General features: G+C 38.2%; 3 protein-coding genes across 6 annotated transcripts; all 3 read left to right on the forward strand.

The window, feature by feature from the left end:
- The first annotated feature begins 5,680 nt into the window (after nt 1-5,680).
- Nucleotides 5,681-89,948, forward strand: SPINK5 (serine peptidase inhibitor Kazal type 5). Of its 4 annotated transcripts, none has more exons than XM_043913196.1 (36): nt 5,682-5,856; nt 7,154-7,179; nt 10,938-11,065; nt 13,382-13,454; nt 23,002-23,129; nt 25,227-25,290; nt 26,394-26,521; nt 28,319-28,385; nt 35,260-35,387; nt 37,042-37,123; nt 38,463-38,590; nt 39,780-39,861; nt 40,962-41,089; nt 41,528-41,609; nt 41,949-42,076; nt 44,622-44,670; nt 48,422-48,549; nt 50,130-50,211; nt 55,584-55,711; nt 57,384-57,468; nt 58,334-58,461; nt 59,055-59,118; nt 61,557-61,684; nt 63,194-63,290; nt 64,765-64,892; nt 66,556-66,628; nt 67,603-67,730; nt 67,881-67,959; nt 70,514-70,641; nt 71,443-71,515; nt 72,218-72,307; nt 72,417-72,544; nt 73,455-73,554; nt 81,431-81,561; nt 83,665-83,743; nt 89,648-89,948. In XM_043913196.1, the coding sequence occupies exons 1-36, from the start codon at nt 5,802-5,804 to the stop codon at nt 89,654-89,656; spliced, it is 3,462 nt and encodes a 1,153-aa protein (XP_043769131.1). In that variant the 5' UTR covers nt 5,682-5,801; the 3' UTR covers nt 89,657-89,948. The 4 variants fall into 4 exon arrangements, with proteins under 4 accessions (XP_043769134.1, XP_043769131.1, XP_043769132.1 ...); XM_043913197.1 differs by having other exon boundaries at nt 57,387-57,468; XM_043913198.1 differs by lacking the exon at nt 72,218-72,307 and having other exon boundaries at nt 5,683-5,856.
- A 14,263-nt stretch (nt 89,949-104,211) lies between these two features.
- Nucleotides 104,212-109,852, forward strand: LOC122701001 (double-headed protease inhibitor, submandibular gland-like). The gene is made up of 6 exons (XM_043914023.1): nt 104,212-104,346; nt 105,064-105,095; nt 106,197-106,318; nt 107,822-107,864; nt 109,128-109,240; nt 109,686-109,852. Exons 1-6 carry the CDS (start codon nt 104,280-104,282, stop codon nt 109,741-109,743), a joined length of 435 nt encoding a protein of 144 aa, XP_043769958.1. The 5' UTR covers nt 104,212-104,279; the 3' UTR covers nt 109,744-109,852.
- Nucleotides 109,853-129,848: 19,996 nt separating this feature from the next.
- LOC122700806 (serine protease inhibitor Kazal-type 14-like) lies at nt 129,849-133,140 on the forward strand. Its single transcript, XM_043913847.1, has 3 exons — nt 129,849-129,896; nt 132,000-132,136; nt 133,095-133,140. The coding sequence occupies exons 1-3, from the start codon at nt 129,849-129,851 to the stop codon at nt 133,138-133,140; spliced, it is 231 nt and encodes a 76-aa protein (XP_043769782.1).
- Nucleotides 133,141-144,179: the final 11,039 nt, after the last annotated feature.

The raw sequence follows: 144,179 nt of genomic DNA on the forward strand, positions 1-144,179 counted from the left end.
GAAGACTCTTGAGAGTCCTTTGGACTGCAAGGACATCCAACCAGTCCATCCTAAAAAAAATCAGTCCTGAATATTCATTGGAGGGACTGATGATAAAGCTGAAACTCCAATACTTTGGCCACCTGATGGGAAGAGCTGACTCATTTGAAAAGATTCTGATGCTGGGAAAGATTGAGGGCAGGGGACGACAGAGGATGAGATGGTTGGTTGGCATCACTGACTCAATGGACATGGGTTTGGCTGGACTCCGGGAGTTGGTGATGGACAGGGAGGCCTGGCATGCTGCAGTTCATGGGGTTGCAAAGAGTTGGACAAGACTGAGTGACTGAACTGAACTGAAACCTCTATTTTTTAACCTGTAAAAACAGAACAAAATGATACTTACTCTTTATTGTTGTCCCTGTCACTTAGTAAGTACACCATAATGAAGTACTTTATGTATGTACTTTATGTAATGATGTACATTATGGTACACATCATGATGTACCATAAATGATAGCAAATTTTGTTTCTTTCTAAACAATTAAATAAAGATATTTTCCTAATTTTACTTACAAATCTGACAATTTTCTTATTGTAAATATGCACATAAAATATTTCAGTATAAAATGTGCATTACTCTTTTACCAAAATTCAGTATACTAGCTACTTCATAATTAAGTCATTGTAATTTTCCCCCAAGGGACTATAGTTCCAGAAACCTGCTTTCTACAGTCAGAATAAATCCTAGGAGACTTCAGAACATACAGAACACCCAGGTAATGGATAGTACAGTGTCATGGAACAGGGGTTTCAGTAGTATCAACTGTAGGAGAGGCTGGATATTGTATTTAAGAACCAAATATTACCCCAATACATGAGATTTAATATGGTCAAACATTAGGTATTGAATCATTCTGTTTTCTTAATCCTAATCTAACAAAAACAACAATTATATCTATAAATAGTAAGGTCTGTATGCTTAGTGATCAAACAGTGCCCATCTCATCTTGTTCTTAGAAAAAATGATATGCTTATCTCTATAGTCTTTTAGCCTTCTAGACAAACAGAAAGAAATTCTCATAGAGGGAGTGAAGGTACAAACAGGTGATTAAATAGATAATCCCACTAAGGGATTGTAGGCTTCCTTAGTGGCTCAGATAGTAAAGCATCTGCCTGCAATGTGGGAGACCCAGGTTCATTCCCTGGGTTAGTAAGATCCCCTGGAGAAGGAAATGGCAACCCACTCTAGTACCCTTGCCTGGAAAATCCCATGGACAAAGGAGCCTGGTAGAATCCAGTCCATGGGGTCTCAAAGAGTCAGACATGACTGGGTGACTTCATTATTCATTATAAGGGATTGTAAGTAGAAAAAAATATGGGAGACCCCTATAAGTTAATGGATTACTCAAGAAAGCAGGTTTACTTAGCAATAAAACCATGCAAGAAGCACGAGACAGACCACAAAACAACAAAACAGTGGTGACATCAGATCCCCATCGTGCCCAGGTGAGCTCAGTAAGTTAATGATCTCTAGGACATTGCTCTCTGCACACATAAAAAGCAATAATTTGTGGACCTAGCTTGACCATGTAGGGACAAGAAAACTCCTGTGCTCAACTGGGAGGAGGAGCTGATGATGGAAGCGTGACATCTATTTAAGAAAGACAAAGAAGGTCTTCTCCCTCTCCCCACTTTTCCTTTGATTATAAAACTGTAGCTGCATAAGTTCTCAGAGCATGGCATTTCTCACTTGCCCACTTGTAAACTTCACAAGAGTCCTATTCTTTAAAAAATCACTTCTTATCTATCACTTTGCTCACACTGAATTCTTCTTTGCACTGAAACATAAAGGACTGTGGTGACAGAGCTCTTCAGAGCCCCAGGGAGAAAAAAACACAATTGGTTTCAATACCTATTAATAGGACTTTGAAAAAAAGAAGGGGGGGGGTGGTAAAGGCTGTTTTCCAGTTAGTGTCTTCAGAAAAGGAGAACACAGACTTGTTAGTCAGGAAAAACATGAGAATCTTAGGAAAGGAAACAAAATTTAAGAAAATAAAAAATTAATTCATTTTCTAAGAAGTATTAGGTTATATACTTTGTCAATCATGGTCACAGCATGCTTCTTTTTTTCATTATGGGTTTACGGTTGTGTGTATGTATGAATATGTGAGAGCAGGCAATAAATAGAAAGGACTACATTAGCAATAGAACGTTGTACCTAGTTTAAAGCACTATAACATCCAGATTCTCTTGAACTGTCTGAAAGTCTATGCGCTGGCAACATAGGGTGTAAAAAATAAGAAAGTGGCAAGGCTGGGACTACCACTGAGGCGAGCTCCTACTCTGAGGTTTATGAAGGGCACCATTTTCGGCAGGTAAGGAAAGGACTATGACACCTGCTCTGCTGCCTCACAGCATTGAATGAACAAATCAAGAGAGCTTATGGAAAACAGACTGTTTGGGAAGATGTAGAAGGTGGTTAACTTTAAGGGACTATAGTTATTTATTAAACTGTTATGATCATCAAGGAAATCTCAGCATATAGAAAGAGAACATTTGAAGAGTGATCTGCTAACTTTGGATTTCAGAAGTAACCTTTGTCTTTAGTAACACTGCTGATCTACAAAGTCTTGTTCCCTTCACAGTTTTCTCATCTCTTCCCTCTGTGTCAATATCCTTGATGAGAATTCAGATTCTGGGTCACTTGATACCTGTGTTGAATTGTGAAGTCTATACTTTTTGCAAACTAACTCCATTCCTTTTTAATGAGAAGGAAAAGGGTTGTGCATATTTGATGAAAAGCTTAAAGAGCTGGGAAAAAAATTTAGAATTTAAGGAAAGTATTCTGACAACCTAATACAAAAGTACTCTATTAACCCAGCTCTCTAAAACCTCAGTTCCTTTCATTTGAATTTCAAGTCTATGGTTTTTGAAGTAAGAAGTGATTAACAGAGTGTGTGATCAATCACCTCTGGATTTACATTTCTAAAATGAAATGGAGAAGTAGCTCTGATGACAAGAGCCAGTTGACATGTGCTTTTGGTATTGCAGTGTTCACTGAATCTTCTCTTGGCTATTTTATCCTCCTGGAAGAGGTTATCAGTTTCAATCCTCTTATGCATCATTTCATTAGGTTCTGGGTGTCAGTGAGGAACTCTTTTCCAGTAAGAAGGAAACGAACTCCTTCAATCCTTCCTCATAGCTGGGATACTTCAGAGACATAATCATCTTTTGGTTCTTTTGTTACACCCTCTCACCACTTCCACTCCTGAGAAGACTGTCCATTTGGGCTAGATTTGATTTTCATCATTGCATATTACACAGTCACCAATTCAATTGTAAGGCATTAAACTTTCCTACCATCAATAATGGGCTTCCCTGGTGGCTCAGTGGTAAAGAATCTGCCTGCTAGTGTAGTAGACATGGGTTCAATCCCTGGGTCAGGAAGATGCTGTGGAGAAAGAAATGGCAACCCACTCCAGTATTCTGGAAATCCCATGGACAGAGGAGCCTGAAAGGCTACAGCGCAAGGGGTTGCAAAGAGTTGGACATGACTGACCACACACCCACGCACACACCATCAGTAAGAGTATATGGTTAGGACACATTTCATATGTTCTACCAGAGCAAATGGAAGATTAAAAAATTAGTATTGGCATGTCATGGAAGATTTTACAGGAATCAATGATGACCAAAATCTAGCAACAGCTTCAGCAAATTTAAATGGCTAATACTTTGATTTGTTTTAGGTATCATGGTTTAGAACACAATGATAGGATGAAAAAGAGAGCTTGTATCTTGACTTTTTGGTTTTACTTCAGAATGTTTTGGGATTGTTATTTCTATGCTGAGCAAACTTAAATCTGTCATTGTGGACCACGTCTAAGAGATGTTGACTTTTCTTGGAGTCTTAGAAATTACCTAGGAAGCCACATCATTATAATGGGATGAAAATGCAAGACCAGCTATCAAGTATAAAGCTTATCACATGTATTTGGAATTTTCCTGAACATTATACACACATACACGCACACACAATTTACCTCTCTTAAAACAATTGTACAATATAGTTTTACTATCCCTGCTTTACATATTAGGAAACAGGCTGAAAGAAAATAAGTGATTTGCCCAAGACAACATGGCTGGTAACTATGATCAAGATTTGAACCCAGGTTTACTATGAGCCAAAGCCATGTTCATTTCCATTACAATGTATAGTTGCAAAGACAGAAATAGAAAAATTTTCTGATTCCCTGTCCCATCTCTTTCCATTAAGCTATGACAGATGTCATAACCTGTAATAGTAATGCAATCTGAACTTGCTTCCTATGGTCACTAATTTTACTAAACTTTTGGAAAGAAATACAGAAATACAGCACAGACTTTGAGACCAATGATTATATTTTATAGGAAAGAAATTATTTCATGAAAGAAAGAAAAGGAAATAGTCTGGATTTGATGGTATATTCAGAATATTGACACGACCTCAGCATTGACTAGCCTTAGATCAGTTTTCTGGAACAGTCTTTAAAAGGGCTTTCATCCCATTGAATCCAAAATTTCCTTTCTATAGATTTGGAAATGTATAGAATACCAGAATCCAACCATTTGGCTTTGATTTCAGTCACCTTTGCATAATTCTCCAGGTGCTTTATTGAATGGAATAAAATAAACCAGTAGACAAAAGGCATTACTTATAGAATGGAAGAAGGAACTAAAGAGAAGATACTTTCTCTGGAAAAGTTATCTATACTTTTAAATATTTTGTTTCTTCTTTACTTCTTGGGAAACTAAATAATGAAGTATTACAGCAGTAAACTTAATCTAAAACTGATTTAAGTGAAAATTTCCTAACAGTAATTTGGAAAGTGAAAGACTGTGGAAAGTTAAACCCTGCATCTCTAATGTTTATGATTATGATGTTTGGCTAGACTACAGATAAGGCTTGCAAATTTAAAATGTCTTTCAGATTGAAAAACTTAAAAGCAGCTGTGTGCAAGCTTTTTTTTTTTTTTTTGGTGGAGAATGTGAGTAGCTATGCACAAGCTTCGATTTCACATCTTTCTGCCTTTACTAATGTATAGTGGTGAAGCAGCAGATGGAGTTGAAAAAATGTTGAAATTGTGGTCTTCTCTTCCATCTCAGTGGTGTGCTTTTGGGAAACTTATAGCTTCTTCTGTTTCTGTTTCCCCATGTCTTCAGTGTTTGAATTTTGATAGTTATCCCTTAGGGTCATTTTATAACTTATATGTGAGTCTGTGACACTGAATTGAAACACTCTAGGACAGATGCAGATGGAAGCAAAAGGAACCCTAGGTGCTCTTGCTCTGAGCAGCTTTCTCCAGATGTCTTTAAATCTTTACCTGACTTGTAGGACAACTCATCTGCCTTATTTTCCCCTCCCTTCTCACTTACGAAGGGAGCTGAATTAGAAACATGTTTGTGTATGAGGAAATGTGTCTAGTGTTGGTGAGAAATTCAGTTCTCATATTGGACTCTGGAGCGTTAAACTTTGAGTTTTGGACATAATCTCTTGCCTTCTAGGGCAGGTATCTTGAAAACACATTAGAACTACTTTAGAAATAGCTTCTGTGCAAATCTGCCACCTTGACAGGATCCTAAAAGATGGAAACTAAATTGATGTGGTATATTAAGTTTAGCATGACCTTGAACAACTGGTTTTGCAGTGTTGGCTGTTGTGGGTGTCACCCACAGTGATATTATAAAAGTGAGCTGCATCTCCACGGCTTCAGTCTTAGAGCACCAGCTGGTGAGCAATGCAAGGAGCAGACTGGTAACCAACTTACATCATCATCAACATGAAGATAACCGCAGTGCCAATGCTTCTGACCCTGGCTGTTTGTCTCATACAAGGTGAGCAATTTGCCTGTAATCCAAGCCCCTTGCCACATATTCCAAAGCTCTAGGCAGGGACTTCTCTCCCTCCCTCCCTCCTCAGTGTGTGTGTGTGTGTGTGTGTGTGTGTGTACATGCATGTGTATACAAAGCCCTGAACTATCTTGCCAGACTTAGAGTTTTGAAGAATTACATATGCAACTTTATAACTAGGGTATCTTTAAAAAGGACATGTAGTTTGAGATCATCTGAATTTTTATTCATCAGAAATTCTTCCATTAATTCAACATTAATTCTGAAAAGCTAATAGAGTCTTCTCCATATTCCCCTCACCAAACATATAAGTTCATAGTGATATGAATTATATATATATTATACATATTTAGAATATTAAATGTATGTAACAAAATTATATGAATTATGTATACAACAGATATTTAAAACTTAGATGTACTTAATATGTATACTTTATTACTCTACTTATAAATAAAGCATTAAAAAATAAAATTCAACCATCTGGTTTTAAACCAGTATGCTTTCTAGCAAATTTTATTTTTGTGTTTTCAAATCCTAAATGAATTGAAAATATTTCTTCTACATGGTAAGGGACTTCTATGGGTGGCGGGAGATAGGTTTTTGCTTTTGCTATCTGGATTTGAAGGGAACACAGATTACCTAGACTTAACTTGCTATGAAGTGTTTACATATTTTAAAAGGAAACTTCAGAGATGGAGAGTGAGGAGACTGTTACACACAAACGATACCCACTTTCCTAAAATGAGTGTCTTGGTACCAAAAAAAAGTCTGTCAATGAGAGAGCGTATTAGTCTGTGATTTTAATTAATCATAATATTCACCAGATCTCTAAATTTTGTGGCTGTGGAGACAGTATTATCAGAATCCAGAAAATTTACTTTTATGTATATAGGATATAAACTTTATGCTACATTATTCCTTAAAACTGTGATTGCTATATTGGATATGTGTGTTATAATTTTAAAAGAAGCCTACAATACTTTGTTCTGAAAGGATTTTTTAAGAAGTTAAATATTTTGAGGGGGTCAGAAAGTATATGAATATTATTTTTTGAAGAAATTGGCACTTTGTGAGTGAGAGATCTTTGTTATTGTATATACTGCTGGTGCAATGCCCTCACTTTATTTGCCACGGTGCATTTTAATGTGTTCAAATCAATTTGTGGTTTTAAAATATATTGTTGTTAAAATAAGCAAGATACTACACTCAGTGGATTGTTCGTTTTACTTATCAAATGTTGTACATTCCCTTAACTTTGGTTTCTGTATTTTTGTCCCAGATGCTGCCAGTGAAGACGTAAATCAGGTTAGTCCTGCTTTTTCTGTTCATTGAATTCATTCCAAGATCCCTGAAGAAAAATGTTCTGTGACCAACACCTTCATATTAATAATACAGACATATTATACTAATGGGCACTAATAGCTTTGTTAAAAACACAGAAACAGGTCTTTATGAATCAAGGCATAAATCACACACACACACACGTTGATGCATTAATGATAACAGAGGTTGGCAAGAGGTGGTCTATCACACTAAAGGAATGCTTTACAATTCCACAAACACACATTAGTGAATTACTCTTGTTCAGCTTAACAGCTGAAAAAGTCAAGACACACACAGAAAGCTGAAATAGGTTTTCTTGTGATCACTATGCAAAAAGGAGTTGTCTATATCTTGTATATATTCAGTGTATATAGTTCATTCAGTACACATATACTGAGCATCTTTTGTATGTCAGATCCTGTTTGAGGTGCCAGGAATATAAAAACAAGGAAGAATCCTCCCATCATGGAGCTTACATTGTAAGGGAAGAAAAAGACAAGTTAATAAGTAACTTAGCAAAATATACAGTACATTAAGTAATGATTAGAGCTAGAAGGATAGAAGATAGGAATTTCTCTGGATGGAAATGGTATCAGTTCTTCTCAATAGAGATAGTCAGTCAGGTAAGTTTCCTCTGAGAAGATAGCCTTAGAACAAGGATAGCATAAGATGCAGAAGAAGTGAATAATGAAGATACTTGCAACTCACGGCAGACTGAGCAGAAGCACCTGTGTTTAATTTCTATAGAAATTAAGTGTTTTTTTAAATATATTTGAAAGCCATATTGAGAGAGCCAATTATACACACACATACACACTCAAGTGCACAACTGTGCCATTATTTCAGATTTGAAATATTTCTGGTTATGTAGCTAATATTTACTATGTCTCTTAAAGATCATGAACATTAAAAGAATAAAACAGTACAAAGATTGTTTTCTATACCAAAACTCATAAACATGATTAAAATACTCTTGCTGTATTTTATTGTTAACTTTTTTTAAAAAGAGAAACTTCTTACAGGAATATTCTAGAGAATTCCATTATAGTCTCTTTTATTGAAGTTTGCTGATTAAAGAGGTTCAGAAACTCCCATTGCATAAGTAGAGTGGGATGATAGGGTAGGAAAAAAGACTGGATTTTTGAGAATCAAAGAGCATGCTTGTTTGGATATTTTATACTTAAAAAGAAGGGTATTGTGTAAATCTCACTGTTCATGAAGAAATACGTTTCTTTTTTCAGAGTCTCTTATAATGGGTGGTAGTTTCCAGTGCATACTTTAAATTTTGCACTGATATTTCTCATAGTGTTAAATTCTTATTTCACTGAAAAGCATTTTTAAAACAGAAATTTAGCCACCTCTTATGCTGACAAAAGCAAAAAGAATATGACAAGTGATTATTTATCTGGAAATAATTCAGATCATAGTCTGAATATTTTGTCAGAAATGAAAACTATTGATTTTCTCTTCCTTACAATGCTGAATTTTTTTTTTCCTTCCTTTTTTATTAGTTTCTGAGTTCGGTAGCTCGAGGTCTTTCTAGTACCATAAAAACATGTTGAATGTTACAAACATGAGCCAGAGCAGCACAGAAAAGCACCAGAGTGATCTACAAGGATCTTTATCAAATACTTACATTTGTCATCCCAGAAGCCACGTCAGCCTTGTTGGTGCTTTAACATAGAGCAGGGATGATGCCAACTCCTGGGGGTTTATTTTGATGCCTGGGGAGGAACAATGGAAGACAATGAAACAGATATCACAGCCAGTGAAAGAAAACAGAAAGAGCTTGGCCCTACAGGGCTCCAGTTCTTCTGAGATAAGTGGAGAAAACAGAGCAACAAACAAAATAAAAATGAGCCAAAGACTGGAAATTACATCATGAGTAAACAGTTGCAGAGAAGTCATCTCACCACCTCAGGACCCTTTATGGTCCAGACCTGTTCCTGTTTCAACCCTATCTATCATGGTCATTGGGAAGTTATTTCACTTTTCCCAGAGAAAAATGCAACTGTTTCTTTCAATTTTTATGGACTTTTCCTCTTGCCCAACAGAATACACTGGATAAACTCATAATTCAGAAAAATAGCACTGAGTTCCATCTTTACTGATTACAAACTGTGAACAAATTTCTAAACCTATTCTCTGGGACTCTGCTGTCCATTTGTGTAAAAAAAAAAAAAAACAGGAAGTGGGTTTTTCTCAGATTTAAGAATTTGTCTAATTGTGATATTGGAGAAATCCAATTCAGGAATTATTTTGGTTGATAGTGTTCTTTTTCAGTTGACTAATAGAACCTATTTAAAACTTCATTCTTCATGAATTTTTGTTTTTAGTATGTTCTTTAAGACCTGCCTCACAGAAATATATCTCTATTACAAAGACACCAGGCTCTTCTCTCATGCCATGACAGGATTTTTACCTGGACTTTATAGGTTCAGTTATATCCGGCCAGTTAAGCAGTAACTGGCAATATCAGCATAAAATACTACAGAATCGGAGACCAGACCTGGATCTCAAGAGACCTAGTTGTCAGTCTACTGCCATAAATTGCTGTTGTGCTACTCAGATAAAATCACTGGTTGGTGATGACAATCTTACAGATTTGTTTGTATGTTACCCTTAGCAAAATTTCCCAGGGCTGGCCTCTGAAATTATGTTTTCTTCTTCACCGTTAAGCATTCTTCATTCTGCAAGTGCTATTACCTGCCTCCCAAGTGTAGGGTGCTGGGTTAGGTATATCGTTATCCATTAGATGGTAAACACCATTTAGGCCAAGGATCCTTCTGCCTTATTTACTGCTATATCCATGACACTTAGAAGAGTATAGTATCCTCATAGTAAGTGTTTGTTGACTGACTGACTGATTACTATAAAGATATGGGAGGTTGAATAGAATTCTATAATCAATCCTTTGGAAGAGGTGCATTTGTCAGCATTGGGTCAAAGGCTTGATTTAATTACTTATTTATTCTGTTACAAGAATATTGAAGCCTTTTTTCAAAGTCAAAACAAAATATAGACCAGTGAATTTCCTAAACTAGTAGGTAGGTAATGTAATATTTTAAATCAGGGCTTTACTAGGTAGTGCAAACGTACCATTGATACTAAGCTCCTAGAAAAAACCTGAGTGTCATACAGCAGGCCTTCATTAAATATACTGAATTAACCTTCTCAGCAACCTTTACATATGCCTTTCAATGATAGTTATTATTGAACTATGATATTAGACATTTTTATATGTATGAGCTTAGCATATTCCAATAATAAGCATGGCAATAACAACAACTATACTAAGCAGGAAGAAGAGGTGAGGTAGAGAACCTAATTATTGAATATCTACAAAGTATCAGGCCCTCTTTGAGGGATTTACATGCTTACGATATTTAATCCACACAAAATTTATGAAGCATGTATACTTCTAAGTGGGCCTTTGAGAATATCATTTGCCATGACTATGGGACTTATAAATGAGAAACCTGTCATATAGGCTCAGGTTTTTTGACTCCAACTCCTTTGTTCTTTCCATTTTGCTAATGGTTTTAGATGAATGCTTTTAGGTGAATTTTCAATTTCCAACAGACAATCCAGATTCATTACTTTTATTTGTATTATCTGTATCAAGTTGAGTGAATGTCTTCCATACAAAGAGGGTAGTGGTTATGAAATAACACTGTTCTTAGAAGGTAAAACTTGCTGTGATGAGATTTCTGTAAACACTTTTTTCATATTTTCCTAAGGAAACATGCAGTGAATTTCGAGCATTGATGAAAAATGGAAAACTGTTCTGTTCCCAAGATAAAAAACTTTCTCAAAGTCCTGATGGAACAATGTTTGTCAACAAATGTGCTATGTGCAAAATGATATTGTGAGTAAAGTTTATCTTTCTTTCAAGTGTTTTGAATTACCACTATTCTGTGAATTCAATATATTATCTTTATTTTCTGTCACGTATAGTTTTCTGAATCTAAGTGGGTAAATAATAATGCTCAGCAGATGATACTTCTTGTCAAGTAAAGTTGGATAAATGTCACCCACCCAGAAAGATTTTAATAATCACTCATGGTGTTCCAAAATATCTCAGAGGGCTCCGTATCAATACTTTAGGTAGTACTCAATAGTCTTTTTTTTTTTTTTAATTTTTTTATTAGTTGGAGGCTAATTACTTCACAACATTTCAGTGGGTTTTGTCATACATTGATATGAATCAGCCATAGATTTACACTTATTCCCCATCCCGATCCCCCCTCCCATCTCCCTCTCCACCCGATTCCTCTGGGTCTTCCCAGTGCACCAGGCCGGAGCACTTGTCTCGTGCATCCCACCTGGGCTGGTGATCTGTTTCACCATAGATAGTATACATGCTGTTCTTTTGAAACATCCCACCCTCACCTTCTCCCACAGAGTTCAAAAGTCTGTTCTGTATTTCTGTGTCTCTTTTTCTGTTTTGCATATAGGGTTATCGTTACCATCTTTCTAAATTCCATATATATGTGTTAGTATGCTGTAATGTTCTTTATCTTTCTGGCTTACTTCACTCTGTATAAGGGGCTCCAGTTTCATCCATCTCATTAGGACTGGTTCAAATGAATTCTTTTTGACGGCTGAGTAAAATTCCATGGTGTATATGTACCACAGCTTCCTTATCCATTCATCTGCTGATGGGCATCTAGGTTGCTTCCATGTCCTGGCTATTATAAACAGTGCTGCGATGAACATTGGGGTGCACGTGTCTCTTTCAGATCTGGTTTCCTCAGTGTGTATGCCCAGAAGTGGTATTGCTGGGTCATATGGCAGTTCTATTTCCAGTTTTTTAAGGAATCTCCACACTGTTTTCCATAGTGGCTGTACTAGTTTGCATTCCCACCAACACTCAATAGTCTTTTGAGGATGTAGTTCCAAGTTGAGTTTTCTGACCCTGGGAGAAAAGGATTCTTGGGCCTGTTAAGACCTGACACTGCTGTACCCCTGAGAGTGATGTGGGAGCCAAGCAGGAGAAGCAGGATATACCCTGACTCTGGGAGCTGCCATAGGGCTTCAGACATCTAGGGTTATGCTGGCATGAAAGGACTCTAGAATCAACTGCGGCTTCCAACTGCCTGCAACTCAGAATTAATATCCTGGAAGTTTACTGACATCTTTGCAATGCTTCCTAACTTGATTTCCTTCTCTCCAGTGACACCCAAAAAAAGTTTGGGTTGGAAAAGGAAAATCCTCAAATCAAAGAAACTTAATTTACTTTTGAACAGGGAATTCATTCTCAGTTTCTAACCATCAAAACTTCAACGCTGGTACCAAGACAACACTAAGCTAACCCATTGAAGATAAGTATGTTATAAATGGTAATGTGTCAAGGGATTTTATCTGACATAGTTATTAATATCGGGATAACAAAGCTCTTATCCCATATGCTTCTAATGAAGACACTTTGGAAGATGAAGGAAGGCAGGGCAAAATTTAGGGAGGGGAGACTCCCAGGGCAAGCTGAAGAATCCTTAGTCTTTTGAAAGCCGAATGTAAACCAGTAGATATATTACTTACTAAAGAGTTTTCTACTTGTTAACATAGGATGTTTTGATAGGAGACTGAAACTATGAGTAGAATAAATTTATTGAAAAATAAAAATACAATGCCTTTAGATATGCAAGGCAGGTTATTTATCACTTTGAAGTCACTCAGTCAATTATTATATTACCTATGTAAATTATATTGAGATAAATTTGGTTTCTTAACCTGGAAAGAAGGAGACTGTATGAGGCATTAAGGTTTTCTTTAAATTGCTCAGTTTGTTCTGTGGGTCCTTAAGAGGCTGGAACCTAAGACCAAGACAGGTGGGTAGATTTGGGGTTGATGTGAATATAGTCTTTCAAAGAGAGCATTCTAAAAATAGTACAAATGGCTTTTGGAGCTGGTGACCACCTGGATGTTGGCAGTATTTAAGGTGGGTAGTGTGTTGTGCAGTTAACAATAGAGATTGTTGCCTTCAATAGGAATACATTTAAGATGGATGTATTTCAGTACTGAGGAGAAGTCTGTGGTACCTGTGGTCATTTCTGGACATACTTTCATTTCTGACAAGCTAGAATGGGCTGAGAATAGCCAAAATTCAGTTTACCACATATGATATTAGTCCTAAAAATTGGGCAAGCATTTCTGAGATATTCTATTCTTTCTTATCTTCCAGGGAAAAAGAAGCAAAATCCCAGAAAAGGTCCAGGCTTTTAACAAGAGCCTCCAGGGCTACTGCCCCAGGAAAGGTGAGACTATTTTGAGTCAACTTGTCATATTTGCTTTGGAGATCACATTCAACTCTATTCAGATCTGTTTATTTCCTAATTACTAGGTCATCACCTGTTGTGAAGCCAGCTACTTAGAAGGGAGGGAACAGGGCTTAGTCCAGGGGTGGACTAAATATCTGGTACAGCTTGTCCATAGGCCCAACCCATGACCAACTGTCTGAAAACATTCCGGGCACTAACAGATGCTAAGAGGTGGAGTAAACCAGTGTGATGACTGCCTTGCAGTCATTTCTTATTCCTACTATCCTGTCTTGGTTCCAGCAACGCCTTCATGGGACTATAGAACTAAGTTCAAGTCTCAGAATTTGGACAATTTATGTATCTCTGGGTCTCAGTTTATTCACTTTTGATATGGAACATGGATCAAATGAGAATCTAAATTTAAAAGGTCAGCTACAGTGTTTAACATGTGTTAGCAGCATGTGCCTCATTTCCTTTCTCTTTTTCTCTGAACGTATTTTCTAATACTTGGAGATTTCCTGTAATTCAAGTAGACTGGCTTGTTTATATCTATTTTGCAAATTGGGATTCAGGCTAATATTTGTTGGAGAAAACTGTTCTGTGGTAAAAAAATTTTTTTAAATTAAATAAAATGAAAAAAACTATACAGATGCAATCCAGTACACAACCACTTCCCTTTATACATAATTTTTTCATTATATAAAAATTTTTATTTGTATAAAAAAATAAAAATTCTAAGCCCTGATTGGGCAAAGTCTCTGACTGGCCTACAACATCTCACAATAAGGTACTGATGAAGCTGGGGCTATCACAAGGTGTTCTGACAACTAGTCATATTATTCCAGGTCTCCCATGTAGCTTCTTCTCCAATATCTTCTTTCTCTTCCTCCTCTTATGCCTCTGACACATAACTAAAATGATCAGTCAAGGAAGGCACACCCAAATTACCTTAATATCCCTGGTCTAACCAAGCTAACATCTTCCTTGTCAGTGTTACTCAGGACTGTCTGAGCACCTCAGCTTCCACAGTAGACCTAGTCAACCAAAGTCTTTGCCTGGGCTCAAACGGTCTCACTTTTAAAACAATAACACAGTCACCATGTAACTGATGAATAATTATAAATGCTGAGGAAAAGGGGGCTGCTTTTTTGCTCCCCAAATCTGTGAGGGTCAGAAAAGTTTACTTGTATTTTTCAAATCTGCCTTTCTTTGTCACATTTAGAGAGAGGCTTACAATGTAAAATCCATTCTACTTCTCCTCCCCCTCCTCTTTTTTCTTCATGAAAAGCCTATATATCAATGGTGTTTAAAAAAATACAAAATACAAGTAAGTGACAAAAATCCCCCAAATACACCACACACACACACACACACACACACACACACACACACACACATATCATTTTTAATCCTGTTTTAAAACATTACTAGTGATATGTTTTCATATATAGACATACATTTGCTGAACTTTAAAATAAAATTAAGAAAATCTAGAATATTGAGACATTATATTTCTCTGTTATCATTTTATGCCTGAATTATAATTTTGACCTCTCAATAAAGTTCTTATGGTTACATATTTTGCTACCTAGGAAATGATTTACCTATAAATTAAGGCAGTTAATATTTGGCTGTGTACCTTAAAGTAATTTCTGTCTAGATTTTTACATGTCTGTGAATAGACTAATGCAACTATACAATTTTATTGTTGTTATTTTCCTCCTTATTATAAAAGAAAACAATCTACTCTCTCTGCTTAGATTTCTACCATCAAAAATTAACCCTGACTCTTACTTTCAGAATAAGATGCTCTACCTGTTCAAGAAAGTTTCTCCTAGAGACATCCTCTCTCTTGCATCATCAATCTATTCTTCATTAGTGTATCTGTCATTCTTTAACCTTATAATTCTGATATCCATTCCATCAACAAGACTTGTTGGTTTTGCCTACAACCAATATTTCAATTTGACTCCTTTTCATGATTTCCATTCCTTCCACCCAAGTTTTCTGAACTTCCATAATTTCTAATCACTAATATCTTTGGTCTATGTAGAAACTTTTGTTTTTTAATTGATCAGTTCATTCATTCAGTATTTCTCATTGATTTAGGTTTCCAGCTTTCTAGTATATTAAGTAGGGTTACATGTATGTGTTTCTAAGTTCCTTTTTTGTTCATACTAGTTCATTTCTTTAATAACTAATAAGGCAATTCCCCTTTCTCACTTTTTCAAAGTTGACTTACCTATGCACAGGTAGTATATTTTCCACATAAATATTTGAAATAAAAAATTTACTAAGTTTATAAAAAAATTAAACTTGAGTTTGGGAACTCAAATGGTTCAGGTTACAGAGAATTTATAAATTAATTTGCATAAAATTGACTTTTTACAATAGTAACTTGGCCACGCCAAAGGCATAGTATATTATATCATTAATTCATGTAATTTTTGTATATCTTATGAGATCCATAAAATATTCTCCATAGGTATTTTTATGTTTTTGCTAAGACCTAGGAAATTGGCAATTTTACTGCTCATTTGAGTGGTATTTTTGTTGTTTATGGTATTTATACCTGATTATTGTTGGCATAGACAAATTCTATTGATTTCTATAAGTTGATTTTATATTAAAAACCTTTATGATACCTTGTTAATTATTATTTTTTACATGTTAATTCTCTTGTCTTTTTCTTGGAAGTTGATCACATCATCTGCAAATAATAGAAGTTCTACAACTTCCTTTTCAATTTTGTTACTTCTTTATTTCTTTTTCTTTCCTTATATCATTGGCAACAATCTAGAGTTCATACATTAGTTCAACAATAGCAATAATAATGAACTTCAAACTGCCATTTCTTGGCCTATCTTAAATGCCGTATATCTATAAAGTTTCTCCATTATATATAATGTTTACTATAGGTATTTTTTTCTGTAAACTTTAGTTAAAGTTTAGAAGTTCCTTTCTGTTTTTATTCTTCTGAATATGTTTTAATCATTATCACATGCCTTCTTGGCAACTATGGAAATAATTTTACAATTTTTCTCTTTCAATCAATTAATATAATATATTTCTGGATAACCACACTAATATCAAATCATTATTTTCTCAGAGTAAATCGTACTAATCACATTGCATTTTTAGTACACTATTGAATTTACATTGTTAATATTTAGAAAATTTTAAGCTATTTTTATAAGTGAAATGAGTCTGTACTTTTCCATTCTAATTATTCTCATGTGGTTGAGAATCAGTGTAAAATTACCCTGAGGGGTGGCACTTCAAACTATTGAATCAGGAGTTCAGCAAATTCCCTCCCCAAGGAACAACAATAATGCTACACAAAATTGAATAAAATAACCACGTTAGCACTCTAGAAATTGACCAGCAGCCTATGTTAATCTGATAATCAGTTATGTTTGAAAAACTGTTGAACTTTGGGTAAGAATGATGGGAGTCTATGGTCCTCTTGCTTAATGATAATCACATCTCATTCCCATGGCTTGGTTGATATGAAGGGTCTACCAAAGAAGAGAAGACTATGTGGATCAGTAACTGCATCGCCAATGTTGAAAGGGGTTTATTTAATTTGGAGTTATGGGCAACTGTCATATCCAGAGATATTTTTGGTTACTCCAGTAAGGAGAATGATCTTAGGGTTGTAGCAGTAAGCATATTTCTGGCTAAGTCTTCATAAAGGGGTAGCAGAGGCAAAAAGGGACTAAGCAATCCACAAAGTCCTGGGCAATCATGAAGCTATGTGCAAGCACTTAAAAGACACAAGAATATCCCCAAGAAAAGCAAATGCTGAGGAAGATATAAAAATAGCCTGAGTTTTTAATATTCTTCCATACATACATAAGTCCTTCTGTGGAGGATGAAAACTTTACTGGTTTTGAGAAGTTTGTGCATAAACTGTGTCCAATCACTGGCCTGCTGCTAAATTACACAGATCTAGGGAGAAGCAGCTCTGAGACCACATTAAAAAAGAATTAGTAGGAGACTTCTCTGGTGGTCCAGTGGCTGGGGATCTGTGCTCCCAGTGCCGGGGGCCCTGGTTCAATCCCTGGTCTGGGAGCTACATCCCACCTGCTGTGGCTGAGAGTCTGTATGCTGCGACCAAGAATCCTCATGCTGAAAGTAGGATCCGCGTACCACAACTAAAGATCCCTCATGCTGCAATGAAGATCGAAGATCCTGTGTGCTCCAGCTGGGGCTGGGCACAGCCAAATAAATAAATAAAAGCAAATGTTAAAAAATTAGGAAACTTGTAGATAGATTAATAAAGTTTAACAGAAGTAGTACAGAAGGAAAAAAATATTGACCAAAAATGTACAGAGTCACAGAATCCTTGAGACAAGTATATCAATACATGTGAAACAGGGATGTCAGAAATAAAAGAGGGAGACTGGATAGAAAAGCTATTTGAAGAAAAAATGGCTTAAATTGTATCAAATTACTGGGCTTCCCTGACAGCTCAGTTGATAAAGAATCTGCCTGCAATGCAGGAGACCCCATTTTAATTCCTGGGTAGGGTAGATCCCCTGGAAAAGGGATAGGCTACCCACTCCAGTATTCTTGGGTTTCCCTTGTGGCTCAGCTGGTGAAGAATCCACCTACAATGTGGGAGACCTGGGTTGGATCCCTGGGTTGGGAAGATCCCCTGGAGAAGGGAAAGGCTACCCACTCTAGTATTCTGGCCTGGAGAATTCCATGGACTGTGTAGTCCATGGGGTTGCAAAGAGTTGGACACGACTGAGTGACTTTCACTTTCATGTATCAAACTGGATGAAAAAATTAATCTTTATAGTCAAGGGTTTCAACAAATTCTAAATTGGATAAAGGAGATTTACAGCTAAGCTCAGGCTTCCCTGGTGGCTGAGTGGTAAATAATCTGCCTGCCTGTACAGGAGATTTGAGTTCCATCCCCGGGTTGGGAAGATCCCCTGGAGAAGGAAATGCAACTCAGTTCAGTGTTCTTGGCTGGAAAATTCCATGGACAGAGGAGCCTGGCAGGCTACAGTCCATGGGGTCACAAAAGACTCAGACATGACTTATGACTAAACAATACCTCCACCACCACCTAGGCTCCTCATGATGAAAATGCTGAGATCAAGAGAGAATTTTAAAAGCAGCAGAAGAAAAAACGATGCTTTATATATACAAGTTATAATTGATGATTGGCTTGTCATTTAAAATAATGAAGTTCAGAAGGCAATGGAATGAGATGCTCAAAGTGCTAAAAGAAAGAAAATGTTAACCAATATTCTATATCCACAAAAATTATCCTGTAAAACTAAGGCAAAATAAAGATATTCCCATATCAATGCAATCTGAGAGAATTTGTTGCCTACAGATCTTACAAGTAATAATATAGTTCTTTAGTTTAAAGAAATGACCACCAGATGATAACCTGGAATTATACAAAGAAATAAAAAGCTCTAGAAATGCTAAATATGGTATACCCTATAAATATATGTTGCTTATTTTCACCTAGCTTCTTTTGAAGATATTATATACAGCAATGATTATAATGCTGTTTTATTGGGTGTACAAATATTATATAACATATATGATAGTTATAGTACAGAAAGGGATAGAGAAAATAGAGCTACAATTAGGGCAAAGTTTCTATATTTTACTAAAATTAAGTATTAATTGGTAGTAAATTGTGATCAGTTAGGATGCTTATTATAATCACCAGAACAACCAATCAGAAGTGACATGTATATCTGCAATTAAAAATAAACAAAAGAAATGACATGTATAATAAATACATAAAATCAACACAAGAATAAAAGAGACACACTAGTAATATTTAACCCAAAATAAGGCAGTAGTAGAAAAAAGAAGTAAAAAGAACAAGAGTGCATTGAAAACAAATAGAAACATAGCATATATAGATACTATCCTATGACTGATTAAGTGAAATGGTTTTGACATCCCAATCAAAAGGCTGAAATTGCTATATGCTAAGAAAAAAAAGCAACTGTGCCTCTAGTACATACTCCTTGAATTCAAAGTTTTAGAAAAATGGATTTTAAAGCTATTTGAACTGGGGCATTTTGGGGAGAGAATATCTCAGACTAATATATCAGTTAATATTTATTCATCTGTTCAACTTTCCTCCTGCTTATTACCCCAGTATAGATATTTTATATGATTTTTATAGCCATGTCTCCATTTTGATATCCATACAGACACAGTATGCTTCAACGGTATTTCTCAATGGTGATACAATTATTTCTAATATTATTGTGCATGGGTGCTAAGTTGCTATCCTTAAACTGTTATCTTCTCTTTCATCAGTTGTACTAGAATCTATAACCTTAGATTTTTTTAAAAAGTATTGATTCACTTTTGGCTATGCTGGGTCTTCATTGCTGTGTGGACTTTTCTCTAGTTGCACTGAGCAGGGGCTTACCTTTAGTTGCAGCGTGTGGCTTCTCTTGTTGTGGAACACAGGCCCTAGGTGCTTTAGTAGTTTACTACTGCGCCACCAGAGAAGCCCAACATTAGCTTTTATATTAGTTTCCTCTATAGTTTCTGTTCTTTATGCCATTCATTCCTATTTATGTCTGCTCTGCTGCTCATTTTACAATGAATTGAGCAGTACTTTCGTCTTTAAATTTTCATTTTTTAAGTTTCATGACAAGGGTATTTGAAGGTGTCAGTGATCATCTACCTCAGATTTGCTCCTGAAGTGTTTTCATGTGTCATTCTTTGCCAATCATTTCTTAATTTTCCTCCCTCCCAAAGTTATTTATTAATACATTATTTGATTTTCAAATATGTGATAATTTTTCCATTTAAAATTAACCTTTAATGTTATTGAATTATGTTCAAAGCACATAGGCCATTTGACAGTGATCCTCTGGAATTTCATAAAACTTTGTGATAAATATTCTGCTTTTATAAATGTTTTATATGTTCTGAAAAAATTGTTTATTTTCTGTTTCTTGGATGTAGTTTTCTATTAAAATCTAATAACTTAAGCATCTTAATTTTTTCCTTTGATATGTCAGTTTCTGAGAAGTGTGTGTTAAAACCTCTAATATCAGTTATTTATTTATGTAATGATTACATTCTATTGCTTATTGTTTGACATATTTAGAGCCTACATTATTGAATATATGCTCATGATTATTATGCTTTCTTGTTATTTTCTTCCCTCATGTAGTGTCCTTCTTTGTTACCTATAATGCATTTTGGACTGAATTCTATATATTAAGTATTATTATTGTTGCTTCTGCCTGCTCTCTTCTTAGTTACTTTTCTTATCCTATTTGTGTATTTTTCAACTTTAATTTTTTTTAGTAATTTTTTTTTTCTGCTAAAGTGAGCTAGAAAATATTCAAGGCCAAGCTTCAGCCTCTGCCTCTCCTGGTGAGTGTCAGGAGACGACAAGGGCTAAGTGCCAGAGCTGAAGGTTCTAGAACCAGTGTTACTGACTAATTTGCTGCCTCTTGACCAGGTCAGGAATCCATCTGTAAGCTCTCAGAAATTGTCAGCATCAGGAAGAGGTGTTCTCTGTGGGCTGTGACCCACCAGCCCTTGGAGTTTGGAGGAGGAGGTGGAGGTGGAGTAGTAAATGCTTGCACCTGTTCTCACCACCTCCCAGCTGGGCTTTTCATCTGCCCGTCACCCTGCCAACACCTGTGACTTAGTAGCTGCTGTTGGTTCACTGGTGAAGGGGCAGAGGAGGGACAGCCCCAAGTAAATTGCTTGGATCCTTATCCCCTTGCTTCTGCAGATTCTCCAGAAATAATTTGTGAGAGAAAATCAACAGCTTTTCTTCATGCTCCTGCTTTTGCCTTATGCCCCAGCAACACTTTTCTCTCTGGTCCTTAAGCAGGAGAATCTCGTTCCTATCCCCAGTCCTTTGCAATTCTCCATGCCAGGAATGTTCTTCCCACGGATCTTTAGTGCCTGGCTCCTCCTCATTAATCTCATCTCACAGTAAATGTTACCTTTGCAGAAAGATCTGTCTCGACACTATATTTAAAATAGCCACCATCTGGATGCTATATTTCATAGCACTTATAATTTCAAGTTGTTGTGTTTACTGTCTATCTTGTCCCAATAGAATGTAAATCCCTTGGAGTATGTATTCTATTTTTTGCTACGCTAGGGTCATAGTCTAGTGGAATACCTAGAGCCTAGTAAATATATAATGGGTTTTGAGGAATAAATGAACAACCAAATGAATAACATAGCACATATGGCCATGGCTCATCCTGTTTTCTCTCTATTTTTAACTTTTTCCTAAACATAGGACATGAAGAGTGGGCTATGTTTTAAAGATTTTCTTTCCTAGTTTAAGTTCATTTTCCTTTTTAATTGTCTTCTAGGAGAGTTCCTCAGTATAATCTTCTGGTTCACAAATGTATTTTACATTTGTGTCTGTGATACTTTTATCTTTGGTATTGTGTGGCATACTAGGTCATAGGACCATATTCTAAGTTTTCAAATCTATAATTAAAACATTTTGTTATGACAATAATGACAACAATTTTTTTTTATAAATGTGATATCATATTCTTTGGTTTTAGATAGAGATTAAATACAAGTTAACTCTGTGTCTTCTTTAGCTAGCTTATGTCACAATAATGAGTTGCCAAATAATGTTTCACAACTGTTTCTTTCTTTCCCACCACAAGACTGTAATGTGGATCGGGTGTGAATTCCCATTTTTCGGATTAGGGAAGTAAGGTTCAAAGAGGTGGAGTGAGTGGGTGGCAAATCTGAGACCTGAATACTAGTCTTCAGTTGTTACCTAGTGTGGTTGTTTTCCTCACAAAACAGGTTTGTCACTTTGTATATGTCATATTATTAGAGCAGAGATTTTGGAATTTCTCTCATCATCCCTAAAAGGTGTTTAGCTTTGTTGGCTTATCAGCACAGAAATCATTTAAAATAACAGCAGCAACAATAATAATAAATGGCCAGGATATGTTTGGTACTGTTCTAAGAGCTGTATGTGTGTCAATACATTTAAATGCCTTTATAAGCCCGAGAATCTGGTAATATATGCATTTTACAAATGAGGACACTACAGCATAGAGTGGTTAAGTAACTGTCCCAAATCACACAACTAGTAAGTGGCAGATTTACAATTATGAACCCAGCAATCTGGCTCTTGATCATTACTCTAATCTATACTACTATAAAAACTTTATTGGAGCTTATAGTTTACAGAGAGCTTTCATATCCACTGTCTACTGGACCCTATGACTACTCTGCAGAGAAGGCAGGCAGGCTTTGACAAACAGTTTGCTAAATATCAGAGAGGTGACTTGGCCCACCTCACCCAGATAGCAGGTGTCTGAAATCTTACTGAAATAATTTCTTTTGAAATTAGACTATATCTCTGTTCTTGGACCATGTTTAATTATTCATGATTTTGTTAGCTCACTGAAACCTCCTTATTATATTTTCCTTCTCCACTGTATTATACTGTTGTGGGCTTAAAATATTAATCTAGTTATGTATCTGAGGAATATCTTCTCTCTTACATTTTGATGTTCCTTGATTATGTCTCTTGCAGTTGAATTGTGATGATTTCAAGCAAGGAGAAAGGGCTGGGGATTTTATCTGTACCCTTGGTGGTACAGCTGTCTGCGGCACAGATGGGAAAACATACAGTAACAGATGTGCGCTGTGTGCTATGAATGCGTGAGTATTCTTCGAAGGTTTTCTCCCTGAAGCATGTTCCCTGTATAATTATGACACAATTTTTGTACATCTTTAAGGTAACAATTCATTTTATGGGAGTTAGTCATCTATAAATTATTAGGATCACTTCTTTTACTATTCTTAAGAGAAAAAATATGTATGTAATACAACACTCTATATTTTACAAAGCACACTTGTGTGCAGTTAATCAGATGGTTAACACTTTCTGTGAAGTAGACATATATCTGATATATCTATATCTGTACACACATACACACACAAATATATATTTATATATATATATATACACGGGCTTCCCTCATAGCTCAGTTGGTAAAGAATCCGCAGGCAATGCAGGAGACCCTGGTTAGATTCCCGGTTGGGAAGATCTGCTGGAGAAGGGATAGGCTAACCACTCTAGTATTCTTGGACTTCCCTGGTGGCTCAGCTGATAAAGAATCTGCCTGCAATGCAGGAGACCTGGGTTCAATCTCTGGGTTGGGAAGATCCCCTGGAGAAGGGAAAGGCTACCCACTCCAGTATTCTGGCCTGGAGAATCCCATGGACTACCATGGGGTCACAAAGAGTCAGACACGACTGAGTGACTTGCACTTCACTTCTCTTCATACATATACACATCTCTCTATCTGTTTTCTTTCTACCTATCTATTTAGGTATATCTTTTCTTCATAGAGAGTTATTTAATCATCAAAAGATACTTATTTACTAAATCTCAGTAATTTATAACATTGGGGTAATGGGGCTTAATGCTTAACTCTGTCCCATCTACTCATTGTTCACCATGTATAGCTAAAGCATCTCTCTGCCCTACATTTTGTCCTTGTTCAATTCTTTCTTCACCCTTGGTGCTAGGTTTGGTTATCAGTCGTCTTCAGCCAACAAGATGGCATACCTGCTCTGCAGGTTCTGGCTTATGATCTCCGTCTTGAATTGGCTGCTCTTCAGTTTTAGCAAATACAACCACCAATGTTTGAGAAGACTAATTAGAAATGCTGATAAATATTCAGTCTTGAGGTCTACAAGCTTTGTCCCTCCTTATAACAAATATCTTTACCAAGCACAACTGAATTAAGTCACTCTGATCTCTCACATGACAGCATTTTCAGAAATACACACTAAAAGTATATCTTCAACTTTCACCAAGGGTCAACAAAAAGAAACAGAAAGCAAAAATAGGCACAGAAAGAACATACAAGTTGTTATTAGGAGTGCATTTGTAACACCATTATGACCACACTGTGTATTAGTTCTGACCTTGTTTTATGTGGGGAATCTTACCATGTTTTGTGTGGAGAGCTTATTTAAGCCTCTCATTTCTGGTATATAACTTTTTAATTATACAGTGAGAATCATCTTGCTCACTACATTTCCTTCTTAGTTCTGTCTGCTAGGAAACTCTGTAATGTCACTGGAATTCAATTTTTATATTTTCCTTCAGCTGATACCTTTTGGTGTAATTTTTTTCCTCAGTTTTAACTACTTAGTTTTTTTTTAATTTTATTTTTATTATATTTTTATTGGTATGTAGATGCTACAGATCTTTTTAGAGTAGAAAATGTATCTTATATTTGTGCTACTATGTTCTCAGGCATGCTTTTAATGCTTTGTTAGACAGAATAATATTAATTAGGGCCTTATATATTTTCCATGAAAAACAAAACATTATCATAACTCCAGTAAAGAATGGTAGAATAGTATGCTGGATACTATACACTTGAACTTGATTATTTAAAATAACATCATCATCAACAACAAAATTCCTTAGGTGGGATCTAATATCTAGTTACAAGATTTACTTCTTACCTATTCTTCTGATATGGATCCTCTCTGGAAACAGGAAAAAAAAAAAATCTGGAAATAGCATTTACAAGTCTGAATCTTACCTCCAAAATGCTCTCCAAATTTCTTTGACTGTAACTTATAGAAGTGGGATTTCATTAGAAAGAGTAAGTAAAGAATGCAATGTGACACCTATTTTCAAAAGCAAAGGAGGATCAAAATACAATGAAAAGAAACTGCATATGCTGAGAAGTTCCATGATATTAAACTGCTGTGTCTACTAACTTTGAATTTCAGTGAAACCAGAGCTCAAGTTGGCATAAAAAGTGAAGGAGAATGTGAGAACAGTAAGCCAGAACAGGTGAGGACAAATGTCAGATTGGGGGGAAACACTGGGGGACTGACTTTGAAAAGAAAGAAGATGCTCTCTCCTTCCTTCTTTGATGGAGGTGTTGGAAAGAAAGAATTCTTGCTGCACCTGAAATGGAATACTGCTCATTTAGATGAAAAGCAACTGATAGTTCCTGAAACTGGAGTGGATTACTTTGGTGGTTAGACCTTTCATCTCTATTTCTGCTTTTCTAAAAGAAAAGGAGGTAGGGAGGGAAAAAAAGAAAGCTACACGTGTTGTACAAAGGGATCTACTTCAGTTACTGAACCTGAGTAGAAACCCCTGTCACTGACAGTCAAGATCTCAAGCAGATTACTCAACCACGCTTTACCAGTGTTTCCATATCTACAATGAGAATTGGACCACATACCTTCTTTTTGATGCTAAAATTCTGTGAGCCTGTGATAACAGGGGAAGTGAGTGAGTGTCTCACACACATCACACTTGATTTTTGATAGTTGGATGATTTTCCCAAGTCAAAGTCTGGTGACTTTCCAATATGCAAGCACAGCACCTGAGGTTACCTCCACCGATACATTTAACACATTGTATTTTTTTTTTTCTTCAGATTCATTTAAACTATATTTTTGTTGTTTTTAAAATTGAAGTACAGTTGATGTACAATGTTGTATTAGTTTCTTCTGTAAACCAAAGTGATTCAGACACACATACACACACACACACACACACATTCTTTTTAATATTCTTTTCCATTATGGTTTATCATAGGATACTCAATACAGTTCTCTGCAGCACACTGTATTTTAAAAGTCTCTTTGTGTCACCCAGTGGATTGTGAACGAGTTCAGGGCAAGGACTGTGTTCTACCTTGGTTCTAGCACATCACAGGTTATCCACATTTCCTAACAAATGAATAAACAAGTAAATGAGCTCTATGGTTAACCATGTGAATTACACAGCACTTAATGACCTGCTTTTACACACTGGCACTGCTCCAGGTAGCTAGTCTGTCCTGGGCAGAGGGCCACTAGGCTCTATAAAATTTCTGAAGATAGTGTAGTAAGCATTACCATCAGGATGGTAAATGTCAAGTTCCTTTCTCTGTTCTTCAGGATATATGTAGTGATTTTCGGCCTTATGTGAGGGATGGAAGACTTGGATGCACAAGGGAAAATGACCCAGTTCTTGGTCCTGATGGAAGGACGCACGGCAACAAGTGTGCGATGTGTGCTGAGCTTTTGTAAGTATCCTCATCCCCTCGCAGGCTAGCAGGTGAGGCGGTTGAGGATGCACTTGGTTGCTGTTCTGAGAACCACCCCACGGAGCAAGAAAGTCCTTTTCCTGAAGCATGTTATCCTTGGTCTTTATAGGGTGAAATGGTCCCTGCTCCCACAGTGTCTTCTTCTCTTTTTAATTCATATTATCTGATAATGTTTCTTAAAAGGAGTGGATAAAGTGATTGTACTAGTTATCTAATTCAAGACTGTTAATTTGTTTAATTATAATGACAAGTGCATAGTGTTGTTTACGGCACAATATTTCAAAATTTAAAAGGTGCTCTCTTCTGGAATAATTTAAATAAGTCATTTGACATGCACTGCTTTATTCAGGCATGTGTAGATACTCGTACTGAAAATGGCAGTCGAAAATAATTATGTCGTGTGCATAAATGTATTAGTTGTATAAAAGGTGGGGTGGGCTTTATGAAAGGGAAGAACTCTTGGGTTAATCTTTCTCTCAGTGCCTGATGCTTCCCTGAGCACTGAGCCCCAGATCTGAATAAGATCCAGTTAGTCTTTAATATTCTGGCTATTAAACAAAGCGCAGGCTCCCTAATCTGTGTGTTCGAAAGCCTTAAGGTGCTCTGTTTACATCGTTGGATCTTTAAAATCAGGACAGAGAAAGACTCAACAGATTAAAGAACTTTGCCCCTGTCTCTGAAGATTACAGTATGCTATTGTGGAATTCAGGCCTTCCCTGGTAACTCAGCTGGTAAAGAATCCGCCTGCAATGCAGGAGACCCAGGTTCAATTCCTGGGCCAAGAAGATCCCCTGGGGAAGGGATGGGCTATCCACTCCAGTATTCTTGTGTATCCCTGTTGGCTCAGACTGTAAAGAATCTGCCTGCAATGCAGGAAACCTGGGTTCAATCCCTGGGTTGGGAAGAGCCCCTGGAGGAGGGCATGGCAAGCCACTCCAGTATTCTTGCCTGGAGAATCCCCATGGACAGAGGACCTGATGGGCTACAGTCCATGGGGTCGCAAAGAGTCGGACGTGACTGAGCGACTCAGCCCAGCACATTATGGATTTCAAGGGCATGTCCTCTCAGGTTTATAAGGCAGAGACTAACTGGTTTCCGGACAGGAAATCAACCTCATTTCCACTTTCTTATCTACAAGGCATGCACTTGTAGTGCTCAAACCTGCCCTAATTCTGTGATTTTGTGTTTATTTTCGTTTCCTACCTAAAAAAGAATTTGACTTCCTTGTCTCCTGGTTGGTTTCTTGCTCCATAGAACTAAGATAGTCATGCCTATTTCTAAGATGAGACTGCAACTATACAACAGATCTGAAAGGATTTCCAAGCTTTGTTCAATGTAACTTTTTAGTGACAAGGGTGCTTCTACATGAAGACAAACAAATACTTTACAAGGTATAAAAAGCTATACATAAGGGTGTGTTTGACAACATGTACTTCAGATGCTTAGTTTGGTTTCACCCTTGTCACGGTGTTTTAAAGCTCTTGGTTCTGCCTGTTAAAGCAAGTTTTCCTGACAATCTTATGTTTGTCAATCAATTAGTCACACCCATCCAGTGTTACAGAACAAAGCTTCTAACTGACTGTCAGTGAGTCAGTTTCACACCCACCCTTATCTCTGGCAATTCTCTGGCTCAAACACTCAAAACAGGGGAAAGCTTGTCTCATGTAAGTGGATGGGTTTAGCAAGCTAGAGCACAGAATATAGAACTGCTGAGCACAGAACTGGACACTGAAAAATCTGATACAGTCATAAATCAATCAACTATTTTCTTGACAGCTTAAAAGAAGCTGAAGAAAATGCCAAGCGAGAAAATGAAACTAGAATTCGACGTAGTGCTGAAAAGGTAAATTTCTCATCAACATAATTTAGTTCCTGTGGACATAAATATTAACAACTTATACTTGAACCTTTAAGGTAATTCAGTAATGTCACTGTCCATCGTTATATTGAGCTTTTTTCCTTAAAGTTCCCCAAGTTGAATTCCTATAATGCTACTCCTAGAATAATCTTCCTAGTATATTAATCATTAGATTCAACATTAAAATAGCTTTTCCCACCTAAAGCTCAAAATGTGCAATTTCTCTCCTTGCTTAAAAAAAAAAAATACCAAATTTATGCAAATTAAATACTATTTCGTTTCCACCAGTCTTCTCTTTGGCTTAAATTACTTTTGCTTTGACTAGGTTAGTTTAAAAAGCAACATAATATAAATTTGACAGAAATAACTTTAAAACAATTCCAGAGTCTTTTAAACAGTATATTCACTAGTATATTTTATGTATAATCCTACTAACGCAAGTTAGTTATTCATTTTTCCATTATGGTTATTATGTTCAGAGAGGCCTGCATTTATAAAGGTCATGCTTCTAATTAAACAAAAACTTCAAATACTGATATTGTGGTTTTTAAAATACCTTTAAAATTAATGTTTTTTCAAATTATTTGATGATTTAGCTTTTCAATCTAGTATGAAAAAATTATTCCTTTTGTTAATTGAATACTCATCGTAGGTAACATAGCCTAGATTTCTTAAATCACCAAGGTTATTAAACCTTACTGTCAATGAAAATGATGGTAGTTATTTTGGTAATAAGGTTTCCCTGGTGGCTCAGTGGTAATGAAGCCACCTGCCAATGCAGAAGACATGAGTTCAATCCCTGGGTTGGGAAGGTCCCCTGGAGAAGGAAGTGCCAACCCACTCCAGTATTCTTGCCTGGAGAATTCCCGTGGACAGAAGGGCCTGGTGGGCTACAGTCCATGGGGTCACAAAGAGTCAGACACTACTGAGTGACTAAACAACAACAACGAAGTCTTTTGCTGAAAAGTGAGAACACTTGAGTTTTAGTCCTGTTCTGAGTGTGTGAAACTGGGCTACTCATCTCTTCTGTCCATGTCTCAATTTTCTTATTAGTAAAATATGAAGGCTGGGTAAATGATTTCAATCGTACCCTCCTGTTGGATTCTGATTCTGTGTCCTGCGCTCTTTTGTGCTAATATAAGGATACTATTTTTGTGGATTGTAGGGCCTATGTTTTCCTAAAGGGACATGCAGGTCCAATTCTTGGTAGCTAAGAGCTGAACTTCCACTTCATAATGCAATTCAATGAATCAAATGCCCCAGCCTAAATAGGGCACTCAGAGTTTAAGAAAGACAGAACATTCATAATTATCAATACTTTCTTCAACACTCACTGAGATTTCAAAAACACTTCTTTTGTGGTGGTTGTTAAATCTCAGTTTAACACTTTGGGTCATCTTCTGAGATCAACATTTTATTACTTCATCAACAGACAGTTTATTTTCCTTTGTCTTTCATCCTGTCTCAGCTACTTTTCCTTCTTTTACTCTCAATGGCTGGGGTCATTGTTTTGATGGGGTCATTAGATGTGATTTTGTTGAATGGGACTGCATTAGAGTGATGGCTCAGTACTTACCCCATGATCAACCTGTCAGTGTGTTGATCACACAGTGCTTCTTTAGAATCTCCTTGGATGAATCATAACTTATAAACTGAAATTATCATTGTTTCTTTTATGGGAACCATTGAGCATTAATTTTATTGCCATGCTGATTATCAGGTGACAGTCTTCTGTGTCTGTGTTCCTAGATTGTTACAATCAGGAAGTTGAGAGCATACCCATTACTCCTCCAAAAACAAGTATCTTCTCATTAGATTCTCTTTTAAAGTATCCTAGTGAAATATGAGTTATTTTTTTAAATTAGAGAATACTAGATCTAGGGAAGGTCCTAAAGAGCAGCTGTTCTGAAAACCTCCTTTGTGTTGGTAGTGAGACTGAAGTCTCAAAGGTGATGGGACTTTGCTACGGTTTCCTAGTGAGTCAGAGCCACAATTTAATTTCACTTCTGACTCCAAATCACACTCTTTTATTAAATAAGGTTTTTAATTGAAGTATAATTAACATACAGTATCACATTAGTTTCAGGTATGCATCATAGTGATTTGATATATATATATATATACTTGTCAAATATATACTATATATTATATAATACATATATTACATATAATACATATTATATATATACTTCAAAATGGTCACCATAAGTCTAATTACCATGTGTCACCATACAAAGTTCTTAGAATGTTATTGACTATATTTCCTATGCTGCATTCTAAATCTCCATGGCTTATTTATTTTATAACTGTAAATCTGTACCTCTTAATCCCCTTTGCCTATTTCACCTCCATCCCACCCCTAGCAACCACCTGTTTGTTCTCTGTGTCTATGAGTCTGTTTTGCTTTGTTTGTTCATTTGTTGTTATTTTGTTTTGTTTCAGAGTCCACATGTAAGGGAAGTCATGTAGTAACTGACTTTCTCTGACTTACTTCACTTAGCATAATACCCTCTACAACCATTCATAGTGTCGTAAATGGCAAGATTTCATTCTTTTCCATCACTGAATAATATTCCATACATATACATACAAACATATACATATATATGCATATACACACATACATTGTATATATGTACATATCCATTTTTTAAATCCATTCATCTACTAATGAACACTTGGGTTATTCTATGTCTTGGCTATTGTAAATGATGCTGCAATGAATAAACCATACTCTTTAGGCTCGTCTTGTTATTAGCTGAAATGGTAAGATGAGGGTCATACAGTTGAAAAAGGCCAGGAGAAGCATTTTTTATGGATTGTATTATAGTAACATATGTTATCATAAAATATGCTTATTGAAATAGATGGCCAAACATAGAATAATCATATATTGTGTGTGCGTGTGTGTGTAAATATATATATATATATGCTGTGCTGTACTTAATCACTCAGTCATGTCCAACTCTTTGTGACCCCATGGACTGTAGCCTGCCAGGCTCCTCTGTCCATGGGGGTTTCCCAGGCAAAAATACAGGAGTGGGTTGCTATGCCCTACTCCAGGGGATCTTCCCAACCAGGGATCGAACCCAAGTCTCCCGAATTGCAGGTGAATTCTTTGTCATCTGAGCCACCAGGGAAGCCCATAGATATATGTGTGTACATACATATATATATAAAAATTCTATTTGATGGGGGCATATATATATATGAATAGTGATGTATATAAGTAATGTTTTGGAATAAATATATATCTTAAAGTTTTTATATATTTATAATATATATAATTAAATAAAACTATTTTGGTATATATATGCATATATATTTATGTGTATACATATATGGCCCTCATCTAATAGAATTTTGAAAACACAGAGAGAAACCTTTAAAATACTGAAAGCATCAATCAGGAAATTTGTGGATATAGACTTCCTCAGAATTTTAGGATTAAGTCACAACCTTCTTAGGTTTTCTAAATAGATATATCTACTACTGTGGGCAAGAATCCCTTAGAAGATATGGAATAGTCCTCTTAGTCAACTACAGTCCGAAATGCAGTACTTGGGTGCAATCTCAGAAACCACAGAATGATCTCAGTTCATTTCCAAGGCAAATCATTCAATATCCCAGTAATCCAAGTATATACCCCAACCACTAATGCTGAAGAAGCTTAAGTTGAACAGTTCTATGAAGACCTACAAGACCTTCTAGAACTAATACCAAAAAAAGATGTCCTTTTCATCATAGGGGATTGGAAAGCAAAAGTAGGAAGTCAAGAGATACCTGGAATAACAGGAAAGTTTGGCCTTGGAGTACAAAATAATGCAGGACAAAGTCTAATAGAGTTTTGTCAAGACAACACTCTGGTAATACCAAACACCCTCTTTCCAGCAACACAAGAGACGAATCTGCATTGTGACATCACCAGATGGTCAATACCTAAGTCAGATTGATTATACTTTTTGTAACCAAAGATAGAGTAGCTCTAAACAATCAGCAAAAACAAGACCAGGAGTTGACTGTGGCTCAGATCATCAACCCCTTATTGCCAAATTCAGACTTAAATTGAAGAAACTAAGGAAAGCAATTAGGCCATTCAGATATGACCTAAATCAAATCCCTTACAAGTATACAGTGGAAGTGACAAATAGATTCAAGGGATTAGATCTGATAGACAGTGTGCCTGAAGAACTATGGACAGAGTTTCATAGCATTGTAGAGGTGGTGATCAAAACCACCCCTAAGAAAAAGAAATGCAAAAGGCAAAATGGCTGTCTAAGGAGGCTTTAAAAATAGCTGAGAAAAGGAGAGAAGCAAAGCACAAAGGAGAAAAGGAAAGATATACCCATCTGAATGCAGAGTTCCAGAGAATAGCAAGGAAAGATAAGAAAGCCTTTTTAAGTGAACAATGCAAAGAAATAGAATAGGAAAGACAATAGAAAAACAGAAGAATAGAAAAAATAGAATAGAAAAACAATAGAATAGGAAAGACTAGAGAGCTCTTCAAGAAAATTAGAGATACCAAGGGAACATTTCATGCAAAGAAAGGCACAATAAAGGACAGATTTGGTATGGACCTAATGGAAGCAGAAGAAATTAAGAATAAGTAGATGAATATACAGAAGAACTATACAAAAAAGATCTTAATAACCCAGACAACCATGATAGTGTGATCACTCCTCTAGAGCCAGACATCGTGAAGTGTGAAGTCATGTGGGACTTAGGAAACATAACTACAAAGATAGCAGAGGCGATGGAATTCCAGTTGAGCTATTTCAAACCATAAAAAATGTTGCTGTAAAGTGCTGCACTCAGTATCCCAGCAAATTTGGAAAACTCACCAGTTGCCACAGAACTGGAAAAGGTCAGTTTTCATTCCCAAAGAAAGACAATGCCAAAGAATATTCAAACTACCCCACAACTGCACTCATATCACATGCTAGCAAAGTAATGCTCAAAATCCTTCAAGCGAGGCTTCAACAGTACGTGAAGTGGGAACTTCCAGATATTCAAGCTGGATTTAGAAAAGGCAGAGAAACCAGAGATCAAACCAGAGATCAAAACTGTCAACATCTGCTGGATCACAGAAAAAGCAAAAGAATTCCAGAAGAAAACCTACTTCTGCTTCATTAACTACACTAAAGCCTTTGACTGTGTGGATCACAACAAACTGGGGAAAATTCTTAAAGAGATGAGAGTACCAGACCACCTTACCTGCCTCCTGAGAAATCTGTATGCAGATCAAGAAGCAGCAGTTAGGACTGAACATGGAATAACAGACTGGTTCCAAAATGGGACCAGTAATCCTTTAGTATGTGAAGGCTGTATGTCGTCACCCTGCTTATTTAACTTATACATTATATGAAATGCCAGGCTGGATGGAGCACAAGCTGGAATCAAGATTGCCAGGAGAAATATCAGTAACCTCAGATATGCAGGTAATACCACCCTTCTGGCAGAAAGTAAAGAAGAACTGAAGAACCTCTTGATGAGAGTGAAAGAGGAAAGTGAAAAAGATGGCTTAAAACTCAACATTCAAAAAACAAAGATCATAGCATCTCGTCCCATTACTTCATGGCAAATAGATGGGGAAACAATGGAAACAGTGACAGACTTTATTTCCTTGGTCTCCAAAATCACTGCAGACTGTGATTGCAGCCATGAAATTAAAAGATGCCTGCTCCTTGGAAGAAAAGCTATGACAAACCTAGATAGAATATTAAAAAGCAGATATATTACTTTGCCAACAAAGGTCCGTCTAGTCAAAGCTATGGTTTCTCCAGTAGTCATGTATGGATGTGAGAGGTGGATGATAAAAAAAACTGACTGTCAAAGAATTGATGCCTTCGAACTGTGGTGCTGAAGACTCTTGAGAGTCCCTTGGACTGCAAGGCGATCAAACCAGTCAATCCTAAAGAAAATCAACTGTAGATATTCATTGGGAGGACTGATGCTGAAGCTGAAGCTCCAATACTTTGGCCACCTGATGGGAAGAGCCGACTCATTGGAAAAGACCCTGATGCTGGCAAAGATTGAAGGCAGGAGGAGAAGGGATGACAGAGGATGAGATGGTTGGTTTTCATCACTGACTCAATGGACATGATCTTGAGCAAACTCCAGGAGATGGTGAAGGACAGGGAATCCTGGAGTGCTATAGTCCATGGGGTCACAAAGAGTCAGACACGACTGAGCAACAGAACAACAACAAAAGATAAAGATTAGTCTTGATGGCCCACAATTCTAAGTGAAAAGTGAAGAAAATTAGGTTCACTCTCTGAGGTTTCCACCTGCAGTGTTAGAAATGAACACTGATAAAGGAGGAAGAGTAAATTAAAATGATCCACAGAGTGAAAAACAGAGTAAGCATAATGCTGTTGGGTACCATCTTATTCCTTTTCCCTTGCAGATTACACAGATTGTTCTTGACTTGTTCCTATTAAGTAGCTCTTAAATATCTTATCTCACAGATTCTGTATTCTGCTTATTGGCAACATTTCTTTTGTCCTGGCTGCTGTGTTTTGTTATGTTCTTATTTTTTTGGAACCCCATGACAGATCTTTTATTTATTTTTTTCACAGATTTGAAAGTTAACAGTAACTATCTGATCTTAGAAAATATTTCCTCAGCCTTATTCTTTCCTAGGCTCTTTTACCTTTTAGTATATATACCACATAGTAGATACAAGTACCAAGTAATTTGACAATATAATTTCTATTTTCTCATTAACTCTCCTTAATATATTCTTTTGTTTATGAACACCTTCTGGATATAACATTCTTTGACTATAAATACATGATATACATTTTTCTAGGTTAAAGGGTAGAAAAGTGCTAAATGTAATTACTTGTCTTTTTTAAAGGATCTTTGCAAGGAATTTGAAAACCAAGTGAAGAATGGAAGACTTTTCTGTACACGGGAAAGTGACCCTGTCCGTGGCCCTGATGGCAGGATACATGGCAACAAATGTGCCCTGTGTGCTGAAATTTTGTAAGTATAGATGTGGTTTCTTTGGAGTGAATCAAGAGGTGAAGTGAAGATTGACTAAAATGATGGATAAGAACAGTGTTTATGGGAAGATTTGCTGTTGAGAATTTCTGACCAATGTTATGTCCTCTACAAATCATAATGCCACCTAACAAGCAAGCTCTAATATTTCTTTTTTAATACAAGTGAATTCTAGTTTCCAGTAAGATGACTGGATCACAAAATACTTTTAACATTTCTTCCCATAACCTTTGTAAGCCTTCTTGTGAGCTAGTCAGAGTGTGTGTGTGCTCAGTCTGTCCCACTCTTTGCAACCCCATGTACAGATGGAGAGTTAAAAGTAGGCACCAGGACTGATTATTTTCCTTCAGTAATTACCACATTAGGGCTTCTCAGGTGGTGCAGTGGTAAAGAATCTGCCTTCCAATGCAGGAGACACAAGAGATGTGGATTTGTTCCCTGGGTCAGGAAGATCCCATGCAGTAGGAAATGGCAATCTGCTCCAGTAATCTTGCCTGGGAAATTCCATGGACAGAGGAGCCTGGAGAACTATACAGTCCTTAGGGTCACAAGAGAGTTGGACACGACTAAGCAACTGAGCGCACACATACATACATTACCCCACTGTGGCAGAATAGATGGGATGCCACAAAAAATTCATGTTCATATGTGAACTAGATTAACTCTATCTTTTCATCTTGGACATCTGACCCTGGGAAAAGAGCAAATCCCACAACACATAAATTAGGACATATATAAAGATGGCTCAGGAAAGTCCTCATCACACTTTTCTTTCAGATCCTTGAACTCTATAAGCTCTTTCCTCTGGACTGCTAGTTCTTCTGTTGGTCAGCTAATGTCTCTTCTGTGTACTGCATATCAAAATTATACTTCCTCGGATAAGATCTCTTAAAATCACTGATTAAATTCAATCTTTATAACATTTAATAATTTCATAACAATCATAATAGTTTATACGTGTATAATTATTTTGAGTACTATCTATTGATTCTGCTCTACTGGTCTGTAAGTTCTAAGAAGATAGAGTATGTGCTCATATCACAAACTACTATACTACATGCCTAGGATGCTATCTAATGCTTGCCAAAAAATAATTACTAACCAAAGGTTGAATAAATAATGGATGAATGTATGGACAAAGATCCCTGCTCTCAAGAAGCTTAAGGCTAACATCAATACACGGATGTGTATGCACATGCGCACGTGTGTGTGTGCGCACACACACTCTCTCTGCAAGAGAGAATGAAGACTATCCTATAAGAGAAGAATATCCAATATGAAAACACAGTAAAAGATGTATAACTCATTTCCACTCTGAGGTATGGGATGTCTTCTTAAAGAAGGTAGAATTTAAGCTGGGGGAGATTTAAGAAAGAAGATGACAAAAAAAAAAAAAAAGATAGCTACAATGGGAAGAAATGGCAAACAGCAAACTTGAAGGCAAAATGAAAGGGGTTCTTTGGGAAAATAGTAAAGATTTCAATTTAATCAAGGGCTTTAGGGTGATTTGAAAATGTTTGTTCTAAAACTCAGGAACACTTAGTTGTTTGTTTCTACCTGCATCTAAATGACTGTTTTGCTTCTTGAAGATTCAAAACATCTATATTCATTCCCTTATTTTCATTTCTGTCTCCAGCATACGGCAATTTTCAGAAGAAAAAAATAAAGCAGATGAAAACTTGAGAAAGCCTGATGAAAAAGTTAAAAGAGATACTGAGGTAAGGATTAGTTTGATCAACTTAGTTATGACTTTTATACGGTGTGTGTGTGTGTCTTTTACTCTAGAATGGAATGGCTACCTGCTCTGGAATTCTGGCCTAGAGAATTCCATGGACTGTATATAGCCCATGGAGTTGCAAAGAGTTGGACACGACCAAGCGATTTTCATTCACTCACTCACCGTTTTAGCTCAGAAACCTACCAGCTTTCCTCTGCATTGATGCATAGGCATCCTGCCTGGTCTCTATACTTCTAGCCAGCATCCTCCTCAATCCTCAAGATTCATCTTCCATGTTGTTTTCAGAGTAGGAAACATGAACCAATGGCATTATGGAAATCTAATGTTTAAAGTATACTGGACCATTTCACTCCATGAAGAAACTCTATTTAAAATAGCTCACTCCCTTAGTCCACCTTCTGTCATGTAACTCTTATCGTTAAGGTCTCAGTTTCAATGACTTTCTCCCTTCAATTCTATGTTACAAAGTCCTTTTAATTTTAGCTATCAAATGCCCCCCAGCTATTCTTTTATGTTTCATTTTCAATTTCTTCCTTCTTCTCCTTTCCTTCCTTCCCTCTCCCTCCCTCTCTCCCTCCCTCGTCTTCTATAGTTTCCCTAACTTCAGTCTTTAGTCACTTAAACCCTCCACACATCTGACTGGATAATCTTTTTAAAACAAAAATCTGATTAGATTTTTCTCTGCTATAAATATTGTTTTCCTGTTTCCTATGAATAAAGTGCAGAAGTCTTCTCAAAGTTTAGTGGTCTGATTCTGACTTATCTTCAAATTCACCTTTTGACCAGTTCCCAAACCTTCCTCTTTGTGTCCTGGTAATTCTTTAGCCACTGTACTCATGGCTGTGATAGATTATCTCAAAACAACCTGTTCTTTTACACCTCTGTCTTTGAATATCCTAATTCCTCCCATAGTACATTTTTTGCCACATTGTTTTCCTAGGCACATTCTAAAGATACAACTCATGTATAAATTCTTCTGGGAACTTCCTTGAATCATTCTTTCCTTTATGCTGGTGCACACTTAATTTAGACATGTGTCATATCCCTTAGCTTTTTATACTGTAATCCCTTATCCTCTTCATTCAACATGAAAGGGCCAAATCACATTCATATTTAATCCCTCTAACTTAATACATTTGTTGAATAATTAAGTGAATGAATCTTTTAAGGAGAAATACCACAAAATTTTTGGAAAATTCTAAATCCTAAAAGTTTTATTTTTTTATCCCTAACTCCTCTTTGCCAACATCTATGATAAAGAATATCATACATTTATAAATGAAGAACCATCTCTAAACTGTCTGATCTTCATTATTCAGAAACTGTGCAGTGAGTATCGGGATCGTGCCCAGAATGGAGTACTCTTCTGTACCAGAGAAAACGACCCTATTCGTGGGCCAGATGGGAAAATGCACGGCAACCTGTGTTCCATGTGCCAAGCCTTCTAGTGAGTACAGACTTTTAGAATGTTGAGGAGTGAAAGGATGCTATAGTAATTTAATAGAACTAGCCTGTTCTGGGGAGGGAGCTGAAGAAGTTTCACAGAGAATGTTAATAATAGAGGCGGGAGTAAGTATCTAGAGCTATTTATGCCAAGATGTCTGTTTTCCCCAATGTCTATTCCTTGGCAGTGGAACATCCTGATTTACACAAATATCAAATTCTCCTACTGCTGAAGCTTCATATTGTGAACCTGTTGTACAAGTTTATAGGCATTTAGTCTTCCCCAAATTAACACTTAAACTGCAGAAATTGATTATTGAAGTTGTCCATGAAACATCCATGAACTCATAAAATAACAGTACATGTTGCTTTTTATAATGTGACATTTCTCAGTAGGTTATAATTGAGTTTGGTTTCAAAGTCTGGGATTGGGCTCAGTTTATTTGATTGAGTTCAGATTAAGTAGTTCACTACATTTAGTTTGGCCTTTTGTTTTGACTGACAACCATGTATGGTTGAAATACCATCAGTTAACTGTACATATCATACAATTCCACTATACAAAACAAACTGAGGCTCATTTGGCTTATCAAGGTATGGCAATTATTAATCTTTTTCTATCCATCCTACATTTCCTTATAGAGAACACAGTCATGAGTAGGCAGTACATACAAAGTGAATTAATAAAAGCTAGGGTATACACGAAGTGGTAGATTGAATATAGACTTGAAATGAAAGCTCTTGGTTAGTTGTGGTCATATCCTGAGATTATAAGCAAAGCCCTCACTACTTCACCTTGTGTCTGTGAAACAAGGGGACCAGTGTGCTTTGTTAAGGCCACTTTTAGCCCCCAGGTATAATGTCACCAAGCTACTAGTTTTGGTATCTCCTTGATGAATGCTGATGATGTTCCTTTTCTGAGCATGGTCAAGAAAGGTAACTTTCAGAAAGCAAGTCTCCCAGATCCACAAGTATTGGTATCTTTATTTCAATGTTAAGCAAAAACTATGAAGAAGATATGGTACTTTACCATAATGGAGGCTCTTGTGCTTTTTCTCATTAATATGTGGTGATAAAGGGGGCAAGTTGCTCATTCCTAAGGAGAGAGGACAGATTAGCAGTGCAGGAACATGGAGAAACCATTGCCTGGGTTTGGTTCTATGGATTTGTCCTTTTTTCGCCCTCTCATTCAGCCAAGCAGAAGCAGAAGAAAAGAAAAAGGCTGAAGCAAGAGCAAGAAGTAAAAGAGAAGCTGGAAAAGCACCCTCATATGCAGTGAGTAGACTGTAATTTGAACACACTTCAGAGAGCCTAAATGCTGGCATACTACCCTGCCAAAGTCCCCAGAAAATCTTAACCCTTCAATCTGGAGATGACAGTGAGATGCATGCTATGGGACACTGATCAATTCTTGCTGCTTCAGAGACTAACTCTGTACAAAGAAAAGGACTTATTTGCAGTCTGGAATAAAAAGAGTGTTAGTTCTACTTTCATCATGTACAGACTGGGCTAGCTTTTACTACTCAGTTTTCAAAGACACTTAGTGTGTATTTTCTACAGGTGAATTTTTGAAATTTCACATCTGAGTTGGGATAAAAATACCTTACACAACTGGGAAAAACATGGTTTTTACCTTTGAAATGCAACAATATTCATTTTCATGGCCCTATGTAAGTTATTGTAGCTTGTTTAAATGATAGAAGTCTAATCCTCCCTTTCTAATTTTTTTTCTTATCCAGCCATTCTCCCTAACACAGTTGGACTAAGGTTTCAGAATATGAACCAGATCATACTACTTCTCTTCTTAAAATGCACAAATAACTCATTATCAACTAAAGGATGCATTTTAATCTCCTTAGCTCTCTTATCTGGCTCCTTACTGTCATTCAGAAATTCGCGTGCTGCTATATATGCCATGTAGTTTCCAACATGTGCTCTTCAACTTATTTTAGCAATCTAAAATATGTGTTTCTCAATTTATTTCTTAACCAGGAAAATCCTACTTACTCTTCAAAGTCTCACTCAAATTATTCTAATTCCCAGAAAACATCTTCCCTGATTTCCACCATCAGATTTCATGGTCCCAACATTTGAGTACTCAGATTTTCTTGGACCTGTATGTTTGCACTTATTTTATCCTATGTGTAGTAGAGTTTACTTGCCTCCCTCTTTTATTATGCATCCTCTGATGTCTTGTTTGTTTCCATCTCTTAGCAAATCATGAGTTTTGCTCCTTGAATTGAATTTTATATTTGAGAGAAACACAACTAACGTCCTGGACTCAAAAGATTAGTTTCTACCAATGGAGATGCTTTGAACTTCTGCTTTGAATGGGGATGAAATGTATTTCTAGATTACCTTCTCTATTTTGGCAGGAGGTGTGCAGTGAATACCGCCAGTTTGTGAGAAATGGGAAACTCCCGTGCACCAGAGAGAACGATCCTGTCCAGGGCCCAGATGGAAAGATGCATGGCAACACCTGCTCCATGTGTGAGGCCTTCTTGTGAGTAGAGCTGCTGCTGGGAAGACGAGGGAGGGTTCGGTCCTTCCTGCTTCATCTCTCTCTCTCTCTCGGAGCTTTATTCTGTTTCTTAAATTGTGTCTGTTTCTTGTCAGTGGCATTTGTGTGTGTGTGTGTGTGACTCATTTTAGCACAATGTTATAATAATCCAGGAATGATTCCTGCATATCACTCGCTGGTTGAGTTCCCATGGGAGTGTAAATGATCTGAAACAAGGATCACACCCTTGTGGAGTGGGATATGAAATCATCTGACATCATGTGACAGATCACTAGCAAACACACCAATATGCCCAACAGTTCATACATAGTTCATAATATATATCAACTGTAATAATCAAATATTTTGAGTACTTTAGATCACTTCAATCTGGATATTCTAGAATTCTTACTCATTTCTCTTTAAATGACTCTCTTTTAGCCAAGCAGAAGAAAAAGAAAAGAAAAAGAAGGAAGCTGAATCAAGAAATAAACGACAAACTGAGACTACACCTTCCTTTGAGGTAAGAGGACTTTCTGCATCAAGTCAGAGGCATATGGACCTGGGATCCATAGATGGCAATCAGGGTACCCATAAATTCTCTAAAACCATATGAAACACAAATACAGTTTGTGTTTGTGTATTTGTTTATATGTGTGCATGCACACATGTGCATAGATAACTGTTTCTAGGTTGAGGGTCTATAACTTCCATCATTTAAAATTGCTTGTGTCCTCAAAGTTATCCTAAAATTTACCAACGGCTGAACCCAATTTGAGAAAAAAAGTCTAAACTTCAGGATTTTTTGCAATCTGATCCAACTTGTGTTCAACAGCTCAAACTTCTCTCTTTGATTTCACAGGAGCTGTGCAGCGAATACCGCAAATCCAGGAAGAATGGACAGCTTCTCTGTACTCGAGAGAACGACCCCATCCAGGGCCCAGATGGGAAGATGCATGGCAACACCTGTTCCATGTGCGAGGCCTTCTTGTGAGTAGAGCCCAGGGCTTCTGGGCAGTGGGGACAGGGGACTGCTAAGCAAAGTTTTCAAATAATTATGAATAACACATTTTTCTCTTAGGCATAGCTAGCCTTCTTTGCTGTGTCACATTTAAATGAACTGAAAAACTGAAACAAAAAAAATCCAAAACTAAAAACCAAATGGAGAATTTTCAGATGATAACTTCTGTAACACAAAGAATGCAGAATCATTTCAGGACATTTCAGATAGATCTTTTTTTCAGAGAAGAGACGATTCTGTGAAAACCACACTAAATGCTTTTAGTTTTCTGAAGGATTATTAACTGAAAAAGGAAATACATGAGATTACATATACTGATATCATTATGGTATATAGCAGATTTTAGGAATTTTTTGTTTTGGTTCACTATTTTTCTTTCTACTTATTCTGTGTGACCTCAAACAACAGGATTAAAACTGATGAGAGATACAGGGAGACAGATTTGGATACAACATGAAGATGAACTCTGCAATAGTTATAGAAGGGCTGCTTCAGGAATGATGATTTTATTGTGCAGGAGTTCAATACCCCATTTATAGGGGACTAAAGTATGACTCTATTCTAAATAGACAACGTGGTATGTCCTCTTAAACCGGAGTCAATGATATTCCTTAAGTCTTTTGCTCTTTGTCCCAAGGGATACTCTGTTTTCTATATGCCTAGAATCTCTGAAAGGACTCAGTCATTCCATCTTCCCTAGCTGAGAGCAATATAACCCAGGAGATTTGTCCATAGTGTGAGCAAGCCATGGAAGCATTAAAAAAATCTGTTACATGGAAATCATGACAATGACCATATAATTATCATAACCAACATTTACTGTTGGTTTCCAAAAGCATATAATCGGCATATACTTGTTAAGGGCTTTGCTTCCCAATCTCATTTAATCTTCACAACAACCGTATGTAATAGGTTTGGTTTTATCACAAGTTATAGATGAAAAAAAATTAAGGCCCAGAAAAGATAAGGATGATATAAATTTTGGCACAGGGAAAATGAAGACAATGATAAGATTTCTCATTGTAGGGTGTATACAGGGTATAATTATTTAGCAAAGCCATTATCAACTTTTGGTAGTAACATTTACATGTATTTAGGCTTATTTCAGTCTATTTTTCTTGATATTAATCTTTCAGAGATAAGTAAGACTGCCACCTAGTGGTCATCTCTGCTGTTTCCTCTAACTTTTCATTACGAAAGGAAAATATGTTAAATCTTACAGACAACTTAGACTCATAGTAAAGTTTGGATCAGTTTTCAAATAACGAAGTATAAGAAACCCCACAATTTTGGAGCTATTTCAGTTAGCTCCATCAATGTAAAATTCTTTATTCAATTAAAGTTTTATTATCTCATATTTTAAGGATATGTTAGCAAAGGCTATTGCCTTTCTTAAGAATCATACTTTCCTCCATAGTCCTTTCTTGCACACTTTAATAGCATATACAAATAGAGTTCTCAACATTTTAAGTTTTAATTTGATTAATGAGAATTTATGCTTATTGGAACAAATAAAAATTATTTTTGTCTCTATAACATGATTAAATTATCTGCATTATAGATCAAATTTTGCTCTGGACTGAGCATATTAAACTCAATTTGCAACACTGTTACTTTTCCAAAATGGTTAAGAGCTGTTACTCTCATTTAAACATATGCCTGTTCTTGGAGAGTTAATTTTCAATAATGCTGACAATGTTGATTATACTGATCACTTTTATCAGTCCCTTTAGTATGTACCAGATACTTATTCTGATTGCTTTGCATGTATCAACTCATGTAATGCTCACAACAGTCCTATGAGAGAAATAGTCTTATTACTTCTCCTATCCTTCCACTCTATCTCCTGCACTTAAAGATGACAGAGACACAGCCAGGTTGACACTTTCTGTGTTTCTTGTTCAATTTTGCTGCAGAGTCTTTCTTCTTAATCACCATGCTATACTCCTCCCAGAAGCTAAATATTACCACTTTATAAAGAGTTTTTTTTGAAGGGGGACTTCCCTGGTGGCTCAGACAAGTAAAGAATCTGCCTGCAATGCAGAAGACCCAGGTTCAACCCCTGGGTCTGGAAAACCACCTGGAGAAGAGAATGGCAACCCACTCCAGCATTACTGCCTGGAGAATTCCATGGACAGAGATGCCCAGTGGGCTACAGTTCATTGAGTAGCAAAGAGCTGGACATGACTAAGCCACTAACACCTTGACTTGCATGAAGAGTTTTGTACCTTTTGCAAATGCAAAAGAATCAGCAAGTAAGAAAGTCCTATTGCAAGTTATTTGCTGAGAAGCTAAATAGGTTTCCTTGTTAATTAAGTGATTATTTCTTGAATACCATTCTCTTGAGATGAAATAAATCATTCTAATTATTACCCAATAAAATGGCACCTACTATAACTGGATCATTGGAGTTGCTTGAGAATAATGAAAGCAATGAATGATCAACCTGTGAGTTTGTTAAGAATCTACCATATTAAGATTCATTTCTTTTCTCTTTTTTCCTGTTTCTTACAGTCGGCAAGAAGACAGAGCAAGAGCAAAGGCTAAAAGAGAAGATACAAAGGTAATTTTCTCACAAATTCTTATCTTATACCCTAACACAATTTCTCTACAATAACACTCTAGGTATCTCATTAGAATAAACGCTCCCCTGTTAAATTTTTATGGGACACAGAAAGACAAATACCATATGATATTGCCTATATGTGGAATCTAAAAAACTGGTACAAATAAACCTATTTAAAAACCAGAAATAGAGTCACAGATGTAGAAAACAAATTTAAAGTTCCCAAGAGGCAAAGTCGGGGGGGGGGCGGTAAACTGAGGGATTGGGAGTGACATATACACATTACTATATATAAAAACTGGGATTCCCTGGTGGCTCAGACGGTAAAGCATCTACCTGCAATGTGGGAGACCCGGGTTCAATCCTTGGGTCGGGAAGATCCCCTGGAGAAGGAAATGGTAACCCACTCCAGTACTCTTGCCTAGAAAATTCCATGGATGGAGGAGCCTGGAGGGCTATAATCCATGGGATCGCAAAGAGTCGGACATGACTGAGCAACTTCACTTTCTTTTCTTTTATAAATAAAATAGATAACTAACAGGAACCTTTTCTCCTTTGCTGAGGAAGTCTTACTTATCTCTTCTTGCTATTCTTTGGAACTCTGCATTCAAATGGGTATATCTTTCCTTTTCTCCTTTGCTTTTCACTTCGCTCCATTTCACAGCTATTTGTAAGGCCTCCTCAGCCAGCCATTTTGCTTTTTTGCATTCTTTTTTCTTGGGGATAGTCTTGATCCCTGTCTCCTGTACAATGTCTTGAACTTCCATCCATAGTTCATCAGGCACTCTGTCTATTGGATCTAGTCCCTTAAATCTATTTCTCACTTTCACTGTATAGTCATAAGGGATTTGATTTAGGTCATATCTGAATGGTCCATTGGTTTTCCTGACTTTCTTCAATTTAAGTCTGAATTTGGCAATAAGGAGTTTATGATCCGAGCCACAGTCAACTCCTGGTCTTGTTTTTGCTGACTGTATAGAGCTTCTCCATCTTTGGCTGCAAAGAATATAATCAGTCTGATTTCAGTGTTGACCATCTGGTGATGTCCATGTGTAGAGTCTTCTCTTGTGTTGTTGGAAGAGGGTGTTTGCTACGACCAGCGCATTCCCTTGGCAGAACTCTATTAGCCTTTGCCTGCTTCATTCTGTACTCCAAGGTCAAATTTGCCTGTTACTCCAGGTGTTTCTTGACTTCCTACTTTTGCATTCCAGTCCCCTGTAATGAAAAGGACATCTTTTTTGGGTGTTAGTTCTAGAAGGTCTTGTAGGTCTTCATAGAACTGTTCAGCTTCTTCAGTGTTACTGGTCGGGGCATAGACTTGCATTACCGTGATATTGAATGGTTTGCCTTGGAAACGAACATAGATCATTCTGTTGTTTTTGAGATTGTATCCATTTCAGACTCTTTTGTTGATTGTGATGGCTACTCCATTTCTTCTAAGGGATTCCTGCCCACAGTGGTAGATATAATGGTCATCTGAGTTAAATTCACCCATTCCAGTCCATCTTAGTTCGCTGATTCCTAGAATGTCAATGTTCACTCCTGTCATCTCCTGGTTGACCACTTCCGATTTGCCTTGATTCATGGACCTAACATTCCAGATTCCTATGCAATATTGCTCTTTACAGCATTGAACCCTATTTCCATCACCAGTCCCATTCGCAACTGGGTGTTGTTTTTGCTTTGGCTCCATCCCTTCATTCTTTCTGGAGTTATTTCTCCACTGATTTCCAGTAGCATATCGGGCACCTACCAACCTGGGGAGTTCATCTTTCAGTGTCCTATCTTTTTGCCTTTTCATACTGTTCATAGGGTTCTCAAGGCAAGAATACTGAAGTGGTTTGCCATTCCCTTCTCAAGTGGACCACATTCCGTCAGACCTCTCCACCATGACCTGGTGTGCTGCGGTTCATGGGGTCGCAAAGAGTTGGACATTGACTGAGCAACTGAACTGAACAGGAACCTACTGTGTAGCACAGGGAACTCTCTCTATATATATAATTTCAGTTCCGTTCAGTTGCTCAGTCGTGTCCGACTCTTTGCGACCTCATGGACTGCAGCATGCCAGGCCTCCCTGTCCATAAAAAACTCCCAGAGTTTACTCAAGCTCATGTCCATTGAGTCAGTGATGTCATCCAACCATCTCATCCTCTGTCGTCCCCTTCTCCTCCTACCTTCAATCTTTCCCAGCATCAGGGTCTTTTCAAATGAGTTAGTTTTTTGCATCAGATGGCCAAAGTATTGGAGTTTCAGCCTCAGCATCAGTCCTTTCAATGGATATTCAGGGTTGATTTCCTATAGGATTGACTGGTTGTATCTATCTCCTTGTCCTAGGGACTATCAAGAGTCTTCTCCACCATCACAGTTCAAATAGTCTTATAGAAAGTTTATCTTTATTCTATTTCCTAACAAGAGTTGCAAAAGTATAAGCCTAATAATTTCAGGGGGGAGGGGAGTCAACAGAAATTAAAAGTTTTCCTTTATACTGACTAACTTTCTCAATAACTCTGTTACCTGCAATGATCTTTTTATTAATATTAGTAATTCAGAATTGAAAATTTGTTTTATCCAGAATGTCTGATCAGTTTCTAAAATCCTCTAAGTGTTTTGATTAATCTTAACACATTCCTCCTCCTCTCCACTCCCACTGTTATTCTTCTGTTTCAAATATGCATCCTCCAACCCTGGACTCTATCAAGTAACTCTCAGAAAGATCAGTCAGTTTCTCCAGGCATCATACTTTCCTATTTGTTCTCCCCAGCTCTTTATTTCAGATATGTCATTATTTCTTAGCTTGAAAATGTTTTTTCTCTTCTTTCTCAAGCCTTTTAAAGACAAATAGAGACTCATTATATTCTTTGGGGGGGGGGGGCGGCACATTCATTTAAAAATGTCCAGCTTTACTGAGATATAATTGAATTACAACACTGGGTAAGTTGAAGATGTATAGCTTGTTGATTTGGTACGTTATAAATTGGAAAATGCTTGCCACCAAAGCCTTGGTGAACAACTCAATCATGCCACACAATTACATTTGTTTTTTGTGTGGAGAACGTTTAGTCTCTTAGGAACTTTTACATATATAATACAGTATTGTTAACTATAATCACCATGAACTAGAACTTATAACTACAAGATTGTATCCTTTGATTACTTTCTCTCTCTCTCTCTCACACACACACACACAGTAAACACCATCTAATTCAGTCTCTGTGAATTTGGTTTTTGGGGATTCCACAGATAAGTGATACTATACAGTATTTGTTTTTCTCTGACTTATTTTACTTAGCATAATACACTCAAGTTTTGTCCAAACTGTTGTAAATGGAAGGATTTCCTTCTTTTTCATGAAGACCTAGTAATAGTCTCAGTTCTCCCAGGAAGGCTCCTCTTTTAGACCTGTTGAATTTCCTCCCCTTTGATCTTTCCTAGCTTTTATAGACTGTGATGTGTGACACATCATAAACATATATATTTTATTTTGGTCTCCACCAATTTTATCAGTCTTCCTCTGCACCTCTATTGTAAGCACCCTCAAGAGAATGCTGACATTAAACATTTTCAGATCCACTATACAGTCAGTGCAATTCTGAGTCCACGATAGAAGACTTTTAAATGCTTACTGATTTACTGCTACATGTAATCACTTTTTTTTTTTCTTAACTCTGTATTATTTCTTCTTCATAGCAGACAGAAGTGTAGGGAGGGTAGAAAACCACTCTGAGAGTTTATTTTCTTCATTTTCCAGGAACTCTGCAGTGAGTTTCGGAACCAGGTGAGGAACGGAATGCTCATATGCACCAGGGAGAATGACCCTGTCCGTGGCCCTGATGGCAAAATGCATGGAAACAAGTGTGCCATGTGTGCAAGCCTGTTGTGAGTGTCTAAGCTCTTCTCTCCCCTTCATTCTCTTTGTAATTTATCAGCCCTGAGTCTCAGTTTCTCCATAAATGTGTAGAATATAGACCGTGACTTGAATGCTAGACAATTTTAAAAGCACATGGAAAAGACATTAACACTGGATCACACAATGACAGTGTTATTCTCTATTCAGCTATCTTTCTGTCTTCTAGCTAGGCATGGGAAGAGTCTTAATTTAGTGCAAATATGTTTTTAACACCTGACAATCATCATTTGTAACAAAAAGAAACCAGAAGTCTGATGATCTGGGTGAGACTAACTGTTTGGTCCCCCACCCCTGACATTTTATGATTCTGTGAGTATACTCAGATACTGGTTAAGGAAAAAACCAGCTGAAAAGACGTCTCCGGGATCAGTGTGTAAACACTTCTAAAACAGCCGAAACAAGAAATGGAATAGAATGGATTGCATTTATCTTTTCAGGGGCATTGCCATGTGCAGGTGAAATAAATACTTTGATAAGTGGCTTACTGTAAGACAGTGAAATCTGTAAGAGGCAGGCCCCATGATGGATGTTTTCTAAAAGTCTCCTTCTTTAGCCATGTCCAGGTCCTCTGTCTGGGCCACTGTTTTTCTGAGTGGAGCCAGAGCTCCACTGTGTAGGACAATACAGAGGTGGATTATTACCGCCTCTGCTTCACCTCCTCTTTAGATTCTCTATCCTCTAGTGAGCCTCACACTAAAATGCTGAAAAATATTTAAATAATATTTGTTTAAAGAAGTGCAGAGCTACTGCCCCTTAACTTTCACATGTCTTGGTCTAATCTAAGTATATTCGCATAGTTCCTTAGAGGAGAGATTAACAGGGGGAGTCAATAAAAAGTGCCTGAGAGTCAAGAAATCCGGGTTCTCCTCTTATCTGCTTGATTTGCTAGTGCTGTATTAGATGATGATATTAGATGTGATAGATGCTAAGGATGTTTCCAGCTCTGATATGCTATATGTCAGTAGAAAATAACAAGAATGTCAGAATTTTAGGCTCACGATTGACCTCAAAATGTTAGTTGTTGAATCTTCTTGGACTTGACATTATTATACTCTAAAACTTGAATTTCAATTTGAATATTAATTCCATGAAAATATTAAAATTTTAAATTCTATATTAAAATATGGTTCACTGCCATTATGAGCCCCTCATCTGCTATGGTATCACCCCTTGCTCTCATCATTAATATGGTAATTATTTAGATATAAAAAGCAATTTAAAAATTTTTTAGAATTAAAAAGAAAATCAAGGCAACTGTGACTTTTTTTCCAGATCATCGATTGAAGTCACTGACTCACTGAAAAAAATACTACCCAAGGTTCACATACTGATAAAAATGTCTACTAGGTTTATTTTTTTTAAGGATGATTTTAAACTACTGAATTTATCTGCATTATCGGGCAAAGTATTAGTACATCTTGATTGGATAAATTTGTACTGAAGACTAAATCTGACATTTGGTCTGGAAGATTCTTACTCCTTTTTAAAATATATTACTGAAAAGAATGAGAAATTGCATTTAGCTTGTATCTTCTGTATTTTATTGCAGCAAACTTGAAGAAGAGAAGAAAAATAATGGCAAGGAAAAGGATAAAGCTAGGTCTGCGAAAGTTAAGAGAGAAGCAGTACAGGTAATTATTTCACGTCATCAGAGCCACATAAATATTCCATTCTCTCTGGGCAAGGCTCCTGCTTCCGCTGTCCTCAGTGACTCGGCAAACTGAGGAGCTATATTTGGATCCCCATACTTAAGAAGATCCCTTCTTCTTTACTCAGCTTATCTATCTCATATCTGATCTAGTGCTTGGGCATTTAAGAAGATAAATGCACTTTCCTCCACTGACCATGTGAGTTATAGTAATCCCGGGAAAGATGAGTCTGAATGCAAACCAACAGAGGTAGAGTTTAGAGTTTTCTCCACATTGTTTTGTATTAGAATGTTTAGTTTAAAACAAAATCCTAGTTAATTCTCTGTAAGATCTTGAGAAAATTACTTAAAAGCATCTTTAAGCCTCAAGTTTACATTCTACAACATCTCACATGATGATGACAACAGTGATGATGGTCATGGCTATTAATTATGTAGTGGCTACTGTATGACATGTATAACAATTTTATAACTGATCTTTGTAGTAACCACTCAAGGTATATAATATTATCTGTATTTTTTTAAAAAAAGGAACTGGAGGCTTAGATAACAAGTTAGGAAATATGTATTTAGTGACTATGTATATGTGTGTATACATACATACACACACGCACACACATGTGCACACACACACACACACACAAACTTGGGAGCTAACAATTGAACCACATGTTCTGGCTCTGAAGCCTATGACGCTCTTTGGATGTTGCCCCCAACCTCCATGTGTGATATTTCTGAAGGCTGTGCTTCCAGTCTTCAGCACTCCTTTCCTTTATCTCCCTTGGAAGATCTCATTTCTGACTGTTTTTTCTGCTCTCATCTTTGGTTCCTACTTTGAAGAAAGACTAATTATTTACAAATGTAAGGCAGGTTATTTATGCCACCCAGTGGCTTCTCATCTCACTCAGAGTAAGAACCAATGTCCTTCTAGTGACCGGCAATGTTATATGGAATCTGACCTCTGTCAGCTCTCAGACCCATTTTCCTGCTCTTCTATCCAGTGCCATGCTGGTCCCCTGGTTGCTTTGTGGACATGCCAAGCATTGATTCCTGGCTTTCCAGCCTGTGAACTCAAGAACAGTGTGGTTAGAGTCCTGGGCTCCGGACTCAGACTATCAGGGTTCAATACTGGCTCCATCTCCCTACCAGTAAGGTCACACAGTTAACATCTATGCATTTTCATCTCATTTATAAAATAATAATATAGTTATCATTATGTATATTATGTTTATGGAGTCCCCAGAAACCTACCCAAGAATAACAGCATGGCCCTACACACATATTAGGTCCTTAGTATTGTACATACAATGAACTCTACCTTCTGTGTGACTTTCTTCCTACTCAGTCATGAGTGTTCATTTCCACCAGCTGTCAAAATTCTGACCATTTCTCATGACTCAGATTAAGTATTTTCTATTCCTTAAAGATTTTCCCCATTTATTCCATAGATGTAATAGCTCTATTATTTCTCAACTATACCATTTTAAAATTGTAACATATAGATGCACTATGTATTTTATCCAAAGAAACTAAAACCAGCATTCTAGTTTTTTTTTTTTTTTATGGTTTCTCTGACAAATTACCACAAACTTGGTAGCATAAAACAGCACAAATGTATAATCTTATGATTATTCAGGTTATAATCTGGCATGGATCGCAAGGGGCTAAGTAATAGGGCTGGCTTCCTTCCTGGAATCTCTATGAAAGGTCCTGTTCTTTGCTTTTTCTAGCTTCTGGAGGCTGTTGTTGCTCCTTGATTCCTGGACTTTTTCCGTCATCTTCAAAGATGACAACACTGCATCTCTAATTGTTCTCCCTCTTATTTATTTCAAAGACAGGATACAAGAGCCCTATTATTCACATTAGTTTAATTTACAAAACAAAGCGCACATATATTATCATATTTTATGTTTGTCATCATCCAGCTATGGAGGAATACCAGTATTCCCACCTTCAGTTATGATTATTCAGTAATCCTTTGACTATTTTACATCAACTTCACATTTTTTTATAATTTTACAATTTACAAGTAGCAGAGCAAACTCTGCCTACTCTCACATAGTCTTACACAAGGTTTACCTTTATTTATTCTATTTCCTAACAACAGCTGCCAAAGTATAACTCTAATTGTTTTTTTTTTGGGGGGGGGGGATAGTTGACACAGCCTAAAAGTTTGCCTCTAAACTGCCTCATTTTCTTAATAATTTTTTGTTACTTGGAACCATCTTTTTGTTAGTAATTCAGAACTGAAAGTGTTTTATCCATAATGTGTGAAGAGTTTCTAATTCCTCATAGGTTTTTTGAATTGTCTTAACACAATCTTCCTTCTCTCCATTGCCACTGTTATTCTTCTGTTTCAAATATGCATCTCCCATCCCTGTACTTCATCAAGAAACTCCCAGAAAGTTGTCAGTTTCTCTAGGTATCGTACCTATATTTTTCTCTCCACATATCTTTATTTCAGATATGTATTTCTTAGCTTAGGAATGTCTTTTCTTTTTCAGCCTTTTAAAGACAAAAGAAGGGTCATAATGTTTGTTTTTTGGGCACATTATTTTAATTTAAAAATGTACAACTTTATTGAGATACAACTGGATTATAACACTGGGTAAATTGAAGGTGTATATGCTGGACACTTATAAATTGAAAAATGTTTGTCACCACAGTATTAGCAAAAGTTCCATCATGTCACATAATTGCAACTGTTTTCTGCATGGAGAATATGGAATCTCTTAGGAACTTCTAAGTATATAATATAGTATTCTTAACTATAATCACCATGAACTAGAATGTATTCATCTTATATCTGCAAGTTTGTACTTCTGACTACCTTCTCTCTCGCTCACACATACACACACACAAACACACATGTAGCCACCATCTGCTTTCTATTTCTGTGAATTTTGGCTTTTGGGGATTCTACAGATAAGTGATACCGTATAGTATTTGTCTTTCTCTGACTTATTTTGCTTAGCATAATACACTCAAGTTTTTTTTTTGACTCTATGATATGACATTTATTGATCTAACATATGATGTTTATTGATATAGTAATAAATTGACAGTTAAGGAGACTAAAGAAGAGAGAGGTCAAGGACAATACTCTATCACATAGTCTTACTGTTATACACTGTAATGCCTACTAAATTTATATTATTTCAGCTTCATAACTCATTTTTTAAAAAATTTTATTTTTAAATTTTGGGGGCTGTGTTGGGTCTTCATTGCTGCTCAGACTTTTCTCGTTGTGGTGCACAGGCTTCTCATTGTGGTGGCTTCTCTTGTTGCAGAGCATAGGCTTTAGGGCACATGGGCTTCAGCAGTTGCGGCATATGGGCTCAGTAGTTATGGCTCCCAAGCTCTAGGGCACAGGCTCCATTGTTGTGACATATGGGCTTAGTTGCTCTGTGGCATGTGGGATCTTCCCAGAACAAGAGACCGAACCCATGTCTCCTGCATTGGTGGGAGTTTTTTTAAATTTTTTAAAAAATTTATTTATTTTAATTGGAGGCTAATTACTTTACAATATTGTGGTGGTTTTTGCCATTCTGTGACATGAATCCACCACGGGTATACATGTGTCCCCCATCCTGAACCCCCCCCCCACCTCCCTCCCCATCCCATCCCCCTGGGTTGTCCCAGTGCACCGGCTTTAAGTGCCCTGTTTCATGCATCAAACTTGGACTGGTCATCTATTTCACATGTTTCAATGCTACGCTCTCAAATGATCCCACCCTTGCCTTCTCTCATAGAGTCCAAAGTCTGTTCTTTACATCTATGTCACTTTTACTGTCTCACGTATAGGGTCATTGTTACCGTCTTTCTAAATTCCATATATATGCGTTAATATACTGTGTTGGTGTTTTTCTTTCTGACTTACTTCACTCTGTATAATAGGCTCCAGTTTTATCCTCCTCATTAGACCTGATTCAAATGTGTTCTTTTTAATAGCTGAGTAATATTCCACTGTGTATATGTACCACAAGTTTCTTATCCATTCATCTGCTGATGGCCATCTAGGTTGCTTCCATGTTCTGGCTATTATAAATAGTGCTGCAATGAACATTGGGGTACATGTATCTCTTTAAATTCTAGTTTCCTTGGTGTGTATGCCCAGCAGTGGGATTGCTGGGTCATATGGCAGTTTTATTTCATTTTTTAAGGAATCTCCACACTGTTCTCCATAGTGGCTGTACTAGTTTGCATTCCCACTAAGTGTAATCCCTCAGTGTAAGAGGGTTCCCTTTTCTCCATACCCTCTCCAGCATTTATTGTTTGTAGAGTTTTTGATAGCAGCCATTCTGACTGGCGTGAGATGGTACCACATTGTGGTTTTGATTTGCATTTCTCTGATAATGAGTGATGTTGAGCATCTTTTCATATGTTGGCTAGCCATCTGCATGTAGTCTTTGGAGAAATGTCTGTTTAGTTCTTTGGCCCATTTTTAGATTGGGTCGTTTATTTTTCTGGTATTGAGCTGCATGAGCTGCTTGTATATTTTTTGAGATTAATTCTTTGTCAGTTGCTTCATTTGCTATTATTTTCTCCCATTCTGAATGCTGTCTTTTCACCTCACTTATAGTTTCCTTCATTGTGCAAAAGCTTTTAAGTTTCATTAGGTCCCATTTGTTTATTTTTGCTTTTATTTCCATTACTCTGGGAGGTGGGTCATAGAAGATCTTGCTGTGATTTATGTCGTTTTACCCAAATTGTAAATGGCAGGATTTTCTTCTTTCTCATGAAGGCCCAATAATATTCTAAGTTTTTCTAGGAATCCTCCCCTTCTAGGCCTGTTGAGTCTCCTCCCCTTTGATGTTCCTAGCTTTTATAGTGGAGAAGGCAATGGCAACCCACTCCAGTACTCTTGCCTGGAAAATCCCATGGACAGAGGAGCCTGGTGGGCTGCAGTCCATGGGGTCGCGAAGGGTCGGACACGACTGAGCGACTTCACTTTCACTTTTCACTTTCATGCATTGGAGAAGGAAATGGCAACCCACTCCAGTGTTCTTGCCTGGAGAATCCCAGGGACGGCGGAGCCTGGTGGGCTGCCGTCTATGGGGTTGCACAGAGTCGGACAAGACTGACGCGACTTAGCAGTAGCAGCAGCTTTTATAGATTGTGATGTGTGACACATCATAAACATATATATTTTATATTGGTCTCCACCAATTTTATCAGCCTTCCTCAGCACAATTTTGAGTCCACGAAAGAAACTTTTTAAATGCTTTTGATTTACTGCTACATGTAATCACTTTTCCTTTTTCTTAACTCTGCATTAGTTATTCTTCAAAACAGACAGAAGTGTAGAGACAGTAGAAAACCATTCTCTGAGAGCATATTTCCTTCATCTTCCAGGAACTCTGCAGTGAGTTTCGGAACCAGGTGAGGAACGGAATGCTCATATGCACCAGGGAGAATGATCCTGTCCGTGGCCCGGATGGCAAAATGCATGGAAACAAGTGTGCCATGTGTGCAAGCCTGTTGTGAGTGTCTACACTCTTCTCTCCCTTTCAATCTCTTCATGGTTTATCAACCCTGTGTCTCAGTTTCTTCATAAATGTGTAGAATATAGACTATTACTTGGATGCTAGACAATTTTAAAAGCATGTGGAAAAGACATTAAGTAACACTGAATCACAGTGACAATGTTTTTCTCTATTCAGCTATCTCTCTATCTTCTATCTGAGGCATAGGAAGAGTCTTAATTTAGTGCAAATGTATTTTTATACCCGACAATCATCATTTCTAACAAAAAGAGACCAGAAGTTTGATGATTGATCCGGGTGAGATTAACTGTTTTTAACGCTTGACAATCCTCATTCATAACAAAAAGCAGAAATTGGATGATCTGGGTGGGGTTATCTCTTTGGTTCTTCTCCCATCCCTGACATTTTCTGACTCTTGAGTGTATTCAGATACTGGTTAAGGGAAAACCAGCTGGACAGAGGTCTCTGTGATCAGTGTGTAAACACTTCTAAAATAGCCTGAACAAGAAATGGAATAGAATGGATTGTATTTATCTTTTCAGGGGCATTACCATATGCATCATTACCATATGAAATTGTAAAGATTGAAAGCCTTAAGACTTAGGGCCACATAATAGATGTTTACTGAACTGTCTTCTTTTTAAGCAACATCCATGTTCCTCTGGGTCACTGTTTTCCTGAGTGGGGCCAGAGCTCCACTGTGTGGGACAAGATAGAAGTGCAATCATCATCACCTCTGATTCTACTCCTTAGATTCTCAATCCTCTAGTGAGCCCCACACTAAAACAAATGCTGAAAAAAATACTTAAATAGTATATCTGTTTAAGGAGGTGCAGAGTTATTGCCCCTTAACTTTCACATGTTTTGGTCTAATATAAGTATATTCACATAGTTCCTTAGAGGAGAGATTAATAGAGGCAGCCAGTAGATTAAACAGTGCCTGAGATTCAAGAAATCAGGGCTCTCCTCTTACATGCTGGATATGCTAGTGCTGTATTAATGACTATACTAGATGTGATATATGCTAAGGATTTTTCCAGTTCTGATAATGGTACATGTCAGTAGAAAATAGCTAGAATGCCAAAATCTTAGGCTTATGATTTCCCTCAAAATATCAGCTGTCAAATCTTCTTGAACTTGAGTCATTATTATACTCTAAAACTTGAATTCAAAATTGAATATTAATCCATTAAAATAATTAAATTATTAAATTAAATTTATTAAATAAATTAATAAATTTAAATTAATTTTATAGTGAGACATGGTTTATTTTGATTATGGGTCCATCATCAGATTGTATCACTCCTTAGTCTCATCATTATAATTGTAATTATTTAGATAGCATTTTGAAAAATCAAGGCAATTATTGCTCTTTTTCAGATCATTGATTGAAGTCACTGACTAATAGAAAAAAGTCCACCCAAGGGTCACATGCTGATAAAAAAAAAAAATACTAGTTTTGTATTTTTAAGGGCAATTGTTAACTGCTGAAGTTATCTGCATTATTGGGCAAAGTATTAGCATCTCTTGATCGGATAAATTTGTACTGAAGACTGAATCTGATTTTTGGTCTGGAAAACTCTCATTCCTTCTTAAAATATATTACAAACTAGATTCAGTTTTCCATTCTCTTTGGTATCTTCTTTTTTTTTTTTTTTTTTAATTGCAGCAGACTTGAAGAAGAGAAGAAAAATGTTGGCAAGGAAGAAAAGGAGAAAGCCGAGACTGAGAAAGTTAAGAGAGAAGCAGTAGAGGTAACTGTTTCAGGTTCTTAGAGCCGCGTGAACACCCCATTCTCTCTAGGCAAGGGAGAGACAGACCCCATGTACTAGTTTTTTATGGTTTCTCTGAAAAAATTACCAGAAACTTACTGGCTTAAAACATTACAAACTTATGATTTTATGATTGTTTAGGTTATAACTCTGACATGGACCCAAGCGACTAAATCACAGGGTTGGCAGGGCTGTGTTCCTTTCTGGAATCCACAGGAGGGCCTGTCTCTCTGCTTTTTCTAGCATCTAGAGGCCTTTCATGTGCTTTGGGTCTGGACTTTTCCCATCATCCTTAAACACTGCATTTCTAGTTGTTCTCCTGTAGGTACAGCTCCCTCTCACTGTGCAGTCTTAACTCGTCCAGTTTTAAGGTTTGACCCTTGTGATTTCACTGGGCACACTAAGATAATCCATGATAATATCTCCATCTCTAGGTCCTTAACTTATTCACGTCTGCAAAGTCCCCTTTGCTCTCTAACATATTCACAGGTCCTGGATATCAAGACTTGGACAGATTTTGGGTCAGGAGCTAATATTCTACCAATCACAAACTGCTTTATGAAAGGGACAATAAATTACTGTTTTTAATCTCTCACAGTGCCTAGCCCAGAATAATATTTGAATTAAGTTGAAGGTTTTCAAATGAGATAAGTGACAGTAATCTTATATGCCAAATAATGTGCGACCTCAGCATCTGAAAAGTGTCTTGTCTAGTATTGACCTCTGCGTCACCATCTTGATGCATCCATTATGTTTGGGGCATTATATCCTAGTTTTCAAAGGGGTAACGTGGAGGAAGTGTTTAGTATTTCATTACCTGATGCTTAACTCCTCCCTCATTTGGCAGGAGCTGTGCAGTGAGTATCGTAACTACATGAGGAATGGACAACTTCCGTGCACCAGAGAGAACGACCCCATTGAGGGCCCTGACGGGAAAATCCACGGCAACACTTGCTCCATGTGTGAGGCCTTCTTGTGAGTAGGCTGCGGTCACTGCTCCTCCTAAGCGCCGGAGAGGACAGGCCTGTGGTGGGCGAGAGAGAGCATGTTGAAGGCTTCCTTTCTGAGGCTGACAATGAAGGCGACCTTTTCACTGAGTTTGGGGATTTACTATTACAAAGCTGCCTACTTAGTGCATTTCTTTGTAGTGTTCTCAGTATTCCGAAAGGTACTTGAATTGCTATTAAGGGGGGACTGTGTACTAAGGGGAAATTCCCCCAGAGTTAATGACATACAAGGATTGGCCATTTTTGTTCTGCGTACATACTATCATGAATCATCCAAAGATGTAATCATTGGGTGCTAACACATTGAAAGTACCCTGTCATCTCATCAGTTTTTTAAGTATCCTCATTGCTTCCTGGGAAGAAGGACCACATCTTTGTTTTCCAAAAGAAGTAGAGCAGTGAAAATTCATTTACTGCTTGGCCACAACACCTGTGTCTTTAGGTAACACTAAAAATAAGAGGTGTAGAAGTAATGGAATATATCTATCTAGAGAGATCCCCTTTAGGATAATATGTACTGGGCATTAGGAATGGATTGATCCCCCTGCCTTTCTCTTACAGCCAGCAAGAAGCAAAAGAAAAAGCAGCAGCTAAATCCAGAAAAGCTAAGAGAGAAGCTGAAAAGGTAGGTATCCTGGAAGCTTCATACCACAATGAAGCTTTGTAGTTTCTCTTTAAAAATAACTCATGGGATCACTGAAGGCCTATGTGTGAGAACTCGAGGTTCAGTTAGTCCAGGGGTTGATAAAATTTTCTTAAAGAGTAAGACACTAGATATTTTAGATTGCGACTATTTGGTCTCTGTCATGACTACTCAACTCTACTACTGTAGCTCTAAAGCAGCCATGGATAATATGCAAATACATGGGCATTTATTTTGCATAAATAAAAATTTCCAGTAACTTTTTATTTATACAAAAAGGTGGTGGGCCAGGTTTTGCTCACAGGCCATAGTCTGCAAACTTCTAATTTACTCCTTTGCCCTATTTTTAAATGAAGATTTAAAATCCAGAGAGAGGAAGAACTTGCGTACAAAGGTAGTGAGAGTATTGGTATCAGAATCTTGAAAAATGGGAACAACAGAATTCAAACTTGGACTTCATGACACCAAATCTAGCATTACTTCTATACAACATGGAGCTTTGGATGAACACATTTGGTCAAACCAGGAGTGTCCCTTGCTTTCATTATTTCTGGGGACAGCATTTGGGCAAAAATTAGAGCAACATTCCCAAATAATATTTTCTTGGTTCCAAAAGGACTGATTCCAGGTAGATTTTTCCAGGTTTGTGGTCATTTCCTTGCCCCCATCAAAAACTATTGATGTTAAAAATAATCTCTAATGAAATATCACTTGCAATTCTGAATGATTTGGTTTGTTTTACAACTGTATTTCCCACAACTGAGAATCTGAAATTTTAAAATATTAGCTCATATATGCTTTCCTTTTCAACATCAACAGGAGACTAGTCTTGAGCATCAGATGATTTCTCATTTTACATTAGCTACTACCAACAAACTATCCTCTCATATTCTTTTGCTAAAGATGACCAGTTAGGGAATCTGGCAGTGAACCTTGCAGCAGAGCTAGGAAAAGCTCACTCTTGTCTTCACTGAGTTTTGACTTGAACTAAAAGATACAGAAAAAAATACAAAGTCAATCTTACTTGCCATCAGTAATCAATTATATGATCTTAAGTATTTGCTTATTCTATCTCAATTCCTCATAATTACTGAGTACTTCTCAGATGTCAGTCATTGTAGATATGTGTAGAAATATATTATCTCACATTATTGTCATAACAATTCAGCACATGTACTGAATACTTAATATTGGCAATTATTATTTTAACTGTGTGGAATTAATATTATTTTCATTTTATAGAAGAGGCAGTTGAGGCACAGACAGGGTAAGACCCCTCCTCACCCAAGGTCTCTGGGCAACAGATTAGAATTCTAACCAACATTATTAAATAGCCGTCAACACATTGGGTTTGTCTGGACACACCTGGAATATCATGCTAAATTCTTTAGGAAAGGGAAAGAAATCAGAATGAGAAATGGTGCAAATGACTGAAAAAGACTGGAACAGAATGACTGAAGTAGCTGGGGGTGCTTTGCTATGGGAGAAGGACAAGAGGACTTTCTCCAGATATTTGAAGGACTCTGTGTGGAAGAAGAAAAATATCCTCAGTTTTTCTGAGGGAAGTAAGATATGTTGACTTTGCTTACTGGTTTGAAGGAACATACTCATCCTATTTGCAATGACATCTTCAAAAAATAAAACCCTACGAATAAGGATCCTATAGGAATGATTAGAGTTCCTTTCCAAGATCTTCCTAAGTAGCACATGGCTAATTTGTGGGAATGATCTAATAGAAATTCTGGAATTTGTAGCTCAGTTGATAAAGAATCTGCCTACAGTGTAGAAGACCCGGGTTCGATCCCTGGGTTGGGATGATCCCCTGGAGAAGGAAATGGCAACCCACTCCAGTATCCTTGCCTGGAAAATCTCATGGACAGAGGAGCCTGGTGGGCTGCAGTCCATGGGGTCCCAAAGAGTTGGGCACGACTGAGTGACTAACACTAATGAACTCCTTATCACTACAGGTGTTCCAGTGCAAATTACACAACTTATTGGCAGGTGTGACATAAAGGGGATTATCAAGTGAACTTCCAAGTTCTACCTAAACCTTAATTCTTAAAAATTCTATGCTATATACAGTGTTCTTATTGCATTATAATATAACAGAGATAGACAATAAAGTCTTGATTAAGAACTGTATCCAATCCTCTAAGAACCCAGTTTTTTAAGAGATTCTTGCTTATGTGTGACTGCCAGGTTCAGTCTGGACTTGAAAGTTAAATCTCAAGGAAAAAAAACAGGAACCTCTTTTTAAGTCCTGTGCTCTTTGTAGGAATTGAACAAAACAACTGCCAGAAAGAAACATTCATAGGTCATTTTCATTTTCCTTTTTTTTACCCTAGGAAGCACTTAGTAGGGACCCAGCAGAGTTATTTTCAAGAAAATACTCAAGGTCTTGCCTTTTCTCCTCCTTTAAGGATGCATGCAGTGAATTTCGGAGCCTTCTTCAAAATGGAAATCTTTTCTGCACTCGAGAAAATGACCCTGTGCGTGGCCCAGACGGCAAGACCCACGGCAACAAGTGTGCCATGTGCAAAGCAGTCTTGTGAGTGTGCAGCTGAAGTCCATGCTGCGGGTGGTAGAGCTGGGAGGATAATATATAGTGTTGGTCCTTTCCTCACATGTATTGTAAAAGCAACAAATGATCACGTGTAAATCATTTTAGGGCTACTCTTTCTTTACAGAGGCTCAGATTCACAATTCTATAAACAGATGACCAAGCTTTTACACTACATTCTCCATTAGCTCTGGGGCACTGCCTCACAGTGGATCACACCATCTTTCTTGATAGAATTCTAAGTCCTTTGCTGTCAGGTGGATCCCTTCTTTGGATTATTTTGTAATCCCCATTGGAAAGAACGCACAGATCTTACTATCAATCTAACTCCTCTACCTACATTTAAAAAAAAAATCACATTTTTAGGATAAAGATAGCTATTTACATAAGGTTTGGAAGTACATCTGAAATATTTGTCATTTAACAGTCATTTGCTGAACATCTAGAATGTTTAAGTGTATGATGGTTATAGAAAGATGAATGAAATAGTATTACCAGAAATTATATAGTTCAGTAAGGATTAGACATGGGAATAAATTAATATAATACAAAGGAGTAATTGCTAAATGAAAAATGATGTATGCAATGTGTTATGGTAGTTCAGGAAAGGGAGAGTTAATAGAAAGTTTTATGGAGGGATAAAACTGGATCTGGTAATTTGGATAATATGTGAACAGTACAGGAAGGAATGAGGATAAAACAGGGAACAGCATAGGTAAAATCTAAAATTAAGGAAGGTGTAGTATGTACATAAAAGAGCAAGTCATGTTAGTTAGAACTTACCCACTTCACCAGCTTTGAATGCCAGATCATGGATTTTGAAGTCAATTCTATATATAGTGGCAAGCTGCTAAAATTTTTCAGCTAGGAAAGTGGCATAAATGTGGTTCCTTTTTGGAAGATTCATGTTAGCAAGTAAAAAGAAAAGCAAGGTACCGAAATTCAGAATGCTGTTGGTGGTAGTAGGGAATTACAGTAATCCAGCAAGAGGTAACTAGAGCACAGAGCTAGAATAGAAGGTGAGTACATCAACATGGGAGACACAGGAAAGTGAAACCAATGTTAACAGCTATGTGAGCTAAAGAAGAGGGAGCAGTTAGGGATGGCTCAGCATTTTGTTCTTTCTGAAGAAGAAAGAACACATTTGGTAGAGGAGATAATTATATTGGGACCTCTTTAATATGAGGTATTTGAGAGAAATCCCTCTGGAGATTTACATGAGCATTTACAAAATGCTAATTAATTACTCACCAAGTCTTGCTTGTGGTTCCGTAAACGCTGGTTTTCTTCTACTGCAATAAGAGTCTTCCAGGCAAAAGAATGCAACATAATGCATTTTTCTATTTTCAAAGAAGAGGGCCTGCAATGTAACAGATGTTCAATAAATGCTGGTGAATTCTATAAAAATCTAATTGGGTCATAGGATGAGAAACTCATAGAAATGCATTCCACTCTCTGTAATCTATTATTCCCTACCTCCCACCTTCTAATTTTCAGCCAGAAAGAAGATGAAGAAAGAAAGAGAAAAGAAGAGGAAGATCAGCGGAATGCTGCGGGCCAGGGCTCCAGTGGTGGTGGACGAGGGAAAGCTAAGGTGAGAGCCGCTTCTGAGTCCCACAACCAGAGTGGGCTCAACTCAGTGGCCCCGGGGCCATGGCAGAGCCTGTGGTCAAGGGCTATGAGCGTACACAGTGCTGAGCTGGAGAGCATCCTTGGAAAGACAGGGGACTTCCCCCTTATGATTGCAGAGTAATATCCAAGCAATTTTTAGTTTCTCTAGGGCTCACTCTGACTTCTCTGAACTTGAAAATAATTAACATGATGTCCTGATCCCAGTCTCCTGACTCCAATTTCTATCATCTAGCTTTGAAGCCAATACATGATCCTAGGAGAGTAAGTGGCATAAATGTAATGATGTTCCACATCCTGTGCTCTTCAGTTCCTTTCGTTATGCTCTCTTTCTGACTGGAGCCACTTTTTGGAGGTGTATTTGCTATTGTTCCAAGACAGGATAATATGGTGAAAGAGCATAGGTTTTTGAGTCAGATAGTTTGGGGTATGATCCTACCTTTGCCACCTGGACTTGCAAATCATCGAATAAATCACTTCATCTCACTCAACTCTATATTTTCTCTTACTTAGCAGTACTCTTATAGGGATACAGTAACTTAGGCAAGTGTTGGCACATTTCCTGAGATGTTTTAAAAGTCACTATGACAATGTTGCATACAAGCCCACTCCTCAGGCATGTGAACACAACTGCTAAGATCACAGACACCTTGTCTTTAGCCGTATGACCTTGTCACAGCCATTTTATCTCTAGTCATATGACCTGGGGATGTCAAGACTCTCTCTCTGCCTCCAGATCTGACATAGGCCCAGTGTTTGCCTTTGAAAAATTTTGGCTTTTCTGTTTGTGCATATTTTCTCCTGTAGGAGGTTGAGTTCTTACTCTCAAGTATAGACTTGTTAAGACCCTTTGTCTATCTTGTCTATAATTTACTCAAGCCTGACTTCTTTGACATTTTGCATGATTTTATGCTTTCTCCTAGCACTTCTTTCTCTCTCCTATCTACATTAGAGGTGAGCAATTTTTTTTATTTTCTGTAAAAGGCCAGATAGCAAATATTTTAAGCATTGCGGGTTACACAGGTTCTGTTACAACTATTCAACTCTGCCACATCTATGGGAAATCAGCCATAAATAATACTTAAATGAAGGAGTGAAGGTGTGTTTCAAGTTTTATATATAAAACTTCCTATATAAGAACAGACAGCAGGACAGATTAGTGCTGTAGGCTATAGTCTGCTGATCCTGATCTATGCAATTAAATCCCAGCCAGCTTTATAATTTCCTTGTGTTAAACCTTAAAAGCAACATTACCCATGACAGCTGACCTCTTAGAATATGGATGATTCCAGCCCCTCTTCTGTTGACAGCAATCCTAGGTGTGACATGCTGTGTAAGAGGAGATAGATAAGAACTTCTGACTCAGATTATTTAACAAACTTAATAAACATACAACAGACCAAGTCATCCAGGAGGCCTGCTCTCTTCTCCTTTTTCAGGACCAATGTGCTGAGTATCGGGAAAAAATGAAAGATGGAAAACTCAGCTGCACTCGCGAGAGTGATCCTGTCCGTGATGCAGATGGCAAATCATACAACAACAAGTGTGCCATGTGTAAAGAGATATTGTAAGTACTTTTCTCAACCTGCTTGTCTAAAAGATAGCCACATATTCCTCCTGAATTAATGGCTGTTTCTCATTTGCCTGTAGTTTCTTTCATAAAAATTACCCTTTCTGTTAATTCTCAAATATTATCTCCTTCTCTTGCATCCCCTAAGGAACAAAGAGCCCAAGCAAGGGCAGCTAACCAGTGGCTGGTTCCTACTCTATTTTGTGTCATAATTCTGTGAACTGTAAGCCACTGGAGATTTTTGATCAGATCTGTGACTGTAAATTGAATTCCACCAGACTGAATCATTATAGGTAGTCTCTTTTTCCTAGTATTTTGTTAAGGTTTCATGACTTTATATTTGTTTGAATCGTCAGGATACAGTGACTACCACTTCCCTATTTTTATTTTATTTTTAATTGAAGGATAATTGCTTTACAGTATTTTATAGGTTTCTACCAAACATCAACATCAATCAGCCATAGGTTTACCCATGTCCCCTTTCATTTGAATATTCCTCCTACCTCCCTCCCCTCTAGGTTGTTTGAAAGAAATGAAACTCAAATTGAGCCCCAGTTTGAATTCCCTGAGTCATATAAGAACCTATTTCTTATATATGAAAAGGGAGCTCCCTAAAATACACACACACATATATTCATGTTATATATATTCATACACATTCCTTTTAAGCATAAAGCCAAATGAAACTTTGAAAGAGATATACATGTACCAGAGTTCTGTATGGTTTAGATCTTGGATCAGAATCACCTGGGTTATTAAAAGTCAGATAACTGAATCTCAGTGTAGACCCTGTCAGTAAAACTGTTGGGATTGACAGTGAATCTGATTTTTAAAATCTCACAGGTGATTCTTAATGTACATGAAAAATTAGGAACCACTAGCATAAATATTTTATCAGAAAGGTAAAAGATTAAAGAAAAACCCCCAAAACCATAATCCTAAGGTTCTTCCTGTATCACTTGTCTTCTATCTTGGGATCCAACGGTAACCCAGATAAATTGAAATATTAGTGCTCATCACTCAGTCATGTCCAGCTCGTTGTGACCCCATGGACTGTAGCCTACTAGGCTCCTCTGCTCATGGAATTCTCCAGGCAAGAATACTGGAGTGGATTGCCATTTCCTTCTCTAGGAGATCTTGCCAACCCAGGGATCAAACCTGGGTCTCCTGCATTGCAGGCAGATTCTTTACCATCTGAGCCACCAGGGAAGCTTAGATTGACCTACAAATCAAGGAACAAGAATGGTGAATTGGTAAGGAATTAAAACTACAACTTATGACAAAAAGGTAAAAGAACTGAGGAAGCTGGACTTGGAGATCTGAAGCTTGCTTTTAAATATCTAAAGGATTAATATCAGGAAGAGATAATGGATTTAGCAGGCTTATTCCATGCTTTCCTGAGGATGTGAAGTTAGGATGAAAGCTACAGGGAGATTAATTTGGACTACATAAAGGAGACTTTGAGATTAACTCAGTTGATCTTGCTAGAATAGCTATCTTGTAATGGGGAGCTTCTTAATACCCAAGGTAACTGTCCGTCTCTGAGAGATGCAGAGAGATTCTCTACGAAGAAGGTGGATTAGGATACATAAACTCTCAGGCCTCTTCCAAACCTGGGTATGTGTTAACAACATGACGACTGAACTCTTTTCTTTTTTAGGCAAAGAGAAGCAGAGGGAAAAAACAAGCAATCTGGCTACAGATCAAATGGGACTGATTCAGCATCAGGAAAGGTGAATTATTAACTAGGTTTTGGCAAGAATGGTCTTTCTGTAAGTCATTACTTGACTATCAAAAATGTGGAAAGAGCATGCCAGGGTTGCCAGTCAAGATCTTGTGCTTAGAAGCTCAGAAGTCATCATGAATGTGAATATCACTGATAACTTGTTCAATGTGGAAATTTAACACCAAATGGAAATCTTCCAGCCTAACACTTTATAAAACACTTTTATAAAGAGTAGTTTAATTATCTCAATAGCCTGGTCAACTAAGATTTTCCCAATCTCATTTTATAGATGGGGAAAATGAGGTTTGGCTGCTATAACAAATTATTACCAACAGTAGCTGAAAACAACCCTGATTCAGCATCATACATTTCTGGAGTTCAGAAGTCCTAAACGGGTCTTACTATGTTAAAGCCAACGTGTCAGAGAAAGTCTGCTTTCCTTGGTGGAGGTTCTGGGGAAGTTCTTTTTCTTTGCCTTTTTTTTTTTTTAAACTTCTAGAAGCGCCTGCATTCCTTGGTTTGTGATCATCTTTAAAATCAGCAGGGGCCAGTAGATTTTTTTTTTTTTTTTAATGTTGTATCATTCTGACTCTGGTTTTCCTGCCTTCCTGTTTCACTCATAAGGATCTTTTTGATTACACTGGGCCCACCCAATAATCCAGGATAATCTTCCCATTCTAAAGTAACCTGGTTATAAAGCCACCTAACCTTGCTGTGGGGAGGCTCTACACTGGACCACAGAGGTATCCAAGTGATCATTTCTGGAATATATAGCCTTACATGGCAAGCAGGAATTAAGGTTGATGACGGAATTCATCTTCAGAAATTACCACTTGGACATGTCTGTGGTCCAGTAAAGAGCCTCCCACAGCAAGATTAGGTGGCTGCCCAATTCCTGAGTCAAAAGCTTCAAAATTTTCAAGATCAGTCAAATACTATGTGAAAATAGCCATTTCTAATATAATTTTTCCTTCTTTTCAGGATGTATGCGATGAGTTTAGAAGTCAAATGAAGAATGGAAAGCTTATTTGTACCCGAGAAAGTGACCCTGTACGTGGTCCAGATGGCAAGACACATGGTAACAAATGTGCTATGTGTAAGGAAAAGCTGTGAGTATTTTTCAAAAATTAGCTTTTAATTGTTGAGTCTTAAAGTAAATAATCACTCATCCGTTCAAGACAACAATTTTTTTTTTTAGAGCATACCTGAGGTGTTTGTTCATTTTGGTTGAAATGTTTCTTCTCATTTTTCTCTTCAAGGGAAAGGGAAGCAGCTGAAAAAAAAAAGGAAGAGGAGGAATATTTGAGAAACAAAACCGGAAAGGACAATGAAAAACAGGTAATATACGTTAGACATATCTTGTGCTCAATTGCTGTCACATCTGACTCTCTGCAACCTCATGGACTGCAGCCCTCCAGGCTCCTCTGTCTATGGGATTTCCCAGGCAAAAATAGTGGAGTGGGTTGCCATTTTCTTCTCCAGGGGATGGATCTTCCCGACTCAGGAATGAAACCCACATCTCTTGCATCTCCTGAACTGGCAGGTGGATTCTTTACCGTTAGTGCCACCTGAGCATGCTTATACTTTAATTTGCATGAGAGATTGCAAGCTTAGTTTATTCAACAAATAAACAGAATGCATATTATGGAATACATACTCTGTCCCAGATGTTGTGAACATGATGATAAACAAGAAAGACATGATCAGATATTCAAAGAAATAGCATGGAACTTAATTGGCCTAAGAGCAACTCTGTTGCAGTTACCACACATTATAGGAACAATGGCAATTTTCAAATTATTGTTATTATCAACTTGATCTCCCCCCTGAAGTTTAAAAACAATTATGCAAATAGGTGCCAAATTTACAAACAAGAAAAGGATCAAAAGCTTGGAGCTCCAGATGGTAAATTCTTGACTTGGTACTCTAGTGCCATCTTGTGTTCAACTTGGGGTTTTAAAAATAAGGTTCAATGCTTTAAAACACCAGCACATAGACACACTGCAACCTCTTCTAATCCATCTATGGACTGAGAAAACTAAAACGTGAAATTTCCCCAGGAAAGTTTTCCCATTAAAGAGGAAACTTTTTATTAGTTTTATACTGACTAAACAAAATGAAACAGTAGTGGAAATGGTCATTTTTGAAAAATATATTGGGAATATCTGTTACCCATATGTTGGTAGATCAATGGCTTTGAGAAAATACTTTATTGTACAAGTTCCAATGATCTCTACTGGACATCTATTCTAGGTTGGTCAATTTCTTTCAAGTTTAAAAATATCTATTTTAGGAATTTCAAACAAGGGAAAAAACTATGTGTACATACAGAAAATACCCAGATATTTTTTGTGCCTGTGGCAAAAAGAAAGCTGCAGTCTTATCTACAAATGCAAACTAAAATAAGCTTTACAAAGTACATGCAACATCATATTTAAATCTGCGCCCATCATATCTGCCCACAATCAATGCAGTAGGTGGTGGTGTTCCAATTTTACAGTTGAGGAAAAAACTCAGAGAGGTTAACTACCCACAGATAACAAATAGAAGAGCTAGAGATTTGCACCCAAAGAGGAAAAGCTGCAATATACTCACATGGGTGCTATCACAGACACAGATGTATGTGGCATTTTAGGTACCTGGAAGAGGAAAAAAAAATTCTAGCAAATTTAAAAATGATGGCTATGAGACATTTCATATGTTGATTAGGTATTCAATTCCAGAGAATAGTTAAAATGCTACTAAACAGAGAAAAGTAGGTCTGGAGTTGTTCATAGTACCACAATTTAAAGAAAGGTAACTCCAACTTAGGTTATTGGTAGTATTTTTAAAGATAATCTTCCCATATACTGTAGCTCTTTGGGCTTAAAAAAAAGTTAAAGACAAACTTCTATGGATGTTCAAAAATTTCAACAGGAGTCAAACCCTGTGGGCCCAATTCCGTTGCCTGCTTTTTAAGGTTCTTAGTTTTCAATGAGTAAAGAAGGCAGCTAGCTCCATGTTCTTAGAGATGTACCAGGAGTCTTATCTTCTACCGTGTAAAGGCAAAGAAGGCAAGGAATCTATAGCCTAGTTATTAATAGGTTTCTGACCTCTGTTTCAACACTGATTTTAATTACTTAATATCTGTGAACCTTTTTCCTCTCATCTGTAAAATGGGGATAATGTGTGCTTATCTTATAGATTTTTTAATGACAACCAAAAGAAATCCATTACCACACACAACAAAATGCTAAGAATATAATACAGATTTGATGAAACAATTTTAAAAAATGTTGTTCTTGAGGAACAAAGCTAAAACTGTAGGTGTTTATATGCCGCCTTGCCAAAGGATGTCTTTCATTCCAGGGCTTTTTAATGTGTGAAGTAATGAGTTGAGGTGCAGTGCAACAGGTTTGGGGTTCAACCCCATGAAACTATATAAAAATGGCACAGGCTGCCTTAGGTGGTAGTGAAATTCCACTGGGGCCGACAAGTATTTGAAAGGGATGCTGTGGAGAGGATTCAGACTTCTTAAGCAGATACTGAACATAGTGCCCGTAAAATGGATCCCCAGCTCCTGGGATCTAATGCCTGATGATCTGAGGTGGAGCTAATGTAATAACAATAGAAATAAAGTGCACAATAGATGTAATGTGCTTGAATCATCCCAAAACCATCCCCTGAGCCCCAGTTCATGGAAAAATCGTCTTCCACAAACTCTTTCCTGGTGCCAAAGAGGTTGGGAACCGCTGCTTTAAAATACATTTCATCTCTAAAATTTTATTTTCTCTAGATTTTTATTTTCGTTAAGAGTTAGGAGTTTACATATAACCAACCAATCATATTTTCTGTTTTAAAGATCATATAATTGTAGAAACATCTCTTTTGTTGTTGTTGTTCTTATTGGCAGGATCAGTGTCATGAATTCCGGAACATGGTGAGAGATGGAAAGCTTATTTGCACCAAAGAAAACAACCCTGTTCGAGGCCCATATGGCAAGATGCATGCCAACAAGTGTGCTATGTGTCAGAGCATCTTGTGAGTACAGAGGTTTATGAATCAGTTTGATATGCTATATCTGCTTCCCAGAAATCCATTCCTTTTGATTTAAAACTTATGGTGTTTGGCATCACACATTAAAAATATATACTAATAGCTCCTCAGTTTAGAAGAGGACAGTAAGTTTCCAAAGCACTTGCATAAGAAATTTCTATTTTGAATATTATGAGAAGCACAGTCATACCACGAGCAGCTGGGATAGGCGAGGACCCTGTTGTATCATGCCAATATCACTGACCTTCAAAGAGGAAGCATCTCAGATAAGGGACATGGGGCAGACCCGTTCACCCTGCAGAGCCTCGGTTCCTCCTGTATATAAAGAGAATAATAACTACACAATAGAGTTTTGGTAGGGATTCAAGGAGAAAATATTTTTAAAATGTTTATAAACTTTAAAGCATAATAGCAATATAAAGAACAATGAATACAGGAGAGTTTTATTGTAATTCAGTAAGAAAATAAAAAGGAGAAATGAAGCAACTCTTTACCTGACAGTCATAAATAATCCTATTAGGAAAAAATGTAATGCCCCTTCAGATGTATATCACTCTAGATGATAGTATAGAAACTGGGTTTATGAAAGTTGATAGCAGTGTCGCAAATATATTATGAAACCCCCAGTGATCAGAACTTATTTGTTTAAAAAGTATCTTATGTATTTTTCAAATACTAGAAAACCATGTTAGATATTCTAATGTTTAGAATTAAGGAAATATTTGGTTAAACAATTCAATAATAACTCTGGAAAAACTACTCTATCCCTTTCATAAAATTTTTCAGTGAGCGAGAAGCTAAAGAAAGAAAAAAGAATGAAGAAGAAAGATCAAGAGCCAAGCCCTCAAATGATGCAAAGGTTATTTTTTAAGATACGAAGATAACTATTTTACTTATCATCCTCAGATTCTTGTCTTCGCCTTCACTTTTTGGATAATAAAGTTGCTAATCTTCTGCTTCAAAGAAAATTGATTTTGCCAATATTGTCATGTTGGGTTATAATAAGATTTATCTCCTGGCTTTGAAGTTTAATGTTTTTTCTCAATTTTATAGAGAATTCTCCTGCAGTGTGTATCGATTATTGCTTTGGTCTCTCCTGTTTGGGAGAATTGTGGACTGAAAAATAGTGGGTAAAATTCTTTACCACCTCAACTGCATGCTTATGTCTGACACTTTAAATGTGAAATGAGGCTTCATGTTGCTTGTTGACACTGATTTTTAACAATTTATGTAAAATAAACTAGTCTCAAAGTCTCTCTTTTAGCGTCTCTCCTTGATGCCTTTCCCATTTTCTCCAGAGGGTCTTCTGAACATCAGTGAATCAATAGTGCACGTGCATGATGCTGCCTTTTCTATTTGCTTTTCAAGATCACAAAGAAGACATCTTCAATCAGTCTTTTACCAGTGATAATGACATTCATAGAGTTAGACAACTGTGGGATTGTCCTCTGGTCAAGAGTGTATCTCCCGTGAAAAGTAGAGGAAAGGAAAGCTTGATGGAAAGGGCGAGCAAGACGAGGAGCTCTTTCAAGTATTGTTTTATGTTTCCCTATATTTCCAGGACCAGTGCAGAGAGGTTCAGAATGAAGCGGAGGATGGGAAGTTGAGAGAGTCTGGGCATTCCTTGGCCTCCATTGCCAGGATAAGTGCAGTGAGTCTGAGACCAGAGCCAAGAGAGGAATTCCTAAAACCAAGTTTAAGAAAGTAACTAAGTCACAAAGGGAAAAAGCCATGCCCACTTCCCTTTTCTTATTTTCTAGGATGAGTGCAGTAACTTTCGGCAGCATGTGAGGAATGACAAGCTCATGTGCACGAGAGAGAATGACCCTGTTCTTGGTGCTGATGGAAAGTTATACAAAAACAAGTGCTACATGTGCAGACGCATCTTGTGAGTAACAGGACCCTGTACCCCCTCAGCTAGTGAGGGGACTGCATTTTTAGAGACTGTTGATTAAATACTCATGTGCTCATGAATCCATGCGGGCTTTAAACCAAGTCTTTAGATGCAAAAACGCTTTTAAGTTGACAACACCCGGGACAGGAGAAAGAACACTTGGACTTGAAGACAGGAAATCCAGATGGAAGTTCTAATCATGATATTTACTAGCTATGTCACTTAAAAAAATGTTTTCCAACCCTCAGTATCATAGTCACAAGAAATTATTCCAAATTTGTTCTACAACTAGATCACACTTAACAGAGGTCTTACACACACACATACACACACAGATTAGTACTTCAAAATAAGTTAGAGTCTCCAAGGCTAAGGAATTTGTTTTTTAGAAAGGGTTTCTAGTTTATTCTGATGAACAACTATATTTGGGGACCTATGGACATGATGGATGATGATGGTTCTGAAAAAAGCACTATGAACACAACAGTTATATATATTATATATATAACATATATATATATTATATATATATATATATATTAGCTCCTCATAGTACATCCCTTGAGGAAGGAATTACCAAAACTATCATCTTTTTATGGGACTTCCCTGGTGGCTCAGATGGTAATGACTCCACCTGCAATGCAGGAGTTTGATCCCTGGGTCAGGAAGATCCCCTGGAGAAAGGAATACTCTAAACAGCTTGTCCAAGGTCACACGCCTGTTAAGTGAAGGGAGTGCCAAGCCAGCTCCCAGCTGTGTACTTTTCTTAACATGTCTTCCTGGACACTTTCTCATTCAAAGTTCTGTGGTTCCATCATATTTTATTAGAAATGTTTAACTTCCAACTAGAAATTACAGGAGCCAGTCTTTGTGGATGTAAATTTACTTTTGTCTTCTTTTCTAGTGAAAAAGAAGCTTTGGAAAGGATAAGACTTGAAGAAAAACCATCCCATTTTAGATCTTCTGAAGAGGAAGACAGCTCAGAGTCTTCCATTTCTTCTCTGGTAAGAACTGCTGTTTCTAAAAAGTTACTTATTAACTTAATTTACTTATTCTGGAGATGGGGGGTGGGCAGTGCTGTTGCCACTTGCCCTCCATAAACCTCATTTCGTGTAAAGGCCTAGGAAAGACTGATTCAGTACAGCCTCAAGTCCTTTGGAGGAATCCATGGAGTTCATGCTTAGTAAGAGTCTCAAGATTACTCACTGGTGCATTATTCTGTGCTCTTTGAGATTATTAGTCTTGCTCTAAATGAATTTATTTTGAAATTTTAAAAAGTGGGTGTACAATGCATGTAACTTCTGGCACATGCAGTCAAATAAGTAGTTAGGAGTCTCAACCCTATAATTTCAGCAGACCAGAAAGGCTCCTCACCCAACCCCTTCCTACTCCCCCTCCAAACCTAGTCCTTTTCCCAATAACCTGGAAATTGACACTGAACATATTTATACATATTATACATTTAAAAGAAATATAAAATGACATACTTACATTTACATTGACCCTATTTGGGATTGCTTTTTTAGAGCTTTGTCAAGGTCAGGAGTAGAAAGAAGAAGATATAAGAGCATGAAGTATATTCATTCACAACAGGCAATCTCAAATTGGTCCCTAGAAAGGAGACTTTAGCACCTAGTCTGATGACCCCAAAAGAAGAAAGAAAGGTATCTAACATGAATTTTATCTAATTATTTCCCCAAATCAAGTATAAGAACGGATGCGTTACACTAACAAAATACTAATTACATATTTCTAGTAAATCAGACTAGGGATCCCTAAGTATGCAGAAGTACTAGCCACAAAATCTGCTCCTTTCCCCCCAGCTTTATTGTGGTGTGTGTGTGTGTGTGTGTGTGTCTGGGTGTGTGCTTAATTGCTCTGTTGTGTCCGACTCTTTGTGACCCTTTGGACTATAGTCTGCCAGGCTCCTCTGTCCATGGGATTTTTCAGGCAAGAACACTAGAGTGGGTTGTCATTTCCTTCTTTGGGAGATCTTCCCGACCCAGGGATCAAACCCACATCTCCTGCATTGCAGGGAGATTCTTTACCTGCTGAGCCATTGCAAAGCCCTTAGTGTATGTGTGTTGATATGTAACATTATGTAAACTTGTGTACAACATATTGATTTGATAGACTTATAGATTATAAAATGATTACCACTATAGTGTTAGCTAACATCTCCATCATCTCACATAATTACCATTTCATTTTTGTGGGGAGAATATTTAAAGTCTATTCACCAACTCTGAGTATATTACACATTACTATTCCCTATAGTTTTCCTGTTCATTTCCAAGGCAAACCCTTCAATATCATGGTAATCCAAGTCTATGCCCCAACCAGTAATGCTGAAGAAGCTGAAGTTTAATGGATCTATGAAGACCTACATGATCTTATAAAATTAACACCAAAAAAAGATGTCCTTTTCATTATAGGGGACTGGAATGCAAAAGTAGGAAGTCAAGAAACACCTGGAGTAACAGGCAAATTTCTCCATGTAGTACAGAATGAAGCAGGGAAAACGCTAATAAGAGTTCTACTAAGAGAAGGCACTGGTCATAGCAAACACCCTCTCCCAAAAACACAAGAGAAGACTCTACACATGGACATCACCAGATGGTCAACACTGAAATCAGATTAATTATATTCTTTGCAGCCAAAGATGTAGAAGCTCTATACAGTCAGCAAAAACAAGACCAGGAGCTGACTGTGGCTCAGATCATGAACTGCTTATTGCCAAATTCAAACTTAAGTTGAAGAAAGTCGGGAAAACCACTGGACCATTCAGGTATGACCTAAATCAAATCCCTAACGATTATAAAGTGGAAGTGACAAATAGATTTAAGGGACTAGATCTGATAGAGTGCCTGATGAACTATGGACAGAGGTTCGTGACATTGTATAGGAGACAGGGAGCAAGATCATCCCCCCAAAAAAAGAAATGCAAAAAAGCAAAATGGCTGTCTGAGGAGGCCTTACAAATAGCTGTGAAAAGAAGAGAAGCAAAAAGCAAAGGAGAAAAGGAAAGATATTCCCATTTGAATGCAGAGTTCCAAAGAATACCAAAGAAAGATAAGAAAGCTTTCCTCAGCAATCAGTGCAAAGCAATAGAAGAGAACAATAGAATGGGAAAGACTAAAGATCTCTTCAAGAAAATTAGAGATACCAAGGGAATATTTTAGTCAAAGAAGGGCTCAATAAAGGACAGAAATGGCAGAAGATATTAAGAAGAGGTGACAAGAATACACAGAAGAACTGTACAAAAAAGATCTTCACGACCCAGACAATCACGATGGTGTGATCACTCACCTAGAGCCAGACATCCTGGAATGTGAAGTCAAGAGGGCCTTAGGAAGCATCACTATGAACAAAGCTAATGGAGGTAATGGAATTCCAGTTGAGCTATTTCAAATCCTAAAAGATGATGCTGTGAAAGTGCTGCACTTAATATGCCAGCAAATTTGGAAAGCTCAGCAGTGGCCACAGGACTGGAAAAGGTCCATTTTCATTCCAATCCCTAAGAAAGGCAATGCCAAAGAATGCTCAAACTACTGCACAATTGCGCTCATCTCACACGCTAGTAAAGTAATGCTCAAAATTCTCCAAGCCAGGCTTCAACAGTACGTGAACCATGAACTTCCAGATGTTCAAGCTGGTTTTAGAAAAGGCAGAGGGACCAGAGATCAAATTGCTAACATCCACTGGATCATCAAAAAAGCAAGAGAGTTCCAGAAAAACATCTACTTCTGCTTCACTGACTATGGCAAGCCTTTGTGTGGGTCACAATAAACTGTGGAAAATTCTGAAAGAGATGAGAATACCACACCACCTGACCTGCCTCTTGAGAAATCTGAATGCAGGTCAGGAAGCAACAGTCAGAACTGGACATGGAAAAAAAGACTGGCTCCAAATAGAAAAACAAGTACGTCAAAGCTGTATGCAGAGTACATCATGAGAAATGCTGGGCTGGATGAAGCACAAGCTGGAATCAAGATTGCTGGGAGAAATATCAATAACCTCATATATGCAGATGACACCACCCTTATGGCAGAAAGTGAAGAAGAACTAAAGAGCCTCTTGATGAAAGTGAAAGAAGAGAGTGAAAAAGTTGGCTTAAAGCTCAACATTCAGAAAACTAAGATCATGGCACCTGGTCCCATCACTACACGGCAAATAGAGGGAGAAACAGTGGCTGACTTTATTTTTTGGGGCTCCAAAATCACTGCAGATGGTGACTGCACCCATGAAATAAAAAGGTGCTTACTCCTTGGAAGAAAAGTTATGACCAACCTAGACAGCATATTAAAAAGCAGAGACATTACTTTGCCAACAAAGGTCCATCTAGTCAAGGCTATCGTTTTTCCAGTTCATGTGTGGATATGAGAGTTGGACTATAAAGAAGGGTGACTGCTGAAGAATTGATGATTTTGAACTGTGGTGTTGGAGAAGACTCTTGAGAGTTCCTTGGACTACAAGGAGATCCAACCAGTCCATACTAAAGGAAATCAGTCCTGAATGTTTGTTGGAAGGACTAATGTTGAAGCTGAAACTGCAATACTTTGGCCACCTGATGTGAAGAGCTGACTCATTTGAAAAGACCCTGATGCTGGGAAAGATTGAAGGCAGGAGGAGAAGGGGACAACAGAGGATGGATGAGATGGTTGGATGGCTCACTGACTCAATGGCCATGAGTTTTGGTGGATTCTGGAGTTGGTGATGGACAGCGAGGCCCTATGTGCTGCAGTCCATAGGAGTCACAAAGAGTCAGACATGTCTGAGCCACTGAACTGAACTGATTCCCTATAATCACCACACCATATATTAGAGCGCCATAAATTGTAGCTAAAAATTTATACCCTTTGACCAATGTCTCCTTATTTTCTCCAATCCCCTAGTAATCACCATCGTATTCTCTGTCTCTATGCGATTGGCTTTATTGTACAGTATTTGTCTTTCTTTGTCTGTCTTATTTAACTTAACATAGCATCCTTAGGGTTCTTCCAAATTGTCGTTAGAGGAAGAATTTTCTTCTTTCTCATGTCTGAATAATATCCTATTGTTTCTATGTGTGTTTGTGTGTGTGTATCTTGACTATTATAATAAAATCTGTTATTTTACATTTCATTGCAGTATCATAGTCATAAAGGAAAAGTGTACCTATCATAAGTGTACAACTAAATATTACAAAGTGACCACATCTGTGATATTGACACCTAGGTCAAGAAATAATGTATCACCAGCAGACCAGAAATCCCATCATGCTTATTCTTGTGTAACCTGGTTTTGAGCTGAGCTTTCTCTTGGAGAAGAGAACAACATTCTTCATTCAGCTTGTCATTTAGCCATCATTTATGCATGCTACAAATAATTATTGAGCACTTGTTATTTTTCAAGCATTACTATGTGTATGATTAAAATGGTGGTGCTGGTGGTTTAGTCGCTAAGTTGTGTCCAACTCTTTTGCAATCCATGGACTGTAGCCCGCCAGGCTCTTCTGTCTATGGGATTTCCCAGGCAAGAATACTAGAGGGGGTAGCCATTTCCTTCTCTAGGGGATCTTCCTGACCCAGGGATTGAACCTGAGGCTCCTGCACTGGCAGGCGGATTTTTCACCACCGAGCCACCAGAGAAGCCTTATGAGAACTGCAGCCGTAAACAAAACAGACAAAACTCTCTACACTTGAAAAAACATAGATCACAGATGATGTGAGTCAATAGAAAAATGACATAGTAAATGCTGAGATACAATTTTAAGTATCTTGTACAGAAAAGAGCTCCCTGAGAAGGTGCCATTTGCATCTCCTAGGGAGATGAATTCCATACATGTAAGTGAGGGAAGAACATTCCAGGAAGAGGAATGGCAAAGCCTTGAGACGGGGCTTATAGGACAGCAAGAAGCCCAGTACAGCTGACACAGAGTGACCTCAGAGAGACTTACACAGGAAGACGTCACTAAAATAACAGGAGACCCTGTCATGTAAGGTTGTGTAGACCGTTTTAAGGATGTTGTCTATTAGTCCGAATGCAGGTTTTGAAAAGAGGAGTAACATGATCTGTTTTAAAAGGATATTGCACCTGCTGTATTGAAGATACATTGCAGGAAGGCAAGAGCAAAAGCTGGACAGCTAGTTAGCCATGGCAGTAACCAGAGAGGCTGGCTTATGGTGCTAGTAGTGGAGGTCATAAGAGGTAGCTGAATCCTAGGTCTATTTTGAAGGTGGATAATTTGTTCAGAGTTGATGTACTGTGTAAGAAAAGAGAGGCATAATTCTGCTTTTTGCTTCTTTATCACCCTTTATTTTGGTAGTTTTCAACCTTGGAGTGGCAGATTCCTGAAAAATATTAAGGATATACTTGGTTCCGTTCTACCTTTGCCAGTGACTTACAGAAGGTGCTTGTTTAAACTCTCCCTGAATATCTCTATTGATATGGAACTCACCTCAAGCTAAAGCAGTCCCTTTAGATGTTTGAATTATTTTAGAACACAAATCAGCAAGTACTTCTTTATACCTCTGAAATGATTATCAATAGATATACTACTATTAAATGATCTACTCAGTGTCTGTTTCAGAAATTAGTTTCCAAGTTGTCAAATTTATTGACATACAGTTGTTATTCATAACATTTTCACATTATCCTTTTAATATCTATATATAAGGCACCACTTTTTAATATTGGCAATGTGTGTTTCTTGACTTTTGTCAATTTTGCAAATAGTTTATCAGTTTATCAATCTTTTCAAGCAACCATTTGGCCTTCTGTTTTCTATTTCATAAATTTATTCATTTTCTTCTATTTTCTTTGAGCTTATTTTGCCTATTATTTGCTAGCTTCTTGAGATGGAGGTTTAGATTGATTTTAAGATTTTTTCTATTTACATATCTACCTAAAACTTTCCTTCAAATCACTGAGTTAACTACTGAGTATTTTTTATTTTCATTATCATTCAGTTCAAAACATTTCTATATTCCATTTTGATTACTTTAGAGTCATGATTTATTTAAAAGTGTGTTGCATAACTTCTAAATACCTAGGAGTTTCATAGCTATCATATATATTACTAATATTATTTCACTGTGATCCTAAAACTTGCATTTTATGACTTCAATTTTCAAATTTATCAATACTGGCTTAATGGCCCAGAATGTGGTCTGCAATTCATGTGGGCAACAATTTCATGTCTACTTAAGAAGAATGTGTAGTCTGCAATTGTTGGATATAGAGATCTACAAATATCATTGAGGTCAAGCTGATTATATTATTTTTCAAATACCACAGACACAAATATCAAAATATGTATTATTACAAAAAGAAGTATGTTAAATATAAACATAAAGTTTGATAAATTTGCCTTTTTCTCCTTTCAGTTAATTTTTGCCTCATTATCTTAAGACTATACTGTAGGTACATAAATGTTTGAGATTGTTAATTATGGAATCTATTATTTTATAATTAGAAATCCTCTTCTTTTCTTTATCTCTGCCATTAGTTCTTGTCCTAAATTCTACTTTGTGTGATATTAATATAGATATATCACCTTTTGGGTGATCAGTGTTTGCACATATCTACTTTCTGCCCTTTATATGTTCACCCTATTAGTTGAAATATAAAGATATAAAGTATACTTCTTTTAAATATTATAATTTGAGTCATTTTGTTTCTCCAGACTAAGAGTCTCTGTTCTTTATCTGGAGTAGTTAGTCCTAATACTTAATGTAATTATTGACACCACTGAATTTGTCTTCCATAATCCTATTTTTTAAATTTCTGTGTTTTTTCCTTTTTCCTGCTTCTTTTAAGGTGAATAAATTTATTATTACCATCATCATCGTGAAACACACTTCCAAAAAACTACTAAGAACAAATATGTTCCTTTTTCTACATGAAAAATTTATGTATTTTTTACCTTAGGAAACTAACAACTATCATATACTGAGCACTTAGTATGTGCCAAACACTGTATTATGTATACATATAAGTGCATTATCTGACTTGATTCCCTAAAACAACAATATGAGGCAAGAGCTATTACTATTCATGTTTTTCAGATGAGAAACTAAGGCTCAAAGAAGTCAGGTAAATTACTTCTTTAGTCAGTGGCAGAGCTGGAACTCAAAAATCCATGTGATTACCTAGCATTTATTTTGAGTGTTTCCTTTCTAGATTGTATGTAACCAATGTCTTCATTTAAAAGGACAAAAAAAAAAAAAAAGTATTATTTTCTGCACAGGCGTTTTCTCCCTATGGGCATACCTCAGTTTATCTGTGCCTAGGTGGCTCGGATGGTAAAGAATCCGCCTGCAATGCAGGAAACCTGGAGACCTGGGTTCTACCCCTGGGTTGGGAAGTTCCCCTGGAGGAGGACATGGCAACCCACTCCAATATTCTTGCCTGGAGAATCCCCATGGACAGAAGAGCCCGGCCGGCTACAGTCCAGGAAGTCCCAAAGAGTCAGACATGACTGAGCGACTAAGCACAGCACTGCTGCTGCTAAGTCGCTTCAGTCGTGTTCGACTCTGTGCGACCCCTTAGACGGCAGCTCACCAGGCTCCTCCGTCCATGGGGTTTTCCAGGCAAGAACACTGGAGTGGGGTGCCATCACCTTCTCGAAAGCACAGCACTGCCTTGTAGGATTTCTGCTTTCTAATTGCTGTCTTCTTCCTTGTATCTTGGTTTGGCTACTTCCTTAGTAAAAAAAGAAGCTAAACCCAGGAGGTTACCTAACAGTGATATGAAATGAATATATGAGTTTGTATAACCTATGTTACAGTTCCTTTACTAACTATCTAGTCACACATGATTGAGGAAATCAAGAGGTTTTCACCAAGTCCATATCTCTTAAGTGCCATTGAGCAAATTTACTATGTTTTGTTTGTTCAGAATTCTGAGATGTGCAAACATTACCGAATATTACCCAGGATGGGTTACCTTTGCCCAAAGAATTTACAGCCTGTCTGTGGTGATGATGGCCAGACATACAACAATCCCTGCATGCTCTGCCATGAAAATCTGTAAGTATACAAGTCCACCAAGTCCCTCTTCTAGTGTAGAGGTTCTTGATAATAGTGTTGACCCACAGTAGAGTATTGATATGAATGCAAAGTTCTGCAACTAATTGTATAAGTTTAAAATTCAGATGTTGTGAATGATCTTATTCATGCCTAAAACAGAGAATATCTATGGGTATCCCTTTAATAAAAATTTTCATATACTTTACTGAGTAGAAGAGAAAGGAAAAAGTGGTGAGGTTACAACGTAATTAGAGAAAATCTCTCTAAGCCCATGTTCACTCATGGGAGTGTGAACATCATCTATACTGTGTGTAAAGAGAAAAGAGTTGAGAATCATTGCTATACAGAGTCAGCCCAGGCTCTAATCTCTAATGTCTAGCTTCTAATCACAGATTTCCCTCCATTCTCCACCTGTTTCCAGCCTTCATTTCACCGGCTTTAAATAAGGGCATGGTGGCAAATCTTGCCTTTTCTACCACATCCCACCTCAGGAACATTCAGTCCCTCTTTGTTCATCCTGTCCTTCTTAGAACACTAAAAACAAGGGCCAGAATATGAAGATGGGCCTGATATCCTCCTTTTCAATTCTGGAAAGATATTTGAATTTACATTTATTTCTTTAAAATCAGCTAACTCATGAAAGAAAAAAACATTCTACAGTTCATATATGTGGACTAAAATTAGAATATGAGTGCTTTATGTGTTATATCTGTAAGTAAGACACTTTAAGTTTTCAGTTTTACTGAATCCTCACTACTTACTATAGAGTGGTATTATTTTCATTGTATAGAAGGTTAATCTGAGGCTCAGAGAGTCTAGGTAATCTGTTTAAAATGACAACACTTTGGAAGTAGAACGGACCGGATTGTAACCTTGTTGATTTGGGTTTAAATACAGTTTGCTTTTCTGTCTACTACACTACTGTTATATCAAAGGTAAACTAAAGGGGATCAAAGATTCCCTTGATAATATGGAGAAAGTTACCTCTTTCTATAAAAGAAAAAATGATGAAACATTAAAAATCTGTATGCATAATATCTGTGGGCACATAAATCTCTTTAAGTCCATCCATGGATATTACACAGTTTTAATAACTAAGGAATCTTAATTCTTAAATGTCTTAAACATTTAAGGAATGAGTAAAACCATTCATGAATGTTACTATATGTGTCTTATTCCCTCCCAGAAATCCTTCAATTTCTCTTTACTGTAAATGCCAGGCCCTAAATTGTCCAACCAATGCTCTGCAAGCATTCCATTAACTGTTTAAACCTATAATAAGTTATACTTTAATCAAAGGAACTTTAGAAATTACAGAAACGCCCATGATAAAAATACTGATAAAGGATGCCTCAAGACGGATTGTTTAGCTAAAGAACTGAGAGTACATGTTACAAAGAGAAGATTTAGACTGTCACAGGCAAGATTGAGCATTACTGGTTTCTGAGGTCTTAGAAGAAGCTAGAGGGAAGAAATTTCAACTCTTGCAATGTTCAAAGACCAGATGAAGTGTCCTGATAGACAGTTAGTCTCCTATCACCAAAGCAAACAAGTAGATGTTTGCTATATAATATTTCTTATGAGAAAGGCATTAAAATTCATATATCTTAAGATTCTTTCCAAGAATAAAATTCACAATGACCATATGGTTATGTTTTATAACATATATACATAATTTACATATATTTATGTAAAACTTATTTTGTAAAATGTATCCTATTTTATAACCCCCAAGTCACATTATAGATATCAAATAAAGTCAAACTCCTCTCTGGGAGCCAGTTTTATTATCTATAAAATAATGGCTTTTGTGTTAGATGATGTTTATTTCTAACATTCAACAATTCCATGAATATATAGCGTATAGGAGAATGAAATATAATGAAATAGATCCAGGCCTGGGGCATAAATCTGGAGCAAAATCAGAAAAGGGAGAATAAATCTGAATGACGCCTACTAGAAAACAGATACCAGTTCCTACCCCTGATTTCAGTTCTGATTTGATGCCCAAATGTCATTCATATTGATGCTTGGTTGTGTTTTGTTTTGTTTTCATTATAACTGTGTGTTTTCCCAGCTTTGAAACTTCCTATTCTGTTTTAGAATACGCCAAACAAATATATACATACGCAGTAAAGGAAGGTGTGAGGATAACAGCATCAAAGAAACACCACCTCTTGGCGTAAGTATCTGGCATTCAGAATCTCAGTCTTAGAACCAGGTGGTTCGGCTGCTGTTCCCTTGTATTCAGTGACGGATGTTTCTCCGGCCAGGGAAATGATAGCAGGTCAGGTAACCCCAGAATTATCTTCATTGTGAAGATAATTAATTACTGAAATGTGTGGGAATAAAAATATAGTAGTTAACACATCTAAATGTTTATAGTTTACTGGGATTAATAACAGACTGTTTATGAGCAATGTACATAATGTCACCAACACTTCTTTAGAGTAGCTTTTAATTTCTGTGATCTATGATACAGAGGCCAAGGGAGGTCAGACAGGGATAGAAGCAGACAAAGTTTCTATCTTTCTACTTTGCATTAAACTGTCCTCCAACATGAAAAATTGACCTTTTTATTTAAGTCCCTATAAGGATGTTTCTGGAATCAAGATTGCCGGGAGAAATATCAATAACCTCAGATATGCAGATGACTCCACCCTTATGGCAGAAAGCCAGGAGGAACTAAAGAGCCTCTTAATGAAATTGAAAGAGTAGAAAAAGCTGGTTTGAAACTCAACATTCAGAAAATTAAGATCATGGCAACTGGTCCCATCACTTCATGGCAAATAGATGGGGAAACGATGGAAACAGTGACAAACTTTATTTTCTTGGGCTCCAAAATCACTGCAGATGATGACTGCAGTCATGAAATTAAAAGACGCTTGCTCCTTGGAAGAAAAGCTATGATCAACCTAGATAGTATATTTAAAAGCAGAGACATTACTTTGTCAACAAAGGTCCATCTAGTCAAAGCTATGGTTTTTCCAGTGGTCATGTATAGATGTCAGAGTTGGACCATAAAGAAAACTGAGCGCAGAAGAATTGATACTTTCGAACTGTGGTGTTGGAGAAGATGCTTGAGAGTCCCTTGGACTGCAAGGAGATCCAACCAGTCCATCGTAAAGGAAATCAGTCCTGAATATTCATTGGAAGGACTGATGCTGAAGCTGAAACTCCAATACTTTGGCCACCTGATTTAAAGAACTGACTCATTTGAAAAGACTCTGATGCTGGGAAAGATTGAAGGCAGAAGGAGAAGAGGATGACAGAGGATGAGATGGTTGGATGGCACCACTGACTTGATGGACATGAGTTTGAGCAAGCTCCAGGAGTTGGTGATGGACAGGGAAGCCTGGTGTGCTGCAGTCCATGGGGTCACAAAGAGTTGGACATGACTGAGCGACTGAAGTGAAGGATGTTTTGACATATGTTACAGTAATCTCACCTTATTCGAGGTTTTGTTTTCTGTGGTTTTAGTTACCCAAAGTTCACAAATACTAAATGGGAAACTCCAAAAATAAATAATTCATAAGTTTTAAATCATTTGCTGTTCTGAGTAGCATGATGAAATCCTGCACCGTCCTGCTCCATCTCACCCAGGAGGTAAATCATCCTTTGTCTAGCACATCCCTGTCACATCCTTGTCACTTAGTAGCTATCTAGGTTATCAGATCAACTCTTGTGATATCACCGTCTTTTGTTCCAGAGACCCTTATTTTGCTAAATAATGCCCCTTAGAGTGCAAGGGTAGTGACACTGGCAATTCATATATGCCAAAGAGAAGCCGAAAAGTTCCTTTATGTGCAAAGCGGAAGTTCTCAACTTAATAAGGAAAGAAAAAAAATCATGTGCTGAGGTTGCTCAGGTCTTTTGTAAAAATGAATCTTCTATCCATGAAATTGTGAAGAAGGAGAAAGAAATTTATTTTAGTTTTGCTGCTCCATCTCAAATGGCCAAAAGTTAAAGATACATTATGTGATAAGTGCTTAGTTAAGATGGAAAAGGCATTATATTTGTTGGATGGAAGACATGAACAGCAAATGAGTTCTGACTGGTGACAAGGCTTTTGGCCAAAAAGCATTAAGACTATATAATGAGACTTCAGCAAGGAATCCCCTGAAATTAGCCAAGCCATTTACTATGAGTAAAGTATGGTTACACAGATTCAGGAATAGGTCTGGACTGAAAAATATAAAAATGAGTGGAGTGGATGCATCTGCCATGAAGAAGCTGCTGCCACATTTCTAGCAGAGTTGAAAGGTTGATTAAAGAGGCAGACTATCATTCAAAGCACGTCTTGAATTACAGTGAGACCAGGCTCCTCTGAAAGAAGATGTGCAATAGAACCCGCATTTGCAGAAGCACAAAGGAGGCATCAAGTCAGAAAAGCAGGGGAGGACAGATTAACTCTGCTACTATGTAGTAATGCCACAGGGGATTAAGCCAGGCAAAGTGTGAAGAGCAAATAACCCACCTGCTCTGAAGAACAAATATTAACTACCCATGTTCTGGTAACAAAATCAGAGAGCATGGGGGACAGTCATCTTATTTACGGAATAGTACCACCAATGCTCCATCCCAGAAGTGAAAAAATACTTGGAAGAGGAAAGGTTGGAATTTAAAGTACTACCAATAAAAGACAATGCACCTGGACATCCTGAATCTATCTGCTATGAAAATAAAAACATTGAGGTTGTATTTTTGCCTCTAAATACAATCTCATTGCTTCAGCCCCTTGATCAGAGCATCATTCAATTTGTCAAAGTCACATACACCTGCCTGGTGTTTAATTACATTTAATCAGCAATTGATGCAGACCCTCACTTGGACAAAAAACACTGGAAATCACTCACTACTGCTGACACAGTAGGAAACATTCCTCAAAGCTACAATGGATAAATTAGAACCAGAAAGTGTAAATGCTTGCTGAAAAAATTAATGGAGTGAAGTTGTGAATGATTTTAAAGACTTCCTGGGGATTGATGGAGAAGTTAGGAAATTCACAGGACAAGACAAGTTGATGGAGAAGGATATTCTGACGTGCTTGATGAAATGGAAGAACATATTGAAGGCCATTGACGAGTATCCAAGAATGAGGAACTAGAAGAACTTACTAAGTCATCAACAGAGGGAGAGGAAAACAAAGAAGAAACTGAAGCAGAACCAGCAATGTAAACATTAGGAAAATTTGCCAGTGTTTCAAGCTGCACAAATATTAAGGCAAAATTATGGAGTATAATCCTTGAATGGAAGCCAGCATTAAAGTTACCCATATGATCACCAAAGGATTGCAACTTTTGCAGCAACACTTTGAGTTAGAAAGAGCAACAACTTCTAACTACAATATCCTTTCAAAAGTTTTCCTCAAAAAAACCTTTTGCTATCAAAGATTCCTGACCATGGATATCAGCTCCTGACATCCAGCCATGCACACCATCACAGTTTGATGATACAGGATCGCTTGAAGCAGATGATTCTCTGGCTGATGTACTCAGAAAGTCAATGATAGCCTGATGCTATGTCACAAAACCTCCCTCTTTCACATCATCTCAAGTATACAAGTATTATATTGTATCATCACAAAAGGGGTGGGTACAGTGAAATAAGATATTTAGGGGGGGGGACTACATTGACATAATGTCCTGTTTTAGATTTATTGTTGTTAATCTCTTACTATGCCTAACTTATAAATTAAACTTTATCATAGGTGTGTAGGTATAGGAAAAAATAATATATATGAGATTCAGTTTACACTGAATATATCTATGGTCTCAGGCATCCACTCGGGGTCTTGGAATGTACACCTCGGGGGTAAAGAGAACTACTGTATTGAGTTTAACGTTGTCCCTGGTGATGGCATATGAGTAATCTCCTCCTCAAGCAAGAGGATATTTGACTTGGGTAAAAATATCAGGAAGTTTCAAATAAGAGAAAAATTTTGTTACCAGATAAGTTCAGAGTTTTGGTGTTTTTCATGTATGAGACCTTTGGCAAATCACATAAATAATGTAAACCAAAGTTCTCACCGAGTTACTGAAAATTTTTAGTAAATACTTTTAAGCATTTGGCAATAACGCTTTCACAATAATGGAATTAAAAATGATTCTACCACATTTGAGGATCTCAAGCAACACTAGATGAGACCATATTCAAAAGAACTACTCAGTAAGCACTGATATGGGAAAGTGGAAAAACAAAAGAGCTATAAGCTAGGTGTTTCTGCTTTTACACTGGCAGCTGGAAGGCAGGGGACTGGAATGAAATGAAGAGATCTTTGCTGTTTCTTCTTCTGGGTTAAAAAATCATTTATCTACTCTGGGTCTTTACACATGTATAATGAGAGGTTTTAAACTTTTGCCCTAGTCCCTGTATGGTGTTTGCTGTCTTACTACGTATAAACTGTTAGTGGTTTGCTTCTCATTTTATTGCCAGAATATACTGTCTCCCCATCTTACAAACACATCTGGTCACGTATATCTCAAAACAGGAAGGTAAAAGTAATCTTTATGCAAGTCCTACAGACCACACCTTAGACCATGCCTTGCTATAATCTCACGTAGACAACTTGATGAAAACTACTTTATAAGGAATTTGCCATAAAATAATACTAAGATATTTTTATTCAAATAATGAAGTATCTTGCCAGAGATAAGAACAAAACGTTTTGTAAGTTCCTTCCTTTCATTTGAGGGTGTTTTCTTTCCACTAGAGTTATATAACGGATATTACTTATGGTTTTATCTGATGGAACAAATCTTTAGAGCAAGAGGTGTCCTGGGCATTTATTCAGTTCCGGCTAGATGATTGTTATGTGATCTTGGATACACCAAAGTGGTATGGGTGGGTCATGGCCCAGCATTGCTCTGATAACTATTATGGGTGTAAATCCTAGAGGCTGAAACTTATTGCCTGAACCTAGTTCATGAGTAGATGATTCTCTAAGAGAGTCTAGAATCCCAAGAATGAATAAAAGACCTGACAGTCACAACTTTCCTGGAAAAATAGACTGAAAATCCAACTTTTACTTCCTATTCTAAGAAATACTTTTCATTATATGGTAACTTCTAAGATTTATATAACTCTTTAGAGAGCTCCCTGTGCTCTTTCCTTTTGCATCCTCGTAGTAGATCTGTATTTAGAGCAGGGATTGTTATCTTTCCCATTTTAAAGAAAATCAGCCTGGGAGAAATCCTGCCTGTACCACAAGTTCATTAGAATTAAGTTCTGGGTCCGCTGTAGACCTGATTTCATTTCTTGTGCTCTGCCACCAGCCTTTAGTTGTCAGGACATTCTGAAAACCGAGGGCTCTAGAAAAGGCATTATCTGAACTAAATAAAGATTAGCTACACTGGAAGGAAATTCCTATATTAAGAAAAATGTCAGTACAATTTTGAGATTAAGAAATGACTATTCTTAATTCCATGACAAAGATTTTCAAGGATTCAACAAGACCATAAGTTGCCAAGTCAAATCAAAGGAACCCTTATGGGTTCAATGTGAGAACTAAAACGGAGGTTTGAGTTTGTAATAATAATGTGCTAGTGTTCCAGGTAGCACCAGCAGACAAGATGCAGTTACCATTTTAAAAACTTTAAATGTTGACTTAATGTTTTAAATGTTGATTTTAAGAATATACATGGATGAGTCAGGCACGAAGACAGCTAATTAAATGCTTATGGCCTAAAACTATAATGGTAAAGCATTAATTGTTAGAGGAATTAGACTTAAGTCCTGATCAAATATTAGACCTTGGCAAGTCAGTGAACTTCTCTGAAGCTCAATTTCTTCCTTTTTGAAAAGATATGAATGACACCTTCCTTCTTTCATTATCATGAGGGTCACAAGTAATCAAGAGCAGAGGTCAGTTTTGCATCCACCTCAATAGGTAAAATGTATTAGATACTCCATAAATACTTATTGAATCAATTAAATAAAATGTGAAAGTGATTTGAGATCCTGTATTCTTGGCAGAATGCAGGAATCGACGGATTTCTTTGACTATGTTACAATCATAAATGTATAGCCAGCATTTCTACAATGTCTTTGAGTTTCTAACATCTAACCTCTTCATCTTCTTGTCTAGGTCAAATGATGCAAAAGTTGATAAAAGCCATGAGGGAAAAGTGTACCCCAATTCTGAATCACCTACCTTCACCATCTGTATATACAAAGAATTCTTCAGAGCTCGTCTTATTTACTATAGAAAGCAATACAGAACTGTTGGGAGAATGGACTCATTGACTTTCAGTCTATTCCATCTCTTTCCTCCTAGATTCTGTGATCTAAGGGCACAGAGACATCTTAACCAGTTTGTGCTGTGGAAGCCTCCTGATCACAATGCTGTCTGTTCAATTGCTTGTTCAATAAAAGTAAACCCAGCAGAATGCCATTTCTGGGATTTTTTTGTCACAGTCTGGATAATAGGAATTTTTTTTTTTTAAGAAACTCAATTAACTATACCCTTTTCTTTAATCCTTTTCTCAAATTCTAGTTGCTCTCAGAGTTTGGAAGAAATGTCTAGAAGAGAGGTGAGGAGGTAAGGGCTCCTAGGCAGCCAACAGCTATCTAAAGTCAAACAACCAGCTATGACTCAACTTCACCTTCACTGTTACCTTACCAGCTCCTCTATCTAGCTTCTGTATTTCCACGGACAGCATAACTATCTCAGTTACTTGGGTCTCATCCAATGACACAAATTAGTAATTTCTCATAGTAATCATGTTACCTCGATAATTTCCTGTATCAGGGCCTTGAACCCATATGTAGTCTGGAGGAAGACCAACGCAACAAGAGTAACCAATGTATGCAAGTCTGAGCAGCACTGACGAGTAGAAATATAGTAGTAGTTATGTAGTAGAAAATTTTAAATTTTCTAGTAGCTACAAAAGAAATGGGTAAAATAAATTTTAGGAATATGTAGCCCAATATATCAAAACTATTATCATTTAAAAATACATACATAATGTTATAATCATAACCAATATAAACTTTTTGTTACTAAGTCTTTGATATTGGTATGTGTTTTAGACTTCCAGCACATTGCAATTTGGACCAGACACATTTCAAGTGCTCAAGAGCTACATGTAGCCGGAAGCTACTAGTGACCTATTAGACATAAGAAAACCACTAGAGAAAGTAAGCACTAGACAGGAGTGGGACAGAACAATGTGTAAGCTCCTGCCTCAGTGCTGAAACACTGTCGAGCTCAGACTCTTGCTACAGCTTGTGCCTAGTTACTGTTCATGTGCGGATTCTGTGCTGATGCTGAACACACAGCATCAGGAGGAGGAACACAGCTGAACACAGATGGAGGAAAGTAAAAGTGTGTGTCACTCAGTCGTGTCAGACTCTATGCAACCCCATGAACTGTAGCCTGCCAGGCTCCTCCATCCATCGGATTCTCCAGGAAAGAATATTGGAGTGGGTTGCCATTCCCTTCTCCAGGGGATCTTCCTGATGCAAAGACTTGGGCTTCCCTGGTGGCTCAGATGGAGGAAGCTATGGGGAACCCATTGTGCTTCAAACTGTTCTCAGCTCTAGAGCTGTGCCAGGAATAGTTGGCTTACCTGGATTTGGGAAGTTAATTTTGTATTTATTATGCTGTCCTTTTTCTTTTAGATAAGTTGCCACTAAGCCAATTATAGCAAAATTTTGTGATCTTTGTCCTTTTTAACTAAAGTGAAGATAAATCATTCCCTAGGTTTTTTTTTTTTTTCCCATGATATCATTTAAGAAAAAAGAAAGGCAGCTTACATATCATTTATCAAGCATGAAAACACAGAGCCATTTTAGGGGGGAAAAAGGGAGAAAACAACACTGCTATTTTCTTTGGTAATTCCAGGACATACAGAATGGGTTTTGAGATTCTAGAACATATGAGATTGTATCTCTTTCCTGGTTATTTCTGGGAAATCCAAAAACACTATTTTCCTGACCAAGATACACAATTGTTTGAGAAATAGTTACTTTATTATATCACTATGAATATTTTATTAAGATAAAAATAGCAAATTCCTTGTACTGCTTTGATCATTATTGTGATTATGGTCATAAGGTTACATGCACAAAAGACTATATTATTGCACACTCAAGACTTAAGCAATCTTTGACAACCATACTGAGCATCAGGGAAAAGAGTGTGGCTTAGAGATACTGTGAAGTGAAGGACAGGGGAGTCTAGAACTGGATGAGACACAGGAATGGAGAAACGCCTAAGGACCCAGTGAAAGTCAAGGGTGAAGCGGGGATACAGAGGTCAGGAATGGAATGGGGACCAAGGAGGCTCAGGAATTGGGGTTAAGGATGTGAATGTGTGAAAGCTGTTTATTTTGGAGACACAACCTGGAGGCAAACATAAAATGTCACCTGTGTCCAAACGGTCACAAGAAAATAGCTGCATTAAGTATTAAGTAAACTAATTTCTGGGTTGCTTCTTGAATTATATCTTGATATCCATATGGGAGGCAAATGAAAACCAGACCCATCTCACTGAGGTTTCCCAAACCAGCCCTAAAATTCTAAACCAGGAAGTGAGAAATGATCCTGAAATGGAACTAAAGAAAGCCAAACTATTTCTATTATCTCTTCCTGCCACTACCACAGACTGACGAACTTCTCTGTAACTGATATTTCAGATTTCATTTGCAGAATGTGGGTTTTCAGAAACTACCACTTTCAGACTCCTTATATTTCCTGTAAGGAACTCACCTGAAGTTCCCCCTCTCTCTCTCAAGGCTTCAGAAAGAAGTACAGAGAGCACTTGTGTAGAGTACAGGCCAACAAATTTTCCACTGAAGTGCCAGATAGATCTTGTGAGACATACAGTCTCTGTCACAGCCACTCAATGCTGCTGTTGTAGAAATATATGAATTTACATTATGTAAGTTCATATGCATAGCTGTGTTCCAATAAAACTGTATTTACAGAAACAGGTGGTGGGCCAAGTTTGACCTGTGGGCTGTAGCTCAGTAATGGTTAAGACTCTGTCTCTTTAGCTACATGTAAATCAATGACATTAGAAGGCTCCCTCACACATACACAAAAATAAACTCACAATGGTTTAAAGACATAAATATAACACCATAAAGTTCCTAGAGGAGAACATAGGCAAAACATTTTCTGACATAAACCATAGAAATATTTTCTTCTATCAGTCTCCCAAGGAAAAGAAAGAAAAAATAAACAAATGGGACCTAACCAAATTTAAAACATTTTTGCACAGTGAAGGTAATATCAACAAAATAAAAAGACCACCTAGGTAACAAGAGAATATATTTGGATACATTGTCACTGACAAGGAATTTCCAAAATATACAAACATCTGATTAAAAAAACAAACCCAATCAAAAGATGGGTAGAAGATCTAAGCAGACATTTTATCGAAGAAGACACACAGATGGTCAACAGGCTCAAGGAAAGATGTTCAACATCACTAATCATTCAGTTCAGTTCAGTTTTGCAGTCGTGTCCGACTCTTTGCGACCCCATGAATTGCAGCACGCCAGGCCTCCCTGTCCATCACCAACTCGTGGAGCTTACTCATTAGGGAAATGCAAATCAAAATCAGGATGAATTATCACTTCACACTGACCAGAATGGCTATATCAAAAAGCATACAAATAAAAAATGTTGGCAAGGATATGGAGAAAAGGGAACATCTGTACACTGTTGGTGGGAATGTAAACTGGCTCAACCACTATGGAGAAGAGTATGCAGGTTCCTTAAAAACTAAAAATAGAACTACCATATGATTCAGCAATTTCACTCCTTGGTATGTGGCCAGAAAAGACAAAAATGCTAATTCAAAAAGATACATGCACCCCCAATGTTCACAGCTGCACTATTTACAATTGCCAAAACATAGAAGCAACTTAAGTATACATCAATAGATGATTGGTTTAAGATGTGGCTTATATACACACAGACACACACACACAATGGAGTATTACTCAGCCACAAAAAGAATGAAATACTGCCATTTTCAGCAACATGAATGGACCTAGAGAATATCATACTAAGTAAAGTCAGACAAAGAAAGAAGTATTATATGGTATCACTTATACGTGAGGTCTAAAAAAGAATGTAAATAAATCTACATACAAAACAGAAACAGACTCACAGACATATAAAAGAAAATCATAATTACCAAAGGTGAAAGGAAGGGGTGGAGGGATAAATGAGGAATACGAGATTAACAGATACAGACTACTGTACATAAAGGCTTTCCCAGGTGGCACAGTGGTAAAGAATCTGCCTGCCAATGCAGGAGATGCAAGAAACAGGGTTTCCTCTTTTATAAGTGGTGCTGGGAAAACTGGTCAACCACTTGTAAAAGAATGAAACTAGAACACTTTCTAACACCATACACAAAAATAAACTCAACATGGATTAAAGATCTAAATGTAAGACCAGAAACTATAAAACTCCTAGAGGAGAACATAGGTAAAACACTCTCCAACATAAATCACAGCAGGATCCTCTATGACCCACCTCCCAGAATATTGGAAATAAAAGCAAAACTAAACAAATGGGACCTAATGAAACTTAAAAGCTTTTGCACAACAAAGGAAACTATAAGCAAGGTGAAAAGACAGCCCTCAGATTGGGAGAAAATAATAGCAAATGAAGAAACAGACAAAGGATTAATCTCAAAAATATACAAGCAACTCCTGCAGCTCAATTCCAGAAAAATAAATGACCCAATCAAACAATGGGCCAAAGAACTAAACAGACATTTCTCCAAAGAAGACATACAGATGGCTAACAAACACATGAAAAGATGCTCAACATGACTCATTATCAGAGAAATGCAAATCAAAACCACAATGGGGTACCATTACACGCCAGTCAGGATGGCTGCTATCCAAAAGTCTACAAGCAATAAATGCTGGAGAGGGTGTGGAGAAAAGGGAACCCTCTTACACTGTTGGTGGGAATGCAAACTAGTACATCCGCTATGGAGAACAGTATGGAGATTTCTTAAAAAACTGGAATTAAAACTGCCATATGACCCAGCAATCCCAATTCTGGGCATACACAGAGGAAACCAGAGCTGAAAGAGACATGTGCACCCCAATGTTCATCACAGCACTGTTTTTAATAGCCAGGACTGGAAGCAACCTAGATGCCCATCAGCAGACCAATGGATAAGGAAGCTGTGGTACATATACACCATGGAATATTACTCAGCCATTAAAAAGAATTCATTTGAATCAGTTCTAATGAGATGGATGAAACTGGAGTCCATTATACAGAGTGAAGTAAGCCAGAAAGATAAAGAACATTACAGCATACTAACAGATATATATGGAATTTAGAAAGATGGTAACGATAACCCTATCTGCAAAACAGAAAAAGAGACAGAGATGTACAGAACAGAATTTTGGACTCTATGGGAGAAGGCTAGGGTGGGATGTTTTGAGAGAACAGCATCGAAACATGTATATTACCTAGGGTGAGACAGATCACCAGCCCAGGCTGGATGCATGAGACAAGTGCTCGGGCCTGGTGCACTGGGAAGACCCCAGAGGAATCAGGTGGAGAGGGAGGTGGGAGGGGGGATCGGGATGGGGAATACATGTAAATTCATGGCTGATTCATGTCAATGTATGACAAAAACCACTACAATATTGTAAAGTAACTAGCCTCCAACTAATAAAAATAAATGAAAAAAAAAAAGAAACTAAAAAAAAAAAAGAAACAGGGTTTCAATCCCTGGGTTGGGAAGATCCCCTAGAGGAGGAATATGGCAACCCACTCCAGTATTCTTGCCTAAAAAATTCCATGGACAAGAGGAGTCTGGGGGTTACAGTCTACCACAAATAGTCAGACGCAACTGAGCAACTGAACACACAGACACACACACACACTTTACATAAAATAAACAAGCAACAAGGATTTACTATAGCTCAGGGCACTATATTCAATGCCTTACAGTAACTTATAATGAAAAATAACCTGAAAAATATATATCTATATAGATAGATAACTAAACCACTTTGCTATATACCCAAAACTAACGCGATATTATAAATTAACTATATTTCTGGTTTTTTTAAAAAAGAATCTCTTGTCCTTCTTTGTAAGTTATTAGCAGTTGTCTTCTCTTTGCTCCTTTCTATACATTTAAATGTATATTTAAACCACACTTCTTATTCTATGAAAATAATAATAAAAAGTAACAAATGTTGACATTTAAACATTTAATATGTGCCTAAAACTGAGACAAGCACATAGTCAGACTCACATTTGTACCCCAATCCAACACTCTTTGTGGCCTTGCTGGCTGGCTTTGACCAAGGCCAGGCTCATATATAGCACAGATTATGGTAAATGAAGAGAATGTCCCCTCAAAAACACTCCCTGTGACCTTTACCAGTAATGGATAATACTTGTTTTCCTCATAGTAAAGAGCATAACAAGACATCTTATTCTTTCCCTGATACCATCCTGGCACAGAAATACCTTTTTCTTTCCAATATTGTAATTAAAGTTCAATATAAATAATATGTGACCATAAGTCACTCTTCAAGCATGAAGGCAGAACAGAGAGAAAGACTTGGTCATCTGAAAATCAGTCATAGGGAAAAGAAATCTAATTAAAACACTAGTCATCCTTGAGGGACTTTTCACAAGATGGTAGTTCCTTGTGGATTATTTTGAGGGATGATGTGCTGTCTTCCTCCAGGCTATTCTACACACTCTGTTCTATTACAGTCCTTGTAAATATCTTTCAAGCCTAAAGACAGTTTACTTTTTAACTTCTTTTCTTTAATGGATTTTAGACCTTCTATCTTTTCAGTGGACTTTTTCAATGGCCTAACAGACATGCTTGTCGCCATCTTTTTCAGCCCTCTCTTTTTTAAAAAAAATCTTCCAATGACCTCTTTGAAACACAGATCTGCTTAATTCCCCAGTTTAAAAATTTTTTGTTTTTTGGAAAATTCCTACTAAAAGCAACCAGGGTGCACTAAAACACAGTAAAACAAGACAAACCTGGAACCAAGGTATTGTCTTCCCCACTCCCTTTTTTCCTCTGTTCAGTTGTCACTAAATTTATTAACTCTTTGGTTTAAGCCATCATCCTTTTATGACTGACTGTAACAACTTTATACATGATCTCCCTGCAGAGTACTGATCTGAAATCCAAATTTGGTAGTATTATGCATAAAAACTTTAAGTGGTTTCTCTAGCCCCCAAGATGAATACCAAACTCCCCCTGACATGCAAGGCCTCTGTTTACCTCTTTAGTCTCAGCTCTTATATTATCCTCTTTTCCTTCTACCCTTGAATAATTTCCTGGAATTTATTTATATATGTCCTCTCCTCCTAACACATCCTTTTTATTCACCTCTTGTCCTTGTCCCATTTTTTCCTTCCATCTCATAAGGTTCTTTTCTTTAAACTCTAGGATAAATTTATTCTCACCTCATAAAAGCTGCGGCTTTTTTCCTAGAAACCTTCCACAACTTCTTTCCCCTCTGAATGTGTGTTAATTATTCCTGTCTTATGATCCCATAACCTCTTCTCCCTACACCCAGATTACCAGCTGTCTTTGTTTCCTAGTTGCTTATTTACAAGTCTGTCTCTCTCACTAGACTGTGACTGCTTTAAGAGAAGAAGAGACGGTTTAATATTCTTGCTTTTCTTTCTAGTTCATACATACTATAATACTTAACTTGGAGCTATTTAAAGTTGTTGGGTAAAGCTATACTCGTTTAGAGCTTTAAAAGGAAATTTAGAACAGGCCTCTTAGTTACTGTCAATGATATAAAGCCTACAAGGACTTTTCTTTCCAAAAACTGCTGACAATGATGGTTGGAAACAAGCTAGTTAAATGAAAATATGAACTTATAAAATGTATCTCCTCCCCAGACAAAGGCTAGATTCAGGAGGTATTTCTCAGAAATATTAGAAAAGGCTGTAGCTAAAGAGGAATGCAAAAGTAGTAGCAGCCCAGAAAAAAAAATAAGCTATGAAGTATATTGTTATAATTAACCTTACTTTCAACTAATTAACTGCTCTTAATCAGCTAAATATATGATACATAGTAATAAAGAAAATCTCAATTATTTTATTTCAGGTTGATAAACTCCTAGATTGACAGAGCTAGAATAAAACTACCCATGATTTATCCAGCATGCTTAATATATAGGAATCCTAAAGCCAAAAGAGAGGAAGTGATTTTCTGAGCTTACCCAGATGGCAGTAAATGAGATATAAATTCAAGTAAATGGTTTTTAATTTCATGTCCCTTACATCACTCCCTCTGGCCTCATGAACCACAGTTCTACACTTTTCATGCAAATAACTATCCATCTGATTATGTTTTCAGAAAAAAGGGTGGCGTTTATATCCACTGATCCTAGAAAACTATTCATTACTTACAGAAATGTCACTTCTGTTCATTTGTGGAACACTTCAATTCCAAATCTATGGGGTATGTGGCAGGAGAAAGTACACATGCAGATTTGTTAGCAAAGAGTAACAGAATTCAAAATGAAAAGTAAATTCTAATGACTTAACACAAAAGAAGGCCTGGGAATAGTAATGAAACAGAAAACTGCCAGCTAGTATATTCTCATCTTGATTTTTTTTTTGCTCCTAAAATTTTGAGTGAGAAAAGTTGCCAAAACTCCATTGCAGAAGTCTGTAAAATGAGCCATTGACAATTGTGCTTACAAAGGATATTTGCTTAGGACCCAGCCTCTGTTCACAAGACAGCCATTGATGAATCAAGCAGGAAATGCCACATCCGGCTCTGCCCAGACGCTTAGAAGATGTGTAGGCATTTAGATAACCTCCAGTTATAATTGCCCATTGAAGAATTTCTAGTAGAGCTCTTCTCCCCCCATACTAGCACTTACTTAGAAGCACGAGATAAGACTCGAAAGAAGAATGGAATCTTGATACAGTCATTTTAATGTCAGTAAGTCAAACAAGAAATAGTAACACAGCACCAACAACTCAAGCAGTAGTTAAAAGCTATTAACTAGTTTTCTTTATATCTTTCCTTTACCATCTAGCACAAAGCTTGCAAAAAATGATATGAATTTTTGCCTTAGAGGGTGTTTGAAAATAAACTGGACAAAAACATAAAATAGGTAAAATATTACTCCCAGTGTTGCAGCAAAAATAGAAATAGAGTTTTTCCTCTCCTGAGAACAAGGAAAGTAAGGGGAACAAAGAACAGACTAAAGAAGAAACATAAATGGGCATGAAAGAGTTAATAACACCTAGTTTTATTTTTTTTCTTTTAGTTATTTTATTTAAAAGAAAAAAATTATTTAGTAAAATGCTGCTTTGTTTTCACTGTGTATTCTCACTAAATATTCATGATCAACCTTGAAGAAAAATCATAGGATGAGGTAAAAATATTATTGAAAAATTGATATAACAAAGACAAGATATTATAAGCACAGTAGGAAATGCGAACACAAAGTATGAAAATTTCACTAAGAATGCTTTTTTCTTGACTGCCCTATCAAAAAAAAAAATTTTTTTTAAGTTTTACTTTAACTGTTACTAACCTGAAGCAACAGTTAGAACTGGACATGGAACAACAGACTGGTTCCAAATAGGAAAAGGAGTACGTCAAGGCTGTATATTGTCACCCTGCTTATTTAACTTATAAGCAGAGTACATCATGAGAAATGCTGGGCTGGAAGAAGCACAAGCTGGAATCAAGACTGCCGGGAGAAATATCAATAACCTCAGATATGCAGATGACACCACCCTTATGGCAGAAAGTGAAGAGGAACTAAAAAGCCTCTTGATGAAAGTGAAAGAGGAGAGTGAAAATGTTGCCTTAAAGCTTAACATTCAGAAAACTAAGATCATGGCATCTGGTTCCATTACCTCATGGGAAATAGGTGGGGAGACAATGGAAACAGTGTCAGACTTTATTTTGGGGGGCTCCAAAATCACTGCAGATGGTGGCTGCAGCCATGAAATTAAAAGATGCTTACTCCTTGGAAGGAAAGTTATGACCAACCTAGACAGCATATTAAAAAGCAGAGACATTACTTTGCCAACAAAGGTCCATCTATTCGAGGCTATGGTTTTGCCAGTGGTCATGTATGGATGTGAGAGTTGGACTGTGAAGAAAGCTGAGCGCCAAAAAATTGATGCTTTTGAACTGTGGTGTTGGAGAAGACTCTTGAGAGTCCCTTGGACTGCAAGGAGATCGAACCAGTCCATCCTGAAGGAGATAAGTCCTGGGTGTTCATTGGACAGACTGATACTGAAGCTGAAACTCCAATACTTTGGCCACCTCATGCAAAGAGCTGACTCATTGGAAAAGACCCTGATGCTGGGAGGGATTGGGGGCAGGAGGAGAAGGGGATGACAGAGGGTGAGATGGCTGGATGGCATCACCGACTCGATGGGCATGAGTTTGAGTAAACTCCGGGAGTCTGTGATGGATAGGGAGGCCTGGTGTGCTGTGATTCATGGGATCGCAAAGAGTCAGACACGACTGAGCGACTGAACTGACTGACTGAACCTGACACTGTGTAAATTACATCCCACACCTACCACCCCTTAACTCTATGCAAATTACATCCTGTACCTGGGGCTTTCCTTCCTGGCACTCCTTTTCCAGACCTTGTCAGGCAGTTCAGTCGCTCAGTCACATCCGATTCTTTGCAACCCCATGGACTGCAGCACACCAGGCTTCCCTGTCCATCACCAACTCCCGGAGCCTACTCAAACTCATGTCCATTAAGTCAGTGATGCCATCCAACCATCTCATCCTTTGTTGTTCCCTTCTCCTCCTGCCTTCAATCATTCCCAGCATCAGGATCTTTACAAATAAGTCAGTTCTTCCCATCAGGTAGCCAAAGTACTGGAGTTTCAGCTTCAGCATCAGTCCTTCCAATGAATGTAATGAAATTAATGAATACAAACAGACCTTGTAGCTTTCTGCATTTCATAAAGTAGGCCCAGTAGGATGCGCATGCAAGACTCCCTACTTTGTTCTTTATCACTTACCTCAGACTTGGAGCCCCATCCATAGGGTCCCCTCAGATTCCCCCTGTGGGGAGGTGGGGGTAGGGTTGGGGGACAACCATGGTTCTTGAGGCACCAGCCTGCTGCGCTCTCTCTTGGCTTGGCCGGCTGAGGATCAAAATGGCCTTTCTACTTCCTCCAGGCTTTGTGTTATTTACTTGGCATCAGAGGGCAGAGAAAGCCAAGATTTCGGTGGTAACATTAGCAGCTTGAGTACTTTAGAAACGAATGCAAAAACAGAAGAAATTAAATTTTCAAGAGAAATCAAAAGGACTGAGTTCTAACACTGACCGAGACAGCTGCTGGCCACTTCCTGAAGAGGCTGTTGAGTGCATGCCTGTACAAAGTATCTGCTGAACCCTAGACTCAGGCGTTTCTCAATCTCAGTCAAAAATCACCCTGTCTCCTGTGTGGCATGGAGTAGGGAGCTGGCTGAGTGAAGGGGGCCATTTAAGGCTGGCATGCACGGCTGAGATGCAGGCGGCAACCATGCCTGTCCAGAGTTAAAGGGCCTGCTCTCATTTCCCATGCACTGCTTACGCATTTCAGATCCTCACAAACTCCAATAATGAGACTAAATCTCCTCAAATCCAAGCAGAATGAACAGCTCAGAATCCTGTAATTTTATTTAGAGGAAAAGATAGATAGTATTGCATATCTACATTTACTGATCAAAACTGACACCTACTCTGTGGAACCATGTTGGGGGTTGCTAGGAATCCACATTCAGTGCATGTCTGCACCAAGGCCTGGCTGCCCCAGAATCGCAGCCAACCCAGCAGTTTTGAAACAAAAACATTGTGCCTGTTAAGGAACTGGCAGTAGAAATAGGTGTGGATTTACTGATGGGTTTTTTGATATGGGCAATGTATTATGATGATGTTGAGTTTAATGTAATTCTACATACTATTTTTAAATCCTTAGTTACTGAGTAGATAACGGAAGAAAGAGAAATGGAGTCTTATTAGTTTGTTGAGCAGATTCATTTTTCCTATGAAGATTTCCAGAAAGAGAAGAACAGGGGAGGTAGATAGGCCATTCTTCTTAAACTCTGGATTTAAAGGAATGAATCAATGAAACAAAGTTAAAAAAAAAAAAACAAAACTTCATGGAGAGGAAAGCACATACACAAATTAAAACCTAATTGTTAAGAGATTAGATGGTGTGAAAATTATACAGGATATGAAGACTCCTAAATTTTCCTGGATTGGGTTACTACTGACAGCTATTAGCACAGTGAAGCTGGAGAGAAGCTTAAAAATGAGATTAAGCAGCAAGATTTTGGGGGAGCAAGTTGACCTGGAAGATCCTACAGGATGACCAGAAGGCACTCCCCAGTAAACAGTAGAGAGCTGAGTCTAGGACCCAGGTAGCAAATCTTCCCTCATCTTATTTGGGAAAGTAAGTCAGGCCAGACATGTTGACTTAGAGCTGTGTGCTTGCGAGAAGATATGGAGTAGCAGGAAGAATCCTGTACTCAAATCAGGAGATCTGATCCACTGAACGGCCTCATCATGGTACTCTTCCTCTCAGGGCCTCACTTCCTTTTTTTCTTTTCCAAATTGATTTCCATGGAAACTTGAAGTGCATGGTAGAAATGTTAATACTCTTGAGCCCTATATATCTTCCATTTAAGTTACCTTTTTAAAAAAAAAAATCTGCTTATTTATCATTTGCCTCATAAAAGTACATCTGAGTGTGGAAAAAGTTCCCTTTTTAAATTTGACAACAATAACAAAAATGACAAACCTAGACAGCATATTAAAAAGCAGAGACATCACTTTGCCAACAAAGGTCCATACAGTTGAAGCTATGGTTTTTCCAGTAGTCATGTATAGATGTGAGAGTTAGACCATAAAGAAGACTGAGTGCCAAAGAATTGACGCTTTTGAACTGTGGTGATAGAAAAGACTCTTGACAGTCCCTAGGACAGCAAGGAGATCAAACCAGTCAATCCCAAAGGAAATCAGTCCTGAATATTCATTGGAAGGACTTATGCTGAAGCTGAAATGCCAATACTTTGGACACCTGATGCGAAGAGCCAACTCACTGGAAAAGACTCTGATGCTGAAAAAGATGGAGGGCAGGAGGAGAAGGGGGTGACCGAGGACGAGATGGCTGGAGGGTATCACTGCCTCAATGGACATGAGCTTGAGCAAACTCTGGGAGATATGAAGGACAGGGAAGATTGGTGTGCTGCAGTCCGTGGGTCACAAAGAGTCGGACACAACTTAGCAACTAAACAACAACAACAGAAAGCTTGAAGACGACAGATCCAGATGTTTGTTCTGGGACTCACCAGTTCTCACATCCTGTGAGTCATTGTTCTCATTTCTCTTATCTACTTAGAACATGGTACCCCTAAACAGATGTTTCACTATAACCTGGAAAGATGACCATTTACTCCATTCAGAAAGCCTTCTGGATTGCACTTCATTGTGGTATACATATTTCAAATGTTGATAAAGCCTTGAAATATACGCGAAATGTAAGTATTCAAATTTTTACAATAAACTAAAACTGTAGAATTCAGAGAGAAAAGAGGTGGTATTGGAAAATGAAAACTATGAATGAGAGAAACATATCTTAAAAAATTAGAAACAAATACAGTCATTACTGGAAGATAGTAAGATCTGAAACTGGAAGATCTGGTTTCAGTGAAGATCACAATAGCTATCTATTCTGGGGAATTTGCTTACCTCCTCCAATCTCTGAATCTGTCCTTTGTGAATTTATTTTTCCTTTATATTAACTCCATCTTCTGGAGAACTGATGTGAAGACCACAAGAGATAATGGAGGTGAAAATGCTAAATAATTGGAAATCACTGGGCCTGTATTATTGAAAAAATACTGGTCATGTAGATAAACAGAATATTTATAGGTATGGGTGCAGAAGAACGGGTCACACACAATATCATGATATGATCTTAAAAGGCATGAGATAACATGTCAAAGTATGGGTTTTTATTATAAATATCCACTTTAGTGACCTAAGTAGTATATCCTAGTTTTTTGTTTTTGTTTTTTTGAAGTATAGGCCTAGAATTGGAAGGGACCAGCGCTCCTATTAAGAATGTGACTAAAAAGAATATATTTAATCTTTCTGATTTTGTTTTATCTGCTAAATAGCAATAATACTCGCCTCCACACTTCATAAGGTTAATCATTTAACAAGCCTTCACAGAATGCTGTAAAATGTGTTCATACTCTAGAAGAGCAAGGTTTATGGTGCTGTTAATGTCATCTACTACAGTACATTTTAAAGAAATGTCCTCATCGCTTCTCTGAACTATTTCAACATTCTTGCTTCACAATAACCTTAAAAACCTTTTACATGCCATTTCAAAGTCTGTTTGCTATTCACTTCACCTATGACTTTATTTGTCCTCAAATATAGCCATGCCATTATACCTGCTGAGAGATCAAAGGATTATTATGGAAAATATCTGGTAGTTGGTACCAGGATGTAACTATTCCAACTGTCTGTTACTCAAGATAATAAGGAAGCTTTCTTTGAAAAATAAAAAGAAACAACCTTGCTTGGATTAACAGCCATTAGTCATTGGTCATTGCAATTTTAATGAGGGTTGGACCCTGCTCTGAGTATATATATATACATGCATCTGTCAGATTGCTTTTTGTCTGTTTCTCTCTGAACTTCTTGACTCAGGGCAGCGGCTCTACAATATCCTCATTCATCACCACTATGAACAGCATCACTACTTTTGCCATCCTTGCTCTGGCAGCCATGACATGGGCTGCCACTCCATCTGGTGAGTTAGGATTCCTTTTCAATATTCATGCTCTTATGTTAACTGCAATATATCTGGCCTTCAGTAATTATAGAATATTAAGTGAAAGTGAAATACTGGAGTGGGTAGCCTTTCCCTTCTCCAGGGGATCTTCCCAACCCAGGGACCAAACCCAGGCCTCCCGCATTGCAGGCGGATTCTTTACCAGCTGAGCCACAAGGGAACCCCATACAATGTTAAAGTCAAGAGAAAATTTAGAAGGCATCTATTTAGATTGGTCTGATCAACAGAGTAGGGGTAAATCAGACCTTCAGGAAGAGGAGGAGAGGCTGAGAAGAAAAGGACTGAGAACTTCCTGCTCAGTTCCTCATCAGATCTCTCAGGTTTCTGATTGCCCTTTTAGAAACCACCTATGTAACTCAGACCATAAGTCCAACTCTTCCTGGGCATGCCCACAGGATCTCCTGGATTCCTCTACAGTTCCTTCTCCAGTGATCAGAGATTCCTGCCCCCAATCTCATCTTTTTTTTGGTGGAGGCAGGGGGTCAGGATCATATTTCTCTGACTTCACACTTAGCTGGCCCTGAGTAAAGAAGTGACCTCTTTTCGGTCTGGTCTGGGCAAGAAAAGTTGGAAAATGGGTTTTAGTTACTGTGAACAATGAATTCAGCTTTGCATTTCTAACTGTATAATTTACTATTTCTCTAATTCCTTCTCTCAAAATGCATCTCATCCTAGTCACTTCTGGTGATCGACAAATAGGGATAGAGGTGAGTACCTTTTTGGCATGCTCTTTGTAAAAATGAAATCAGGGTGAATGTGTAAATGAGTAGTGAAGGTACCTAAATTGACTCACAGTGGGCTGAAATAATTCCGTGGGAGGTAAAAACTGTTCCTACTCTACTTTTCTGGTGGTGTTTCTTGAAAGGAATCTCTGTGCAAAAGAAGAACAGGAGATAAAGGAAGCTCTTACCTTTAGGTAGTATTTTATTTTACTTTTTAAAAAATTTTTATTATTTTTTCTTTAAACTTATTTATTTTAGTTGGAGGTTAATTACTTTACAATATTGTACTGGTTTTTGCCATACATTGACATGAATCAGCCATGGGTATACATGTGTTCCCCATCCTGAACCCCCCTCCCACCTCCCTCCCCATCCCATCCCTCTGGGTCATCCCAGTGCACCAGCCCTGAGCACCCTGTCTCATGCATCCAACCTGGACTGGTGATCTGCTTCACATATGATAAGATACATGTTTCAATGCTATTCTCTCAGATCATCCCACCTTCTCCCACAGAGTCCCAAAGACTGTTCTATACATCCGTGTCTCTTTTGCTGTCTTGCACATAGGGTTATCATTACTATCTTTCTAAATTCCATATATATGCGTTAGTATACTGTATTGGTGTTTTTCTTTCTGGCTTACTTCACTCTGTATAATAGGCTCCAGTTTCATCCACCTCATTAGAACTGATTCAAATGTGTTCTTTTTAATGGCTGAGTAATATTCCACTGTGTATATGTACCACAGCTTTCTTATCCGTTCATCTGCTGATGGACATCTAGGTTGAAAGTATTTTTCACATTCACTATTCTACTGGACTCTCATTATAACCTTTAAAAAAAGAGAGAGACTAATATTTCCTGCTTAAACTGCTAATTCTCATTTAAAGACTGTTCTAGGTCTGATTTATTTTTGCAGCATAGCACCTGGTCCACAAAAGGTCTTCTAGACATGTTTGCTGAAAAGCTGAAGAGGCTAGGAATCTTCCTACTCTCTTCTCTTAGATATAAGATATATCTAGATACAAGAATGATGGCAGAATTGAAGGAACAGAATGCAGAGTATTATTTTTGTCCCAATTATAGGTGAACTGCACCAAATACAACATAAAAAGTGCCGGGATTGCGTGCACAAAGGAATGGGCACCAATATGTGGCATGGATCTGAAAACTTACGGTAATGAATGTATGTTCTGTTTCCTAAATAGGTAAGTATAATACTCAATTTGGAGCCCAGTTTTGTTTTGCTTTACAATCACAAAAGTAACATTGGCCAAAATCTGCTTGGCTTTTGAAAACATGGTTTGACATCTTACTTTTTGTCATGTTCCTCTACTACTCTGTAGACATTGCTTTGTTTAAAAAAAAACAAAACTAACTATATTAGGAATATATATTATGTATATTTCTTTGTTATCCAGCAAAATTCTCATGTATACTATATTACACAATATCCCTCCAGCATTAGCTATTACATATAGACATTTTTATTCCCATATTACATTTAAGGAAACTGGGTCTCAGGCAGGAAACATATTCTTGGTCAAACTTTCATGAATCTCCTGTGTTATATCTTTCTTATCAGTTAATGGAAACTCAGAAGAGAGCTGTTGCTATTTGGGCTGTAAGCCATGGACACTATTATAACACTTTGATCCACCCTTCACACCCCAGAGGAAAATCATGTTGCTTCTCTGATTGTCTGGAAAAGTCTAGGGAAGAGAATGGAAGTATAGACAGATAGTTGGAATTAGTTGGAATCCTCACCACCACCATCCCCACACATTAAATATTAAGTCCTCACTATAAACAACATCTTCTAGGAGACTTTATAACAATGATTATTACCAGCCACTCCAGTGACTTGAACTCACTGCTTTCCTACTAGCAGTTAAAATCATGGACTTTTGTGTCAGACATCTGGATTAGAATCCAGGCTATGCTTGGTAGATCTGTGACATTAGGCAAATACCCATCCTGCTGTGTACTTCTGTATTCAGTAAAGCAGAAATTATAATAGTGTTTAGGATTCATTGTGAGAAAACACGTCAAATCTTAACTAAGCAGCTGACACAGAGTGAATACTCAAAGTGAATACTCAAAATACTGAGCTCTTCTTCCTTTTAATTGTTTTCCTCCTTCTTTTCTAGCCTTTCTGAAAATTCATAGTCAAATATAATAGCAAGTGTTATTCAAATAAAACCCCTCAGAATATACAATACCAGAGACTAAACACTGAGATGGGATTGATTATATTATCTCATATCTTTTTAGAAGGAAGAAATCTAATACTCAGGAAGGAGAAGTGACTATAACAAAATTACACAGACTCTAAGTGCCAGATATGGATATGTGAATATTTTCTTTTAAAACTGCAAAAATATCCACACACTTTATTATACCTTTGATTTCCATCTGAGTATTCATGGACTATTTTAAAAATGCCCAATCTACTCTCCTTTTAGTGTTGATCTAATTTTTTTATATTTTAACTTGTTTGATTAAACAAATGATCATTTATTTGTGATCATTCAAAATGATCATTTATCAAAGATGTTAGTGGCAAATATTAACTAACTAGGGAAGAATATTAACCAGAACTAGTTAGTTCAGGTCAGACAACAGAGAATGACATATGACCATGTTTTACTCTGTAGATTAAGAAATATCAAATTACTGAATTACCCATTCAGTAAAATCTTCTTTTTCAGAGACAAAGGATCTCAACTCAGGAAACTTCATAATAATGAATGTGTAAGTATACACAAAAATTTTACATATCCTTAATATAAAATGTTTCAACAATTCCTCCCTTTCATCGAGAACAACTATTTTAAGATATTTATTCTAGAAATTATCTATGACTATGAGTAGTCACAGGTAACACACCTGGTCAGCCTAAACAGAAAATCTGAAATATAATTTATTTACCCAGAGGAAGACTCCAGATACTTTATTCATACTCCTTAACTGAGGCAGACTCACATACATGTGGTTATTTTCTAATGCTGCAACTAATTAGCAGGTTAAGAAGAGACCATCAGGGACTTAAGAACACTCTCGTAACAGTTTTAAAAAAAAAGTTATTTAAACAAGCAGAGGCCAACACAATACTGTAAAGCAATCATACTCCAATTAAGAAAAAAGAGGAGGGGAAGCATGAAAAAATTCAAGAACACAAATGTAGAGATAATTTAGGGGCAAAGAGCTATGTGAGTGGAAAGTCAATCATTTTAATAGAGCTTGAAATGTGATATAAGAGGAATGCAAACATGAGGTTGTGGTAGTAAAGACAGTTCAGAGAAGCTCTCATTTTAAGAAGGGGCACCTAACCCATTGTGACTAGTGAGGGAAAGAAATGTCGCCATAGAACCTTTACAAAAGTAACCAGACACTTAAATGAGGAGGAGTCGGTCTGATGGATCAAGTGGGTAAGGAAATGCAAAGTAAGATAAATACAAGAAGCAGAGGCACAGGGCTGTACAGAGGCGGGAAACACTGGGAATGCAATCCTTAATTCAGCCGGGAAAAAAGGCAGGGTAGACGAGACCAGAAAGATAGGCATGGGTCATGAGGGGGCTTTCTGTTGACAGAGTCCGTTGAATATTTAAACAAGATCAGATTTGGTTTCTCAAAAAAAAAAAAAATTCACATCAATGTGGAACATCAGGTAAGCCTAGGGTTTGCGTGATAAACTGGCAGGTAGTAACTGTGATGGCAAGGCGGTGAGGGCCTGAATTAAGTGGATGCCAGCACAGTTCAGCAATTAAGCACCAGACGGGATCCACAGGATGGATTCTGTTCATCAGCTACACTGGAGAATGAGAGGGCAGCCTTGAACTTGGGCTGAGCAATCTCCTGCTGTGATGGTATTCTCACCACTGTTGGGTCAGGTTATGTAAACTGCAGAAAATACATCTTTCTCCAAGTGGGATTCTGAACTAATGATCCCCTCAAGGCTTTAAAAAAGTTTCTTTTCTATGATTTAATGTTTTGATTTTTTTTTTTTTTGAACAGAGGGAGGTTGAGTGCACCACATATTCAGAAGTATGCACCATGGAGTACATGCCTCACTGTGGATCTGATGGGACAGTATATGGCAACAGATGTTCATTTTGCAATGCTGTTGTGTAAGCGCTTAATTCAGTATTTTATTTGTAGGAAGAGCCCCTTACACAGAACCAGAAACCATCTTAGCTACATAAGCCAGATGCTGCTATGAAACCTAAGAGATGACTGCCTGAAAATCATAGTATTTTACAAAAAGAAGGAAACAGAGAGAAAATGAGAGAAAAAGAAAATGCTTAACAATAAGAATTGAAGTTAGGGAAAGAGACACTTGATCATCATCATAATATTATTCAGTGGCAGATAAAAGAGAAACTTACAGCTTTTGGCTCCTGGCACTGGCTTTTACTGGTACATTGAACTCCCTTTTTTCCACCATGCTGAAGCTTGGTAATTAATTGCTCAGTTTCATGTTTCATATTCATCTGGCTGGCTTGATCTAAGATGATGCAACTTTCAATTTAAGATTTCCAAAGCCCCCTTTTAAAAGTATGATTTCTCTTGTAGGATGAGCCGTGGCACACTTTATTTTGTAAAATATGGACCATGCTCTGAGTCTCCCTGATGTTCGAGGGCACCAAGTTTCCTTTGGCAGCAAACCAGTTTCTCTAGGATGGCTATGGGGACAAGTATATGGAACTTCATTCTTCAATAAAAGATTCCCAGCAGAAAAACTGTCAGGCTTATCTCTGTGGACGCAGTTCTTCTTGTATCTATGGTCCTTTCCCTAAACTATAAGTCATACAGAAATACTTCCTCTATTTCTACTCAAGTTGGAAGCTAGAAAGATTATACACACAATGGTGAAAAAAGAATCTGCTCTCAGCATCCCATTTAAAAAAATTTTTTTTTAAGTAAACACGGATCAAAGTATGCATCTGACCATTACTATTACATTACCTTTAGCTACACTAATGAAAAGTGGAAAATCCAGATTTGGAGAAAGATAGAGTGAGAATCCTTAACACTATAAATGAATCAGAACATGCTAGGAATAATATAACAGGAAATGGCAACCCACTCCAGTACTCTTGCCTGGAAAACATCATGGACAGAGGAGCCTGGTAGGCTACAGTCCGTGGGGTCGCAGAGTCGGACACGACTGAGCACCAAAGTTTTTAAGTTTGTTAGGTATCACCATTTAAACAGAATTCAGTCACATGTGGGCATCTGCAAAGGAAGGTATCTTACGGTTCATGTTGGGGAAGAGATTTTATATATATATATATACACACTCTAAATGGTGAAGTCCCTAACAAAGCCTGAGAAATATGAGGCTTTGTGCTGGACTCTCAGGAAGTAGAGATGTGAGAACTTTCTCATGGCTGTGTCTCCACAGAGAGTACTCAGCTGAATACGGTGTGCAGAGATAAATAGTTAACTTGGTAAAGAACTGTCTAATAGCAAGTCTGCAAATAGTCACACAGTGATGCCCTATAAATTCGTGTTTCCAAAGCACAATGTATTTTTAGCAGAGTGGTTAAATGCTTTCCAGCTATGCTGTAAATATTTGTGTGACTTTTCTAACAACACATATAGAAAGGTCACTAGAGGTCAAGCAATGCATTTTGTGGGGAGAGGGAATACAATGAGGCAAAGGGAAGCATGTGTGGCATTAAGGAATTCGTAGGCTAGTCAAAGAGACAGACTTTGTAAACAGCTGATTACTAAATATAAAAACAGTATACTTCAGAATTAATAAAATTTCAGTAAGAACTGAAGCGTTGGGGGACAGTCTTAGTCACACAATGAGCTTGTATATTAGTATGCCCAGGCTGCCATAACAAAATACAGATCTCCCTCCACTTAGGATGGGGTTACATCCTGATAAACCCATCATAAATTGGAAATGTCATATATTGAAAATACACCTTATCTACCAGCCTCACCTACCTTAAATGTGCTCAGAATACTTATATTGGCTGACAGTTGGGGAAAGTCATATAACACAAAGCCTATTTTATAATAAGGTATTGAATATCCTTTTCCCGGTGACTCAGAAATTAAGAATCCACATGCCAATGCAAGAGACGCAGGTTCGATCCCTGGGTCAGGAAGATCCCTTTGAGAAGGAAATGACAACCTACTCTAGTATTCTTGCCTGGGAAATCCCATGGACATAGAGGCCTGGTGGGCTACAATCCATGGGATTGCAGAGTCAGTCATGACTTAGTGACTAAACAACAGCACTGAATATCTCATGTATTTTACTGAATACTGGAAAAGTGAAAAACAGAATGGCTGTGTAGGTACAAAATGGTTGTCAGCATATGGGCTGTTTACCCCGGTGATTGGCTGGCTGGCTGACTAGGCACTGTAGCTCATGCCCAGCATCACAAGAGAATACCATACTACTTATCACTAGCTCAGGAAAATATAAAAGTTCAAAGTAAAGCTTCTACTAAATGTGTATTGCTTTCACATCACCATAAAGTCAAAAAATTGTTAAGAAACTGTCTATAGCAGAGATTGGATGACTTACACAATAGGAATTTATATTCTCACAGTTCTAGAAACAGGGAAGTCCAAGATTAAGGCACAGAAGATTTGGTGTCAGGTAAGAGCCCACTTCTAGGTCCACAGGCTACTGTCTTCTTGCTGTGTCCTCTCGTGATGGAAGGGGTAAGGGTGTGTTCTCCAGACTCTGTTTCATCAGGCCTCTAATTCCATTCATGAGGGCTGTGCCTTCATGACCTAATCATCCCCCAACAGTTCTACTTCCTAACATCATCACACTGAGGATTAGGCTTCAACATATGAATTTGGAGCTGGTGAGCAGGGCAGGGGCAGACACAAACATTCAGGAAGTAACACATGGGAGACCTAAAGGCTGATGGCCATTCTAGGTCATGACTGGAATGGTGGGCACGTGGGGGTTGACCCTATAATAATAAGTAATTGACCTATCTGAAAACAACAATAAGACAAAGTCTACATATTGTAGGCTCCTGGGTGGCAGATCAGCCCCAGGGAAGCCAGCGGCAATGGTCAGGCCAGGGAGCCCTCTGTTCCTGGACATCCTCCAACATCAATCGGCTTCAGCCAACAACACCAGCAGGGCCTTTGCCCTGGACCCTGGGCCGCACATTAACCAATACCTGGTGGCCGGTGAAGCTTTACAGACTCAAGAGGACCTGTAGTGGGAGAAACAGGGCACTGGGCCATGTCTTCCACCTCAGTGAAACAGTTGAAGGGCATGTGCCTGGTAGTCAGGTCCTGACAAAACGTGGTCCACTGGAGAAGGGAATGGCAAACCACTTCAGTGCTCTTGCCTTAAGAACCCCATGAACAATATGAAAAGGTAAAAAGATAGGACACTGAAAGATGAGTCTCCCGGGTCAGTAGGTGTCCAGTACACTACTGGAGAAGAGAGGAAAGATAGCTCTAGAGGCAATGAAGAGGCTGAGCCAAAGCAGAAAGGACACCCAGGTGTGGATGTATCAGGTGGTGAAAGTAAAGTCTGATGCTGTAAAGAACAATATTGCATAGGAACCTGAAATATTAGGTCCATGAATCAAGGTAAATTGGATGTGATCCAACAGGAGATGGCAAGAGTGAACATCAACATTTTAGGAAACAGTGAACTAAAATGGATGGGAATGGGTGAATGTAATTCAGATGACCATTATATCTACTACTGTGGGCAAGAATCCCTTAGAAGAAATGGGTGCAGTCTCAAAAACCACAGAATGATATCCATATGTTTCAAAGGCAAACCATTCAACATCACAGTAATCCAAGTCTATGCCCCAACCACTAATGCCAAAGAAGCTGAAGCTGAACGGTTCTATGAAGACCTACAAGAACTTCTAGTACTAACACCAAAAAATGATGTCCTTTTCATCACAGAGACTGGAATGCAAAAGTCCCCACAGGGGACTGGGATGCAAACGCAAGACATACCTGGAGTAACAGGTAAGTTTGGCCTTGGAGTACACAATGGAGGAGGAAAAGGTTAACAGAGTTTTGCAAAAAGAATGCACTGGTCATAGCAAACATCTTCCAACAACAGAAGAGATGACTTTACACATAGACATTACCAGATGGTCAATACTGAAATCAGATCAATTATACTCTTTGCTGCCCAAGCTGCAGAAGCTCTATTCAGTCAGCAAAAACAAGACCTTGAGCTGACTGTGGCTCAGACCATCAGCTTCTTATTGCAAAATTCAGGCTCAAATTGATGAAAGTAGGGAAAACCACTAGGCCATTCAGGTGTCAGTTCAGTTCAGTCACTCAGTCATGTCCGACTCTTTGTGACCCCATGGACTGCAGCACATCAGGCTTCCCTGTCCATCACCAACTCCCAGAGCTTACTCAAATTCATGTCCATCGAGTCAGTGATGCCATCCAACCATCTCATCCTCTGTTGTCCCTTTCTCCTCCCACCTTCAATCTTTCCCAGCATCAAACCCCTTATGATTATACAGTGGAAGTGATGAATAGATTCAAGGGATTAGATCTGATAGAGTCCCTGAAGAACTATGGACAGAGGTTTGTAACACTGTACAAGAGGTGATGAACAAAACCATCCCCAACAAAAAGAAATGCAAGAAGGTGAAGTGGTTGTCTGAGGAGGCCTTACAAATAGCTGAGAAGAGAAGAGAAGCAAAAGACAAAGGAGAAAGGGAAAGACATACCCAACTGAATGCAATGTTCCAAAGAAGAGCAAGGGGAGATAAGAAAGTCTTCTTAAGTGAACAATGCAAAGAAATAGAGAAAAACAATAGAATGGGAAAGACTAGAGATCTCTTCAAGGAAATTAGAGACACGAAGGGAACATTTCATGCAAAGATGGGGACAATAAGGGTTTCCTTTGTGGCTCAGTTGGTAAAGAATCTGCTGCAATGTGGGAGATCTGGGTTCAATCCCTGGGTTGGGAAGATTCCCTGGAGAAGGGAAAAGCTACCCATTCTAGTATTCTGTCCTGGAGAATTTCGGGACTGTATAATCCATACAGTCCATGGGGTGTCAAAGAGTCAGACATGACTGAGTGACTTCTACTTGGCAGTTGGGCACGATAAAGACAGAAATGGGAAGGAGCTAATAGAAGCAGAAGAGATTAAGAAGAGGTGGCAAGAATACACAGGACTGTACAAAAAGTTCTTAAAAAATGAAACAGCAACAACAACAAACAAACACAAAACTTTCCTTTCTACTTAATGACCCAGATAACCATGATGGTGTGGTCACCCATCTAGAGCCAGACATTCTGGAGTGTGAATTCAAGTGGGCCTTAGGAAGCATCACTATGAACAAAGCTAGAAGAGATGATGGAATTCCAGTTGAACTATTTCAAATCTAAAAGATGATTCTGTGAAAGTGCTGCACTCAATATGCCAGCAAATCTGGAAAACTCAGCAGTGGCCACAGGACTGGAAAAGGTCAGTTCCCATTCCAATTCCAAAGAAAGGCAATACCAAAGGATGTTCAAACTATTGCACAATTGCACTCATTTCATATGTTCAAAATTCTCTAAGCTAGGCTTCACCAGTACATGAACTGAGAACTTCAGATTGGATTTAGAAAAGGCAGAGGATGCAAAGATCAAATTACCAACATAAGTTGGATCATAGAACAAACATGGGAATTCCAAAAAAAATCTGCTTCATTGACTATGCTAAAGCCTTTGACTGTGTGGATCATGACAAACTCTGGAATATTCTAAAAAAGAGATGGGAATACCAGACCACATTACCTGCCTTCTGAGAAACCTGCATGCAGGACAGGAAGCAATAGTCAGAACTGGACAGGGAACAACAGACTGGTTCAAAATTGGGAAAGGAGTATGTCAAGGCTGTATATTGTCACCCTGTTTATTTAATTTATATGCAGAGTACATCATGTGAAATACTAAGCTGAATGAATCACAAGCTGGGATCAAGACTGCCAGGAAATATATCAACAACCTCAGATATGTAGATGATACCACTTTAATGGCAGAAAGTGAAGAACTAAAGAACTTCTTGATGAAGGTGAAAAAGAAGAGTGAAAAAGCTTGCTTAAAACTCAACATTCAAAAACTAAGATCATGGCATCTGGTCCCATCACTTCATGGCAAACAGATGGGAAGAAAGTGGAAACAGTGACAGGTTATTTTTGGCCGGGGGGGGGGGGGGGACGGGGGGGGGGCTCCAAAATCACTGCAGACAGTGATTATAGCCATGAAATAAAATTAAAAGATACTTGCTCCTTGAAAGAAAAGCTATGATAAGCCTAGACAGCATATTAAAAATCAGAGACATCCCTTTGCCAACAAAGGTCCGTAAAGTTAAAGTTATGGTTTTTCCAGTAGTCATGTATGGATGTGAGAGCTGGATAATAAAAAAGGCTGAGAGCCAAAGAATTGATGCTTTTGAACTGTGGTGCTGGAGAAGACTCTTGAGAGTCCCTTGGACAGCAAGGAGATCAAATCAGTCAATCCTAAAGGAAATCAACCCTAAATGTTCACTGCGAGGACTGATGCTAAAGCTGAAACTCCAATACTATGGCCACCTGATGCAAAGAGCCAACTCACTGAAAAGACCCTGATGCTGGGAAAGACTAAAGGCAAGAGAGGGGGCGACAGAGCATAAGATGGTTGGATGGCATTACTAAGTCAATTTACATGAATTTGAGCAAACTCAGGGAGATGGTGAAGGACAGGGAAGCCTGGCATGCTGCAGCTCATGGGGTCACAGAGAGTCAGACATGACTTGGTAACTGAATGACAACAACATATTGTAGAATGTAGTATATGGTAGATAGACTATAGAGTACATTACTTATGTTTTAAAACAATAATTATAAAACAGTTACATAATTTTCTTTTTTTAACCTATAAGTTGAAAAAGTGAGTTTACTTACATAAACTGTTTTTGTCTAAACAAAATTTTCCTAGGCAGATATGCAAGTCTGGACAATGCTGTCCTGTGGCTTCCATAAAACACTTGAGAAGGGAAAGAATTTACAGCCCAGAATGAGACTGATTACTTGTGTGGTGCCTTTTCTCTAATGGGAGGAAAACCTCTGGGGATCTAAAGAAAGGCATCTTGGTATTGCAGTGGTGTTATAATTGATTAGAGAATGGGCTAGATTGTGACAGTTCTATGGTTTAGACAGAGGAAACTGAGTCTTTCCTTTCTACTGGAGAACATGGAATCTTAGGTTGAATCCTATGAAGGATTTTTACAGCCCTAAAGGTAGTAAGAATCTGCTTTGGCCACACACATATGGTCAATTAATCTTTAACAAAGGAGGCAAGAATGTACAATGGAAAAAGACAATTGCTTCATTAAGTGGGAAAAGTGGACAGCTATGTGTAAAATTATGAAATTAGAACATTCTCTAACATCATGTACAAAAATAAACCCAAAATGGATTAAAGACCTAAATGTAAGACTGGATACTATAAAACTCATAGAGGAAAACATAGGCAGAACACTCTTTGACATAAACCTTTTTTTTTGGACACCTATTCTAGAGATACAGAATTAAAAGCAAAAATAAACAAGTGGGACCTAATTAAACTTAAAAGTTTTTGCACAGCAAAGAACGCATAAACAAAATGAAGAGACAACCTGCAGAATGGAGGAAAATATTTGCAAATGATGCAGCTGACAATGGATTAATTTCCAAAATACACACTGTTCATACAGCTTAATAATAATTAAAAAAAAACCCAAACAACTAAATCAAAATATGGGCAGAAGACATAAATAGACATTTCTCCAAAGAAGACATAGAGATGGCCAACAGGCACATAAAAAGATGCTCAACACCGCTCATCATTAGAAAAATACAAATTGATCAGAACTACAATGAACCTCACACCAGTCATAATGGCCATTGCTAAAAACTCTACACCACACACCAGACAGAATGGCCATCATTAAAAACTCTGGAGATGGAGTGGAAAAAAAACAACAACACACTTACACTGTTGGTGGGGATACAAACTGATGCAGTCACTATAGAGAACAATATGGAGACTCTTTAAAAAACTAAAAATAGATCGATCATATGATCTAGCAATCCCACTTTTGAACATCCATCTGGAAAAAACTATAATTCAAAAAGACACACGCGCCTTATGCTCACAGCAGCACCGTTCACAGTAGCCCAAACGTGGACGCAAGCTAAACGTCCACTGACAGACGAATGAGTAAAGAAGGTGTGGTGCATGCATACAAAGGAATACTATGCAGTCATTACGTTAAAATAAAGAGCCATGAAATAATACCACATGGATGTAGTTAGAGTTATCATACTAAAAGAAGCAAGTCAGATAGCGAAAGATAAATATCAGATCAATATAATAAGATATCACTTAGATGTGAAAACTTTAAAAAATATACAAATGAACTTATTTTAAAAAAACAGACAGACAGATGTAGAGAACAAAGTTACTGTGACCAAAGCAGGAGGAGGAGGGAGGGATAAAATCTGAGATTCAGACTAACAGATACACACCACTATATATGAGATAGACAATGGAACCTGTTGCATAGCACAGGGAACTACATTCAATATCGTGTAATAACCTATAGTGGAAAAGACTCTGAAAAAGAATACATATATTCCATGTATTATATTATATAGATACACACACACACACATATGACTGAATCACTTTGCTGTATATCTGAAACTAACACAACACTGTAAATCAACTGTATGTCAGTGAAAAAAATAAAATTAAAAAGAAAAAGAATCTGCCTTGGACTACAGAATGAGGAGTTAGTTTTTTAAAGTATTCATTTGAGGTGACATTGGAACAAACAAATTGAATCATTTCCTAGCTAGAAATAGGGGCCTGACATCCAGGGACAAAGCCCCAAATTGTGGCTTCTGGAAAGTAAACCATGGGTATGACAGATGGTGAAGAAGTCACAGACTAAGGATTCTTTGATCCCTCAGTTCAATTCAGTTCAGTTCAGTCGTTCAGTCGTGTCTGACTCTTTGCGACCCCATGAATCGCAGCACGCCAGGCCTCCCTGTCCATCACCAACTCCTGGAGTTTACTCAAACTCATGTCCATTGAGTCGGTGATGCCATCCAGCCATCTCATCCTCTGTCGTCCCCTTCTCCTCCTGCCCCCAACCCCTTTCAGCATCAGGGTCTTTTCCAATGAGTCAGCTCTTCACATGAGGAGTCCAAAATATTGGAGTTTCAGCTTCAGCATCAGTCCTTCCAATGAACACCCAGGACTGATCTCCTTTAGGATGGACTGGTTGGATCTCCTTGCAGTCCAAGGGACTCTCAAGAGTCTTCTCCAACACCACAGTTCAAAAGCATCAATTTTTCGGCACTCAGCTTTCTTCACAGTCCAACTCTCACATCCATACATGACCACTGATCCCTCAGTCTTACCTACTATCCACTGGTAATATTAGTTCAATTGGAATTTGGCGGTCATTGGAAAAGCCAGAAATATTTCAGTCTGATTTCTTTCCTATGTTTTACTTTTTCTTCTATGAGCTTTAGGTTTAAATACTGTTTGTAGATCTTTCTATGTTATCTTATTTCTGCATCTATTAAACAGAGTCACATGGTAATAACATGCAATTCCTTTTATTTAACATGGGGTTGCAAAGAGTCAGATATGACTGAGCAACTGAACTGTACTGTATAGGCATTGAAAGTCAGCAGTGAAAAAAAATGGCATCTTCTTTACCCTAATGGAGCTTATACCTTGGCAGGAGAATATCATTGTGACCCCAGTTCCTTTTATTTAACTGTATAGTCCATGGGGTCTTAAAGAGTTGGACACGACAGAGTAACTTTCACTTTCACTAGGAAAGTTTGCTTCACTTTTACCTAATCAATGTATTAGACTTGTGGGACTTATTTATTTTTTTAATTGGAGTATAATTGGCTTCCAATATTGTGTTAGTGTGGAATTTAATGTTTGATTTCTCAGTCTGATATAGCTCAGCTGGTAAAGAATCCACCTGCAATGCAGGAGACTGGGGTCTATCCCTGGGGTGGGAGGATACCCTGCAGAAGAGAACAGCTACCCATTCCAGTATTCTGGCCTGGAGAATTCCACGGACTGTATAGTCCATGGGGTCTTAAAGAGCTGGACACGACTGAGCAACTTTCACTTTCACTAGGAAAGTTTGCTTCACTTTTACCTGGTCAATGTATTAGACTTGTGGGATTTATTTTTTTAACTGGAGTATAATGGCTTACAATGTTGTGTTACTGTGGTATTCAATGTTGATTTATCAGTGCTGATATGGATGAGAATCTGAGAAAGTGAAGTCGCTCAGTCACGTCTGACTCTTTGGGACCCCATAGATTGCAGCCTAAGAGGCTCCTCTGTCCATGGGATTTTCCGGGTAAGAATACTGGAGTGGGTTGCCATTTCCCTTGCCAGGAGATCTTCCCAACCCATGGATCGAACCCGGGTCTCCCATATTGTAGGCAGACGCTTTACCGTCTGAGCCTCCATGATTATTACTGGAATGTTACAAAATTCAGGAACCTCAAATATTAAATTTTCTTCTTCAAGTCTGCCTTCCAGGAGTGATTATTTGCTTAATGATATTCTCCTGCTAAGGTATAAGCTCCATTAGGGTAAAGAAGATGCCATTCTTTTTCACCGCTGTACTTTCAAAGCTGATACAGTACAGTTCAGTCTCTCAGTCATGTCTGACTCTTTGGACCTCATGGACTGCAGCATACCAGGCTTCCCTATCCATCACCAACACCCAGAGCTTGCTCAAAGTCATGTGCATTGAGTCAATGATGCCATCCAATATTCTCATCCTCTGTCATTCCCTTCTCTTCCTGCCTTTAACCTTTCCCATCATCAGGGTCTTTTCAAATGACTCGGCTATTCACACCAGGTGGCCAAAGTATTGGAGCTTCAGCTTCAGTATCAGTCCTTCCAAAGAATATTCAGGACTGATTTCCTTTAGGATTGATTGGTTCAATCTCCTTGATGTCCAAGGGACTCTCAAGAGTCTTCAACACCACAGGTCAAAAGAATCAATTCGTCAGCACTCAGCTTTCTTTATAGTCCAACTCTCACATCTATACATGACTACTGGAAAATGTATAGCTTTGATTAGACAGACCTTTGCTGGCAAAGTAATGTCTCTGCTTTTCAATATGCTGTCTAGGTGTGTCATAGCTTTCTTCCAAGGAGCAAGTATCTTTTAATTTCATGGCTGCAGGCACCATCTGGAGTGATTTTGGAGCCCAAGAAAATAAAGTCTGTAACTGTTTCCACTGTTTCCCCATCTATTTGCCATGAAGTGACAGGACCAGATGCCACGATTTTAGTTTTTGAATGTTACATTTTAAACCACCTTTTCACTGTCTTTTACTTTACCAAGACACTGTAGTTCCTCTTTGCTTTCTGCCATAAGGGTGGGGTCATGTGCATATCTGAGATTATTGATACTTCTCCTGGCAATCTTGATTACAGCCTACACTTCACCCAGTTTGGCATTTCGCATGAAGTACTCTGCATATAAGTTAAATAAGCAAGGTGACAATATACAGCCTTGACATACTCCTTTCCCAACTGGGAGCCAGTAGGGTGTTCCACGGAGGAGGCAATGGCACCCGACTCCAGTACTCTTGCCTGGAAAATCCCATGGACAGAGGAGCCTGGTAGGCTGCAGTCCATGAGGTCGCTAAGAGTCGGACATGACTGAGCGACTTCACTTTCACTTTTCACTTTCATGCATTGGAGAAGGAAATGGCAACCCGCTCCAGTGTTCTTGCCTGGAGAATCTCAGGGACGGGGGAGCCTCGTGGGCTGCCATCTATGGGGTTGCACAGAGTTGGACATGACTGAAGAGACTTAGCAGCAGCAGCAGTGTTCCACGTCTGGTTCATGATCACACCATCGTGGTTATCTGGGTAATGAAGATCTTTTTTGTATAGTTCTACAGTGTATTCTTGCCACCTCTTCTTAATAACGTCTGCCTCTGATAGGTCCATACCATTTCTGTCCTTTATTGTGCCCATCTTTGCATGATGTTCCCTTCAATTCAGTCAGTGCAGTCGCTCAGTCATGTCCGACTCTTTGCCACCCCATGGACAGCAGCACGTCAGGCCTCCCTGTCCATCACCAACTTCCAGAGTTTACCCAAACTCATGTCCATTGAGTCGGCGATACCATCCAACCATCTCATCCTCTGCCGTCCCCTTCTCCTCCTGCCCTCAATCTTTCCCAGAATCAGGGTCTTTTCAAAATGAGTCAGTTCTTCGCATCAGGTGGCCAAAGTATTGGAGTTTCAGCTTCAGCATCAGTCCTTCCAGTGAACACACAGGACTGATCTCCTTGCAGTCCAAGGGACTCTCAAGAGTCTTCTCCAACACCACAGTTCAAAAGCATCAATTCTTCGGCACTCAGCTTTCTTTATGGTCCAACTCTCACATCCATGCATGACTACTGGAAAAACCATAGCCTTGACTAGATGAACCTTTGTTGGCAAAGTAATGTCTCTGCTTTTTAATATGCTGTCTAGGTTGGTTGTCAGGGAATGTTTGACGGGAGGATTCCTACATGCTGTCTCTCATGAGTCCTTTGTCCCTCTTCAAGCGGAACAGCACGCTGCTCCCAGGGACTGAGGTCATTGTGTGAGGCAAGCATGAGTTCTCCTTTAGTAAACATTCTCCTTAGGACAAAACAGCTTAATCTCCTTCCCCTTTCTTGAGATATAGATTGTCTCCTGACCTTGTGACTAACATTACCCCTTGTTCCCTTGGTAACGGTTGCTGTACATTTGGTTTTCTGATCTCTATCATTCCTGAAAGAAGTTTCTTGTACTGCAGCCTATATATACTCATAGAAAAATCATTAAAGCACCTTTGCTCCATCAGAGCTTAGGTCTCCGGGTCTTTTTTGTCTCTCTCTCTCTCTCTCTTTTTCTGGCTGACTCTCTGGAGCGTGGAGACCCGTCATGCTCACTTTTCTTCCCGGGCTTCTAAGACCCCCTCGAGAGGGCGCCTGGTGCCTTCGTGAACGATGCAAGTCCTGTGTCAAGGACTTTATTGTTCCTCTGCATAAACCAAGGGATATCAGCCTCTTTCTCTCTTTCACTTTCTTATCGTCGACTCCGTACCACAAGGTTCCGGTCCATTAAAGGACCCCAACAGTTGGTCATAGCTTTCCTTCCAAGGAGTAAGCGTCTTTTAATTTCATGGCTGCAGCCACCATCTGCAGTGATTTTGGAGCCCAGAAAAATAAAGTCAGACACTGTTTCCCCTGTTTCCCTATCTATTTGCCAAGAAGTGATGGGACCAGATGCCATGATCTTAGTTTTCCTGAAGGTTGAGTTTTAAGGCAACGGTTTCACTCTCCTCTTTCACTTTCATCAAGAGGCTCTTTAGTTCTTCTTCACTTTCTGCCATAAGGTTGGTGTCATCTGCATAATTAGGTTATTGATATTACTCCCAACAATCTTGATTCCAGCTTGTGCTTCTTCCAGCCCAGCATTTCTCATGATGTACTCTGCATATAAATTAAATAAGCAGGGTGACAATATACAGCCTTGATGTACTCCTTTCCCAATTTGGAACCAGTCTGTTGTTCCATGTCCAGTTCTAACTGTTGCTTCCTGACCTACATTCAGCATTCTCAAGAGGTACATCAGGTGGTCTGGAATTCCCATCTCTTTAAGAATTTTACAGTTTGTTGTGATCCACACAGTCAAAGGCTTTGGCATAGTCAATAAAGCAGAAGTAGATGTTTTCCTGGAACTCTCTTGCTTTTTCAACAATCCAACGGATGTTGGCAATTTGATCTCTGGTTCCTCTGCCTTTTCTAAAACCAGCTTGAACATCCAGAACTTCACAGTTCATGTACTGTTGAAATCTGGCTTGGAGAATTTTGAGCATTACTTTACTATTGTGTTTGATGAGTGCAACTGTGTGGTAGTTTGAACATTCTTTGGCATTGCCTTTCTTTGGGATTGGAATGAAAATGGACCTTTTCCTGTCCTGTGGCCACTGCTGAGTTTTCCAAAATTTGCTGGCATATTGACTGCAGGACTTTCACAGCATCCTCTTTTAGGATTTGAAATAGTTCAACTGGAATTCCATCACCTCCACTAGCTTTGTTTGTAGTGATGTTTCCTAAGGCCCATTTGACTTAGCATTCCAGGACGTCTGGTTCAAGTTATCTGGGTCATGAAGATCTCTTTTGTATAGTTTTTCTGTGTATTCTTGTCACCTCTTCTTAGTATCTTCTGCTTCTGTTAGGCCCATGCCATTTCTGTCCTTTATTGTGACCATCTTTGCATGAAATGTTCCCTTTATCTCTAATTTTCTTGAAGAGATCTCTAGTCTTTCCCATTCTATTGTTTTCCTCTATTTCTTTGCATTGATTACTGAGGAATGCTTTCTTAACTCTCCTTGCTATTTTCTGGAACTCTGCATTCAAATGTATATATTTTTCCTTTTCTTCTTTGCCTTTTACGTCTCTTCTTTTCACAACTGTTTGTAAGGCCTCCTCAGACAACCATTTTGCCTTTTTGCCATTTCTTTTCCATGGGGATGGTCTTGATCCCTGCCTCCTGTACAATGTCATGAACCTCCATCCATAGTTCTTCAGGCGTTCTGGTTCTCAGATCTAACTCCTTGAATCTATTTCTTACTTCTACTGTATAATTCTAAGGGATTTGATTTAGGTCATACCTGAATGGTCTACTTTCTGCAATTTAAGTCTGAATTTGGCAATAAGGAGTTCATGATCTGAGCCACAGTCAGCCCCCAGTCTTGCTTTTATTGACTGTATAGAGCTTCTCCATCTTTGGCTGCAAAGAATATAATCAATCTGATTTCGGTATTGACCATCTGGTGATGTCCATGTGTAGAGTCTTCTCTTATGTTGTTGGAAGAGGTTGTTTGCTATGACTAGTGTGTTCTCTTGGCAAAACTCTGTTAGCCTTTGCCCTGCTTCATTCTGTACTCCGAGGCCAAATTTGCCTGTTACTCCAGGTATTTCTTGACTTCCTACTTTTGCATTCCTGTCCCCTATAACGAAAAGGACATCTTTTTTGGGTGTTAGTTCTAGAAGGTCTTGTAGGTCTTCAGAGAATTGTTCAACTTCAGCTTCGTTAGCATTACTGGTCAGGGCACAGACTTGGATTACCGTGATATTGAATGGCTTGCCTTGGAAACGAACTGAGATCATTCTGCGGTTTTTGATACTGCACCCAAGTACTGCATTTCAGACTCTTGTTGACTATGAGGGCTACTCCATTTCTTCTAAGGAATTCTTGCCCACAGTAGTAGATATAATGGTCATCTAAATCAAATTGGCCCATTCCAGTCCATTTTAGTTCACTGTTTCCTAAAATGCTGATGTTCACTCTTACCATGTCCTGTTTGACCACTTCCAATTTACCTTGATTCTTTGACTTTCCAGGTTCCTATGCAGTACTGTTCTTTACAGCATTGGATTTTACTTCCATCACCAGTCATATCCACAACTGGGGTTGTTTTCGCTTTGGCTGAGCCTCGTCATTGCTTCTGGAGCTATTTCTCCACTCTTATCCCGTAGCATATTGGGCATCTACTGATTTGGGGAGTTCATCTTTCAGTGTCCTATCTTTTTGCCTTTTCATACTGTTCATGGGGTTCTCAAGGCAAGAATAATGAAGTGGTTAGACATTCCCTTCTCCAGTAGACCACGTTTTGTCAGACCTCTCCACCATGCCCCATCCATCTTGGGTAGCCCTATATGGCATGGCTCATAGTTTCACTGAGTTAAGACAAGGCTATGATCCAAGTGATCAGTTTGGTTAATTTTCTGTAATTGTGGTGAAGAAGGAATTCATAGGGCCTGGACTCCATCTCAGGCCTGTCCGTGCTGGTCGTGCTCAGCTGCCTCTCCAGCGGACTCTGAACTCTCTGTTTAGTGCCTGTGGGGACGACAATGGAAGGATAAGACCCCCTCCAGAGAGGGGAATCTTGAAGATCACATCCAGGTTACTCATTGCCTAAGAGGAAGCATACCGTAATCACCCCTGTTTCCGGACAGGTCATAAACTTTTTCTGTATCTATCAGGATGTAATCACAGGCTTATCAATTATTAACTGGTTGGAATGTAACTGCGGGCTTATTGATTATTGACTGAACACATAACACGTACACATGGGGTAGGTGGTGGGTTTGGACACGTACACATGGGGTAGGTGGTGGGTTTGGACATGTACACATGGGGTAGGTGGTGGGTTTGGACACGTACGCATGGGGTATAAAAGATTTTCACAAATGCTGGACGGGGTCCTTGGCTAAGAGGAGACTCTGCCTTGGGCCCGCAGGTGTAATAAGCTGCACTCCACTATCTGCATTGTCCTTCTGAGTGAGTCTGTTTCCCGGAAAGCGTGGCTATTACAGTGGCTTCCATTCTGTCTGTCAGAATGAGACCGATACTGGAGTGTATATCTAGATATATTGGAGTGGGTTGCCATTTCTTTCTCCAGGGGATCTTCCCGACCCTGGGCCTGAACCTGTGTCTCCTGCATTGCAGGCACAGTCTTTATCACTGAGCCACCAGGGAAGTACTATGCCCATACAGCTCCTGAGAAACCAGAATCCTGGACAGCAAAAAGTCTGTGGGAACTCATTTAACAAGTGATGTTCTACTAATAACAAAATGTGTGACATGGGACTTCTGCGGTGGTCCAGTGGTTAAGAATCTGCCTTTCAATGCAGGGGACTTGAGTTTGACTCCTGGTCCCAGGAAAATTTCACATGCTGCAGAGCAACTAAGCTTGCGCGCCACAACTACTGAGCCTGTGTGCCTCAACTATAGAGAATCCTGCACATTGCAATGAAGAGCCCTTGCACTGCAACTAAGGCCCAATGCAGCTAAAAATAAACAATTAAAAAAAATAATAACTAACATTAAAATAATACATTTTATAAAACCTAAAAAAATCTGTGACAAAGCAAAGTTGAAAATGGAGATTATTTATTATTATCAGGTGGGAAGCAATTTCACACTGATTATTACCTTTGAATATTCATACAATGCAATGAATCTGTGCCCGTATCAGTAGCCTGAGGCAGGCAGTTTTCAAGTTATTTAAATGTTAGCTCACTTAAACCTCCAAAGAGTTTCTTAAGGAAGGTTTGATGAACCCATTGTGCAAATGATAAAATTCTGTCCAGAGAGGAGAAATTAAGTTTTCAAGGTGACAAGATATTGTAACTTGATTTTCAACTTTTAAGTCCAGAATTCTTTCTAAGTAATGGAGTGCCTCTACCTCTGTGTACTGCAAGATGAATGACTCACTTAGGAAAGTGACAGCATATGTCCAAAATGTTCCATATTAGACTTGCAAGAACAGAACCTACAGGTTGGATGAAAACCACTTCTTTCATATTCTAGGTGACCCAACTCCTTTCTGGAAGTTTCCAGTAGGTTTATTGTCAGGTTTTATTAAAATGAGACAAATAAACTTGGGTAAATAAAAATTTGTTCATTCCAGCATTGCTAATAATAATGAAATTGGAATCAACCTAGTTGAGCAACTATAGAAGAATTTTAATATAATAAAAATCCATATATGTGACAGAACACAACACTAGGCATCTAAACTCATGTTCTATATGACTGTATTTGAACATCAAGACATTTTTAAGTCAAAAAAAGCAGAAAATAATGTATACTATAAAATCTGATTAAATATGACAATAACATGTATACATGTGCATCTCTGTGTATACATATATACATATTTTTTTACAAAACTGGAATGATACAATTCAATGCAGTGTATGTTGTACAATTATTCATGGATTTTGAGGTTTCTTATCTTTTACTTCTTTTCCAGTATTTTTGCTTTCTGAATTTTCTAGAGTAAACTTGTATTTCCTTGATACAAGAATTGTTTTTGTTTTTTTTACAAAACATAACATAAAGGTAAGAAGTTCAGAAAGCAGGAGGAAACCCACAGATCTGTCACTGAGAGCTCTATGTTTATTTATGACTAATCAAAGTTTAACTTTTCCTGAGCATTTGTTCTTGGGGAAGTAGCATGCAATGCGTAGACTGGAGATGAACATTCACTTCAAAAGTGGTCTCAATATCCTGATAACCCCTTATTTGGTGACTGCATCAAAAGGTAACAACATCCTGAACAATATCTCGGAGCATCACTTTGAGGACGTGCCAGAAGGAAAAATGGCCGTACCCTTTGGAGTACTCTGCTCACAACTGTTCTTTATCCCGATATATTTGGCGTTACCTTCTGGTGAGTAAGGCAGCTGTTTTGGGCAGGGATGTAATAAGGATGTAATAAGGTTGATTGACATTATAATCTGAAAGAGAATGCTTTAAAATTCTTACTTATATTTTTATTTAAGTGTTTCATTTTACTGTGTTCATATATCTGTATCTGTAGAGAAAGATACAGTGAAGTGTGATTTAAAAAAAAAAAAGGCCCTGGGCCACAGGGCAGGGGCCTTAGCTTTCCCATCTGTTAACGCAAATTATGAGACCTAACTCATGGGGATGAGGTATGTGGGTGACTGGGTGAAGTAACGTGTGAAAGTGACTGGCAATAAGCCTCCACCATAGTGCACCACAAAAATTCAGGACTTTTAAAAATTTTCTGCCATATATTTGAGTGGGTAATTATCTTTTGTGTCCTTTTTAGAGAAGTCATGTGGGGAAACCTGGTTTCAAGGATAGAAGAGCTTAGTTTTTTTTCCATATCTGTCATGAATTCTTGGGCAACTCCTAAGATAAGGGGAAGGGGTTAAAAGATCTCTTTAAAATTCCAGCATTTCTTGAAATTTCCTAATACCATACATAAAGATAGACTTGAAATGGATTAAAGGCCTAAACATAAGACCAGAAACTATAAAACTCTTAGAGGAAAATATAGGCAGAACACTGTATGATATAAATCATAGCAAGGTTCTTCATGACCCACCTCCTAGAATCATAGAAATAAAAACAAAGATAAACAAGTGGGACCTAATTAAACTTAAAAGCTTTTGCTCAGCAAAGGAAACTATAAACAAAGTGAAAAGACAACTCTCAGAATGGGAGAAAAGAATAGCAAATGAAACAACTACAAAGGATTAACTTCCAAAACATATAAACAGTTCATACAATGTCAGAAAAAACAAACAACCCAATCAAAAAGTGGCAAAAGACCTAAACAAACATTTCTCTAAAGAAGACACAGAGATGGCTAATAAACACACAAGATGCTCAACATCACTCATTATTAGAGAAATACAGATCAAAACTACAGTGAGATATCACCTCACATCAGTCGGAATGGCCATCATCAAAAAATCCACAAAGAACAACTGCCGGAGAGAGTGTGAAGAAAAGGGAACATTCTTGCACTGCTGGTGGGAATGTCAACTGCTAGTCACTATAGAAAACAGTATGGATATTCTTAAAAAAAAAAAAAAAACCTAGGGATAAAATCACCACACAACCCAGCAACACCACTTCTAGGCATATACCCTGAGGAAACCAAAACTGAAAAAAGACACTTGTACCTCAGCGCTCACTCTAGCACTATCATTTACAAGAGCAGAACATGGAAGGAATCTAGATGTCCACTGACAGACGAATGGATAAAGAAGCTGTGGTACAGATATATATACAACAGGATACTACTCAGTCATTAAAAGAAATGCATTTGGATCAGTTCTAATGACGTGGATGAACCCAGAGCCTATTAGAGAGAGTGAAATAAGTCAGAAAGAAAAAAGCAAATATCGTACATCAACACATGTATATGGAATCTATAAAGACGGTACTGATGAGCCTATTTGCAGGGCAGTAATGGAGACGCATGGAGAAGGCAATGGCACCCCACTCCAGTACTCTTGCCTGGAAATTCCCATGGACGGAGGAGCCTGATAGGCTGCAGTCCATGGGGTCGCTAAGAGTCGGACATGACTGGGCGACTTCACTTTCATGCATTGGAGAAGGAAATGGCAACCCACTCCAGTATCCTTGCCTGGAGAATCCCAGGGATGGGGGAGCCTGGTGGGCTGCCATCTATGGGGTCACACAGAGTCGGACACGACTGAAGCGACTTAGCAGTGGAGACACAGACACAGAGAACAGACTTATGGACAAGGGCAGGGGAGCATAAGGAGAGGGAGCGATGAATGGAGAGAGTAGCGTGGGAATATACACATTACCATATGTAAATAGACAGCCAATGGAGATTGACTGTACAACACAGGGAACTCAAACTGGGACTTTGTAATAATCTAGAGGGGGGGGGAAGGGTGGGAGATGGAAGAGAGATTCAAGAGGGAGGGGACATATGTACACCTATGATTTATTCCTGTTGATGTATGACAGAAATCAAACCACTATTGTAAAGCGATCAATCAATTAAACACAAATAATTATAAAAATTTTTCTAGCATTTCTTAATTTCCTTCATATACTGGCTGTCAGCTCTGAATCTTCTCAAGCCCAGGCTAATTAGTTAATCAAAGCAATTATCTGGTACACTGGACTGGCAGTGATGCATCTGTAGAGTCTTCTGCTGATTATCTACCAGGAGTAAAAGAGTTACCCCACATTTTAAGAAAATGAATGAATATATGTATCAATGAAACAATGTTTTCATTGTTGCAAGCTTTCTTGGTACTACATTAGAACTACATTCTGTCAACAGATTAAGGCTATATGACTTATCAGACACCCAATTCTGTAACTATTTTCATTTGTTATGGTTTCAGGCCCTCCACACTGGTGGCCACCACATGGAAATATTAAGGTAATCTTCCTCCAAATTTCCTAGGAACGAAACTCGAACCTGAGTTTTCTTTGGAATTACTGTCTTAGAACTTTACTGAGGCAACTGATGTTCTTCAAGTTTCAGACACATGAAAGTGGCAGGCATGCTGTAGGTACAGAAGCCCATAGGAGAGTAATCCCAACTGGGACCCAAGCTGAGACTTGGTCATGGGTACACCACAGAACCCTCCGTAGTGCCTGGAAAATGCTTGTGGACACTGGCAGTTGCCAGGGGGCATGGCAGGTTCTTACACACCCATAGACTTGAGCATTGCATGGTTTCTTCTCTGGAGGGGATTGCAGTTTGATGAAGAGTATGCTCCTAATTGCCCTACAAGATGCAGAGAATGCCTAGGGGAGTTGTGATGGCAAACGCCAACTGTCACATATAGACTGAGGATACGTGAAGCAACAGGCTATCTCTGAACAGAGCCCCAGAGTCTGTTTCCAACTTGTATGAGGGCAAAGTGATGGAGGTACCTTTTTCATTTGCAGCTATACTTCTGAGCACTGAATATATTGTGAGGTAAAATAAGTGTTTAATAAATCAGGGAAACGGAGAAATGAAAAACTGTTTTGGTTTTCTCATGTAGATGAGTGTTCCTGTACTCCTTCATTTAGGAGCATCTGCACTTCAAGCTTAGCCTCACTAGTAAATTTTAAATTTTACTTCTTAAAAAAATGCATTCATGAGTTGACTGGTGACAAAGGTGCTTTGAGGGCAGCTTAGCCTTCAGGGGACCCATAGATCAGAGTGCAGAACCTGTCAGGGGCTATAACTCCAGCCAAAGAGTCTGTAGAATCGGTCCAGGATTTACACTTTAGTCTCACAGAGTTCAGTCCTAGACTTTTCCTCTTCTGAAGGTTGCCAGTAAGAATAGTCCCTCACTTGTCCATCAATTTACAAACAAAAATAAACTTACTCTTTCTTTCTTAGTTTCTTTAAGAAATATTTATCATCTGTGCTGTGCCTGAGGATACAATATTGAGGAAAAAAAGACAGATTCCCTTCTCTCATGAAACTTACAAATAGCCAGAAAACAGGAAGAGAGGGATTGTTATTTGTAGTAAATTTTGTAAATAAAATAGGATGGTACAACAGAGAATATCTATTGAAAGTAGAGATACTACAGTCAACAATGTGATCGGTGAAGACTTCTTGGGCATGGGGATATCAGATGTGAATGGAGAAAAGGAATCACCTAGGAAGAGAGCAGTGAGGAGGATTTACCTACTTGAGTCACAGAAGACTTGTGAGATTGGAACACAGACTGAGGGAGCGGCTACACCATTATACAGCAGATGATGGTCTGCTCACCATGAACAGGCTCATATTCTCTTCAGAATAGGAGGAATATATACACCATACTATAAAGAGGAAAAAAAAGCTGTATTTACAGATGGTACTAGCTACTCTTGCTATTATTTGATTATACTCATTCTGTTTGAACTATTTTATATCTTACTTTGCACATATTTAAGGGCAATGATTAAGTGCCAATATATGTGCTGCTCACATAAAGGTTAGTCTAATCAGACACAGACTTAACCGTTATGGACTTATAGTTCTTTGGGGTGTGCAGTTAGTCAAATAATCATACAAATGCTTTATTATACACTGATTAGAGGTATTAAAGAGAATGGAAAGTTGGAATTGTATTTTGAGAAATATCTCTGAGAAAGTAGATCATAACCTGAGCTCTGAAGGTAGAATGAGTTTGTTCTTGTTTGGTTGTGTCTGACTCTTTGCAACCCCATGGACTATAGCCTGCTAGGCTCCTTTGTTGATGGAATTTCCCCAGGTAAGAATTCCCAAATCTGTCCTGTTTACACACACTTTCATTTCCCAGTAGAACACAGCAGGCCTCCTTTCTCTGTTCCTTTCAGGAGATCCTGACAAGGAGGGCATCGCGTTGTTAGCTGAAAGGACATACTTAGGTTCTTGTCCACTTGCTTTGCGTAAGGGAGCTGGAGAGCTGCTGGCAGACTGGGTTACGAGCCCACATTTAAATTTTCCTAGTGAAGTCCAGAGGTCTCTATAAGTGTGATTCTAATTGTATCATTGTTTTCAACTCGATTTCAGGTGAAATGTCCATATAAGAAAGTAGACTTCAGTTGGTTCCAGGGAACAGTGAATCCCTGCCCTGGTTTATACCAACCCATCTGTGGCAACAATTTGATAACCTATGACAACCCATGCATCTTGTGTGTTGAGAGTATGTGAGTACTACTGGGTGAAAAATACAACAAAAAAGCTTAGTCCCAGGCAATTACTATCAATCTCTTCTACCAAGTACGACAGCTATGAAGCCAGGAATTTGCTCCAGTATGCTCAGATAACAATCAGCCCCCACTCAGGAGAATGTGTGGTAACACAGAGCACTCTTGAGTAGAAAGCAGACTCGCTGTACTCAGGAGGGTTTGCTGGGCTCTTTCTTCTCTCAGCCCTCACATTCCCATAAGCCAACTGACAGATTTGTTTTCACTTGAAGTTTCAAATATCCCTTTGAGTCCTTGAAATTCTTTGGTTTTAAGATAAGTTGTAGTTTCCTTCTTTCAGATATCTTCAACCTCATGTGTCTGAAATTCTGAACTAGGATAAGGTGACCATAAAGTTTGGGGCCTTTGGTAAAGAGTCAGTGCTTAGTCTTTGGATTTATGGAACATGATTATCAGTGATTAGACTCTCAGTTCTCACAAAATGTGGGGCTTCAGGGTCGATCTCTGTATATGACAGTCCAGTTTTCAGGGAGAAAAACTCTCCCCATAGCATCAGACTGGAGGCCTCTATCCAATAATAATTTTGCAATTTTCACAAAGGGCAATGACAGGAATATGTAAACTCTAGGCCATCCCCACTATTGAGGAATTTAGCCAAAGTGTAAGAGCATTGACAGAATAAGTTAAAGACTGATATGCCTCATATATCACAAGCTCAGGCCTGATTAAATAACTTAATTTTCAGAGATATTATAGTATACGGCATAATATCTTCAGTGGCATCTTAGCATGATGGGAAGATAACAGAGTAGGGAATCCAATAACCTGGATTCTGTCTGTAGTCAATATCCTTTATGCTTTTAGTTTCCTCAAATATAAAATAAGGGTGACAGATAATTTTACAAGTATTTTTGTAGTTCTGACAATTCTATTAATAAAATACTTATTCTTTCTTTAGGAAATCTCGGGGGAAAATCAGATTTCTACATGATGGACAATGCTAGTTGAGTGGACTTGGAAGTGAAAAGAAGACCTTTCATTTTCTTTCCATTGAGAAACCCTTCTCCTGCAACTCACCCCTCCTTGCATGTGTTCTTAGTGACAGAAAACTGCCCCCACTGAGCTTATATCAGAGAGAGTCCTTCTTCAGACCTCTCCCCTCAGTGATTCACGGCCTTCCATATTCGCCCTAATAAAGAAACATTTCTGAAAGTCTCATGTAACTTGGGTGTCAGATCTGTGTCTCAAGTCTCAGAAGTAGAACAAAATGAACATTTGAGCCAAAGGTCAATAACAAACATGGAGCTTAATCAGATCTCTGATACTGTAAACCATGGAGTAATCTATGTGAAGGTTCCTGGTTGTTTCCCAAAAACACAACAGAAATTTCTTCCATATTCCTTTGGCATTAAAAAAAATTAATAGGAAATGTGGGGTGTTGTGCTCTTCATGGCCATCCTGTTGTCTCCTTTCCACATGAAACAATCTCACTTTCAGACTCAGCCTTGAAGCAGAGTCATTCATGCATGTCTGGCTTAGGTAGGCAGGGTCCTATATTTTCACCACCCCTCTCTTTTCTTCATAGAAGGAGGTCTACATTAATAGTATCCATGAATGTCCCATTGATCATTGGTCTTTTTCTTAAGTTCTCTTGACACATTGTAACCTCTGAAACATATGGGGACATTGTTCTTTGGGTTCAATCCTTTCTCTCTATCTGCTCTCTCTCTTTCACACAGACATACCTACACACTTAATACGGAAAAACGACTAATATACACTCTCTTTCCCTCAGCAGCTCGCTCCCTATTGGCCAGGGAAACAGTATCTCTTTTGACTCTGAATATCCTATAAGGCTATTATCAGATTCTTTATATGTTGTGTTGGCTCTCTGAGCTTAACTACCTACTGATTACAAGGGGGACACATGGGTCCAGTAAAAAGGAAGCAATCACCTTAGGTCTGTCATCTTTAAAATAGGAAAAGCAAACAGCTCTGGGGAAAATCAGAGAGTCTCCACCTTTACAGAGTATCAGTTTCCACTGCTCTGAGTCCTGGGCCATACAGGAACACCAAGAACTCCAGGCAGGATTATTTCCCAACACGATTGCTTTGATTTCATGTTCATAAATCTTTTCTTCTGTAGTCATCGATCTGCAATTAATGCCATTCAGTAGCTTTTTCATCTCATTTTAATTTTTATCTCTACAAGTTTGATTTATATCTTCCATGTTTATAACTTTTAAAATATCTGGTATGCAGTTACAATAACTATTTTTATGATTTTATTTTCTAACTCTATTATCTGTGTCCATTCTGAGTTGGCTACTTCTTGTTATAGGTAATATTTTAGGATATAAGACATTATGAACTTTACATTGCTTGGTTCTGAATACTTTGGTATTTTTAGAATTATTCTTGAGCTTTGTTTGAGATATAGCTCAGTTATTTGGAAATACTATGATCCTCTGAAATTTTGCTTTTTAGAGTTAGATGGGGCCAGTGCAGTACTACTAAGTGGGCTAATTACTTCTCATTACTGAGAAAAGACACTTTGGAGGACTCTACTCAAGGCACCATGGATTCTAAGGCTTTCTGGTCTGGCTAATAGGAACAAGCACCATTACCAGCCCTGTATGAGACCAGGCTCTGTTATCACTAATCCTCTCTGGCAGTTATTTCTTAGCCCTGGGTAGTTTCCTCACACACAAAAGCACAAATCAGTAATCTGATGTGCTTTCTGTCCAACTCCTCAGGGCTGTGGTCCCACAAGCTACGGCCAATTTGGTCTCTCTCCTCTCTGCTCTATCTTCCCAATTCAGGTAATCCACCTGCCCTATCAGAGTTCCTCTTACCTCTTCCTAAGATCTCTCACAATGCAGAAACCAAGGCCAACCACAGAGCTTACCAGATTTGTTTCCCATCTCTCAGGTTTCAGCATTCTTCTTTGCCTGACTAGACAGTGTCATTGTTTCATATATCTTGCCTAATTTTTTGTCTTTTCAGGTAGACAGTATAACTGGCTTCTCTTACTCTTTATTATCTGAAAGTAGAAGTCAGGTTTATTTTTATCTTCATGTTTTAATTGGAAACCTTCTAAAGCCTAGAATACAATGTCATTATTTTAATTTTTCTAAGGACTCTGAAGCATAAGTTTGTGCTCTGTAATAATACAATTCCCCCCACACCCTAGTGAATAACACGTTTACTTAAATTTGCTACATACAACAGCAAAAAGAACTTTCGTAATAGTATTTTTTCTGTCATTTGATAGTAGACATTTTAAAAAAATTAAAGAAGCTCAGCATATTTATCTAAATATAAGACTTCCTTCCTTTCAGGGCAACCCCTAAAAGATGATGATTTCCATAAATACTATACCATTGTCAACATGAAAGGGCCTTCCTTGCTTTGACAACCACTGCCTGTGTTATTTTGCTCGCCCTCTCTGGAAGGTATTTTGAATTTTGGCCTTCTTCTATATGGTTCCCTTATTTTTTATCCTCTAATTGTTGGTCAGTCCTTGCTATCTTCTCTTTACCTATCCCCACTTCCTCTGTTTGATGATCTCCATTGCCTATATAATCATTGCTCACATCTTCATACCATGAGATTGTACCCATCTTCTTGGTATCGGGTACTAACATCTTCATTTCACTGGCTCAGAATTTTTAAAATCAATCTATCTAATGTAAGTGCTATTTTTTCCTTTCTAAAAGTGGTATTCCATATGCTTTGAGTTATTGAAAGTTAATGTTACTTACTCTTGAGTCCTTTCTCACTCGAACTCAATTTCAATATATAATTTGCTTAGTCCTTATTTCATCTTAAGTATAAATTAAACCCATAAACTAAACCCATATATTTAGTCCAAGTGCTCATAATGTTTCATGAGTTCCTTTTATATTCTTATAACTATTACCTCAGCCTCCAATCTCTTCTCCTATCCATAGCTCTGCCTCCATTTATAATTATTTAAATATGATCTATTTTAAAAAGCACTATTTTTGTGAGTTATAATACAAACATCTTAGTATGACTTATAAGACACTTTTTTCAACTTGGACCGTAAGTTGAAATCCTCTTGAAGGATTTTGTTAACAAACTCTATTTGCCCATAAGGTGGCAGTAAAACACTGCTGTTTAAATCAATAACTTTGATGAGACCTGGACTTCCTTAGTGGCTCAGACAGTAAAGCATCTGCCTACAATGTGGGAGAGACCTGGGTTTGATCCCTGGGTAGAGAAGATGCCCTGGAGAAGGAAATGGCAACCCACTCCAGTACTCTTGCTTGGAAAATCCCATGGATGGAGGAGTCTGGTAGACTACAGTCCATAGGGTCGCAAAAAGTCGGACACAACTGAGTGACTTCACTTCACTTCAGGGCCAATGCATAGATACCAAAAATGTGATTTAGTGGCAAGTTACTAATGCTCAATGAGCTACATATTTCTCACCACTTCAAATGATGATAATACAGAGCTCCAGTCAGGATGTTGGACTAGAAGGATGTGGAACTCACCTCCTCTCACAAATACATCAATAAATACATCTACAAATGGAACAATTCTTACAGAACACCTACTGAACACTAGCAGATCTCAAACACTTGAAAGGACTAGAAAGAGCTCCATGTAACCAGGAAAGATGAATGAAAAAAAAAAAAAAGAGAGAGAGAGAGGAAGCAGGACAAGACCTGAACCTCTGGGAGGGAGCTTAAAAAGAAGAAAGCTCCCTGCATCTCAGGAAGACCCCTCACCTGCAGGGAGATCAGCCAGGACAGAAAGGGAGCTTCAGAGGCTCAGCGAGCACAGCACTAGTTTACGGTAGGTAGAACTGAGGGACCTACACAGTCACGCCACTGCCCTGCACACCCGAGCCTGAGACATGCATCTGCGGGTACAGGAGGGGACTGGGTGTTGAAACTGGGGTTGAGAGGACAGACCCAGGGAGGACTGCTGTTGGCCGTGTGAAGACAGCCTGAGAGGCTGGAGTGTGGTGTGTCTGCAAACAGGAGTCTGGGTGGAAACAGCACCTGACTGCCACAGAAGCAAAGCACCGTTGTGAAGTGGCGTGCAAAAAGCGAGGTGGGGCTGCCTTAGCAGCTTCTTTCTCCACATGTCAGCCCTGCCTCCATGGGCTCTGGGACAGCAAGCCCCAGCCACTGCCTTAAGCGCTCCCACCTCAGCAGGCTCCCACATCCCAGATGTCACCTTGGTGGGTTCTGGGAGCAAATGCCAGTGGGTTGCCCAAGCACAGAGGCAGGACTAAAACCATGGCTGAGTCCAAGGGGCTGCACAACCTAGGAAGCAAGGCCAAAATGTCTCTCTGTGACTATGTCAGCCTCAGATTTACACCTCCACCACTGGCTTTGTAAATTCAGCACCTGCAAGACATCCAAGTGGACAACAGGTGCTCCAGTAGCTGGTACGGGTCTGGCTTTAGCAGTTGTGGGCCACAGTGGGTTCACATGCGTGACTACTACAGTCCTGGGCCTGGACTTCAGTGGATCTGCACTGGTGGCCTTGTGAAACAACGCCTAAGGGACACCAGGGCCAAGTGCTGGCACTCCCACGGTTGAGGCAAGGGCCAAGAGCAGTGTCAACAGTACTTTGTGAGCCTGCACAACGCACGACAGGTTTCACCACAGAGCACACCCATCAGTGAACAGCTGTGGCAGAGGAATACTCAGCGGCCCATTTCCCAGAGGGAGCACTCCAATCCCACCCACCTCACACCACAGTGAAGAAATGCAGCTCAGAAACAGATCTGGGGGCCTCGACTCCCACAGCTAGGGAATAGACCCAGCCCCTGACAGGGCAGTGACAACCACAGAACCAAGAGGAGCCCCTGCTAGATATCCTGTGCAGGGTCTGGTCAGCACCACACCAGTCACATCTCCTATCACGGGGATAACAGCCAGCAGACACAGAGGAGAGAGGTGGGAGGCATCCATGCTAAAAGTAGTCCTTGCATTAAAAAATATTCAATTCACACAGGAATACTCCTACAGAAAAATAGCCCTCCAGGACCACAGGAGATAATAATTTCTCTCAAACTCATACAGCAAGAGATATGTAAGTAAAAGGAAGAAGAGGAAACACTCCCAATTAAAATATCAAGAGAACTTCCCTAAAAGAATATAAAATGAAACAGACCTCTAACAGACACTGAGGTCAAAGAGGAGATAATGAAAATACTGAAGGAATTAAGGACTATTGATAGAAATGCAGATTACTATAAAAAGGAACCAAAAAAAATTAGAGTGTTCATTCTCAGAGATAAAAGCTGAGCTAAAGATAAAGAACAGTAGACTGAATAATGCAGAAGAATAAATAAGTGATTTGCAAGATAGAATGGGCTTCCCAGGTGGCTCAGTGGGTAAAGAATACACCTTCAATGCAGGAGATGCAGGTTTGATCCCTGGGTCAGGAAGATCCCCTGAAGGAGAACGTGGCAACCACTCCAGTATTCTTTCCTGGAGAATTCCATGAACAGAAAAGCCTAGCAGGCAACAGTCCACGGAGTTGCAAAGAATCAGACATGACTGAAGCAACTTAGTGCACACAGGCATGCGTGTGCACACACACACACACACACAAGACAGAATAATGGACATTATCCAATCAGAACAGAAGACATAAAGTCAAGTAAAAAAAAGAAATGAAAGCAATATAAGAGACCTATGGGATAATCTAAAGTGTGCCAAGCTATGCAGAATAGGGATTCCAGGAGGAGAAGAGAAGAGGGGGTTGAAAATGTGTTTGACGAAATTATGGCCCCAAACTTTCCAAACCTAAAGAAGGAAACATATCCAGGTACAGGAAGCATACAGGGTCCCAAACTAGATAAACCCAAACAGATGTACACCAAGATATACTATAATAAAAATAGCAAAATTTAAAAACAAAGAGGATTCTAAAGGCTACAAGTGAAAAACAAAGAGTTAATTACAATGGAATCCCTATAAAATTATGAAGGCCAGAAGGGAGTGGTGAGATATAGTCAAGGTTCTAAAAGAGAAAAATATGCAACCTAGGATACTCTACCCAGCACAATTATCATTCAGAAAAGATGGAGAAATAAAGAATTTCCCAGACAAGCAACACCTAAAAGAATACAACATTGTCAATTCTGTTAATAAAATAAATATCAAAAGATCTTCTCTAAATAGAAAAGAAGAATCTACAGAAAATCAAAACTGGAAAGTAATCACTCAAATAAGCTAGTAAACAGATTTTTTTTTTAAAAAAAGTCAAGGGCTTCCAGTCCAAGATGGCAGATTAGAAGGAGGTGTGCTCATCTTCTCCAGCAAGAACACCAAAATTACAACTAGCTATTGAACAGCCATCGACAGGAGGATGCTTGAACCCACCAAAAAAAAAGATATCCCAGATCCAAAGACAAAAACAAAGCCACAGCGAGATGGTAGGAGGGGCACAATCACAATAAAATCAAATCCCATACCCACTGGAGGGATGATCTACAGACTGGAGAACAATAATACCAAAGAAGTTCTTGCACTATTGTGAAGATTCTGAGCCCCACATGAGCCTTCCCAGCTTAGGGATCTGACAAGGGATGGTAATGCCCATGGAATCTGGCCTTGAGGGCCAACAGGATTTGATTATAGGCCTTCCAGAGGACTATGGGAAACAGAGACTCCAGTCTTGGTGGGCATAAACAAAATTTTGCGTGTACCTAGACTCAGAGGAGAGGAGCAGTGACCCCACAGGAGACAGAACCAAAATTACCTGCTAGTGTTGAGGGCCTCCTGTGGGGGCACAGGTTGGCAGGGGCTCACCACAGGAACAGGGGCACTGAAATGTCCCCCTTGGTGTAAACCCTCTTGGAGATCACCATTAACCTTACCATAGAGCCTGTAGACCCCAAGGCTGGGTAGCCTAAGGCCAAGCAACTAATACGGAGGAAGTGCAAACCCACCCATCAGCAGACAGAAGAAGCAAGAAGAAGCATAGTCACACTGTCGCTAAAACAGAAACCATTTTACTGAAAGTTAACCACGAGGAAAAAGCAGAAAGTTATGTCCCAGATGAAGGGACAAGATAAAATCCCAGAAAAACAATTAAATGAAGTGGAGATAGGCAACATTCCAGAAAAAGAATTCATAATAATGAAGATGACCCAGGATCTCAGGGAAAGGATGGAGGCAAAGATTGAGAAGATGCAAGAAATGTTTACCAAAGACGTACAAGAACTAAAGAACAAACAAACAGAGATGAATAATAGAACTAGAAGGAATCAATAGCAGAATAACTGAGGCAGAGGAATGGATAAATGACCTGGAGGACAGAATGGTGGAAATCACTGCCACAGAACAGAATACAGAAAAAAGAGTGAAAAGAAATGAAGACAGCCTAAGAGACCTCTGGGATCTATTCACATTACAGGGGTCCCAGGAGGAGGAGAGAGAGAGAGAGAGAAAGGACCTGAGAACATATCTGAAGAGATATTAGCTGAAAAATACCTAAAATGGGAAAGGAAATAGTCATCCAAGCCCAGGAAGCACAGAGTCCCAGGAAGAATAAATCCAAGGAGGAATGCACCGAGACACACAGTAATCAAACAGAAAAATTAAAGACAGAGATAAAATGGTAAAAACAACAAGGGAAAAATGACAGATAACACACCAGGTAACTCCCATCAGGCTATCACCTGATTTCTCAACAGAAATTCTACCAGCCACAAGAGAATGGTATGATGTATTTAAAGTGATCAAAGGGAAGAACCTACAACCAAGAATACTCTACACAGCAAGACTCTCCTTCAGATTTGATGGAGAAATCAAAACTTTTCCAGACAAGCAAAAGTTAAGAGAATTCAGCACTACCAAACCAACTTCACAACAAATGCTAAAGTAACTTCTCTAGGCAGGAAACACAAGAGAAGGAAAAGACTTACAGAAAATAAACCCAAAACAATTAAGAAAATTATAATAGGATCATCAGTTCAGTTCAGTCACGCAGTCGTGTCCGACTCTGCAATCCCATGGCCTGCACACACCAGGCTTCCCTATCCATCACGAGTTCCCAGAATTTACCCAAACTCATGTCCATTGCATTGGTGATGCAATCCAACCATCTTATCCTCTGTCATCCCATTCTCCTCCCACCTTCAATCTTTCCCAGCATCAGGGTCTTTTCCAAGTTCTTTGCATCAGGTGGCCAAAGTACTGGAGTTTCAGCTTCAACATCAGTCCTTCCAAAGAACACTCAGGACTGATCTCCTTAGGATCGACTGGTTGGATCTCCTTGCAGTCCAACGGACTCTCAAGAGTCTTCTCCAACACCACAGTTCAAAAGCATCAATTCTTCAGCACTCAGCTTTCCTTATAGTCCAACTCTCACATCCATACACGACCACTGGAAAAACCATAGCTTTGACTAGACGGATCTTTATTGGCAAAGTAATGTCTCTGCTTTTTAATATGCTGTCTAGGTTGGTCAAAACTTTCTTTCCAAGGAGTGTCTTTTAATTTCATGGCTGCAGTCACCTTCTGCAGTGATTATGGAGTCCCCCCAAAATAAGTCTGACACTGTTTCCACTGTTTCCCCATCTATTTGCCATGAAGGGATGGGACCAGATGGCATGATCTTACTTTTCTGAATGTTGAGCTTTAAGCCAACTTTTCCCTCTCCTCTTTCACTTTCATCAAAAGGCTCTTTAGTTCTTCTTCACTTTCTGCCATAAGGGTGGTGTCACCTGCATATCTGAGGTTATTGATATTTCTCCCAGCAATCTTGACTCCAGTTTGTGCTTCATCCAGCCCAGCTTTTCTCATGATGTACTCTGCATATAAGTTAAATAAGCAGGGTGACAATAAACAGCCTTGACGTACTCCTTTCCCAATTTGAAACCAGTCTGTTGTTCCATGTCCAGTTCTAACTGTTGCTTCCTGACAACATACAGATTTCTCAAGAGGCAGGCCAAGTGATCTGGTATTCCCATCTCTTTCAGAATATTCCACAGTTTGTTGTGATCCATACAGTCAAAGGCTTTGGCATAGTCAATAAAGCAGAAATAGATATTTTTCTGGAACTATCTTGCTTTTATAATGATCCAGTGGATGTTGGCAATTTGATCTCTGGTTCCTCTGCCTTTTCTAAAAACAGCTTGAATAATTACTTTAAATGTAAACAGACTGGCTGGGTGTATGAAAACATGTGCATATATGCACTTTAACATACCACATCACTCTTCATGACCCTCCCCCCCCAACCAAATTGTATGTAATTATTTTATATTGTTAAGTTAATCATGTTCTCATTATGACTTGCAATTGTAATTATCTTTTATTTTTTGTCTGATTACTGATTGTGGAAAGTGATACACATCTTTTACTATTGTGATTATGTAACTATTACTCAATACCATTGTATCATGACTGGTCAAAAGAAAAATAATAGAACTCTATACCACCAAAACTAGGACCTAATAGAAAAACCTGTAATTACTTTTTAAAATCCACACGCATATCAGAATTATCTTGCAATTTTTTGAAAAATACAAATGTGCAGGTATTGCTTTTTTCTTCAGAGCTCCAGATGTGTTCCTAATGAGCAGTCATGTTTAAAGACAACTGAATTATATGATGATCTTTTGCTTTTACCTAGCTTGTTTCACTTTTTCTCTTTCATATTTAGTGCTCCCATTTCATTTATGTTCTCCAGTTTCTCCATCTCTTCATTTTTCTTGATGTTCTTTCTCAAGTCTTTATCAAGTATAGTAGAAAAGCTTTATATACATATATATGTATAATACATATTTTAGAAAACTTATGAATTTTTTCCTAACTAAAAAGTTATAACATTTTGATTCCACTTGTTCAACACATCTCAACATAATGAAAGCCATATATGATAAACCCACAGCAAACATTATCCTCAATGGTGAAAAATGGAAAGCATTTCCCCTAAAGTCAGGAACACGACAAGAGTGCTAACTCTCACCACTACTATTCAACATAGTTTTGGAAGTTTTAGCCATAGCAATCAGAGAAGAAGAAGAAATAAGTGGAATCCAGACTGGAAAAGAAGAAGTAAAACTCTGTTTGCAGATGACACGATCCTCTACATACAAAACCCTAAAGACACCACTAGAAAACTGGAGCTAATCAATGAATATAGTAAAGTTGCAGGATATAAAATTAACACACAGAAATCCCTTGCATTCCTATACACTAACAATGAGTAAACAGAAAGAGAAATTAAGGAAACAATTCCATTCACCATTGCCTATTTGATTTATATGAAGAGTACATCATGCAAAATGCTGGGCTGGATGAAGCACAAAGAAAGAAAGAATGAGAAGTCACTCAGTCATGTCCAACTCTTTGTGACCCCACGGACTCTAGCCTACCAGGCTCCTCCATCCATGGGATTTTCCAAGCAAGAGTACTGGAGTGGGTTGCCATCTCCTTCTCCAGGGGATCTTCCCGACCCAGGAACTGAACCCAGGTCTCCTGCAGTGCAGGCAGACGCTTTACCATCTGAGCCATCAGGGAATCCAAATGTTATTTGAGCAGTTAGTTTACAAAGGAGAGTAGTATCTATTACAGAGTCAATCACCTTTTCCCCACTGCCAAAATTACCTGGGGCTCCTGTAGAAAGTGAAAGTGAAGTGACTCAGTCATGTTTGATTCTTTGTGACCCCATGGACTGTAGACTGCCACACTCCTCCATCTGTGGGATTCTCCAGGCAAGAATACTGGAGTGGATTGCCATTTCCTTCTCCAGGGGATCTTCCCGACCCAGGGCTCGAACCTGGGTCTCCTGCACTGCAGGCAGACTCTTTACCATCTGAGCCACCAGGGGCTCAGATGAAGCACAGTCTGGAATCAAAGATTGCTGGGAGAAATATCAATAACCTCAGAGATGCAGATGACATCACCCTTATGGCAGAAAGCGAAGAGGAACTAAAGAGCCCCTTGATGAAGGTGAAAGAGGAGAGTGAAAAAGCTGGTTTAAAACTCAACATCAAACAAAGATCATGGCATGTGGTCCCATCACTTTATGGCAAATA

The sequence above is a fragment of the Cervus elaphus genome, chromosome 9, assembly GCF_910594005.1.
Source record: "Cervus elaphus chromosome 9, mCerEla1.1, whole genome shotgun sequence".
In the NCBI taxonomy this organism is placed as follows: Eukaryota; Metazoa; Chordata; class Mammalia; order Artiodactyla; family Cervidae; genus Cervus; species Cervus elaphus.

Bases quoted from the DNA above. Each gene is read 5' to 3' on its own strand.
- SPINK5 (XM_043913196.1), top strand. From the start codon at position 5,802: ATGAAGATAACCGCAGTGCCAATGCTTCTGACCCTGGCTGTTTGTCTC. The intron at 35,388-37,041 runs GTAAGTATAGAT...TTCTGTCTCCAG, and splicing joins GCCCTGTGTGCTGAAATTTT to CATACGGCAATTTTCAGAAG. The intron at 81,562-83,664 runs GTAAGTATACAA...ATTCTGTTTTAG, and splicing joins ATGCTCTGCCATGAAAATCT to AATACGCCAAACAAATATAT.
- LOC122701001 (XM_043914023.1), top strand. From the start codon at position 104,280: ATGAACAGCATCACTACTTTTGCCATCCTTGCTCTGGCAGCCATGACA. The intron at 105,096-106,196 runs GTGAGTACCTTT...TCCCAATTATAG, and splicing joins ATCGACAAATAGGGATAGAG to GTGAACTGCACCAAATACAA. The intron at 107,865-109,127 runs GTAAGTATACAC...TTTTTTGAACAG, and splicing joins AACTTCATAATAATGAATGT to AGGGAGGTTGAGTGCACCAC.
- LOC122700806 (XM_043913847.1), top strand. From the start codon at position 129,849: ATGGTTTCAGGCCCTCCACACTGGTGGCCACCACATGGAAATATTAAG. The intron at 129,897-131,999 runs GTAATCTTCCTC...ACTCGATTTCAG, and splicing joins CACCACATGGAAATATTAAG to GTGAAATGTCCATATAAGAA. The intron at 132,137-133,094 runs GTGAGTACTACT...TTCTTTCTTTAG, and splicing joins ATCTTGTGTGTTGAGAGTAT to GAAATCTCGGGGGAAAATCA.